This window comes from Mixophyes fleayi, chromosome 2 (assembly GCF_038048845.1).
Source record: "Mixophyes fleayi isolate aMixFle1 chromosome 2, aMixFle1.hap1, whole genome shotgun sequence".
Taxonomy (NCBI): Eukaryota; Metazoa; Chordata; class Amphibia; order Anura; family Limnodynastidae; genus Mixophyes; species Mixophyes fleayi.
Genome location: NC_134403.1, coordinates 44,296,624 through 44,440,802, shown reverse-complemented (window position 1 = coordinate 44,440,802; position 144,179 = coordinate 44,296,624). Strand labels below are relative to the sequence as shown.

General features: G+C 40.8%; 1 protein-coding gene across 1 annotated transcript; it reads right to left on the bottom strand.

Moving 5' to 3' along the window:
* Positions 1-23,028: 23,028 nt before the first annotated feature.
* Positions 23,029-121,141, bottom strand: ARHGAP20 (Rho GTPase activating protein 20). The gene is made up of 15 exons (XM_075198888.1): positions 120,881-121,141; positions 99,056-99,141; positions 83,375-83,545; positions 76,490-76,639; positions 70,028-70,069; positions 65,848-65,932; positions 46,778-46,855; positions 45,060-45,126; positions 42,172-42,354; positions 33,237-33,415; positions 28,548-28,709; positions 27,517-27,626; positions 27,055-27,244; positions 26,808-26,922; positions 23,029-25,584 (listed from the first exon to the last, which is right to left on the bottom strand). Exons 1-15 carry the CDS (start codon positions 120,977-120,979, stop codon positions 23,732-23,734), a joined length of 3,570 nt encoding a protein of 1,189 aa, XP_075054989.1. The 5' UTR covers positions 120,980-121,141; the 3' UTR covers positions 23,029-23,731.
* Positions 121,142-144,179: the final 23,038 nt, after the last annotated feature.

Below are 144,179 nucleotides of genomic sequence, written 5' to 3'. Positions count from 1 at the left end.
AATCCATCCTAAATGCTGCTGCAAGACGGATCTTCCTCTCTCTCTGCTCCACATCAGCTGAACCACTTTGCAAATCCCTACACTGGCCAGTGTTCTCCAGAATCCAATTAAAATTGCTCACCCTTACCTACAAAGCCCTCAACACCACCCCTTCATACATCTCATCATCATCAGCAGCAGCTATTTATATAGCTCTATTATTCCGCAGCGCTGTACAGAGAACTCACTCGCATCAGTCCCTGCCCCATAGGAGCTTACAGTCTAAATTCCCTAACATACACCCAAAGACAGAGAGAGAGACTAGGGTCAATTTGATAACAGCTAATTAACCTACCAGTATGTTTTTGGAATGTGGGAGGAAACCGGAGCACCCAGAGGAAACCCACGCAAACACAGGCCCTCAAATCTCATATCAAAATACTCTCTCTCTCCCTCCCTCTTAGATCTACCTCTGACCTGCGCCTTGTCTCATCTCTGGTAACCACCTCTCACTCCCACCTACAAGACTTCTCCTGTGCTGCTCTCCACTTATGGAATTCACTATCATGTCTAATCAGATATTCCCACAGTCTTCAATTCTTTAGACGTTCTGTAAAAACCCATCTCTATTTTAAAGCTTCCCTTATACCTTATACCATTCACACTAATGCACCCACACAAGGGTCCCAATCTCCACTCTAAGCCACATTCACTCCTCATGTTTCAGCGCTGCCCTCTTCCACTTAGAATGTAAGCTCTCTAATAAGCAGGGTCCTCCATACCCTTTGTTTTCATGCCTGCATTTATTTAGCCTGCCTTGTATGTCACAGTTTTATGTATGTCCTGTTTTCCCTACTGTACAGCGCTGCGGAGCACTGTAGCACCTTACAAATCTATGATAATAATAATAATAATAATAATAATAAATTAACAATTCCAAGCAGTCCTCTGAAGTTTGCGCAAGTCAGTCAGGAACATCTTATTGCTATGTGAGCGTTCATTGTAATATAATTAGTGTTCTCATGTTAGATTATGTATGTATTTTGTTTTATTTTTAAATACCATTTTAGACAGATTCAATGCAGCTAAGTTGTACTTACATACTTACATAAATGATCAAAGGGAGGCCAGACTACAATTAGTTCAATTACTAGATCTAATCTATTGATACTAGTGACTTGTATACACCCGCTTTATAAGTGGTGGAACTAACACAGATTCACATGGTCCTAGTCACAAGGATGTCTTGACTGTTTGTGTCACACGGACAGACATTTTCTGCTAAATGTAGCAGGAAATAATACATGAAAAGCCGACCATCCTTGAAATGTCTTGTTATTTAGAGACGGCATCAAAGAGCCTTTGCGGTGTGGCTACAGGTCACACATTTTCCGCAGCTGAACAAAATATGCTACAATACAAGAAGGCTATTGTAACATTTACTTATATGTATTTTATTATTGTTATTAACGCTTATTTATAAGGCGCCACAAGGGTTCTGCAGCACCGTGCATAGGTTATGGAGGCGGGAGAGTGAGACGTATGATAATTGTCCAGTTCTGGTTATTTAAAATAACATTTCTTGGGAAGCAATATACCTACCTATGCAGAAAAACAATTGAAAGACAAAGCAGAGTTCATTGTTCAAATTTTAATATGATGTGGGTGTCAAACTTGCAATGTGCGCAAGAAAATCCAATATTCCTCCAATATTCATGAGTCGCAACACATCATCCCTAGAAAACGATGAAACCACAGAAGCACTTCATGACCAAATTGATGAGACACTGGCTGCTCACAAATTGATGGACTGTCTTTCTATGAACATTGATTAAGCCCAAATATCAACACCTTCGCCGTCTGTAGACAACAGATGCACTCAAGTAAAAGTTTATTGATTTTAGAAATCATAGATTCTGATAGAAGTGAAAATGGATCACAGTGGGCCTGATTCATTAAGGAAAATAAAGCCAAAAAAATTGTAACTTTAATCCTTGGTAAAACCATGTTGCAACGCAAGGGGTGCAAATGGGTTTATTATTTTGCACATAAGGAAAATACTGGCTGTCTTTTAATGTAGCACACACATACTTGATAGCTTTATTTTTACAGTGAAATTTAAAGTTGATCTAGGACATGCTCTACCCCAATTATAAATCTGTCCTCACATTTTAAATTTCCCTCTCCCTCCAATGCAACATAGTTTTGCCAAAGTTCAAAGTTACTAATTTTTTTGCTTTCCTTTATGAATCAGGCCCAGTATGTAGGACTAGATCAGCCAGGTGAATCTGGACATATATAAATTATTCAACACATTCTGTACGTCTGCTTTGCAGTTAGTTCATGTACATATTTCATACCTACACTTTCACTGTCTGTGCAGACATACAGCAAACATACCACCCAACAATCCAAAACATAAGGGCATTTTAGACTGTGTCCCCCATGACAAACAAATTGCACAAAGGTAAAAGCATGAAAAACACTGGATTGACGTGGCTGGTCTGGTAATTGTACCAATATGGCATCCTCTGTAAGACTCTTAAGTAATTTAGGTGACTCAGGTACTTATGGACGCAGCTTTCAGACAAAGGCGATTCACTGATGTGACAAACTTCAGAATAAAGGAGAGAGATTATTAAGTAAAAAGAAATCTGCTCGCGGAGTGTGACGTTATCCTCTGAAGGTTGAAATAATAATAACAAGGTGTTTATTCAGTTTAAGCATTTTTGGTAGACCTTACTGTGCTTTGATCTCTCACACACTGGTCATGGGACAGATTGAAGTAGATTGTTTTCACAATGACAGGAACCCCAGCTGCTCTGGAATTCCATGTGTTCTAGATTTACCAGCCAGGTGGTGAACACATGGAAGTTCAAGAACTAGATAAAGAGCTTACGAGACATATAAATGATAACCCTTCAGTGGGGAATGATGTGTCATACAAGACTGTAAGCAGAGGAGAATGAACAGGGAGGAGAAGCATATCAACAAAATAAATTTACTTTGGTTTTCCTACGTCTGGTAACACAGTTTAATGAGAGATTGTTGGTAAACAGAGCAGGAGATGAATCCCAGCATACTGGTTTCTTTGTAGACGACTGGATGGAACATTCACTGTCAGTCATAGCACAGCTGGTATCATGGTGAAAAGGGTTCACCCTGTAGCTCAATGCAATTTCGTGCTTCACTCATCAGAAAAACAATATTCTGTTTAACCCCTATCCAACATTACTGCCAAATGTTGGTTATACTGGGAATGTCTGCCATTAGCTTCTAAATAAACCTATAGAACTCGGTCCGGTCTTCACCTATTGCAGCTCCTATTTTCCATAGAGTGCTATTGAGCTCACCTGTACTCAAGTTGCCCCCTTGGTCTTCTTGTGGTAGTATAGGTTTATATGATAGCTGGTTCTGCCGAAGGAAATTGGAGATGTAACCCCTGAACAGTAATAGAGGTAACTGATAAGATATACCCTGAGTGAGACAAAAAAATCTTAACCAGGCAGGAGAAATAAAATACAATCCGCAATCACAGCAGGCGGATAAGCTGAATAGTGGAGGTACAAACCGAGGTCAGGGCAGGCAGCAGACAAGGATGACCAGTAATAAGCCATGTTTAATATGGGCAGCAGACAGGAGTGGTCAATAATGAGCCAGGTCAAACACGAGCAGACTTCAGATAATACATAGTACAAACAGCAGAGCAAGCTAAGGCTATCGCAGGAAACATGTGAATGGCTCTTCCTAATGAAGTTGCCGTCAATCTGAACAGTTGACCAATTCAGCCCTCACAGCTCTATTAAGCAATGTCTAACACGTGAGTCAGAGACTGTCCAAGACAACCAGTGCACAGTTTAAATGGGCCGAAAAGCAGTAGAACACCTGAGTGTGCCACCGTTTCTTTTCCAGCCCCTGTCCACAATCCTAACAATAGCATATTTGTTTGTTGGTTACACAGTACAAGTAGAAGACATTGCAGTAAAAATATATATATAGGGAGAGAGCAATGCTGAGACAATAGGAGCTAGAAGGGATGACGGCTGGTAGTGCTCAGAGGGAAAATTATTAGGTGGTATTGGGACAGGATATAGTGAAGTTATGGCTTTTGAAAGCATGGAGTAAAGAAATGATGAGCATGTTTGAAAGACTAAAGATTGGTGGAGAGTCTGCTCAGATGGAGTAGGGAGCTCCATTAGAGGGTAGCAGCACAGGAGAAGTCTAGGAGGAGGGAGTGAAAGGTAGTTATGAGAGAGGAAGTGATAAACATGCAGGTATAGGAGAGTGAAATAGTGAGTAATAGTGAGGGCGAATAAGAGTATTTTGAAACAAATTGTAGGTCATAAAATGGTCCTGTGCAGTGCACCTCTAAAGACAAGATTGCACATTAGTAATCTTATTGTGACTTCACGTATGTGTTTGGAATTGTTTATATGATCCAAGCGAGGCATTTCCAAGCATTAAGTGAACCTGTTTATACTTTGGAGAGAATGTGACTGTACAGTGGCCAAATGCATAACTAGAGGACCTACTGCAAGCATCAGGCAAAGTCAAGTACTCTACAAGCTAAGAAATAAGTTTATGCAGGCATAGTAATTAAATTATTTTAATATTTTATATATGATTATTGATAAATGATATTATAAATGGAGTTGTACAGAAAATATTACATAAATCGTTGTACAGAAAGGTTTTCTGTACATTCTGTGTTGGCTCTATAATCTTAAGGCCAAATTCTGCTAATGAAACAGGTGAAATTTTGCAGTTTTTGAAAGAGGCAAAATTTTGTGGAGAATTTAGAAAATGTTGCTCATCTCTCTTCCATGTGGGGCACAGGGAAGCCAGGGACAATGGTATCATCCTACACTCCAAGCTTGTGTTGGACAGTGAAATTTTGCATGTTTCACCGGCTTCATATGTGTTGCTAGTAGTACTTCAACCACACGACACAGCAGAATGAACTGAACGTGTGGAATGACATTCTGCAGCTTGGCACAGCAAGAGTGGAAGATTCTATAGTTGGAACTTTGCACCTTTGATGTAAGTAAGTAAATGACCTAATTATAGCATCAGTTCAGGAACCAATATGGAGTGTGTAACAGAACATTAAAGACACTTGCCAAAACATTGCTACATGTATTTTATCTAACGTGGAAATCAAGTCTTTACTTCTTCACCTATTATAAATAACATTTTTAAAAACAAACTATGAATTTGAATAAGCAGATGGCACCATGCAGAGTTCTCACATGTTTAATATTCCTTCCAAAAAAATCCAATTAGTTTTGCTCTGCTTATCACAGCGCCGCACTGAAAAAGCCACTGTTACTGGTCCCCAGAGGACTCATTATGAGAGAAATTGTCCAATAATAAAGATTTGTTTTCAAAACTCTGCCAAGAAGAAATGTACCAACAACAACAACAACCAGCAGAAAGGACAGTCTGGGCATAGTACTGGAGTTCTAATATATGGGATAATGCATGTAATGTAATTTATATGGGTATTGGAAGTCACAGAGGAGCAATGTGCAAGGCTGTAGCTGAGTGCTTTTTTTTAGAGGTCACGGAATTCCAGGTGACTTCTATTTATATTAGCGGCACATTACTCCCAGGTGAATTCTACTAATGATTCACAATAGAGAGTGTATTATTCACATTAATACACAAGTTATCCTTATAAACCCCGAAGTGATGACATCAAAACTCACCTATTATAAGAAGCAATGACATAATTAATTACGGTTTATAGAGATATTATTTATATGAATATATATACATATATATATATATAGAGAGAGAGAGAGAGAGAGAGAGAGAGAGACCCCCACTCCCTGTGCTATGGAAGGTATACATTATTCTGTGGGCTTGGAAGCTGTACTATAGGAGTGGGAGTAGATATTGTAAGCATGGATGCTGTACTTTATACCATGGGCATGGAAGCTGTATTATTATTATTCATCTTTATTTACAGAGCACCATATGACGTCTGCAGCACCATACAGAGGGCAAACAACAAGATAGCACATGGTTTAACAGTACAATACTGTACACAAATAACACTACAGCTCACAACGCAGTTACTGATAGCCTAGAAAAAAGTTATTGAAGGGAAGAGGGTCCTGCTCATTAGAGCTTACAATCTAAAAGGAAATGGGCAGACAAACAATTGACACATGGGTTGAGCCAATGTAAGAAGATCCAAGGACAAGAAGCAAGATTGGGAGAGATGGAGAATGAAAGAGGGTGAGATATACTACATGGTGAAATGGTTCAGATGAGGACTGGTAGGCCTTTGAGTTTTTAATGACCGTTTTAAGCTATACAGGCTAGGGGATAGTCAGATAGAAACAGAGAGATCGTTCCAGTAGTAGAGGTGCAGCATGGGAGATATCTTGGATAAGGGAGTGAGATGTGGTTACCAGAGGGGAGGAAAGACGACGTTCATTCGTTGACCGGAGAGGGAGTATCTATGGAGATGATGTTGGAGATGTAGGGAGCAGTTCTGTTGGAGAGGACCTTGTACTTGAGGGTGAGGAGTTTTAAGAAGATTCTAAAGGACTGGATTGATCTTGTAAATAATACTGTAGGACGGATTATGTATATTAGTCGTAACTTGACTAATAAATATGGAAAAATTTGTTATCGGTGGAGGATCCTTATATTGCGGAGGGACTGCCGGAGATGGATTACTATGCCCTGCACAGATGCCTAGCCACTACTATTATAATATTCGGACATTGTAGATATATTTGCTTATTTTGAAATGATAAAGACCACTTTTTGTGACTAAGGACACTTCACACAAAGAAAACGAAAAACATTTATTAAAATGTTTTCTTTATTCTCATATTGCATGTTTAACCCCCAATATTTTCTGATTTACACTATGCTTAAAGATTGGAAGTTTGATTTTATGACACTGTTACTAGCCCTGCGTGGTAGTAACTACGTGGTAGTAACTGCGTGATAATAAGTGCGTAGTAGTAACTGCGTGATAATAACTGCGTAGTAGTAACTGCGTGGTAGCAACTGCGTGGTAGTAACTGCGTGATAATAACTGCGTGGTAGTAACTGCTTCAGTTTAATGTTGTTAAGGGGTTTTTGTTTTTATAATGTAAAAAAAGTCAATAAAAAATTAGCTAAAAAAAATATGACAATAACTAAGATTTAGCAGATTTACATCAATATGATAAAATGTGAAGATGATGTGTGTAATTACATAGAATTAGTGACGCACCAGGTATATATGTCAATAGGTAAGTAGATGGGTTAATAGTGCTATATTTATATATATATATATATATATATATATATATATATATATATATATTTACATATATATATGCACATATATATATATATATATATATATATATATATATATATATATATATATATAAAGACACCACTTGCAAATTAATATTTGATACTGTAGCTACATATGTCACACATATGATATATATTAACATAGTGCAGGTGAAGTGCCTACAATTAGTACTTTAGTCAACATAGAGATAATGCATCATCTAAAATGTCCAGAATAAGATTTCAAAATCTGTTGTTTCACTGCATACATTTGCATTAAGGACACAGCTCACTGTGCACGGTAATGAGGGATTACATCATGGCAGAAATACTTGACCCACTTTTGCAGTTAGTATCTTAGCATCCTGTATTCATATTCATGTTTGAGGATTGTGCATTGCTGTGATACAGAGCTTAACAAAGGGAAATACATGTAACGTTTGGTATATAGGAAACGAGTTATAAACCTGTGTTTTAGGTCAACAACTTGACATTGGAAATGTAAGAAGCCAGCACTGTGCCACGTTCTGCTGGTTCTATACCGGAGATGGGAGTAATAAATGAGTGCAACTGTAAGGGGCCGCTACACCCCAACTTTACATTTCCATATATGAAAGATCTAAAATACATTTGTGTTAACCTGTCTTTCCACTGAAAGGTCAGATTTACACTAAACCAGTGGTTCCCAAACTTTCCCAGTTCGAGGCACCCTTAGGGTCACCATAATTTTTCCAAGGTACCCCTAAGCCAAAATAATTACCAGGTAGTCGCGTTTTTTAAGAAGTTGGGTCAAAATGACGTAAGATGTATTTAGACCCCTTCACCATCACATTGTGCCCCTTCATCATATTACTGCGCCCCTTCACCATATCACTCTGTATCAACTTCGCCATCTCACACTCTGTGTCCCCCTCTTTGCCATCTCAAACTGTGTCCCCCTCTTTGTCATCTCAAACTGTGTGCCCCTCTTTGCCATCTCACACGCCGTGTCCCCCTCTTTGCCAGCTCACTCTGTGCCCCCCTTCACTCTCCGTTCCTATACTTACCTTCTTCCTCATGTTCTGCTGTCTTCTTTCCTGATGTCCTCTCTGCTGCTGCTGCTCCTCACTGACTGTAACGCTTCGGTCCCGCAAGTAGTACCTGCCCTGTTACCCGCATTTCATTTATCTGTAAAAAACTGCCATGTTCCAGCATCAGACTAACTTCATTCATTCATTCAGCTATATTCAGATCTGTGCAGGTACAAGCCTATTGCACTTCAGGACATCCTCCCTCTTTTTCATTGGCTAAGCACTTCTGGAGTACTATTTAAACCTCCTGGATTCACCTGTCTGATGCCTGTTCTTCAAGCTCACTTCCTGTAGCCTGTGGTTCTGGTTCCTGTTCTCCTTGTGGATCTCTGCTACTCCAGTCTGCTCTCAGTTTGTGGCCTGTGCTGAACCATCGCTGCTCCAGTATTACTATTACCATCTCCAGTGTACTTCATCGTGACAGCTCCGGTTCTCTCATCGCTACCACTCGGAGCCGCTACTACACCTGTGACTCATCAGCTGTTACCACGAGTTTCCTCCGCTACTTCAGTCTGCTCTCAGTCTCTGACTGAGTTGAACTATCGCTGCTCCAGTACTATTATTACCATCTCCAGTGTACTTCATCGTGACAGCTCCGGTTCTCTCATCGCTACCACTCGGAGCCGCTACTACACCTGTGACTCATCAGCTGTTACCACGAGTTTCCTCCGCTACTTCAGTCTGCTCTCAGTCTCTGGCTGAGTTAAACTATCGCTGCTCCAGTATTACTATTAGCATCTCCAGTGTACTTCATCGTGACAGCTCCGGTTCTCTCATCGCTACCACTCAGAGCCGCTACTACACCTGTGGCTCATCAGCTGTTACCACGAGTAACCTCCGCTACTTCAGTCTGCTCTCAGTCTCTGACTGAGTTGAACTATCGCTGCTCCAGTACTATTATTACCATCTCCTGTGTACTTCATCGTGACAGCTCCGGTTCTCTCATCACTACCACTCGGAGCTGCTACTACATCTGTGACTCATCAGCTGTTACCACGAGTTTCCTCCGCTACTTCAGTCTGCTCTCAGTCTCTGGCTGAGTTGAACTATCGCTGCTCTAGTATTACTATTACCATCTCCAGTGTACTTCATCGTGACAGCTCCGGTTCTCTCATCGCTACCACTCGGAGCCGCTACTACACCTGTGACTCATCAGTTGTTACCACGAGTTACCTCCGTTACTTCAGTCTGCTCTCAGTCTCTGGCTGAGTCGAACCATCGCTGCTCCAGTACTACTATTACCATCTTCAGTGTACTTCATCGTAACAGCCCCAGTTCTCTCATCGCTACCGCTCAGAGCTGCTACTACTATTGTGACTCATCAGCTGTTACCACGAGTTACCTCAGCTACTTCAGTCTGCTCTCAGTCTCTGGCTGAGTCGAACCATCGCTGCTCCAGTACTACTATTACCATCTTCAGTGTACTTCATCATAACAGCCCCAGTTCTCTCATCGCTACCGCTCAGAGCTGCTACTACTATTGTGACTCATCAGCTGTTACCACGAGTTACCTCTGCTACTCCAGTCTGCTCTCAGTCTCCGGCTGTGTTGAACTTTTGCTGTTCCAGTACTGCTAATACCATCTCACCTGTACAACAACGTGACAGCTTCAGTTCCCTCACCGCTATCACTCAGAGCCGCTACTACTACTGTGTCTCATCAGTTGTTGCTACGAGTTACCTCTGCCACTTCAGTTTGCTCTCAGTCTCCTCCTGTATTGAACTATTGCTGCTCCAGTACCACTATACTATCTTTGATGTACTTTATCGTGACAGCTCCAGTTCTCTGACCGCTACCGCTGTGAACCGCAACTGCCTTGGTGACTCATTGCCTGTTCTCCCCAGTTACCTCTGCTTCCAGTGTGCTCAGCATAACTCTAGTGCTGTACTCCAGCTGTTCCAGTATCTCCACCTATCACCATTGGATACACCATTGTGACAGCCTCCGCTTTTCCTTGTTGTACCACAGCACATCTATTCTCCTTGTGCCTTATTAATCTCTACCTGTGTTACTTTGCTCCTCCACACCATTCTGCTGTTCACCCTCTCACAGGACGGCGACCTGCAGGTTTGGTGCCGCTAAGCCCATACCTCCTTGCGGGGGTTCCTGGTGAAAACCACCTGCCTGCTAGACTCCGCGCCTGTGGGTGGGCTAAGCCATGTCCAGCAGAGCCTAGGGATCAATTTCCTACAAGCCAACCGTGACACTGACACTGTCGGACGTGATGACGTCACGAGTGAGAACAGTGAGGAGGATCCAGCACTGGATTGGTAAGTTCTTCTTTTTTTTTTAGGAGGGCGATCGCGGCACCCAGTGACAGTGCCGCGGCACCTCAGGGAGCCGCGGCGCACACTTTGGGAACCGCTGCACTAAACCCTTCTTGGCTGATTGGAAATTCCTTCACACTGACAAGAGTCCCAATGCACCTGGAGAGGTCAGACTCATTCATTATTCCACAGCAACGTCCTTGGGTAGTGTAACAAAGTGAATACAAAGGCCGAGCCATGGACATAAGTTAGCGTCACGTGAAAATCTCAGTTTTATAACCACACGCGTCAATTTCTTCTGAGTTTAGTCTTCTAATAGTCAATGTGAGCTTTTGGACCTACTGGGTCACTCTTGCAAGTCAATAAAATCAAATAGTGTACAGAAATGGGGCATCAAACAATAGTGGTTATCATCATCATCTATTTATTTATATAACACCACTAATTCTGCAGCGCTGTACAGAGAACTCACATCAGTCCCTACCCCATTGGAGCTTGCAATCTAAATCACCTTACATACATATACACAGACTGAGAGAGACTAAGGGCAATTTAGTAGCAGCCAATTAACCTACCAGTATGTTTTTGGAGTGTGGGAGGAAACCGGACCACCCGGAGGAAACTCACGCATACACAGGGAGAACATACAAACTCCACACAGATAAGATCATGGTTGGGAATTAACTCATGACCCCAGTGCTGTGAGACAGAAGCGCTAACCACTAAGCCACCATGGTGAACAGTGCACAAGGGGGATAGATGGTGCTTAAATCAAAGCCTGAGGAAAACCTCTCAAAACTAAAGGCCTTCAATTGAATCACTTCCTTATATTTATTATGAAAAGATTGGCTTTGATTGGATATTTTACCTGATTTATTTGGATGGAATAAATGGAAATGTAAGATAGGACCTGATTCATTAAGGCACGCAATTTTTTTTAAAAAAAAATGCACATAAATAGGGCACATGTATGCCCGTCTCTTGCTGAATACAGGTCTAGGTACGCTCTGCATATATGACATTTATTGGCCATATTGAGACAGACACAACACATTGCAGGATATGTACAATACATATGTGGAATATAAATTCCCAGCATAACGCACATAAAAAAGAACATTTTCAATTATTGTCACCTGCTACTAATATAGTCATTAATGTAAAATCATAAAAAGGGGGGAGTTCGTTTTATTCCCATGTAATACATTTATCAGGATGTTACTCTTGATTGCAAACACATGTTCTAGCATTCACACGCTGTTATCACTATTAGTCGACACTTACACCAGATCTATCACCCTCACCTATCACTATCACCCTCACCTACAAGGCCCTCTCCCACTCCACTGCCCCTTACATCTCCAACCTCCTCTCCACTAACACCGCATGTTCCCTGCGTTCGGTCAATGATCGTCGCCTGTCCTCCACTTCTAACGAACGTACACTATACACAAAGATGTACAATAGAATGAATGGTGATGATGTATCGCCTTTATTTTCTTTTCCTGAATTTTTCTTGTCTATGTGGGGAACGCTGAGGTTCAGCCTTTTATTTAAATTTGTTTAGCATATTGCTGTTGGGAGGCCATATATCTGTACAGTGTATACGGAGTCACGATCTTTTGATCCGATGTTATGACGGACAAAAATCAGGGCCTGGACTCTAAATCGGGTAAAAATCATTTAAGATAGGTATAGTGTGTATGCATGAATCGGTATGCTGATCGGAACTTCAGTTGTTGGTAAAATTTTTATAGATAAGAAATCGGTCAAAATTTTTGTAGTGTATACCCAGTGTACTCTAATTACCTGCTAACCTGAGAAATATTGTACCACACCTTTTTATGATTCGTTTTGTATACACAGTGTGTATGTATATGTTGCCTGGGTTTAAATCAGGCCTGTCCAACCTGCCCTCCAGGTGTTCTGAAACTACAAGCCCCAGCATGCTTTGCCAGTAGACAACCTGTTGATAGCTGGAAGGGCATGCTGGGACTTGTAGTTTCACAACATCTGGAGGGCCGCAGGTTGGACAGGCCTGGTTTAAATCTTCAAGTTATTAAGTTATCAATGAGTTGGATGTAACTGTCAACATTTTAAACATAATTAGCAGCTTAGCAGCTCTTTCAACGCACCCATGAGGTGGCTGCCAAGTGTTGTTTTTGTTTTTATATTAAATGTCATCCAAATCCATCCAGTGGAAGGCCCAGAGCAGGCTCCCCGGGTCAAAATTCTGGCAAGCGTACACCAACAGGAGGTCCGACCGAGACCCTGACCCCCCTAAAATCTGGTCAGGATCCAACTAGACCAGCTCGTGTTGCTTTTATCCAAATTTGTGCACAAGTGTCTGAATACATAACCAGACAGACAAACAAACCAAATCCATCAGTGCAGGGGTGTCGAAGATATTAGCCAACAAACAAACAAACTTCTTTGTATATATACTAAATGGACAAAAGTATTCAGATGCTTGTCAATTACACTAACGGGGACTGTAATGACATTGTATTTAAATACATATATTTTAATATGGAGTTGGTCCCCCTTTTGCAGTGATAGCAGCTTCCACTCTTCTTGGAAGTCTTTCCACAAAATGTTGGAGTGTTTCTTTGGGAATTTGTGCCCATTCATTCTGTAGAGCAATTATGAAGTGAGGCACTGATGGTGGACGAGAAGGCCTGGCTCGCAATCTCCATCCCAGTTCATCCTAAAGGTGTTCGATGAGGTTTAGGTCAGAGCTCTGTGAGGGCCAGTCAAGCTCTTCCATACCTATCTTATCAAACCACATATATATATATATATATATATATATAAATATATATACAGCTAAAAAATATTTGCATGTGTTTCCAGTAGGGACATGTGCAATTTATTACTTCTTGGCTTGCTAGAAAAAGAGGCCCTTCTGCCCTCTATATGCACGATAAAAGCTATTTCATCCTAATTCCTGCATTATTTGAACAACAAGAAACACCAATTTGCTGCATGACCTTCTGCCAACAGATGCACCCCAGCCATAGGAGTTACTTTACTGCTCATGTGGGGGTTGGTTTATTAAAGGCAGGTTTTAGAGCTTCTGCCTGTTTATCAAGCCCCCCTCCTGGGTATGACTAACGCCGGCTACTGCTGTTGGTAACCTTTATCAGGAGACTCAAAGCATGGGGAAGACTATTTATCATGGATAGTGGCAGTACTAGTACCGTCCCTGTCCTCAGGATGGTGTTAGCAGCATTGGAAATACTTCTTTTTTAAAAAATATAGTTTACTTTAATTTTTATGTATTTTATATCAATTTTTTTTATCCAAATTTGATTTATTTTTTTAATGGGGTTTGGAACTGGAAACTCAAGTTCAGGCTTCCTTTTCCAGTTCTCCTGCATGCCAGCTTACACATGTGCAGAGGCTCCCTGCTCTGGCCTGGCAAGCAGTAAGAGTACTCTGCTCTGCGGTAAGAGGCTCAATGCTCTGGCCTGGCAAGCACTAAGAGTACTCTGCTCTGAGGTACGAGGCTCCCTGCTCTGGCCGGACAAGCAGTAAGAGTACTCTGCTCTGAGGTACGAGGCTCCCTGCTCTGGCCGGGCAAGCAGTAAGAGTACTCTGCTCTGAGGTAAGAGGCTTGCTGTTCTGGCCTGACAAGCAGTAAGAGTACTCTGCTCTGAGGTACGAGGCTCCCTGCTCTGGCCGGGCAAGCAGTAAGAGTACTCTTCACTGTGGTAAGAGGCTCAATGCTCTGGCCTGGCAAGCAGTAAGAGTACTCTGCTCTGAGGTACGAGGCTCCCTGCTCTGGCCGGGCAAGCAGTAAGAGTACTCTGCTCTGTGGTAAGAGGCTCAATGCTCTGGCCTGGCAAGCAGTAATAGTACTCTGCTCTGAGGTACGGGGCTCCCTGCTCTGGCCGGGCAAGCAGTAAGAGTACTCTGCTCTGAGGTACGAGGCTCCCTGCTCTGGCCGGGCAAGCAGTAAGAGTACTCTGCTCTGAGGTAAGAGGCTCGCTGTTCTGGCCTGGCAAGCAGTAATAGTACTCTGCTCTGTGGTAAGAGGCTCGCTGTTCTGGCCTGGCAAGCAGTAAGAGTGTAAATAGCCCAATAAAAGACTTTTTTTATTGTGTTATGCTGGGATAGCAAATCGTCTTATAGGAGGGGTTTTCATACATAGACGCCTAAGTGATTTCTCCCATTTGTCCGTCCTGCTGCTAAGAATACAACTTGCTTGTGGCTTCTTTGCAGGGTAGGCTTAAATGGCTCATTCAGTCCCTCTCCCTATCCTGCCACCTCCACCTTTGTAATATCTCCAGGATCAGGCCCTTTCTCACCCTGGATGCAACTAAACTCCACTCACTTGTTGCATTGATTACTGTAACCTGCTTTTATGGAATTTTGTTGTATGGTCTAACCCCTATGTATAGTGCTGCAGAACCATTGTGGTGCCTTATAAATAAAAGATAATATTATTAATAATAATAATAATAATAATAATAATAATAATAATAATAATGAGTGAAAAAATAAAAAAACACTTTAATTCTAGATTACTACCACTTCAGGAGCAACAACTTCACTGAATTAAGCGTTTAGATACTGTTCATTCCAGTCTTATTATTGTCTTAAATTAATCATGAAAATGTTTTGTATTACATGTAACACTTTATTGTTTTTTATTATTTTGATCACGTGGCTCTTTGTGCGCATATAATTGCACTTTCTTTCATCAAATGCACAAGGATGGTACAAAGGAGGTACCAGGATGACTACTGAGTGATTACTGGCATCTCTGGAGCACCTGTAAAGAAAACAGTCAGTTTGGGGGGTGAAAAAGGTGCTGCGGAAACCTACTAACCAGGGAACGCCCTTGCAAATAAACCTTCTCCACCTTTGAAAAGCACTTTACTTTGAACTAAGTAGCCACTAAGTAGCAAATGACCTCAGCTGATGAGCTGAAAGCAGTGCATAATGTATAATTGGCCCATCAGACAGTTGGAAAAAACATTATATATATATATATATATATATATATATATATATATATAGATAGATAGATAGATAGATATATAGATAGATAGATAGATAGATAGATAGATAGATAGATAGATAGATACACATATAAACACTATATGGACGAAAGTATTTGGCCACAAGTGTTAATTCTTGAATTGAGGTGTTTCAATCAGACCCGTTGCCAGATGTGTTTAAAATCAAGCACCTAGCCATGCAGTCTCCATTTGCAAACATTTTGGATACAAATTGGGTCGTTCTAAAGAGCTCAGTGATTTCAAGTGTAGCACTGTGATAGGATGCTATCTTTGCAATAAGATGGTTTGTGAAATTTCATCACTGCTGGATACTCCACAGTCAACTGTAAGTGATGTTATAAGAAAGTGGAAGCGTTTAGGAACAACAGCAACTCAGCCACAAAGCGGAAGACCGTGTAAGGTCACAGAACAGGGTCAATGACTGCTAAGGCGCATGGTGAGTAAAAGTCGCCAACGCTCTGCTGATTCCATAGCTGAAGATATCTGAACTTCCACTGCCATTAATTTAAGCACAAAAACTGTGCGGTGGGAGCTTAATGGAATGGGTTTTCATGGACGAGAAGCTGCATGCAAGTCTCACATCACCAAGACCAATGCCAAGCGTCAGATGGAGTGCTGTAAAGCCTACCGACACTGGACTGTGGAGCAGTGGAAACGTGTTCTGTGGAATGACGATTCACGCTTCTCTGTTTGGCAGTCAGATGGGTTTGGCAGATGCCAGGAGAACATTACCTGCCTGACTGCATTATGCCAACTGTGAAATTTGGTGGAGGAGGGATAATGGTATGGGGCTGTTTTTCAGGGTTTGGGCTAGCCCCCTTATCTCCAGTAAAGGGCAAACTTAATGCTTCAGCAAACCAAGTCATTTTGGATAATACCAATGCCATGCTTCCAACTTTGTAGCAACAGGTTGGGGAAGGCCATTTTCTATTCCAACATGACAGTGCCCCAATGCGCAAAGCAAGGACTACAAAGACATGGTTTGATGAGTTCGGTGTGGAAGAACTTGACTGGCCCGCACAGTGCCCTGACCTCAAACCCATTGAACACGTTTGGGATGAACTGGAACGGAGATTGCGAGCCAGACCTTCAAATCCAACACCAGTGCCTGACCTAATAAATGCTCTACAGAATGAATGGGCACAAATTCACATAGAAATATCTTGTGGAAAGCCTTCCAAGAAGAGTGGAAGCTGTTATCACTGCAAAAGGGGGACCAACTTCATTTTAAAGAATATGTATTTGAATATAATATCATTACAGTCCCTGTTGGTGTAATGGTCAAGCATTTGACTACTTTTGTTCATATAGTGTATATATATATATATATATATATATATATATATAGAGAGATAGCTTTCTTTTAACTTGTTTACCTTATAAACTATCTTTTAAATTCTGGGGGCAAATCACAATTTTGGTAATTGATTTTGCCACAGCTGACATTTACATAGAGCTGCAGATGAGAAAGTGATAATAATTCCATTTCTTCTTCGCTCCTTCCCCTAATCTCTGTAGGAAACATCTTGTCTTACACTGACTCCTAGTTATCTGAGTACATTTACATATCTCGTAATACTGAACACCTGAGACCCAACATTCCACCTGCCGCCATTTTGGTCCAGCTTTATTAAGCTTGGCTGAGGTTCTTAACATTAACATTGTTTACCTCTGCCCAGGCTACTTAAATTAGAAAATCAGGACAGTAAGTAGTCCTACAAAGCAGTAATCAGTAGGGTAGGGGTTTGAGTGGACCGTGAGGACCCTCCCAGAGCCCAAGTTAACCTAAATCTGTCACTGGTACACACACGTATTGATTATACTAGTATACCGTATGTGTAGCCTAGGGAAATATACTATACATGAAGACGATGGTAATAATAACATTTGTATAGTTAAAGTTACTAAGGAAAACACTTTGCTAAACGCTGTAAAAGCATTAATATAAGAAATGTTTAAAAAAATATTTAGGGGTGGTTTAGAATCTCACGTAGTTTTGCATTCTTGCACCCACAAATATGATGACCACATATAAGTATATCTGTCCATATTTAGGTTGCATTTCTACATACTGACTATGCTGCACACGTGCAATAACATGTGAGTATTTATGTCCATATTTACATCTGCTGTAAGGCTGTAGTATAGTCACACAGCACCAGTACAGGCACGCAGTAGAAGTAGCTTGGATAAATTATTTTGGCATGGACTGAATCAATGCATGACCAATTCCCCTTTTATTTAGCCTAACCTATCTACTGTACCTATAGATGAGTACACTGATGGAGATATACAAATACATATAAAAAAAATATATAGTCAACGCACAATAAGTTATATCCATATGTCTACCCTTTCATATGTTTGTATTCAATGAACACATGTCTTGTGCTGAAGAATTCCAAATATTTTTAAACAAAGCTCATTTTATGGAATACAAAGCAATCACACGATGTAGGTCGAAAATAGGACACCACTTTGGAGAAAGCATGTGCCTGTAAGTATCCGTGTGCCAATGTATCATGTGCCTGTAAGTATCCGTGTGCCAATGTATTATGTGCCTATAAGTATGCGTGTGTCAATATATCATGTGCCTATAAGTATCTGTGTGCCAATGTATCATGTGCCTATAAGTATATGTGTGCCAATGTATTATGTGCCTATAAGTATGCGTGTGTCAATATATCATGTGCCTATAAGTAACTGTGTGCCAATGTATCATGTGCCTGTAAGTATCCGTGTGCCAATGTATCATGTGCCTATAAGTATATGTGTGCCAATGTATTATGTGCCTATAAGTATGCGTGTGTCAATATATCATGTGCCTATAAGTAACTGTGTGCCAATGTATCATGTGCCTGTAAGTATCTGTGTGCCAATCTATTATGTGCCTGTAAGTATCTGTGTGCCAATGTATCATGTGCCTATAAGTATGCGTGTGTCAATATATCATGTGCCTATAAGTATATGAGTACCAATATATCATGAGCCCATAAGTATCTGTGTGCCAATATATCATGTGCCTATAAGTATCCGTGTGCCAATATATCATGTGCCTGTGTCTGTGTGCTAATCTATCATATTCCTTTAAGTGTCTGTGTGCCAATTTATTATGTTTCTTTAAGTGTTTGTGTGTCAATCTATCATGTCTGCCAATGTATCATGTGCCTGTGGGGTCTATTTAGAAGTATCATTATGTATCGCTGAAAATGTAAGTGATACATAAGTAATTACCTAAGGCATTTACTAGTACGTGTGGGGCAGCATCCTTTTTGGATGTCTTCTCTCATGTTATTGGCCACACGCCCATTTAATTTATTTTTTGTATGCGCACCTGTCTGACCTCTGGTTAATCCCAGAATTTGGATACCACTACATATTAGTTGTACCCATCACTAGTGATAGGGTGTGTTTAACACCCTCTATGGGGAGGGGATGTAAATTTTCCTGAACTGAAGTGTCTAAAAAGTGGAACGAGTGTGCTTGAAGGGGTGCGATCTTCATGGAGAGTGTGTTGATGGCTTGCAAGTTCTATGGTAGGGTGTGACTTGCTGTTAGTGGAGTTTGGATGCCAGTCTTGAGCTGTAAGCGTGAGTGCTCACTCTGAGAGGCACCTGTGATGCTAATTGCTTTTTAACTGAACCATAAGTGCATTGGATAATGAGTGAAGAAAGTCAGAATCGGAGAGTGTGTGAACACACTAAGAGGATGCTGCAATGTAAAGAAAGCCAGTAGAAATGAGAGTAACAGTCCCGTATTGTATGAGTGTCAGCTCTTCACACAAATGTTGGGTTCTACATCGTACTACTGATTTTAAACTGTAAAATAACTTGATGCAACCAAGTGATTTGTGATGTAAAAATGAAAGAGAAGAGACTGTATAATTAACATAGTAACATAGTTGATGAGGTTGAAAAAAGACACCAGTCCATCAAGTTCAACCTATTTTGGATCTCCTGCGATCCTGCACTTATAATTGAAATTAATCCAGAGTAAGCAACCGCCAATCTGTTTCAATTTTGAAAATCCCCCCAGACTCAATATTGCAATCCAATTTTTACCCTATATCCACTACTATCCTTTATTTTAAATTAACGGTCGTATCCCTGGATACACCTTTCCGCTAAAAATTTGTCTAACCCTTTCTTAAACATATCTATTGAATCTGCCACCACAACCTTCCCTGGCAATGAATTCCATATCTTGACTGCCCTTACTGTAAAGAACCCCTTCCTTTGCTGGTTTTGAAATTTCCTCTCCTCTAACATTAGGGGATGACCACGTGTCCTGTGTATGGTCCTTGGGGTAAAAAGTTCCCATGAAAGCTCTCCGTATTGACCCCTAATGTATTTGTACATAGTAATCATATCTCCCCTTAGACGTCTCTTTTCTAAAGTAAACATGCCTAAACTGGCTAACCTGTCCTCATAACTTAATGACTCCATACCCTTTATCAATTTTGTCGCCCTTCTCTGAACCCTTTCTAGTTCCAAATTATCTTTTTTATAGAGTGGTGCCCAGAACTGTACTGCATATTCAAGATGAGGTCTTACCAACGATTTATACAGTGGCAAAATTACACTGTCTTCCCTTGCATCTATGCCCCTTTTTATGCATACCAATACTTTGTTTGCCCTTTCAGCTGCTGCTTGACATTGGGCACTATTGCTAAGTCTACTGTCTACGAGCACTCCCAAATCCTTTTCCATTATAGATTCTCCTAAATTAATTCCATTTAATTCATAGATTGCGTTCTTGTTTTTGATCCCTGAATGCATAACCTTACATTTATCTGTGTTAAACCTCATATTCCATTTGGCCGCCCAATCCTCCAGTTTATTTAAGTCCCTCTGTAGAGAAGCTACATCTTGCTCTGATTTTATTACCTTACAGAGTTTAGTGTCATCTGCAAAAATAGAAACTTTACTCTCTAAACCATCACCAAGGTCATTAATAAATATATTAAAAAGGAGTGGTTCCAGCACGGAACCTTAAGGTACTCCACTTAAGACTTTTGACCAATTAGAAAATGTTCCATTTATCACAACTCTCTGTTCCCTATTCTCTAACCAGTTTTCGATCCAAGTAGAAATTTTGATTCCTAGACCCAGTTCCCTTATTTTGTAAACCAACCTCTTGTGTGGCACTGTATCAAAGGCCTTTGCAAAATCTAAGTAGACCACATCTACTGTCCTGACCTGGTCTAAGTTCCCACTAACTTCCTCGTAGAAACTAATTAGATTAGTTTGACATGACCTATCCCTCACAAATCCATGTTGATTCCCACTAATAATTTTATTGCGTACCAAGTAATCCTGAATACTGTCCCTTAAAATACCTTCCAGTAGTTTCCCCACTATTGATGTCAGGCTTACAGGTCTATAATTCTCTGGTTGTGATCTCGTCCCCTTTTTAAACAACGGCACCACATCTATTCGCCAATCCCTTGGTACTGAGCCTGATGAGATTAAATTTATGAAAATTAAGAATAGCGGTCTAGCTATTTCTGAGTTTAACTCCATAAGGACCCTTGGGTGTATGCCATCTGGACCTGGAGCTTTATTTATTTTAATATTCTTCAGTCGCCTTTGGACTTCTTCCTCTGACAACCAAGTATTAATTAATGGCATGGTTTCATTTCCATTTTTATGTATTACTCCTGCCTCTCTGGTAAATACTGAAGAAAAGAACGTGTTTAATACCTCTGCTTTTTCCTTAGTATCATTTATCAATTCACCCATCTCACTTCTTAGGGGTCCTATATTATCTTTTTTAATCCTTTTGCCATTTATATACTTAAAAAACTTTTTGGGGTTTGTCTTACTTTCTTTTGCAACGCGCCTTTCATTTTCTAATTTAGCCAATCTAATTTCCTTTTTGCATGTTTATTACATTCCTTGTACCTATGGAAGGACTCCTCTGACCCTTCAGACTTAAACAATTTAAATGCACGCTTCTTCCTTTGCATTTCTTCCCTTACCTTTTTATTTAGCCACATTAGTTTAGACTTAATTCTTTTACATTTATTTCCCATAGGAATGAACTTATACGTCTTTACCATTTATTGATCCTATAATAAGATGACCAGGTGCCCATTATTTCATCAGAGGTAACTAGTTGTCTCTTCCTGACACCTCTTCTGCTGTTATCACACCTACCTGTTTGCTGATGTTAATCCACAAGATCTGGAGGTGGGAGAGACAGTGTTATGGATGAGTGGTTGACCCGATGGAACTATAAGGTAGAAGTTAATCCTAACATGCCATCCACCACCTATTTGAGGAATCAGGGGTTTGATATATTCGCTTACCCTATAGATAAGTTCAAGATATTATGCTTCATTACTAGAAGTTTCAGGATTTGAATAGCAGTGTTCTTTATAGTCCTATCTCAATTATCTTTAGTCATTAGCCAAAAGTCTTCACATAGATATGTGAATATTACTGAAAACTGTTTAAAGCAACTTGGAGTTTTCGTTTTGGTATGCCTTAAAAACTGTTCACACATGCACTGGTGTCTGCAAATTGAACCAAATTCCCGAGGCCCAAAACTGGTTTAATCTTCAAGAATGATCATATTAAAATCAAATTGAATTTCAGACGACATGGCTGTAAATCAGACCAAGACATGACCACATATCCCCCCCCGCTAATCCTGAGCACCAAACACCTGGATTTTTTTTGTTCAAATTTGGTCACTGGCGTTTGTATCCTAATTGTGACTGGGCAGCATGGTGGCTTAGTGGTTAGCACTTCTGCCTCACAGCACTGGGGTTATGAGTTCAATTTTTGACCATGGCCTTATCTGTGTGGAGTTTGTATGTTCTCCCAGTGTTTGCGTGGGTTTCCTCCCCCACTCCAAAAACATACTAGTAGGTTATTTGGCTGCTATTAAATTGACCTTAGTCTCTCTCTGCCTGTGTTAGGGAATTTAGACTGTAAGCTCCAATGGGACAGGGACTGATGTGACTTCTCTGTACAGTGTTCCGGAATTAGTGGTGATATATAAATAAATGATGATGGATCCCAAAGCTTGGGACAAGCTTTAGAATTGGCTTGTGTGTCACCAGCTTCAGTAGAACTCATTATATAAACTGTATAACTCTCTCTTCCTCTTCTATATGTATTTATTGAGACTATCTTAGTAAAGGTCTGTCTGTGTGTCAATACATATTACGCAAGTAAATTGATATCAATTAATTATTAACAGTCCATGATATTATCTCAGCACAAATTGCAAACTGTCACAGGAATATTGTGGTACAACCAATCTTTTATCTGAGAACAAGAGAATTCACCCCTGGCCCTTCCATTTATGCCGACAAAGGATTATCATGTTCACCCAGAAACAAATACTTTTCAGACTTGTCACATCTATGTATGACATTATGTTACAATGGCTTTATTATTTAATATAATAGAATACACATATTTATATTATTATCAGTGCCATAACAAACCAATGAACAAAACCATAAAAAGTTAGCAGCATTTTCCGCAAGTACAAAAATACACATCTTTTAATAATAGTATAATAATGGAAATTACATCAGGACAATCTGTGCAAACTCATGAAGCAGATGAGATTTAATTACTTTAAATATGTAACATAACATACTCGACATGACTTCATAGAACACAATGCGTCGCGCACACAAACATTGCACAGCTGAAAATATAACGGTGTAACAAAATAGCAACAGCGGTTTAAATTCTATTTCAGGAATATATTACATTTTACTCAGTTTTACTGACACTAACTACATTTTACTTACAGACGTATCATCACAAAGCAGACTGGTCCCAATTATACACTGGAATGAGTATCAAAGTTTTCTCTTGCTTGAAATATAATGGTACACTTTTACCACTCAACCAATTTTGTAAAAGAAATTCATACACTGTTAATTACTCCTTTAAAAAAAAACTACACTCGTTCACATAAATTAGACATAGATGGTACTCTTCCATAATCAAAAACGATTAATAATCTCGGCTTTAAACCCCCCATAAAATTCTATGCAGAATGAACAGGGAATGTTAGGTCTACCTAAAACAAAGGATGGTGTTCTATCAACCCAACTTCACACATAGGATTCTTCTGCAAAAAATCTTTGGTCCAACTCTTCAAACTTAGGATCGCTACAGCGTTCAGTGTGCCAAGCTCTACCACCCTTAATGATGGCATTATCACACTCTTGTGTACAGTTAATATGCTTATGTATGTCAGGTTGAAGGAATAAGTCTCCCATACTGGTGCTTAGCTTTGGAGACACACAAAAGTTTTTCTCCAAATCACAATTTGCAATTTTGACTCCAGTGTCCACATTAGAAGGCAACACTTTATTCTTCTTGAAGCTGGCGACACGAATACTGATGTCCCTTCCAATTGATGTTTTGGTTGTGTCATCCCTCGTGCAAGGTGCCTGGTCCTCATTCCGGTGGACCGTATGTTCACTAGAAGACTTCAGGTTTGCACTGAGAGGCACAGGCTCCTCTAAATTGCAAGAATTTGTTGATTTTCTTCGATTTTTCTGACTAAATAATGCAATGTTGTGACCGAGAAAAAGTGTTGGTGGCATTTGTGTACTTTCTTGGCCATGTGAAGATACCTCAATGCTTATGGACACCGGAGATGGGAATAGGAATGAGCTGCACTCCATCCCATTTGTATCATTTCCATTTCTGTCAGGGACATCTTTTTCCTTTGTATGTGGTCTGGTTGAAACTTGCCTGCTACTGACTTCAACAAATCTAGTCTCGCAACTCACAGGACAATTCTCTTTGAGCTCTTTAGGTCTCAATACTGTAAAACTGTGCTTGATTTCACAGTCTGAATTTGGCAAAGTTATTTGTTCCATAAACAGGGAACATTGTGAAATTTCAGGCTTATTCAATGACAGTCCTTTAGTGGTATGATCTCCTACTGTTTTGCTTTTCTCATCGTGTGTTGTTTTGTCTGTTTTTTTGGAGGTCCAATTTTTCACAGTTGACCTTCTGTTTTTCAACCAGGCAATGGGTTGAGTACTAACAGAGCTCTTATGGCTTGGCCACTCAACTGCATCTTTTCCAGTAAAAAATACAGAGCCGTTATAAGGCTGCTTATTTTCTTCTACTGCAAACCCTGAAAATGAATGAACACCCAGGAAATCTGGACTGAGTTCTACTTGCTTTCTATGCCGTAAGGTGCAGTCCAGAGGTGAAGGCACATCATTTGGCGTTAACACTGAATAGTCAGAGAATTGAGAAAAAGCACTGTCCAAAGAACTCAGGGAAGATCCTGAGGGAGATGTCCCAGGAGAAGACAAACTAGAACAACTAGTGTGAGCACAAATGTTTAGCCTCAATGCATTAGGTGGCAAAAGTCTGTTAGGGGTGCTCTTTTTGTCACTTGTCTGCTTCGTATCATTGTTTTTAGTAACGTCAATTCCCAACGTCAAACTGCGATTAATAAGTTTTTGACCTTCAACTTGCAAATAGCGATGCTGTTTGAGATAATCATCAGCTGATTGGGAGAGAAGAGCATCACAGCTTGAGTTATTCTCGTGCGGAGACTCATTGAGTTGACTGAACCTGGATGCCAGGATTCCAATAGCCGGCTCAGAGCAGCGTCGGTGCCGCCTCACATCTGTTGTGGATGAGTATCCAGAAGTATTAGAACAGAGAGATTCGTTCTCGGACTGCTCGTGTAACGCTGATCGATGGTGAGAACCTGTTGACATCTTCACAGGTGGTGTCTTTGAAGAGCCAAAGGTCTCAGTTTCTTCAGTGTACACATGGTCCAGATCGCAATCACTTAAAGTCAAAACAGAATCTCTGCTTCTGTTGTCATGACTCATTTTTGTGGGCAGACCACTGTACGAGGAATCGACATCATCATTTAGTTCAGTCTCCAGGCTATCGTACGAAGAGTCAATATGTTTAAAAGAACAGATATCTGCGGGAAAAAAATAGTATTAGAACTTGTTATGCTTTATTAATACTTTAGTAAGCTCAGACTATTGCAATGTGATCTTTTCATTTAACATTCCCTGATTCCATAAAGACACATCAAGTTCACATATTTTGAGAAAGGTTATAGTATCTGATACAACAGTGGATTATAGCACAGAGGAAAGATCTTGGAAGCCTAAAGAAAATGTTTACGTGCCAAGACTGGTTGGAGAATTCCATCAATGTTACCCTAACAAACCTTTGAGAAGAACAGGAATAATAATAGAACATGAGCCAATCAGGGCTTCAAACCAGGATTTCTTCTCTGCTGGTCTGTTGCCCTTGACAGTTGTTCTTAGAACTGCAATTCTTGAGACTATTCCCAGAGGTTTCTAATTAATGATCGAGCTTCACATGCTCCTAATCAGTGGCCAATCAGAGGAAACATTTGGAAATTGAAACACAGCATCTTCCCGTTTCCCTTGTCTGACTCTGTGGTTTGTACCTGTGATCTTGTCTTTCGACTTCTATCATTACTCAAGTACTAAACCAGCTTGTCCTTGATAATGTCTCTGGTTGATTACCTGTGTACTGACTTTAGTTTGTTTAACTATGCACCACTTTGGCCTGCACTGATCACGTCTTGTTCCCAATTCTTGTTTTTCGTTCTGGCATCTGGACTCCTTCTCTGATATCAGATCTGTTACAGCAAATGATCAATTCTCTCGGTACAATCGACTTTGCTAGGACACAAATTACTGCAAAACTGAGGTAGAGATTTTGTGGACTGAACTAATATTCAAGTGAATGCTCCTATCAATGCACTAGAGACCAGCGACATCAGTGAGGCACCTTGTCAGAGGCTGCTGGTGATTTTATAGTTTGCAATCACAAAATAGCTGCTTGTGAGTACATGGCAGGTGCACATTGTCCCTGGGTCCTAGTGAATTGATGGGTTTTATAATTCTAAATGTTAGTTCACCTACTAAAAGGCTGACTACACTGTTTTTGAGCAACAATTTCCTTTTAAATGAGGCTCCTTGATCAAACTAAATTATTAAAAGTGTCTAGAAAGATAAAGTGAAAACAAGCCCGTTAAACTCTGCTACTACTTCAGATAACTGTTTTCAGGAGCATCTCCATTACAGTCATCAGCATGTGCTTGTCAGAGACCTAATAACATCCTGAGCATTACTATTTGTCATTATGTACATGAAAGTTTAGTACCTGAGCTGTCCTCTCTGTTATCATCCTTTGCGGACAAGTTGGCATACAATAATGAAATGTCATTCCCGAAAATCATGCAGTAGTTCTCTATCAGGAACTGTACAAGTACGGACACCTGGAAGAGAGGTGCGAAAAAAGCTGAGCTCTGTGCAAAAACAACTTGCCTTTCATATGGCGTCTGACTAACTTTGTTAACATTTAACAATTAAAGGAAAGGTCATTTGTTGCTAGATGCAGAAATTGTTACCTTCCGTGTGAATTCGCCCTCGGCCTCCGGGCCGGAAGGGTTGGGCAGCCACAGCAGACTGGGAGCAATGCACACTGCCAGATTGAACGCCGTCATTTGGTTGGTATCAGAACGTTGCTCGATGCAGTGTAAGACCCCAAACAAGTAGCGCAGTAGCGTGACATTAACTTGTGGAAGCTTCTCCACTAACCTGTAATACCAAAGTAAACTAGATACGTAAGTATAACTACAGTAAGAACTGGAAGTGGTATACACGTGCGATGACAGAGTGGTGCTTGGGAGGGACCCCCCTGAATTGCTATACAGGAGCCTCAAGTGAAGAAGGTGGGTGTCCTAAAATTGGACTACTTCTAAGGCTTATTCAGACTATTCCGGATTTTAACCCGTGACCTAACAGAGGTGGATCATTATGATATACTGTGCCCACAGAACCGAACCTGGAAATGGGGTTTGAATACTTACTTCTTAACAGATTTTATTTTCTCTGCTTGACAACCTTGATCCATAACAGAGACCCATTTGTCATAAAGGTTGGATGAAAAGACACTGCCAGGAATATTGCGAAGGAAATCCTGAATGGAGGAAATAATAGTACAATTTAAAATAATACACTGAATAATCAAGGCCAGATGTAGGCACATCAGTCTGACACCTACAAAGACCTTATCAGGACTCAGTTTTTGAGAATTAGCATGAGGAGAGAAAAATGTGAGCGTGGAACCCGGGGAAACCGGACTAAACAAGATGATCCTTCTACTTTAATGATAATCAAGAATTCCATGCCAAGATACTTTCAAAATGAGTCACATGACACAAGTGACCAGAGTGTATTTATAGAATACTTATGAAAGCCGATATAAGGTTCTAGTAAAAGTGTAAGGCTGAAAATGATATTTCAGTATTAATACTACTATGTTATTAATATTAGACTTACAAGAAATGGAAAAACACAATTACAGCATTTAGGATGGTTTCAGATGTTGTATGGTTATTACAATTATTTTGCAGATATTGGTATACAGTGTGCATAGGATGTACCAAACAGAATTGTGGCCAATCACAGGGTTCCTTTCTATAACATTAAATAGATATTTGTAAGTTTTATATGGTGCACCCTTCTAAAGGTGTACATGCCACAGCTAATCCCAACTCACCCAAGAGAATAAGTGAGATAATGATATAAAAATATCTGAATACATGTTACAACAAAGAAAGCTTCACATATAAAAGAGGAAATTATGGGCCTATAATATGATGCAGTAAAGACAGAAGTTTATGGTATCACAAAAGAGTCAAAAAACAAAGAAGGCAAAGCAATAAAGACTATATACGATTTCAATTTGTTAATTTCTAATAGATACGTTATGATTGTAAAAGCACCATGCCAATTGATTATCTGCCTGTCTCTATTAATTGCTTTGTCCATCCTACCATCCATATAAAAAAAACAGACTCTTTTTACAAGCAAGGTAATTTGTGGATATTGTGCGTACCTTAAGTACTGAAGCTGTGACGAAAATAGACTCACACGCAAAATCAACATCAAATCCGGCATTTAGTCTTTCTTTCATTTCCTTGCATGACCGCGCATTCGCGGAGCGCCTAAAGATCCCTCTTGTGAAGGGTCCGTCTTGACAAAGGACTGAGAGCATGTCCTATAAATAATGGGAAATAATTAATTACAAAACGAAAAAAATATTTTTTAAGTCTTTTTGAAAAAGTATTTTACCTAGTGTTAGAACCCAGAAAAAATAGATCTGTAATTTACATTAGCGGAATTAAGGAATGTTGAGGAGGCCGCTGTGAAGCATTCATTACTAGGTAACTGCATGCTCAAGACACTCTCTAAGATTGCAATGTTAAACATTGCAGTATTTCAGCTGCAGACTTGGTATTATAGTTTAGCCTATGCTTACATTGTCACGTACAAACCTTGCAGTAATACATCATCTGACAATAACTTTTAGAACATGCAGTATATAATTGACACAGTTGCTTTTTTAGAAACTCTGCCAGTTCCGTAAAGCCAAGCCAAGGTGTAACAGCTAAATTTTCCAGCCACAAGCAACATATCAGAAAATGACTTTAAATTAAGATTAATTTATTATTATAAAAGACAGCCCCATTAACTAGCATCTGTATCAACCAGATATGTTTTCAATAAGTTAATGTAGAAAGGTGAAGTCAGAGTTGTTCTATGTGTCTGTAGCTACAAATAAAATATTTTCATCTCAGTCCACTGCAGCATTGACCAACTCCGCTCACCACAGAATGCAGCCGCACCGCCAACTGTGGCCTGCAGGAAACTCAGACAGCAATAGAGGTTTCAGTGCTGAAACCACTATTGCTGTCTTATTGAGAAGCAGAGGAGTTGTTTTTTATTTTATTACAGCTGGTAGTGATTGTGGCGGCACTGTTTCAATGACACACTACATGGCTTCACTTTATAAAATCCCGGTGGTTTCATAAATCAGTGATGTAACTGAACGGAACCATCCATTATTTTTTGGGTGAAATTGCTTGGCCCCGATTCTACAGGCTCTCCCCACCTGTACTGGCCCTGCAGTCATAGGGCCTGAGTCATTAAGGAGAGCAAAGCATAAAAATGGAGTAACATTTGCACCTGGGCAGAACCATGTTGCATTGGAGGGGAGGTAAATTTAAAATGTTGGGACAGATTTATACTTGTAGTAGGACATGTCCTAGATCAACTTTAAATTTCAGTGTAATAATAAAGCTAGCAAGTATTTGTGTGCTAGATGAAAAAACAGCCAGCATTTAACTTGTGTACAAAATAATAAACTAATTTGCACCCCTTAAATTGTAACATGGTTTGTCCCAGAGAACGTTTACTCCTTATTTTGCCTTAATGACTCAGGCCCATAGAGAGCAGTTAGAAAGCATGGGTAAAGTGGAGTTCTACATCACAAGGAGTGTGGGGACACCACGGAATCACAGCGGAACCTACAGCGAGTGTTATTGAAAAAGGAAGACAGAGAAGAATGCAGACAAAATGCCATCTCAAATGATTATATTAACTTGTACACATTTCATTAATTTAAAGAAGCTGCAGGTACAGATTTTAAAGGGAGATAGAGAGGTTTAAAATAGTTCCGTTAGGGGGGTTAAGAAGCAGTTCAGTGTTTTTATTAGGACTGAACAGATTTAAAAAATATGGGCACAGTAAAACATCTGGTCGTAAAACAGAAAACAACTTAATATTTGTAGAGTATCTAAAAACCGATGGGATTGCCATACTTGCTTACTTTTCAGACCTACCCACTGAGAGATCCCAGAAGGGAGGTCAAAGGGACAAGTGCGGGGGACGTGGCAATGTGATTTGCTTGATCATGGCCCACTCCCTGTGCTCAATAGTGCAATTGTAGTCATCCTGCAGTGGGGATGGGGCATCATGAAGGCCAGACCTACTTCCAAAGAAAGAGGTGAGGGATGGTGAATATTCTCCCAGGTGTCCAAGAGAACTCGGAGAGACATCACAGGAGATTTGCAAGTATGGTGATTTTATGTGTTTGCCCATGAAGAATGTGATGTGCACAGGGTCACCGAGAGGGGGGGACGGGTACTCATTACCAGGGCCTGAATATGCCAGGGGGCCCGACCCCGCACTGCATACTAGCAAGATTCTTTTAATTTTTTTCTTTCACTAATATTTTTTTCTTTCCTGGGATGGGGGGGAGGGGGCAGTTGGGGTGCTGGGCAGAGAGGGACATGTGTAATTAAAGCTGCTGAGCAGAGAGGGACATGTGTGACTAAAGCTGCTGGGCAGAGGGGGACATGTGTGACTAAAACTGCTGGGCAGGGAGGGACATCTGTGACTGAAGCTACTGAGCAGAGAGGGACATGTGTGACTAAAGCTGCTGGGCAGAGAGGGACATGTGTGACTAAAGCTGCTGAGCAGAGGGGGACATGTGTGACTAAAGCTGCTGGGCAGAGAGGGAGATGTGTGACTAAAGCTGCTGGGCAGAGGGGGAGATGTGTGACTAAAGCTGCTGGGCAGAGAGGGAGATGTGTGACTAAAGCTGCTGGGCAGAGAGAGGACATGTGGGATTAAAGCTGCTGGGTATAGAGGGGCATGTGTGATTAAAGCTGCTGGGCAAATGGGGCATGTGTGATTAAAGCTGCTGGGCATAGATGGGCATGTGAGATTAAAGCTGCTGGGCAGATGGGGGGGGTATGTGTGTGTAAAGCTGCTGGGCAGAGGGAGGTATGTGTGTAAAGCTGCTAGGCATGTGTGTGTGTAAAGTATGTGGACAGAGTGGGTATGTGTGTGTAAAGCATGTGGGCAGAGGGGGTATGGGTGTGTAAAGCTGCTAGACAGAGGGGGGTATGTGTGTGTAAAGCATGTGGGCAGAGGGTACATGTGTGGGTAATGTTGCTGGGCACAGGTGGGGGCATGTGCAAGTAAAGTATGTGGGCAGAGGGTACATATGTGAGTAAAGCTGCTGGACACAGGGAGCATATGTGAGTAAAGCTGCTAGGAGCCCTGTAGCACCAAATGATTGTGTCCTCTAATGAGAATATATTAAATTATTCCTTGCCTTGCGCTTTTCACCTACTAGGCACACCTCCAATGACACATAACCACACCTCCAATGGTATGGCCACACCCCTTTGGCGGTGTGCCGCCGCATGAGTTTCCCTTCTAGTCAACTATAGGGGGGCCCCATGAAGTTGCTGTACCAGGGCCCAAAATTTCTCTTGGCGGCCCTGGTTGTGCATGTATTCTTATATATTTGTGGAATATTGAATGAAATACAGTTCTCAATATATTAAAAAACAAAGCATTTATTATATATTTTTCCTTCCAGCATACGAGTAAAACAATATGGCCCTCTATATTATTCTGCAAGTTAGACTAATGGAAAGAAAATATTTTTTGTTTGCTATAGGCTATCACAAGTTCTGTGCCAGTCGCACCACTGTTCATGTTATTACATTAACGTGCACCATTTGTCTCTATACAGCAGACATCTTATGGGCTGAGCCAATATTCACACAGCATATAAGCTCACTAGCACCCAGTGACATCACTGTGACATTTCATGTTCAATATTTATCAGTCATGACTGATATTCATGAGGCAATTCTTACTTGTGAATTGCTAGGTTACATGAAACCAGGAATAATGATGGTGTTTATTAATACAAACACAATTTAACCAACAGGTAGGTCCAATAGTTTCTGTCACATAGCTTATGGGGTTTACTATATGACACGTAATGGCAGTGATTATAATATAAAATGTATATAATGTCACAGTAGGGGTGTTGTAATAGTAATTGCAAATATGTTGAGGTAAGGTATTATCTTTAACTAAAAAAAAATGCCTGCGGGGAAACCACCCACTGCTTTGTAACCAATAGCAACCAAACGGGTTTTCATTTTCCTGTTAGATTAACACCAGGGCTGTGAAGCTCCTCACGCCTACTTATTTGCTTGCAAATGTAATGTTAGGACATCATTGGCAGAGTTTCCCCATAAAACTATTATTCTAAAGCACTAGGACCAGTATATACATTAGTTCAATAATTACTACAGGAAGGTAGGATGTAAGAAATGACTTAAAGTTCGTATAGGAAATAGTGACACCAACCAGCCATTTTGTGTACCTGTCTCCCACACACATAGGAGGCAGCCATTTTCTGAGCCCATGTAATGTAACTAGTTCCTTGTGACTGTAAAGGCTGCATTCTCATATTGGTTCAGCCAACAAAATGGCTGCATCCATAGTGCCCAGAAGCATTATTGCCAACTTTTGACGGGGAGTTTCAATGGACAAGTGCAAGAAATGGGGGGGAGGGACATGTGACAACGCAATTATGGCATCATGGCCCCACCCTGCGTGAAATTCCGTGATTCACAGCATCATGAGGCAGGGATGGCGATTTGTGACGAATCGTGTCATCTAGGTTCCCCTAATAAAGTGGGCGGATTCCGAGAGGGTGCACAGAAATTTGTGAGTCTCCCAGATATTCCGAGACAGTAGTCGAGTGTGCCCGAACGACAGATGCATTTTAATTTCTGTGACAGCTAGCAATGTATTGTGAAATTACATTTAAACTGTTCCAACATCTAAGATAACTTTATCGTTTGAATAATTTTTGGAAGCAACTTGCATATTTTGTGGATCCTTAGGAAATACTTTCAGAACGTGTGCTCACCATTATAGCTTTAGGCAGGTTGTCATTCTCACAGATGGCTGGTAAGGAAAGTCCAAAGAGCTTTCCAGGAGTTGAAGAGGTTGGAGAGAGCGGGATGTTATCCAGCTGAGTGTTAGAGCCACGCCAAAAGGTCCAGTTTATGATAGACCGTTTCCTTTTAAAGGGCTTCTGGCCCGGATCTGGGGGAAAAAGTGAAACCATTAAATTGGACAGTCATAACGTGGCCTTATTATTTGTTTTAGTTCCTGGGCTGTGACCACAACTGCATTTTAAAGAACAAAACAACTATTCTGCCTTCATTTGTTTTGTCCAAAAATGATTTGAACCAGTAACAATGACATGATTCCATCATTCCTGGGATTCTACACTGAGCTTTTATTGTCAGCTTTTGGTTCTTAAATTCTGCTATGGAGCAAAACTACATAAAATGTAATTTCACATGAGGGATTGTAACATCATAACAGAGCGGGCGTGATTCATCATGGAATGAAAAGTGAACGCAATTTGTATTTTTTAAGAGCGGACGGTAATTGCACGCATGTCCGCCCATATTCAAGTACAAGCGGATCTCAAGAAGCGCTTCCATGTGAATATATGGATATATGTACACTCTGGATCTACTTTATGTGCTGTTTGCAGACATATAGAACAGGCTGCAGGATACGCACAATGCACAAGTTTCATCAGAAAGCAAAGCATGGGAAAGAAATATTAAATAAATTAAGACCTCTTAATACTGCAATCATGAATAAAAAATACATTTAAAAAAATGATTTCTTTTTTTATACATAAAATACATATATCATGATTCCTAATGGTTTTTTAAATGCACAGAGGTGTAGTGGTTAGCACTTCTACCTTACAGCACTGGGGTCATGAGTTCAATTCCCGACCATGGGCTTATCTGTGAGGAGTTTGTATGTTCTCCCCGTGTTTGCGTGGGTTTCCTCCGGGTGCTCCGATTTCCTCCCACACTCCAAAAACATACTGGTAGGTTAATTGGCTGCTAACAAATTGACCCTAGTCTGTCTGTCTCTGTCTGTGTGTATGTGTGTGTGTGTGTGTGTGTGTTAGGGAATTTAGACTGTAAGCTCCAATGGGGCAGGGACTGATGTGATTGAGTTCTCTGTACAGCGCTGCGGAATTAGTGGCGCTATATAAATAAATTGTGATGTTGATGATACTGTACATGAAATGCATTTTTACAGTTTGTCTTAGTTGCAAACACATGTTCTGGCAGGCACACGTGTCCATCATGACTATCAATCGGCACTTACACCTACCCTGTAGCTGGAGAAAGTGATATGGCTAAAAACCACATACCTAAGATATGTCCAGAGTTTGAATTGATCGCATGTGCATTGCCCACATAGTCCTCCCATTCCCATCCCCGACCTGTCCTTCAAATTCTAAGCAGTCAGAAGTGTCATTTGCCTACGACCATGAATTTCATGCATTTGTGTTCACTTTGCGTAAGCTTCGTTCTGACTCAGATCGATTTTACGCAAGATGCGGCACGTAAATTGACTTACGTTCCTACATGAATCAGGTCCAGCATGTTCCAAAGGTGTGATAATTATAAATATATTCAAAAACAAGCTCCATTTTGGGACTCAATTACCTGAGAAGCAACAGATGTCATGTGATACATCACGTGACTAAACACACGCATTTTACCTCAGTAACATCTGATAAACAGCAATCGTAGTTCTAACTATCATGATGAGCACCTGATATATATTATTCCCTTTTCAAAGATTAATATGTAAAAAATGATATACTATGAAAAGACAAGTTGCTCTGAAAAAATATAATCTATGTAAACATTTATAGTGCTTCATAAATGGATGGAGCAAGCAAGCAGAGAAGACAATTTGCTATCTTGAGTTTCTGAATGATTGCTTTTGCCCCCATTGAATGGTTATTTGATACTCATTTTTTTTTAATCTTACGTTTATGTTTTTTTCATGTAATAAAAATGTAGGCAAAGTCTAAAGTACTGTAGGTTCCCATCTTAACGTCAGTAATATCAGTAGTTGTCTACAGTAAAAACACATAACGCTGACATCTAAATACTTTGCTTTTGTCCTGTGAGACTACTTTAGCCAGTCTATGAGTTAAACAATCAGAACACTTGAATCCAGCCCCACCAAAGTAATGCTGGCCCTAAATTTGAAGCGTATTGTTACAGCCAAGCGGTAATGTTGGGAGGAAAACACTACTGGATTTCTTTAACCCCTCTGGCGGCCAAGGATTTTAGAGGATCTTTATTTTGACATAACACAATTGTCTCAGGTTGCAGATGTCCAGTTAAAACGACAGCGCTCCAGCCATATGTAAGTGATAAAGAATTCAGGGTTTTTTTGGGTGTGGTATTTCTGGGACAACTGAGATATGAATTATAACGATTGCAGCCTGTTTCTTCTTACTTTTATTATTCTATATATTTCACTCTTGGATTTGCACTCTCCCCCCTGGGACTGGGTGGAAGGACTTTGCCGAAGACGTTAACTTATAAAAATATTTCTCTCCATAACCCTTCAGTAACCCTCTGACTTCTCAACAAGGGGAGAGCAAAGTAAAAACTGAACTTGCGACTCTGTATATCCCCTTTGTTTTCACAATACGCTTATTGCACTTGCCATTAGGTTTAATAGAAGCATGTTCATTTTGTGTGTTTATACTTTGTTTTGTTTTTTTGACATTTAGCATCAAATTTACAGAGAGATGGGCAAAACAGAATTACAGAAATAGGACATAGAAAATAATTTGGGGATAAGTATTTGGATTCACTTTATACTTCTGTAACATGTCCGCTAGTGACGCGATCCCCCCTCTGCAAATCAGTAAACAAACATTTTGTAAACATTTACTAAATGTTAACAAACATATTTTGAAAGTCTGATTTTTGTTATATTGTTTTAGCAAGCACCTCATAAAGAACTATTATTGAATCTATAATACATAATAAAAGTGTTTAGTTATTTAAATGCATACTTGCAAACTCTCGGCATGTCCGGGAGACTCCCGCTTTTTGCGAGAGTCTCACGGACTCCCCGGAGAGTGTGGCAATCTCCCGAATTCTGCCCACTTCCTAGTGAAGTGGGAAGAATTAGATCCAAAACACCGTGATTCACCAGGAATCGTGGCATTTGGCCCCGCCCCCCCCACTGTAAAATGACGCGTTTGTGTCATTATGTCACGGGGACGCGATTTTGGAGCCCCGCCCCCCATCACGCCAGGCTCCCGGAAAACAAATTTCAATAGTTGGTAAGTATGTTTAAATGTTTATCTGTCACCTCCTTCAACAGAAAAGTCATGGCCTCCCTAAAGCCAGTGGTTTCAGTTTGCTAATGAGGAGGAGGAGACAGATTCAGCATATATTACAGTGATTTAGTTCAAGAGGTCCCTGCTACATTAGTTTGTTCGTATAGCAATAAAGATATTTGTAAAAGTTTTCTTACATTGATAATACGCAGCCAACTCGACAAATTATTATTTTACAAGAAAGTTTTAACTGGAGGATGCAGGCACTGGCACACTGTATGATTATAATTAGTTTGTAAATGAGCGTTCATTATTCATTCATAGAGGATCTGTTTATGTTGGAAAGAATAGCGGATATTTCCACTACGGTGCAGTTAGTACGATCTATTTAACCCTTTAACTACAGATGCTTTCCAGTTTTAATTTTGCCCTCAAGATCCAGTTTCATGTAGCAAACTCTGAGTAGCCTGGATGACAATCTCTAAGAAATGTGCCCAGGTTATGTGTAGAAGGGGATGAACTGTGGATGACAATGGGCTTTACAGATCAACCTCATCAGGCTGGGCTATAATTAGCTTGCTAATGAAAGCTGCTTACCTCCTGCCATAGGCCATGGCAATAAAATGCTACTTTGTGGCCGTTTAACTTTTGCATTACATTGTGCTGGGGAAACGTAATGAACGCCAGCTGGTTTTACACTGGACTTGAAAATATTTTGTCTATGCAATGTGCAGGGTCGATTATTTTTTTCATTTTTGTATAGAATAGCAGGATTTCCAGATGTATAGCTAAAGTTACTGTTACAGCAATACTGATATGTTAACTTTTTGCTCCTCTGAAGTACATACGTCACAACTTTGGGATCAGGATCAGGGGGCGTGGTCACACCCGTTTGACATGCCTGGCCCTGCCCACTTCCCTACTAAGACTTATTGCTACCGGAGCCGGATTTAGACCTCATAGGGCCCTATGCAGGATACTGTTTTTGGGCCCCCTCCCTGAAACAATCCATAGCACTAAATTTTTGCAGCCTACCATATACCCCTATAGTTACGTAGAAGTGAAAGCATGTGCCGCCGCATGCCTACCATATACCCTTATAGTTAAGTAGATATGAAAGCATGTGCCACCAAAGGAGGTGAGGGCGTGGCTTGCATCTTTGGGGGCGTACCTAACATGTGAAAAGAGCAAGGCTACCCTGCTGCAGAAAAAGCTACCCCTAAATAATTACCAAGCAGTCCCGTTTTTTTAAGTAGTTGGGTCAAAACAACTTAATAAATATTGAAGTCAGGGCAGAAATACTTACTTAAGTTGTTTGCGAAAATAATACGCATAAATCCAAGTATGTGCTCTTGTCACTTTTGTCCCTCTATCATCACACTGTGCCCCTTCATTGTCCCTTTTGCCCCTTCACAATATCACATGTGCCCTTTCACCATCACCTCTGTGCCCATCACCATCACCACCTCTGTGCCAATCACCATCACCACCACTGTGCCAATCACCATCACCACCTCTGTGCCCATTACCACCTCTGTGCCCTTTACCATCACCACTTCTGTGCCAATCACCATCACCACCTCTGTGCCTCTTCACCATCACCATCTCTGTGCCCTTCACCATCACCACTTCTGTGCCAATCACCATCACCACCTCTGTGCCTCTTCACCATCACCACCTCTGTGCCCATCACCACCTCTGTGCCTCTTCACCATCACCATCTCTGTGCCCTTCACCATCACCACCTCTGTGCCCTTCACCATCACCACCTCTGTGCCAATCACCATCACCACCTCTGTGCCAATCACCATCACCAATTCTGTGCCCCTTCACCATCACCACCTCTGTGCCCTTCACCATCACCACCTCTGTGCCCATCACTACTTCTGTGCCAATCACCATCACCACTTCTGTGCCAATCACCATCACCACTTCTGTGCCAATCACCATCTCTGTGCCCTTCACCACCTCTGTGCCCATCACCATCACCACTTCTGTGCCAATCACCATCACCACTTCTGTGCCAATCACCATCTCTGTGCCCTTCACCACCTCTGTGCCCATCACCACCACCCCTTCTGTGCCCCTTCACCATCACCACTTCTGTGCCCCTTCACCATCACCACTTCTGTGCCCCTTCACCATCACCACTTCTGTCCCTTGTTTTACTTACCTTTCTATTGCGCGCTGCTCCTCCTCTGTCAGTCCAGATGTAAAAAAAAAAAAAAAAAAAGAGTCACGTGATCGCTCGTCGGATCCCGGCAGCCTCTCCTCCTCTCTCTATCACTGAGACACTGAGAGGAGAAGAGGCTGCCGGGACCCGATTTGCGGCACCCGACCCCCCCCTCCCCCGATTCGCGGGGGGGGGGGGCTGCGAGTCGGGGGAGGGGCCGATTTTTTTTTTTTTTTAAATTGCTCCTGTCCCCCCCAGCTGTGCCCCCCGAGAGCCGCTAGACCCTAGGCAGGTGCCTAGGTTGCCTAGCGGTAAATCCGGCCCTGATTGCTACCCATGCAGAGCGGCACACAATGGGATATACCTCCCAACCTTCACACCCGTGGGACAAAGATGGGACAGTGTGACTGAGCCCTCAAATCAGGACAGTCACACTCAGGCTATGGAGCTGTGATCTTACCCATGGTTTTATGCTTTTGTTAAGTTAAAGGGGAAGGAAACTATTTGACATTAATGTATACAAGAATCTTTCATATATACAAAGCTGTGACTGACAGTTTGATAGACTTGCTATGCAGAAATGCACTGTGTGGATTGGTTGATTCATGTACAGGGGCGGGGCCAGCAATGTCAGAGCAACTCAGTTTCAGCTTTTTGTATCAGATCCCATCAGAATCCTGTCCCACAACAGCAGTGGAATGTCAGGTTAACTCTGAACAGAGTGTTTTACCTCAACCGTTCATATCTGAAAATTTGGTGGTCATTTAAGACTTTAGCCTGTTACTCTGTCAGTAACAAAACAAAAGGGAACTTTTTGCCAAATAAACTGAAGAATAACTAAAAAGCAGAAGAGTAGAGAATTTGTAACATACAATTGTGCTTCATATTATTATTTGATAAAGGCAAGTCTGTATAGAGGACGTGCCACCAATGTGACAGGTCTTACTTTATTTATGGGGCTATATCATTAGAAAATGAAAATCACTATTGTAATGAATGGCTCAGATAATTGCATGTTAATGCACCTTTTGACTACTTTGAAATATTTTATGTATATAAGGTATACAATATACATTACTTACTGTGTTTCTTCCCTGTTTCAGGAATCCCTGCTCACTTGCTCTTTCAGACTCTTCCTGTCACCAAACTGCAGGGGCAGATCACAGAACTACCGAGCCTCATAGCAAAATATAGGGGAAGATCAAACCAACCCTCTCAAAGCATGCACACTAAAACTTAATTTAGGACTTCACTATGCTCTACTAGGCGCGCATGTTGGTTCGCTGCACATTCGCAGTGCAGCCCAATTGGCCCAGGCCCCACTCACCCTGCTCTGATTGAGCACTGACAGAGCAGGCAGCATGCAGTGATCACAGACAGGGCCATCTCTCCCATTGGGCACAATGGGCAGGTGCCAGGGTGCCCGTCAGAGGCAGCGCAAAAAAAAAAATCCTGAAAAAAAAAAGAAGAAAATACTTACCTTGCGGTCAGCTGGCGATCCGGCTCCCTCCCTGGTCTCCTCCTCCGTGCGGCGCTTGCAGTGCATGTCGGGCGTGATGTCATCACGCCCGCTCGTCACCCATTGCGGAGCGCAGCACGGAAGAGGAGACCAGGGAGGGAGCCGGAACGCCAGCTGACCGCAAGGTATTTTCTTCTTTTTTTTTTCAGGATTTTTTTTTTTGCGCTGCCTCTGACGGGCCCCCTGGGCTGCAGGGCCCATATATATAATCACTTTTTTTTTTTACGTTTGTATATATATATATCTATAATATAAATGTCTAGTGGCGTGTGTTAGTCTGTCTGTGTGGAAAAAATAAAACCAAGCTGCAGCGCCACCTGCTGGTCGGAGTTATACACTGACCTACAAAATTCTTAGTGTGTGTGGAAAAAAAAAATCAGAAAGGGCTGAAATTTGGTATACTAAGATGTTTTTAATTTGTTAATTTAATTTGTTAATTGTTAAAAGTGTTTATAAAGATTTAAAAAAAAAATATATATATTTCTTGAAGGAGAATTGACAGTTGGGAGTGGTTGGTGGTTGCCGGGGGTGACAGTGGGGAGTGGTTGGTGGTTGCCGGGGGTGACAGTGGGGTATGGTTGGTGGTTGAGGCCTGGGCTATGGCCCAAATGCATGACAAGAACCTTTTTAACACCTTAAGTAGCTTGATTTGACTAGAATGCATGAGTATCATGCACGGGTTAACTTGTGTATATATATATATATATATATATAGGGGCCCCAGTGCACTGCTTTGCCCGGGGGCCCATAATGTTGTTAAGAGGGCCGTGATCACAGAGTACCTTCCCCTTCTCTACATAAAAGAAATTTCCTCCACCAATTACAAGCAAGCTTTCTCCTTCCTGAGCTAACTCCACACCAGTATCAGGCTTAGGAAGAAGAGAGCATGCTTATAATTGGTGCAGGGGTTTCCTTTGATGTAAGGAGACTGTGTGACCAAAACATGAGTGACAGCTCTGACACGGACCCGCCAGGCGTTAATCAGTTTACTGACCACAAAAAAAGGAAGTGGGAACATATTAAAACATAGAAAGTAATATACACAATATACACAATACTTACCTACTTTTCCGAAGTTCTTTCTGGGAGATGGGCGTGACTGGAGGGCGGAAGGGGGCGGGGCCCGGCCAATCGCGTCATTTTGGCCCTGCGACGGAAATGCCGTTGTGTCACGGGGGGCGGGCCAAAATGACGCAATTCACTGCGAATCGCATCATTTTGGGAAGGCAGTAGCAGGATGCGGGAGATTTGCCAGCTCTCCTGGGAGTCCGACCCAAATTTCGGGAGTCTCCCGGACATTCCGGGAGAGTTGGCAAGTATGATATACGCACAAGATTCTATTGTGACACATAAAAGTGCAATTAAGAGGGAAAAATAGGAAGTGTACTCAATAGGTTAACTGTGTACTAAGTAGGGATCTGTCCCTCCCCTGACAGCTCAATGCTGAATGCCAGAGCTTCTCACTGGTCTATAGCACTGACTTAGGGGCAGTATTGTCAGGGGTTAGTATTCGAACCAGGATGTTTAGAGTGTTAGTCGGATTGATTAGTGGGCAAAATATTCTGCTTACCATTCTAATCATCTGAACCACGGGCTTTGAATAGCCTGTAATTAAGAGAACCTACCACGGAAGTGACAGGTAGCCTGAACACACTGCAAGACACGCACACACGCACTTAGAAATCTGAGTGCATCTGCTCTATACGGCCACGCCGTACCACGTATTTTGACATAAACATACATTGCGCTGAATTTTTAAAAATTTCCTGTTGTAATTGGAAACTGCCTCAGAGGACGGTTTCCTGAAAATGTTACTTTACTCAATATGTGTAAACATGCCGTAAATTCTAGGAAAATACCTCAGGCAGCTGGAATGTGCCTTTCTACCCTTTCATTATGTCAGCTCTCAGTAATAACAGACTTGTTAGGTGGAACACTGCAGGGTGAAAGAGCCCTCTGTAACATAGAGGACTCACCAGTTAGCTGTTGACATACGGCCAGGCGGCTGGGCTTCAGAATGAACTGACACTGCATCTCTCTGGGCAGCTGTTCCATGAGAAAGGGCCCCTCCAGGTTCAATGTGAAATCCTTAGTCCCCTGTAGCTGAGGCAACGCATCACGAATATGGCTCATCTTAATTCCAAATGGGTATTCATGTCCTGGAGAAGAGAAGATGAAAGTACTGTAACATATATATTTATACACACAAACACAACTATATATATATATATACACATACACAACAATATAGAGGTCAAATTTCAGAAACTCAAAAGATCTTCACCTGTCGCCTAACCACACTGATTTGAGTCCGATCTCCAAAATTAATGTAAACTTCAACCCTTTGTTGGAGTGGAAATGGTTTTTCATTCTTCCACAAAGCATGGACTGCCCCTAAAGATGCCCCTTCTCCACCCATCTACCACATTTCAATAATCTTCCTCTGCAGGATAAAATCTTGTGCTTGTAAAGCTCCACAAAACAAAGCGCACCGTGTGTTCCTCCTCCGTACTTTGATATCTACACCTTCATTCGCCCTCAACTTTTCCCATCATCCTGTGCCACTTTCAGCTCCTCCCCCAACGCTGGCATCCAATGTCCTTTGGTGGAGATAGCGCAAATCAAGGCATGAACTGTCACCAAACAGAAATTTGCAAGTAGCGGATGAGGACCGTTGGGAGCAGCGATCTTGTGGGTGACCCACTATATGCAACTGCAGCCTTTCAATTTACTATGAAGCGATGATATGACTTAGGGCTTCAATGATGTCATAGGTTCAGCCCACAAAACGGCAGCCCCCATTGTGTGCCTAGGTGACGGGTGCACTTTAAAAGCAATTTGTTTATAAATTCTATTTTCCACTAATGCAACCATAATTCATCAAATGTGTATTTTATTTTTTAAATAAGAACATCATTATTTCATTTATTGAAAGTTGAAGAGTTAGGGGGTATATTTTCTAAACTGCGGTTTTGCCTATAGCAACCAATCAGATTCTAGTTATCATTTATTTAGTACATTCTACAGAATGATAGCTGGAATCTGATTGGTTGCTGCAGGCAACATCTCCACTTTTTCAAACCCGCAGTTTAGTAAATATACCCCCTAGACTGTATTGTTTTATAAAAACCGTTTACTATAACATCTCTGGAATGAATATCATCCTACTCCTGTTTTACAAATACACGTAGTGTATAGTTTATATAAAATATCTGCCTCATCCTCTTGCTTTTCTTTTGTATAAAGTAGCTGAACTTTTTTCACAGATATACTAAAACTAATAATCCCCCCTTCCCCCAAAATATTATGTAATATAATTTGGGGAAAAAACACATTGAGCTATTGCATATACTGTACACATTTAGTCACAGATTATTTAACGATAACTATGTTTACACTTTACACATACAAACACAAACTTTCTTAGAGTCCCTGTATAAAAAAAAACAACCCAGTTTATAATATCATCAGCATGTGTCTGTTTTGCTTGACACATGCTTTTTTCAAAATGTGTCTGTTATATTTAGATTAGCGTAATCTGTTTTCTCTGCAGTGCCACAAATAGCTCACACATCTGTTTAGAATCTGTTCACAAGCCAAAAATATTTTCCTCTTCTAAGAGTTGGTGTTGCTATAATCAGGTGCAATGCTGTATGTTCACTTTGTGGGATTATTAAAAAAAATATATCTACAGAATCTAGATTATTTGCATTGAATAATTTAAATAGCTGCATGTATGTGCCCTAATTTATGAGACCAGCAAAGTGCAATATGTGTTTTTTATTTTGAATATCATGGGGTATATTCAGTAAACTGCGGGTTTGAAAAAGTGGAGATGTTGCCTATAGCAACCAATCACATTCTAGTTATCATTTATTTAGTAGATTCTACCAAATGACAGCTAGAATCTGATTGGTTGCTCTAGGCAACATCTTCACTTTTTCAAACCCGTAGTTTAGTAAATATACCTCCATGTATTTATTAATCTCTTTTCCAACAAATCTCTAAAGAGGACCTGTAGTGAGTTCACAGTTGTGGCAGCCATTTTGTTGCAGCCTATTAGGAACCGTGGACATCATGGACAACAATGTTGTGCTTCATGATCAATATTTAGAAGATATGACAAATACACTGAGGCTGCGTTCTTAGAAATATTGTTTCAGATCACAAAAATCAAATACAAAAAATAGGGCGCTGAGGTAAACCTTGGAAGTGTATACAGCTGCCCCAAAGATTAGGATACCAGCCTAAAGTAACATACAAAAGAAGATCAGGCGCTAGTATAAACACTTCAAAAATGTATTAAAATACAAATATAAAAACATGTAGTGCACTACATGTTTTTATATTTGTATTTTAATAAATTTTTGAAGTGTTTATACTAGCGCCTGATCTTCTTTTGTATGTCAGATCACAAAATGACTGCCTCCACCATGTGTCACCTTTTGCAGATTATATACATAGGAAATATCTAAAAATAGGATTCCCCCGTGACCTATTACTTCCTGAATGTTTTATATTGTTCATGGAACTAATTTATTGATAGCTCTCAATTCCTGTCCAATCCAGCACCACCGGTGTAGAAGGGAATGGGTAACTATCGATCTTTGTGACAGTTTGACACGGTCGGAATGTGCTGATCGATGGGATTGGCCGACCCTACACCATATGAAAGACTAAGAAGAAAACTCTAAGAATTTGGAACATTAAATCAATAGATGACAACAATAGGATATATGTCATGTAATCATTACTAAAGACCTGATATTTATACATTCTTATCATATCACTGCACTGTTGATGTTCTGATAGTCTCCATTTAAAAGCTTAAGCCGGTGCTGTAGTTGACATTCCTTGAACATACCAATAAGAGGATAAGGTGCATCATCTTTGCCTGAGGTGACCCACAACTGGTAATCTGCTTCTGAGCCCTGTAAAGAAGAACACGACACGAGATGAGCCGAGAAACGGTCATAGCTCCCAGCGTATAATGTAACGCGTGGATTATGTATCCGAATAGAGAATTATTTGCAGCAAACCCCTCATTATCTGACATCACAAACACAGTAATCCCCCCCAAGTTATGAAAACAAACCTCCAGTGATGAAATTTATATCTTAAGCACAATTCTTACAAGTAATCTGCTGCATATTACATCATGTTGGAAGGATAATATTATATTATGTAAAATGGCATTTTGATCTGAATCAGTACTGAATGGTAATTACGATATGTTTGACAGGCTGCTCAGAGTCGGGAATATGAGATGATTCTAATGTTAGTGAAAGCGACTGACAGGATAGGAAATATTTATCCTACGCTCTCATTGACACCATAGGAATCCCATAGAGAGGTTTAAATGCCAAACTAAGAAAAGCATTGCAGAGCTCATGTGATCTGGCTTAAATGAATACATGTAACTTTCTACTATGCTGTGTAAAACTTATCATTTCATTCTGCCATTGATTTGTAAAGAATAAATTGCTAACTTATGATCATATTTATGTTTTATTAAAAATGTCTTCTTTCATATATGTCATACTTGCCTACTCTCCCGGAATTTTCGGGATTCTCCCAAATTTTGGGGACTACCGTAAGAGTAGGCATCCTCCTGGATTGTTGAGGAGGCGGGGCTTAATGATGCAAACCTGCCATTAAGCCCCACCCCTGTTATGCAATGCTGTGGATTTCATAGCAGGGGGAGGGGCCACAACCCCATCCTGCAGTGGTCACATGATACCAGAGGAGAGAATTTGAAAGTAGGCAAGTATGATATATGTCACTATCTATCCCTGGCTTGCCTGTGGTAAGTATTACTGTCTCACAGTGCACCATCCTAACCAGGGCACTAACTGTGTGCAGTTTGTATGTTCTCTATGTGTTTGCTGTGGTTTGAACCGAATGCTCTGGTTTCCCCCAACAGTATAAGAACATACTGGTAGGTAAATTGGCTTCTGTTGGACTCCGTGTGTGGTAGGGCACAAAGCAATGAGCACTATGTTGACAGTATATATAATATTACTAGTATTATTATTAATAATAATAATGATAATAATAATAATAATAATAATAATAATAATAATAATAATAGTAATAATAAGTGCTGCATTTTTTCTCCACTACAAATAAAATGCAGCTTTTCTCTGAATGTGTGTGTGTGTATTCCAGATCTTGCATTGACTTTAACAATTACCCTTAATTCCATTTCCTAATGATTTTCCTGACAGTGAAAATTCCCCGGCGGACGTTTATATCCTTCCCCTGCTTTGTACCAGTCAGTAATCTGTATTTTTAAGTCCTCAGCCAGCTGGCTGGAGAAGCTCATGGTTGTTGAGAGTACATGTGACATCCTAAAGTTCTACAAGGTGCGCGGCTCCCAGAGGGCCCAGAGGTGAAGGGGGCCTGTCAATGCCAGCTAACAACTCCTCCACGTCTCCTCCCCTCCACTCCAAGTGACCCCTTTGAGGCCCCCAGCAGAGGCTTTCCTGCACATGCCCTCGCTTGGTCCTTATCCAAGTCACATGCACATGTAAATAACTCAGATATACAGTATCATATTGCAGGCACCAGGTAAGCACTTACTTCCACACCAAACTGCTGTAAGGCCATTTTTATAACATCGTTCACAGTTTCTTCATTGGTCACAGTCAGTGTTTTCGACTACAGAAGAGAATAACAAAAGTTGATATTTTCATTAAAGTTAATTCTAAACAATTATTAACTAATTGCTTGAAAAAAAATGAAATTAGTTTTAATCATTTGCAAACACATTTTTGTACGTCCACTCAATGTTACACGTATACTAGCTTCTTCAAAGTGTATCTACAATTAATGGAGGCAGTCATTGCCATAAACTGAAGAAGCTCATGATTAGGTCCATGTCTCCCAACTTTCTAACTCAGCAAATTGGGGCATTGCGCGTGCGCCACACAAAAAGGGGCATAATCATGTGACACTGAGGACGGGGCCAAGCAACGTTGGGGTGTACCACGTCCCCTGGGGGTGCTTCTGAAGTGCTAATCCATCCCTCAACCATCCTCCATCTCCTAGACCAGTGTTTCCCAAACACAGTCCTCAGGGCCCCCTAACAGTGCAGGTTTTCCAGGTGACAAGTGAAATAATTATATCACCTGTGGATCTGTTACAATGTGTCAGTCAGTAAGGAATACACCTGTGCTCCAGCAAGGCAATGTGGAAAACATGCACTGCTAGGGGACCATGAGGATTGTGTTTGGGAAACCCTGCCCTAGACAGACCCTTGCAATGCCATACGCACCAGTGGCAGGTACACAAGGCCTAAGGTTACCACCCAACAGTCCTCAGGACAAAAGTTCTGGCTACAAGGACGGAGGGACAGTCCCTCAACTTGAGAGGTATGATATATATTAATTCACTGGAAACTAGTGATATTACTGAGGCATGACAATGCCCCATGCCTCAGTGATGCTTCCATTTTGTACAATATAAGTACACAGAAATGAATCTCTGCAAACTAAAACTCCACAAGGTTTACTCCCAGCAGCAAATAACAAAAAACAGCAAAGCGTAAAACTTGCAGAACACAGCACAGAAAATAAATGGCAATTTCAGGATGAAACAAATTACGTGAGAAGATTACAGAAAGAAACCGCGCCACAAAACTGTATTCTTTCTCATGAAGGTCCAATACATGGATCAGTACTAATTCTACGGAAGGACAAGTTTAATTCCACATGGTCTAGAAAAAGACTGCAGTCACTTCAGTGGATTATGCAAGTCAAAAGATAAAGTCAGAAATGCCGCAGATTAGCCTGTGGTAATAGATAGCTGCCAACTCGCACTTACCACTTCACCTTTGGAATGGCAAAACAAATGCAGCTGTCACATTAACTGACCACTTCAAGATGAAGTCTAATTTTATGTGTATCCTTTAAAGGGGAAATCCTGGAAGAAAAGCAATGTTTTAAGCCTGAACTCATTGCCAAAATTGGGGTCTCGTGTCAAGGACTCCTGTGGTTTGGGAGACAATCAACCACATTGGTGCCTGGAACGGGTGATTCTCCAGGCATAAGAGCCTGGATAATTTATAATACAAACAGAACTGTGTGATGTTGTCAGATGGGAGATAATTGGGCAGATCTCCTCCCAGTCATGGGACCCCTTGTGGTATTAAAATTTGGGGGAGGTGGGGGTTCTTGATTCAAATGATATATTATTTTTTTAAGTTGTTAGCCAAAAGTTACTAATTTAATAAAAATAATATTTTTTTTTTAATACTTTTTGATAACAAGAAAGGTACTCCTCTGTCTGCATATTTTGTTCATAAGTCATTGCTTGTTAAAGACATTCAAGAATACTACCATTCACTATAATTCAGTACAAATGTTTTATTCCAAACATTTACAGATACATTAAGTAAAAATGACCTTTAGAACAAATAGAGTATATTTCCAATTTTAAGAGGCCCTAAATCTAGAACATAACTTGATTCAGTATGAAAATACATTCACAAATGTATATACTGCATACAAATTCTCATACCATATGCTGGAGTTATACAGCTTTTTGACAACATAGGTTTGATTCATTTTCTAACGCAATGTGAACGTAACTTGTATTTAAAAAAAACGCATGTAACATATACGCCTGTGCGCCCATATTCAATGCCAAGCAGATCCTAGCAGTGCCGTAACTAGCCATTTTAGTGCCCTGGGCGAGACAGGGAACCGGCGCCCCCCCATCTAAGTGGGAGTGTCAATTGTCAAGTGGGCGTGGTCACCCTACTGTGGGGGCGTGGCTAGCGCTTTACAAGTTCTAGACCGCACTGAAACCCCCTCCCTCCCCATTCTTCTCGATCTGGCTTTGTAAGGATCTTTATGTAATAAGCCTCCATAGAATCAAAGTACTTTAAATGCAGCTATCACATGCTAGCTGTATAAAAAAATGAATTGGTTATTGAAATAAAGCTCACTGAAACAAATTAAAACATAAATGTAATGGTACACTCTGTATCACACTGCCCCTTCATCCCACTGTGCCCTCCATCACAGTTTCCCCTTTATCACACCGTGCCATGGAGCCATCTTTATCACATTGTGCTCCCTTATCACCATCACACAAAATTAATATATATATATATATATATATATATACACACATACAATATAAAGAGCCTCCTAGTGTCCGCCATACAATACAGAGAGCATTCCTGTGACCTCCATACTATACAGAGAGCATTCCTGTGACCACCATACAATACAGAGAGCATTCCTGTGACCTCCATACTATAGAGAGAGCATTCCTATGACCGCCACACAATACAGAGAGCATTCCTATGATCATACAATACAGAGAGCATTCCTATGACCGCCATACTATAGAGAAAGCATTCCTATGACTGCCACACAATACAGAGAGCATTCTTGTGACTGCAATACAGATAAATACCTCACCTGAAATTAATAGATCCCACCATTAAATTAAAAAGCCCTATCAATACATTAAATTGACCCACCAGCACCCCACAAATAAAATAGTACCCATTAAATAATTAGCCCCCACCTAAACGTCACCATTAAATTAATAGCCTACCTCCCACCCATGTACTAAGACACCCAATCTCCCTACCCTCATATCACACATTATTATTAATACATCCCCCCTTCCCTCACACATTATGGCAGCATACCCCCCTTTCCTCATAAAGCATAGCAGCATCCCCCCCTCCATAATAGCAGCTTACATCCCCCCCTCCCTCCTTCCATAATTGCAGCTTACATCTCCCCCCCTCCATAATTGCAGCTTACATCCCCCCTCCCTCCTTCCATAATTGCAGCTTACATCCCCCCTTCCTCCTTCCATAATTGCAGCTTACATCCCCCCCTCCATAATTGCATCTTACATCTCCCCCCCCTCCATAATTGCAGCTTACATCCCCCCTCCATAATTGCAGCTTACATCCCCCCCTCCATAATTGCAGCTTACATCCCCCCCTCCCTCCTTCCATAATCGCAGATTACATCCCCCCTCCCTCCTTCCATAATTGCAGCTTACATCCCCCCCTCCATAATTGCAGCTTACATCTCCCCCCTCCATAATTGCAGCTTACATCCCCCCTCCCTCCTTCCATAATCGCAGATTACATCCCCCCTTCCTCCTTCCATAATTGCAGCTTACATCCCCCCCTCCATAATTGCAGCTTACATCTCCCCCCCCTCCATAATTGCAGCTTACATCCCCCCTCCATAATTGCAGCTTACATCCCCCCCTCCATAATTGCAGCTTACATCCCCCCCTCCCTCCTTCCATAATCGCAGATTACATCCCCCCTCCCTCCTTCCATAATTGCAGCTTACATCCCCCCCTCCATAATTGCAGCTTACATCTCCCCCCTCCATAATTGCAGCTTACATCCCCCCTCCTTCCATAATTGCAGCTTACACCCACCCTCCCTCCTTCCATAATTGCAGCTTACATCCCCCCCCTCCCTCCTTCCATAATTGCAGCTTACATCCCCTCCCTCCTTCCATAATAGCAACACACATCCCCCTTCCCCTGCTTTGAAGTAGGGATGTGCACCGGCGACTTTTGGTGTCTCGTGTTTTGTGTTTTGGATTCGGATTTTCTTGAGGTTTTGGGTTCGGATTTGTTTCGCAAAACACCTGCCGAAAGGTTTTGGTTCGGATTTAAGGTTTTGGATTCAGATTTTTTTTGAAAAAAGCATAAAAAGTTCAAAAATCAAGTTTTTGGGCTTATTTTCACTCCTACGCTATTATTAACCTCAATAACATTCAATAACAATCATTTCCACTAATTTACAGTGTATTCTGAACACCTCACAATATTGTTATTAGTCCAAAACGTTGCAACGAGGTATCTTTCTGGACTGCGTAGTGGAGTGGTCCCCACAATATAATAAGAAAACCATCAACTGGTCCTAATCGCACCAAAAAATGTACCTGGACTGCGTAGAGGAGTGAACACCACAATATAATTTAAAAACCCTGAACTTGTATGAATTGCAACAAAAAATGTACCTGGACTGCGTAGAGGAGTGGTCACCACAATATAATTTAAAAACCCTGAACTGGTATAAATCGCACCAAATAATGTACCTGGACTGTGTAGAGGAGTGGTCACCACAATATAATTTAAAAACCCTGAACTGGTATGAATCGCACCAAATAATGTACCTGGACTGCGTAGAGGAGTGGTCACCACAATATAATAAGAAAACCATCAACTGGTCTTAATCACACCAAAAAATGTACCTGAACTGCGTAGAGGAGTGGTCACCACAATATAATTTAAAAACCCTGAACTTGTATGATTCGCACCAAAAAATTTAGCTGGACTGCGTAGAGGAGTGGGTCACCACAATATAATTTAAAAACCCTGAACTTGTATGATTCGCACCAAAAAATGTACCTGGACTGCGTAGAGGAGTGGTCACCACAATAAAATTTAAAAACCCTGAACTTGTATGAATCGCACCAAATAATGTACCTGGACTGCGTAGAGGAGTGGTCACCACAATATAATAAGAAAACTATCAACTGGTCTGAATCGCACCAAAAAATGTACCTGGACTGCGTAGAGGAGTGGTTACCACAATATAATTTAAAAACCCTGAACTTGTATGAATCGCACCAAATAATGTACCTGGACTGCGTAGAGGAGTGGTCACCACAATATAATAAGAAAACCATCAACTGGTCTGAATCGCACCAAAAAATGTACCTGGACTGCGTAGAGGAGTGGTCACCACAATATAATTTAAAAACCCTGAACTTGTATGAATCGTACCAAATAATGTACCTGGACTGCATAAAGGAGTGGTCACCACAATATAATAAGAAAACCATCAACTGGTCTGAATCGCACCAAAAAATGTACCTGGACTGCGTAGAGGAGTGGTCACCACAATATAATTTAAAAACCCTGAACTTGTATGATTCGCACCAAAAAATGTACCTGGACTGCGTAGAGGAGTGGTCACCACAATATAATTTAAAAACCCTGAACTTGTATGATTCGCACCAAAAAATGTACCTGGACTGCGTAGAGGAGTGGTCACCACAATATAATTAATAAAAAACCCTCCACGGGTCTGAATTCCCAAAAACTTGAATTCCCACTGCGTAGTGGGGTGGCCCCGGTACCCAATTTGATACCGGGGCCACAATATAATAAATACACCCTCAACTGGACAGAATTCCACCAAACAAGTATCTGGACTGCGTAGTGGGGTGGCCCCGGTACCCAATTTGATATTGGGGCCACAATATAATAAATACATCCTCAACTGGTCAGAATTCCACCAAATAAGTATCTGGACTGCGTAGTAGGGTGGCCCCGGTACCCAATTTGATACCGGGGCCACAATATAATAAATACACCCTTAACTGGTCAGAATTCCACCAAACAAGTATCTGGACTGCGTAGTGGGGTGGCCCCGGTACCCAATTTGATACCGGGGCCACAATATAATAAATACACCCTCAACTGGTCAGAATTCCACCAAACAAGTATCTGGACTGCGTAGTGGGGTGGCCCCGGTACCCAATTTGATACCGGGGCCACCATATAATAAATACACCCTCAACTGGTCAGAATTCCACCAAACAAGTATCTGGACTGCGTAGTGGGGTGGCCCCGGTACCCAATTTGATACCGGGGCCACAATATAATAAATACACCCTCAACTGGTCAGAATTCCACCAAACTAGTATCTGGACTGCGTAGTGGGGTGGCCCCGGTACTAAATTTGGTACTGGGGCCACAATACCTCCTCCAAGTTCCAAGTGTAGTGTTTATAACATATTAACACTACACTAATTCTAGCACGTCAATACCTCTTGTTTTAAATAATGGCAGCGCATTTAACTTTTGATTTAATTTTTGAATTTGTTGACATTTTCTTTTACTTTTTGAACATGGCAAACGACTGTTGAATGGTCACATAATGCCAAAAAAAGAGTTGCAAGATGGAATTGTCCTTGGGTCCTCCCACCCACCCTTATGTTGTTGAAATAGGACATGCACACTTTAACAAACCAATCATTTCAGCGACAGGGCCTACCAAACAACTGTGGCTGAAATGATTGGTTTGTTTGGGCTCCCACACCAAAAAAACAATTCATCTCTCCCTGTACAAACTAAACAGGCTCTACTGAGGAAAGATGTCGTCCTCATCCTCAACCTCTGATTCCTCTCCCCCTACAGTGTGTACTTCCTCCTCCTCGCACATTATCAATTCGTCCCTGCTGGACTCCACAACCACAGGTCCCTCTGTAATATCTGGAGGGCAGTGCTGTACTTCATTAAGGAATTGATTATTCATTTTTATAAACATCATTTTTTCAACGTTGTGAGGAAGCAACCTCCTTCGCCGCTCACTGACCAGGTTCCCCGCTGCACTAAAAACTCTTTCCGAGTACACACTGGAGGGGGGACAACTCAGGTAAAATATAGCCAGTTTGTACAGGGGCTTCCAAACTGCCTTTTTTCCTGCCAGTAACAATATGGACTGTCTGACATGTCTATTTGGATGGTGTCAGCAAAATAATCCTCCACCATTTTTTCAATTGTGACAGTATCCAATGCAGCGACAGTAGACATGTCTGCAATGGTTGGCAGGTCCTTCAGTCCGGACCAGATGTTATCAGCATCCCCGCCAGCGGCTCTTTTAGGAAAACTGAGCTTTTTCCTCGCAGCCATAGATGTGGAAGAAAATGAGGGTGGAGCTGTTGGCATGTCACGGTCCTCTTCAGAGGACAATCTCCTGACCAGCAGGTCTTTGCACCGCTGTAGACTTGTGTCCACCGGAAACAGAGACACAACATACGCTTTACACCGAGGATCGAGCACGGTGGCCAGAATGTATTCCTCTGACTTTAAAAGAGTGACCACCCTCGGATCCTGGCAAAGCATACCGGGGGCTACATCCACAAGAGCTACATGCTTGGTGTAATCGCAATGGTTTACCAGCTCCTCCCTCACTTTCTCCAGCTGCTTCTGCAACAGCCTGATCAGGGGAATGACCTGACTCAAGCTGGCAGTGTCGGAACTGACTTCTCGTGTGGCAAGTTCAAATGGCTGCACAACCTTGCACAACACGGAAATCAGTCTCCACTGCGCTTGACTCAGGCACATCCCCACTCCTTTGCCTATGTCGTAGGTGGCTGTGTAGGCCTGAATGGCCTTTTGCTGCTCCTCCATCCTCTGCAGCATATAGAGGGTGGAGTTCCAGCGCGTCACAACCTCTTGTTTGAGGTGATGGCAGGGCAGGTTCATGCTTTTTTGATGTGCCTCTAGTCTGCGATAGGCACTGGCTGAATGCCGAAAGTGTCCAGAAATTTTGCGCGCCACCGCAAGCATCTCCTGCACACCCCTGTCACTCTTGAGGTAATGCTGCACCACCAAATTAATGGTGTGAGCAAAACATGGGACGTGCTGGAAATTGCCCATATTTAATGCCCGCACAATGTTACTGGCATTGTCTGACACCACAAATCCCCATGAGAGTCTAAGTGGGGTAAGCAACTGGGAGATAATTTCCCTCAGTTTCTCTAATATGTTGTCAGCGTTGTGCCTCTTATTAAAGCCTGTAATACACAATGTTTCCTGCCTTTGCACGAGCAGCCATTTTGTAGATGCTGCTACTGATGCAGCTGTTGCTTTTGCTGCGGAAGGGGGTGCATCTACCCAGTGGGCTGTCACAGTCATATAGTCCTTTGTTTGCCCAGAACCACTTGTCCACATGTCCGTGGTTAAGTGGACAGTGGGTACAACCGCATTTTATAGAGCACTGAGGACACTTGATCGTACTTCTCTGTACATTTTTGGTATCGCCTGCCTAGTGAAGTGGAATCTCGACGGGATTTGGTACCGGGGACACAATACCTCCATCAACCCTCTAAATCCCACTCCACTGATGGCGGACACCAGGCGCACGTCTAACACCAACATTGCAGTTACAGCCGCAGTTATACGCTTTGCAATAGGGTGACTGCTATCGTATTTTGTGGTCATGGCAAACGACTGTTGGACGGTCAATTGTTTTGTGAAAGACTTAGCGGTCTTACGACTTCCCCTCTGGGAAGATGACCGCCTAACAGCAGCAACAGCAGCAGTGGCAGTAGTAGGCGTACCGCTGCAGGATTCCTCGGATGAATCCCGTATTGAAGAGGACTCAGTCTAGCTGCTGACTTGGGCTGCAGGACTGAATCTGATGGAGATCGTGGAGGAAGTTGACGAGGAGGGTGTTGCTGGTGTGTATCCAACTGGACCACGGGATTTAGGTGTCCCTGTACCGATGACGGTCCTAGCCCCAGTTCCTGAACTAACCACTGAACTATGAAGGTTATTCAGGTGACGTATAAGGGAGGATGTCCCTAGGTGGGCAAGATCCTTATCCCTGCTTATTTGAGCTTTACTTAAGCTACATATGGCCATACATTGGTTGTTCGGATTTGGATAAAAATAACTCCAGACCGAAGAGGTGGATTTTTTGGTCTTCTGACCAGGCATGACGATGGGCTTTTTCATCCCATGGACATCAGCTGTTTCCCCCCCTGGTGCCTCATTTTCAATAACCACATCACCATCCTCATCATCAAGTTCCTCCACAGCGCCAGCTACATCATCAATAGCCTCCTCCTGAGCCACCTCTTCCCGTACAGTGATGGGAAGGTCAGGCTTGACAACCACCAACACCCTTGGACTCGCCTTGGGGATTTGTGATAATTTCTCTTTAGAAGGCAGAGTTGTTTGCTGTTTTGTTGCTGACAGCATAACTCTCTTCAATTTTTTGTAGGGGGGGGGAGGAGGAGGAGGGCTAAGATCCTTGGGTGAAGCTGAACCACTAGTCATGAACACGGGCCAGGGCCTAAGCCGTTCCTTGCCACTCCGTGTCGTAAATGGCATATTGGCAAGTTTACGTTTCTCCGCAGATGATTTTAAGTTTCTCTTTTTGCTACTTTTTGAGAACTTGGGCTTTTTGGATTTTACATGCCCTGTACTAGGAGATTGGGCATCGGGCTTGCCAGACGACGTTGATGGCATTTCATCGTCTATGTCATGACTAGTGGCAGCAGCTTCAGCATTAGGAGGAAGTGGGTCTTGATCTTTCCCTACTTTATCCTCCAAATTTTTGGTCTCTATTATATGTAGCACAAGATACTGCAGAATGTGTGAACTTGGTAATATTGCAGTACCAATGGACTTATACTGCTGGATTGGTTTTGCAAATTTTGTTATAATTACTTTTTTTTAAAAAAAAAAATAAAATTTTTTAAACACTTGTTTATAATGGAGAAATAACTATGCCCTTAGAAGCACAGAGCACAGGACACAGCACCACTGGACTGAACAGGACATAGCACAGGACCCAACAGCACCACTGAACTCAAAATTGACAGAGCACAGCACACAGCACCACTGGACTGATACTGCAGAATGTGTGAACTTTGTAATATTGCAGTACCACTGGACTTTTACTGCTGAATGTGTGAACTTGGTAATATTGCAGTACCAATGGGCTTATACTGCAGGATTGGTTTTGCAAATTTGGTTGTAATTAAATTTTTTTCTTAATTATTTTTTTGTATTTCTTTTTATAACTTTTTTTTAATTTTTTAAACACTTGGGAATAATGGGGAAATAACTATGCCCTTAGAAGCACAGAGCACAGGACACAGCACCACTGGACTGAATAGGACACAGCACAGGACCCAGCAGCACCACTGAACTCAAAATTGACAGAGCACAGCACACAGCACCACTGGACTGATACTGCTGAATCTGTGAACTTTGTAATATTGCAGTACCACTGGACTTTTACTGCTGAATGTGTGAACTTGGTAATATTGCAGTACCAATGGGCTTATACTGAAGGATTGGTTTTGCAAATTTTGTTGTAATTAAAAAAAAATTTAATTTGTTTTTTGTATTTTTTTTTATAACTTTTTTTTAAATTTTTTAAACACTTGGGAATATTGGGGAAATAACTATGCCCTTAGAAGCACAGAGCACAGGACACAGGACCACTGGACTGAACAGGACACAGCACAGGACCCAGCAGCACCACTGAACTCAAAATTGACAGAGCACAGCACACAGCACCACTGGACTGATACTGCAGAACACAGCACAGCACAGCACAGCACAGCACAGAACTAAACAGCACAGCACAGAACTAAACAGCACAGCACGAGATCTACCAGGACAGAGGACCACCTAACACACCCTCCCTCTACCCTGATCAATGCCCGAGTGAAGATGGCGGCGAGTAACGGGGAATTTATAGGATCCGAGTACCGCGAGATCCGACAGCGGGATTATGACTCCGAGCCTCGGTTTCAAGTTTTCATTTGGCGCCGGCAGTCTGAATTTGAGATCCGTTTAATTTTTTTTTTTTTTCCACTCCTCACTCAGAGGCCGGTGCGTACGGCCACTGCGTTCCCTTGGGACTGCGCCCTGGGCGATGGCACCGCCCGCACCGGCCTCGTTACGGCTCTGGATCCCAGTATACGTCTCTATTTGAATCTGGGTATAAGGACTCTGTGACTATACGTTACTTGCCGTATGTAGACATGTAGACAGAACACAGTACAGGATACACACATGCATATGTGCAATATAAAGTCCCATCTGAACACAGGCAAAAAAATAAATTCAGTAAATTAAATGAACAACTGTTAATAATATAATCATTAATAAAAATATATGTTTTTTTAAAAAAAAAATTGGGGGGAATTTTACATTAAATACATAAATTAGGATGTTCTTAATGCCTACTGTACCTAAAATGTATTTTTATAGTTTATTTTACATGCAAACACATGTTCTGGCATGCGTACATGTAGTCATCACTATCAGTCGGCACTTACACCTGCCCTGGAGCTTGTGCAAATGATACAGCTAAAAAACACGTACTAATTTTATATACCCTGAACTTTAATCAGCCGCATCTGCATTATCATGTCCTCAGCACACCCTTACTCTATATTACCTATGTCCGTTCTTCCCTTCCCACCCTCGTTCAGCCCTTCAAGTCGTAGGCAGTCATAAGTATCAGCTGCACTCAGACATTTGCGTTCACTGGCACAAATCCTGTTCGCGCATGTGCAGAGCTTTGTCACACAAGATACCTCACGTAAAAGGGACATACATCCAAAGATGAATCAGGCACTGGATGTATTTCTGATACCTAACTCTGTAAACTAAAGATGTAGAAATGTCCCAGCTACTGGCGGGCATTGATAGGCATTGATATTTATAATATACATTTTCCATGGTCAAAGTGTTATCTCAAAGTTCTTGTACAGGTACACACTATAGAATTTTTTTTCCAATATGATATCTAACAATTGAAAGTCCCGATTCGCATGCCAATTCATGCATACACACCTACACGATTTACCTTCAAATCTGTCCTTATCATAACCATCTGCTGAATAGATCGTGACTCTGTAAACTCCATGGAGATCTGCCTACAATTCTGGTCATCAGTGCGTACACACTGCAGGATTTGCCCGACATCGTTCCATCGTTTATAGAGATTTTTAGTCCGGTTATAAAATCAATTCAAATAATACAATGTGCTTTGGTACGAAAAAAACATGATCGTGGGAGCTTACACACTAATGTGATAATGTGATTGGCCCGATAATCGTGTGAAAAAACCTGTAGTGTGTACCCAGCATAAAAGTTTTGCAGAATGTTTTGTTTTAGGGGTGAAAGTAGAACATATATCCTATTTATTATTATTATATCTTCCAAATACGGCCCCTATTCTATCAGTAAGCGTTTGGTATATATGTTCTCTAATAGAGTGTCCATATTTGGTGAGCTGGCCGTACAGAGTGCTCTGTCTATAGGGAGTGCCCTGCCAATGACATCATCCTGCCAATGTCATCATCCTGCAATGTCATCATAAGCAGCACAAGTAGACTTTCATGTTATTCAGTGCAACTGTGACGGCAAGTTTACTGATATGATAGGGTCTATTTTGCATATTTAACCAATAAAAGAAATTATATACACAAAGCCAAGAAAAGAGCCAAGAACAGGACGATAAAACAGACCACTAGTGATGGATAACAAGTGGCCTTGAGAGCCTTCACCTGCAGCCCCCAGCTCCTTCCTGCTTTATTGTCAGATTTGTTTGTTTTAGCCTGTAACACTTGTTTAAAGTGACTCTTGATATGTTATTACAGATAGGTGTCTCTTTCTTTAATTTAATGTATTTTTTTTTAATATATTACAATGGGTAATGTGCAACCCTTCTTAAGCATACATGCCAACTCTCCCAGAATATCCAGGAGACTCCCGATATTCGGGTAGGTCTCCCGGAATCCTGGGAGAGCTGGTGATTCTCCCGCATCTACCCATTTCACTAAATTAGAGCCGGCATGTACGGGCGGAGGGGGCGGGGCTTTGCGATTTGTGTAATTTTGGCCCCGCCCCCAGTGATGTGATGCTTGTTTGGGGTCTTTTTATGCAAATTGCAAAGCCCCGCCCCCTCCACCCATACACCCCTCGTGCCTTCCAGGATCTCCCGGACCCGGCCAACATAAGGTTGGCAAGTATGTTCTTAAGATTAAAGGGTCGCACCAAAGTGTTTCAGGTTACCCATCACTGCACTAGATGCACCCCACCCTCATTTTGTAGACCACCATGATTTGTAGGCTTATTCAGATCAGGACATACTGTATATACAATGTTTGCTATGTATATTATTTATAGAATTTGTATGGAATATGCTTCTGATGAAACGGCTCTACTTGGCCGAGAAACGCGTCAGCGTACAGCTGCGCTGATTATTGGTGTCCTACAACCTCGGAGTTTATCCTTACACAGTGCTGAATCTTACTCTAAGGAACTACTGACAGGCTGGATCTTAAGACGGACACTTGCTCTCCTTCTCCACAGGCTGGGGTAAGTATATTACACGATTTGGACCTTTTATTCCTGCAGTCTTTCTACCATACTGCTTCATGTGACTATCGCTCCCACACGCAATTGTGTCAAGTTTCAACGCTGACTTTGGTCCCGTTACTTGCCCATGGGCTGGATCTCAGGATGGCTTTCTGTCTCTTCTCTCCACAGGCTGGAGTATGCGATAAGTACACTGCACAATCCAGATTATTCATTCCTGTAATTTATTGCCTTAAAGCACAAACGCTTTCCCATTCAAGCTGAGTCTATTTGTTTTACGAGCTCAGGATCTCTTTAGGATCCGTTACTACGTGTATTCAGCACTTACTGGAATTGTGTTTCAACCACTATCATCCCTTTCACTAGGGAGTTGTGAGTGTACAAGAACTCCACTCCACTGTTTATGTGTTTTGAATATGTCCTGAGGGGTCAGACACCATTTTCTTAGACGCATAGTATCTTTTATGCATATATTTTTATTGCAATTTGTTTCAATAAATTTTAGTATACATATTTATCCCAGCGCTCATTTTTTCTTTTTTATTTATTGTATGAAATATGTGTGTCTTGGTAAAAGGTCAACGTGGAATCATGTGGAATCATGTTGGGGACAGTCCAGTCTTGGGTAAGCCAACTTCTACTGTACTACATGTCCCAGCATCAACAATCGTTTTATGTAACATCAGATAAGGAAACCTATAATAGACTATTTATAACTGACTTTTAAATAACGAGGCTGTGGCTTAAGTAAGTAAGATTAGCTGAAAAATAAACTGTCCGTGAACTGTCATGTAATGTGGGATAATTATCAAACAAGAGCTAAATATAGGTAAGAATCTGTGAAGTAGACAGAAACTTTAATGTTGATTCAGTATCAGGATTCCTGCACACAGGCACCAACAAGGCAACAACAAGTGGGTGATAAGGTGCCCGTGATGTGTGGTACTGAGGGCGCAGATGGTGTAGTGCGTTGAAAGGAAGCCCCTGGCAACATGCACCGTGGATGTGGCCTAAGTCTCACTTTGAACACTTAATAATAGCCGTTCCACACGTATTTCCATCTCCTGGACTAGTGTAGGGATGTGAGTAATAATACTGACCCCACGTATAAATCTGGTTGTTTAAAGATCCAATTTGGCCACCTATGCGAGGACCAAACTGCAGAGTTCTTAACATTTAGTGACAACCAGATTAGGTGGGCAGTGACCTCACATTTGCAGACAATAGTCATCAAACAACCAGACTTAATCAAAAGTGTCTGAACATCAAACAGAATATCGGAGCGCAGAGAGAAGGTGTAACTACAGATGGAGCAGACTGTAGTTCACATCCTGCTCTGCACCGTGATGCAGATGGCTCAGAGTATCACAGCTGCACACAATTCATATTCATAGAATATATGTTAGAACAATCTCTCTAAGCGGTGAGCCATGTCATTTCAATTTAAATACTTCAATAAACAGTGCTCCATCTATTTATATTGATCCCGGTTGGAATTTGATAACGTTGGTTGGTCTTTGGTGTCTGAGCAATTTGGTCATAAACAACCAAATTGCGCATTTTGATTGGTCGTTATCTGTGGCTAGCTTTAGGCATACAGATGAAGCATGTCAATAGTAGACCAGCCATACTTGCTGCACGGCACATCAATCAATCCACTCTCGTCTAACTGCCTCCCACTACCATTGAAGTAGAAGATAGTGGGTGGAGATATTGTGCCGCAATGTTGTGCAACTCCCCACTCCACGTGTGGTTGGATGGCACTGAATACAGCCATGTAGTGGAAAGGGTAAAATATTTCATCCATTGAACGCAATGCCAAATGTAGAGCATGCAAATAGCGCCAATAAGTAAAACAAAAGGGGGCGTGTCTAGCGTTTCTGAAGTGCTAAACTGACCCTAACTAACTAACTTAATTTAGGCCATGCTGACCAGCTGTATTCCTATGCACTGTGTATGTGTATAAAACGTTACTTCATAATCCATGTGCAATGTGTACATTATGGGCCTGAATCAAATAGGAAAGTAACTTGTAGTTTAAAAAAGTGCACGGAACTTGGGTATAGCTCCAACCGTATACAAATCCAAGTCGATCTCAAGATGCACTTCGATTTGAATTTGGGTGTAATTACGCTCTACCTAAACAGTATAATCATTAATTAAAATATGGTTGATTTTTAAAAAAAAAAAAAAAAAATTTTATAATTTTTTTTTACATTAAATAAATAAATCAAGATGTTCTGAAGCGTTCTGTACATACAATGTGTTTTTCCGGTCTATCATAGTTGCATACACATGTTCTGTGCTGGCTATTAGCATGCATACGCGTACTCTTTCAAACAAAGACTATCATCTTCATCAGCAACATTTATTTAGATAGCGCTAGCATATTCCGTAGCGCTGTACAATTGGACTATGCCGTGCGAGTCATCACTATCAGTCAGCACTCACACCTGCACTGTAGCTGGTGCAAATGATACGGCGGAAAGAAGTGTATTAAAGGGAAATCAGGACTTGAATCGTCCACATCTACGTCAGCACGCCCTTACTGTACATTGCCTACGTTCATCCGCCCCTTTCCGCTCTTCAAGTTGAAGGAAGTTGTAAGTGTAGCTATTTCACTCGAGGTACGGCAAGAACACAGTCTTACGACCGAACATGACTCAGGTCCTATGTGGGACCATTGAAATTCCACAGACCGCTGAAATTAGGTTGCCGTTGTATAATTAACCTGAGCAACAAACCCACTATTAATAGCAGAGCCCAGCCAAACGGTCTTGAATTGTATTAGAAGTTGTAATTATAAATAAATTACATGATTCAGACAAACATAATGTACTGTGTAATGTACCATAATGTACTATGCGCAATACAAACATCATTCTAACCTTTGGCTTTATTAGAAGAAATTGTCACATTATTACAAGTTATGCTTACTGAACAAGGAATGCAAAACATGCTGGTGGACATGACCTCTGTTTGATTCTATAGATTGATTGTTACTTCAAATGCAGGTACTATTTATTGCATTACCAAAGCAATTCCAGTCAACTTGACAACCAAAATAGCAATGTCGTCCTCTGCACTCCAGTGGCAGCAGCGCTGTATATTCATCTACAATTTATTGCTTGGTATCAAACATAAACATTGAAATGTCACATCATAATGCTGAGTACTACCACCTTTGTACCTCATTATGAAAACTCAGTTTAAAGAAAATTCAGTTTGGGCCGCAGCTCATTAAGTAAAGCTATAATACTGAATGTTGCTTGCCTGGGGTTCAGCGTACCTTCTGATTCGAAAGGGCCCCAGAGGTCAAACCCAGTGACGCTCTCATTGCTCCTGCCCATGCAGGCTTTTCTTTGAACAGAAATTGTGTTACCAATGCCCTTCCTGCAGAAATGTCCCATTCACGTGAATGGGAAGTGACCGGAGGAGAGGTGTGAGCGAGACCAGCAGCATAAGAAGTGCGGAGATTGTCGCTGGGCTGTTACAGAAAATGAGGATCCCGATAGATTGAGAGCAACAACAAGCAGCAGGTATTTAATATTCAATACTATTGATGAACTTACTAAACTCCACCCAAAACTGAAGTGTGTCACGCACTTTAAACACAACAATAAATATTGACTTAGAAAGTCATACAAACAAGAAATAGAAAAATAATTGCATTTAACATGCAACAAAGAGGGGTTTTATTGTGCAGTTGGTCAATATTGTACAGGGACGTTTACAGGGACACAAATTCCCAGGGACAAATATTTAGATTCAGTCTCTGTGCACTAAGGGGGGGAGAAACACTGTGCAATAATGGGGGATGTCAATGCAATAGTGGGGTTATCCCAGTGTGAGAATGATGTATCCCTGTACAACAGTGGGGTCAGTAACGGTGTAACTCTTGATGATATTTATTAAGTTAGATTGTTACCATGGATCATGAAGCAGAGTGAGTGTGCTCCTTCTTATACATAGAACACATGGAGGGCGAAACATATTGCCTTTGTGGTTCTGTGCAGTAATGGGGGATATCTGTGCAGTAATGGGGGGTCTCTGAGTAATAATGGGGGTCTCTGTGCAGTAATGGGGAGATCTCTGTGCAGTAATGGGGGGTCTCTGAGTAATAATGGGGGTCTCTGAGTAATAATGGGGGTCTCTGTGCAGTAATGGGGAGATCTCTGTGCAGTAATGGGGGGTCTCTGAGTAATAATGGGGGTCTCTGTGCAGTAATAGGGAGATCTCTGTGCAGTAATGGGAGGTCTCTGTGCAGTAATGGGAATCTCTGTGCAGTAATGGGGGATCTCTGTGCAGTAATAGGGGGTCTCTGTGCAGTAATGGGGGATCTCTGTGCAGTAATGGGAGGTCTCTGTGCAGTAATGGGGGGGTCTCTGTGCAGTAATGGGGATCACTGTGCAGTAATGGGGGTCTCTGTGCAGTAATGGGGATCACTGTGCAGTAATGGGGGTCTCTGTGCAGTAATGGGGGGTCTCTGTGCAGTAATGGGGATCTCTGTGCAGTAATGGGGATCACTGTGCAGTAATGGGGGTCTCTGTGCAGTAATGGGGATCACTGTGCAGTAATGGGGATCTCTGTGCAGTAATGGGAATCTCTGTGCAGTAATGGGGGATCTCTGTGCAGTAATAGGGGGTCTTTGTGCAGTAATGGGGATCTCTGTGCAGTAATGGGGGGTCTCTGTGCAGTAATGGGGGTCTCTGCGCAGTAATGGGGGTTCTCTGTGCAGTAATGGGGGGTCTCTGTGCAGTAATGGGGATCACTGTGCAGTAATGGGGGTCTCTGTGCAGTAATGGGGTCTCTATGCAGTAATGGGGGTTTCTGTGCAATAATGGGGGGGTCTCTGTGCAGTTATGGGGATCTCTGTGCAGTAATGGGGATCACTGTGCAGTAATGGGGGTTCTCTGTGCAGTAATGGGGGTTTCCGTGCAGTAATGGGAATCTCTGTGCAGTAATGAGGGATCTCTGCTCAGTAATGATGGGTCTCTGTGTAGTAATGGGGGTCTCTGTGCAGTAATAGGGGGTCTCTGTGCAGTAATGGGGGTCTCTGTGCAGTAATGGGGTCTCTATGCAGTAATGGGGGTTTCTGTGCAGTAATGGGGATCTCTGTGCAGTAATGGGGATCACTGTGCAGTAATGGGGTCTCTGTGCAGTAATGGGGGTTTCTGTGCAGTAATGGGAATCTCTGTGCAGTAATGAGGGATCTCTGCTCAGTAATGATGGGTCTCTGTGTAGTAATGGGGGTCTCTGTGCAGTAATAGGGGGTCTCTGAGCAATACAGCTTCCATTTTCCATGATATATTACATTCTGAGTTTGAATTATATACTGACCAATGTAGGGGTACAGAAAAGGTTAGTGGGTCACTGGCTAACACTTTGCATCGGGTGCCAGGGACCTCTAGCTATACCACGAGGACAACATATGTTTATCCCTTTACATGAAAAACATTTTTGGCACTAATAGTTTATATTGAAGTTTCCCTATGTTTCACCAGGGGCACATGGTAATTAAATTGTGCATGTATAAATATAAGTGTTTCACACCAATCCTGAGTGACCTCTGTAGATTAGGAACTAGCCGTCACTGTGCTTTAGAGAAACACTGTAACACATGGAGGCCTGAGAGAGTGCCTGCAGCGTGATTAGGAGCAATATTATCCTAACCAGGGCTAGGGGTGTCAAAATCACTAAGCGAAATATAAAATGTTCACCAAAACACTTACATAGGCACAGTTCCCAATATCCTTGGTAATAATCTTCAGAGGAATTATTTTTGGGTGGTCACTTTCCTTCTCTTCTTTGATGTATCTAATAGCAAAAGAAAAGAAAAAAAATGTTAGGGTAAAATAAAAAATGTTCAAAGATGTTCTCAGGCAATTTAAGTTATAAGTACGATGACCTCTTAACCTCCCTAGATTATCCTATTGCCACCCTTTACACAGTTCACACAAGACAGCAACTATCTAATCCCCTGACCCCTGTGTGACTGTATCATAACCCACTAAGCACTTTTTACCTTTGCAATCTGGCTGGAACAATACGCATTATGCAGCACTTAATCTCATGTATCTAACTCCCATTGTTCCACAGATTATGTGAGCAGGGCCCTCTTACCACTCTGTCTGTCTGTATTAACCTGCGCTGTTTAATTATTGTGTTTCTTCCCAATTAAAGGTGCTACTAAATTTGCTGACGCTATTGATATAAAAATTGAAGATGCTGATGATGAAGTACTATTACGTCACATATTTCCTCCAAGTCAAAGCTCTCCTATCAACTCAAATTATCCAACATAACATTAAAGAAGAAAGTCTCCTCTATACACTTATTATTTTTATATAACACTTATAACCACCTGCTAGATCCTTTATACTAATAGTGACCGATTTGCAAATCAGCTCACATCCTCGGTTATTGAAGAGCACACTTCGCTAACATCATGTATTTCAATGGGTGTGGGTGATTTCATGTGATCACCCAGGACCAATAGCCTGCATTGTCAAAATACAGGTCTTAACCTTAATGCCAGTTTGATGATTTTTCCAAAAGGTTCACAGGAACCCAATGGACATGCCTACCAGCACATGGGAGGAGCACACTCCTGAATTATCACTGATCTTTGCTACTTCCACAGAAGATGACGCCTTTCACTGAGCCATGCATCCGAACATTAATCCAGCCACATCCCAAGGTACGAAGACCCCAAATGGGTAAGTACTACCTCTTTAGGCCAACAAAATTCAGGTCTGTTGTGGGACTTCATGGATACATATAATAAAGGTAAAATGATCCAGCTTTGTCACCAACAGGAAACATAAAACATACTTATACATATGCTGACTTTTCAGATATAATGTGTCCACCTCTACGCACCACATTTCATACTTTTGTGCTTTTCTTTAGGAATAACAGCGTGGCATTGTTTTACCTGCCTTCAAAAAGTAAACAAAACTGACCTAAAATTACTGAATATATTCACCAAAATGACCATTATACCTGATCAATCAAATGTCAACTGAGACTGGAGTAAAATCCAACTGCTTGATGACCATAATCTCCTAGTGTGCATGGTCAATGGTAGACTGCACTAACTGGGGCTCATAGGATTGGCCTGAGTACCGGATGACTGGATCTGTCCAATCTGGTCACACACTTGTCTGGGAGCTTAAGGCTTTATGATCCTCTAAGCAAATACAGCCACAATATAATCCCAATTATAATTTATGGCCATCTGCAATTCTGAGAAGTATTTTTCTTAATAAAAAGAGGATTATTTGACACCATGAAATTCACAATATTTGTTTGATATTTGTCCTTTCAAGAATATAAGACAGATGGGTCTATTAACTAACAGTACATGTAGGTACAACATTTGCAATAAACCACAGCCTCCAATTAAATGACACTTCAATGTCAAACTTGCACTAAACAGGACCAATCAGCTAGCTTGTATATGTTTAGTGCAAGTTTCACAATGAAAGCAAGTGTCTGATTGGTTGTTATGGTTTAATCCACTGGTTGTATGTTGGTGCATGTACCCAGTCATTGTGAATATATTCATATAAAAAGATAAAATATACATTGTCTCTACACATTTTAAAAATAGATCAGATTACATAAAAACAACCTTTCAATTTTGATTTGTGAGGAGTTGGTAAAATTGATACTTTTCATATTGACACAACAATAAAAATGTGGACTTCAGCTTTTCCATCCAAGGGCTACAAATTCCCCAGACTTAAAATGTATCCAAAAAGACCACAGGAATCTGACACCAGCTGACTGTCCAACATGAATATCCTCATACAACCATTCATCATCTGTCTGACACAAAGCATTTGTTGCAAGAATTGATTTATCCAGGGTATAGAGGAATTGAACAATGATTATTATAAACTAAAAAGTAAAAATAGGACTACGGAATTTGTTTAATTAAATGCATAGTTGGCAACAGTCCCTAATTTCCAGGGACAGTCCCACATTTTAAAGTGTTATCCCTGAAACTGTCCATGTTTTTCAGAATTGAAGTATTACAAGTCTTCTTTTTCTATGTATGGAATACATTTCTCTCTATTCCTACTGTCAACACTTTATAAGTTAATATTTGTTGCATATGATTATTTGATGTGTCGACAAATTGTAACCAGGGGCCCATACTAATATGTAAGGGGGGCTCGGGGTTCAGCTGGTAGTTCTGGCTTAGTTATGTATATACCTTTGCTGCAATATATGTTTCAGGTGTGTGTTTCTGTACTATAATCCCCATCAGAATATTATTGCTTTCCTTGGTTATACTCAGTGGTGCCCATGCGGTGAAATGGGCCCGGTGAAGCTGAATCATCAGCTGCAGAGGCTCCGGCACAGCTCTTCTGAGCATGCATAGGAACTGGCACCTGCACCACTTGTCTCCGATATAGTCTACAGTATTCTACTGCAGACAGTAATTAATAATACATAATAAAAAAAACAGGCATCTTGTTGCTTCCTAAATGCACAAACAGTCTGAGGGATATACGGCTGGATTGGTTTCCACCATACCAGGGAGATCACATGTGTGGGATCACCCTGATAGAGGATAAGCAGACCCAGACTGGTCAGTGCAGGACTGGTGCTTCTTTGGGTGCGAGGGAGATTTAAAATCTGTGTCCCGCATCCTAGAGTCTACTAGTCCCATGTCGAAAAGCATGGAGTTGGTATCCTTTGTCCACCCTGGGCTGCTGGGGACAATAGGTGAACATAGGATGTTGCCCAGCATGCCAGTGTTTAGGGACTACCTAAAACACTCAATGAGTGACACATAATGTCACTCATCTTGTCATTTTACCACACTACCAGTCTGAGGAGCAGAGGATGCGCCCCATCCTCCCGCCTGTCAAAGTAAGAAACAGTGGGGGTGGGTAACGTTTCCAATTGGGGGGGGGTAACTTTGCCACTCCAGCCACCTCAGTATTAAGGATCCCTTTACAACCACTGCCCATTATACCAGAGGCGGAACTAGAGTGCTGTGGGCCCAGGTGCAGGGAAGCAGGGAGGAGGGAACTGGGGCCCACAGCTCACTACTTCCCCATGCAGTGGGCCCCATTATCTTCATGGGCCCCGGTGCACCGCACCTGCTGTAACAATAGTAGTTCCGCCACTGAATTATATTAAAAGATTAAAAATAATGACACATCACACATGACTTTAAATTAAACTTTAATTGAATAAATGACTCTCCAAACTCTTGTTCACAAATTTATTAAATGTAAAATATATATTTTTTCTATCTTGGTTTATCAAAGTCCAAATGGGAAATAAACTCATCTTAATTCGTGTAGTACAGATAATGAAAAATATACCGGAACAATTTCCATAAGAATTAACCATCCACCTATTATAAAGAACACTGCAAAACAATCAAAGATTGGTCATCCCAGAATCCCCCTTAATGGTCAGCAAATCACAAGCAGCCAGTGTGAGAAACCACTTTTGATTGGCGGAGGATGAAGTGGAGTCTTGGTTACTATCCATCACAATCATCTCACAGCTGTCATTCATCACCTTTATTTTCAATTTAGACTACATAAGATGGATTCTATCTTGTAAATTCAGATACAGGCATATCGTATCCCTTATGTAGAGCTATAATCTAAGCCACTAAAAGGCAATAAAAGGAAATTCATCTAACCTTGCAATGTTCATAAAGTTCTAAATGTGGTTAAGACAGAGAAGCCCAAACCAGTTATTTTTTCTGTAACCTCGGATTTCAATTATATTGCAAAATAAAATTCATGTCTGTTTTTTAAAAGTCCCAATGTATTCCTACCGCAATGTTTCCTTTAAGATCAGGAATGCAACTATTTTTCCTTAAATAAAATAAAATAAAATAAACACAAAATATTACAAGAAAAAGAAGCCACCTACCTTTCGAAAAGTATAAGCCATTTTTCCTTCTCCTCTGGAGTACTTCAAGAGAAACATAAAAAGCAAAGTATTAGTGAAGGATCATATACTACAACATACATTACTGAATACACTACAATAAAACTAACAACGTGACAAGAAGCAGTTTAGCTGCACAATTCAACTGTCTCAATAATCTCCTCTCAGCCTCATACCTAAGGAACTTTAAATCACATTTACGGTAGTAAAGTCAGTTAACCATCGCGTTGGCTCCAAACTCTAAGCAGAATTCTAAACTTTAAAAAAGAACTTTCAAAATATGTTTTTCATGCATTTTGTAAATATAACAGAACCGAACTTCGCAAGTTATTAACTAAAAAAAACAATATTTTGAGTATATGTTTTATTTCATTATGGTGTGTTTTCTCTTTTGGTATGTTGGATAGCATGCACAAACATATTATCTATTCGTGTGTCCTCATCCAAAGGATTTAGCAGCACAACTCAGCAGGAACAGCAGGCTACACACTTTAAAAACCGCAGTACAACTGGAAGGAGATCAGTGTTCTTTTGGTGTGTTATTTAAGGAAACAATGTTCTTCTGCCAGTTTTCCAGCTATAAGAATGGACTATTGATAAACATTTGGATTTTGTCACATATGTTCCTTAGCAGGTGTTCTTGGCAATAAATCTTTTCCTAATATTGCTCTTTGGGTATTTTAACATAATTGTACTGTAGTGTAATTTTAATTTCATTATTAAAAAAAAAAAAAGTGATCGATGACCTACTTACTGCAAAGACTAAGGGGCAAATTATGAAGCTGTGATTTTCCAGCGGGTTTGAAAAGTGGAGATGTTGCCTATAGCAACCAATCAGATTATAGCTATCATTTTGTAGAATGTACTAAATAAATGATAGCTAGAATCTGATTGGTTGCTATGAGCATCTCCACTTTCAAACCCACTGGAAAATCGCAGCTTGATAAATGCACCCCTAAGGGTCATTTCTCCATACTCATTCTCCTGGACCTCTCTGCTGCTTTTTACACTGTTTATAACTCTCTTCTCCTACACAGCCTTCACTCCATTGACCTTTGTGACACAGTTCTTTCCTGGTTCACAACCTACCTATAAAATTGCTCCTTTGAAGTTTCTACATCTGGCACGTCCTCCCCTCCACTGCCCCTATCTTGGGGTCCCCAAGGCACTGTCCTTGGTGCTGTAGTTTTTTCATTGTACACCTCTTTTTTTCTCATTCAGCCTCCAGTGCCACCTCTATGCTGATGAAACTCAAATCTATGTCTCTTCCCTTGACCTCTCTCCTTCTGTAATATTTAGTGTAACCAACTATCTTTCAGCTATCTCCACATGGATGTCCCAACGCTACCTAAAGCGCAACATATCCAAAAGTGAGCTTATTATCTTCCCTCCTGCCAGAATCACCACCTCCCCTCAAATCTCCCTCACTGTTAATAACACCACAATTTCCTCAGTCTCCCAAGCCCGCTGCCTTGGTGTCACACTTGATTCCACCATCTGCTTTGTTCCTCACATCCAGACTCTTTCCCAGTCTTGTCGATTCCACCTTAATAACATTGCCAGAAAATGCCCTTTTCTTACTCAACATGCTACCAAATCTCTTATTCATTCTGTTATCATCTGCTGCCTTGACTACTGCAACCTCCTGTCATCCGACATTCCTGACACCCATATATCCACACTTCAATCCATCCCAAATGCTGCTGCAAGACTGAACCTCCTCTCTCACTGCTCCACATCTGCTGCACCAATTTGCAAATTCCTTCACTGGTTCCGTGTCCTCCCTAATCCAATTCAAATTACTCACCCTTACCTACAAAGCCCTTAACAATACTACCCCTGCATACATCTCAAGTCTCATATGAAAATACTCTCCCTCCCGCCCACTTAGATCTACCCCTGACCTGTGCTTTGTCTTGTCTCTTGTAACCAACTCTCACTCGTGCCTACAAGACTTCTCCTGTGCTGCTCCCCACTTATAGTATTCCCTACAAAGATGAATCAGACTTTCCTACAGCCTTTAAATCTTTAGATGTTCTCTAAGAACCCATCTTTTTTTAAAGCATACCCTGATAATACTTTTCACACTAATATACCCTCACAGCTGTCCCAATCTGCACTATAAGCCACATTTGCTCCTCTTGTTTCACCTGTGCCCTCTTCCACTTAGAATGTAAGCTCTCTAATGAGCAGGGTCTCCATACCATTTGTTTTCATGTCTGCATTTATTTTGTCTGCCTTGTAAGTCCTTGTTTTATGTATGTACTGTTCCCCACTGTACAGCGCTGTGGAGCACTTTGGCACCTGACAAATCTACGATAACAATAATAATACATTATTTGCATTGTATATGTGTGTATTTTTACATCATTTTAATGTTTGAATTTTAAATTGTACTTAAAGTGAAACCACCATTCCAAAAAGTTTTATTTTGTTTAACTTTTAAATATATTGAAACATCCTAGAATCAATATTAAAAAGTGTCAAGTTTATAGATTTTCTCTGTCTTATTGGTTAGGAATTATCGTGTGTCAATCAGGTTTCTGTGTGGTCATTACTTGGCAACAGTATAGAATCGTAGACTACACGGAAAATCAATCACTTGTTGTCTCAGAGCAATTATCCAATTGTGTATCTATTGTATAGTGAGGCATTACATCAGGGTTTACTGGTGGGTCATGCAAATCTCAGTGTGACACTTATGTCAAATGACATGAACTTGTTGTGTCTTTTAAAAGAGAGGCCGTACTTGTCCTATGACTTGTGCCTATGTGGATGTGGGTTTACAGCTAAAGAGGTGCCCTGGAAGGTCTCATTTGGAGAACTAATTGGATTTATTGCTGTCTGGGATAGAGGTTTTGGTTAAAATTCTGCAAACTCTGCCATTGGTTTGGCTCCTAGGAAGATGGTTCAGTGTCCCGGTAGACACATTTCTAGGGAATGAGTACTGTAAGGTTCTAGGAATTGATTACTGATGAACCTATCTCTGACCAGGTACAGCAGAATGGCCCTGAAACAACAACCATCCATATCTAGACTGGGACAACCTGATAACCAGGCCTGTGTGCAATTTCTATCAGCATGTCTGACAACCTTGATAGAGTCTATATTCTTGCAAAAATAAGCAGCCATTTCTATAGCTCTTCCTAATTACACTGACCTGTCATATGGTATCCTATGACACTGGTGCTCAACCTTTTTGTTTAGTTTGGACCTAAAGTGTCAACCTGCCATTATTTTGGGATTCCATAGGGTAAATGTATCAAGCTGACAGTTTTCCGGCATGTTTGAAAAGTGGAGATGTTGCCTATAGCAACCAATCAGATTCTAGAAATCCTTTTGTAGAATGTACAAAATAAATCATAGATAGAATCAAACCCGCCGGAAAACTCTCAGCTTGATATATTTACCCGCATGAGTCAACGTGAAAACAAGCAGTTCCCTATAGAATGTATTGCTTATCTGATACTCAGGGGACCCCAAAAACAGTTTCTGGGACCCCAGTTGTTGTACTGACAATCAGGTTGTACACCTCTGTCCTATGACAGAGAATCTATTTTCACATCAGTATTAGTTTACTGTGATCACATTTTTCTGTATCTAATATGATTGAAAATAATATGCTTCATTACTAAGTAATTAGAATTGGTGAAGTAAGATCTCCCCACAAATTGCTAACGCAATTCAAATGCTATTCAAATCCAATGTTTACTAAGATACCCGGATAACAGTTTCCCATCATCGATGTCTTGGACTTTAACCACATACAGCACTTTGGATGAACTCTCACCCACTCATAAAGCCTTGATCTACATACCATATGTGTCCTATTATACTAGATGGAGTGTTTAGATCTACCAATGCAAACAGCTTTAACTACTATGAATACATTAGCACGTCTGCATTTCATTTGCTATAGACATTTAAAACTTTTCACTTTTTTTTTAAAATGTTGGGAGCTACTTACAAACGAATGTACAAACCTACAGTAACACATAACAAGCAATGAGCGCTTTATTTAATATTAATTAAAACAAATACTGGATTAATCATGAAAATTATTTAAACTCAGTTCTATTTTAGCTTTACTTTCCACTTGATTAAATAACAAAGTGTAATGGAGTATTCTCACTTCCATTCATAGCAAACACCAATACCACACTTCGCAGTTTTGCATTAAATATTTCTAACATGGGTCAAAAAGCTCAAATGGCAAAGCGGAAAATGGGTCATGAAACTTATAGTGACATAACTAGACCCTGTATTTGAATCCACCAATATGCACAGAACATCTCTTTACTTGCAGACTCCAAGCAAAACACTCAGTTATAAAGCGTATAGTTTACATTATATTCATTACCAGCAAGGATCATTAAATGACCAGCAAAACACTAATTCGTCCACCATCGTAATAGCATAGCAATGGGAATAACATGTTTGCAGCAAAGTTGTCCTATGGCATCATAATCGTGCTCACCACTGCCACCCCCCACCCACGACTGTCCAAAAATCTGGTGTATGCCCTTTCACTTTATTAAATTGGTGTTTATTGGTCTATTAAACAAGCAATTTACAAGCTTTGAGAACGGGATAGATAGAAGACTGGGCAGATTTTGTTAAGTATAAACACTTTAATTACTTCAGAAACAATATTTAGCTTAGTAATACACATATTTAGAGATATGTATATTAAGGTTCTATACTGGGTTTACTTGCTCTTAAATTACAATAATAAACTCGCAATTCCATTGCTGGTTTACTAATAAATAAAATGAATGTTTAGAATAATAATAATATTAATAACGCTGCAAACGAGGAACATTGGCTGGCAGCCTGTGACTCATTTAGCAAGTACTCATTACTGCTCGTACAGTTCCAAAATGTAGCTGCAGCCAAAATATTGTTTGTCAGGAGAATATTAACATATGAATGTCTGCAAAACTTACACGAATGAATTCCTTAAATACCAAATTGTTAACATTTAATTAAACAGCCATATATTTTTGTTTCTGTACAGAGAAGCTAATCCAGTATTTTATCCCTTGCAGTTGTTATTGAATATCACATTCCTCTGTAACTTAACTATATTCTTGCGATTTATTTAAAGGGTAAATATATATATATATATATATATATATATATATATATATATATATATTCTAATGCATAGTTGGGAACCTATAATGCTGGACAGTTGGGCTGTAGCACCAGACCAGGAACTCGGAGTCTCGAGCATGTCTACGTCATTTTTAAACTAATTGAAAAACTGATTCATGACAACTATTTGATAGACTTAAATTGTTGTGTGACATCAATAAAAATAAAGCTTTAATAACTATAAACGCCCTATTTTATAATGATCACTTGTAACGTTATACTATGTGCATGGTAGCAGTAACTAAGAATATGTTGATCTTAAGCACAGGGCCGGGTCCCAGGTCTTTTGAGAACCCAGAAAGGCCTCTGTTTCTGTACTTGCTGAGAGGCTACATATTGGTTTACTATGGTAAAACCATACTTGCCTACTCTCAGGACCAACCCTCCGGGAGGGCAAGTGCGAATGGTGTGATGCCACTAATTGTGTCATCACACCCCCACTCCCCACTGCACAGTGGTGATTGTATCATTGCACAGCTGGAAGAGGTGCCATGACGACACGGATGGCATGATCGTGACCCGTCCGGCAAGCCTTGATGAGACGAATTGCGTCATGCGGGAGGGTGGTCTACTCTCCTGGGATTCCAGGAGAACGACCTGAAATTTGTGAGTCTCCCAGATGATCTAGGACAGGCTTGGCTAACCTGTGGCACTCCAGATGTTTGTGAAACTACAAGTCCCAGCATACCCTTCAAGCAATAAGCTGCTATATATTGGCAAAGCATGCTGGGGCTTGTAGTTTCAAAACACCTGGAGTGCCACAGGTTAGCCAAGCCTGATCTAGGAGCATAGACAAGTATGGATGAAATAGGAGGGAAGCACATGTGCATATGATTATATGCATGAACAGAGGACTGAAGTGGAATCTTTAGAGTAAAAATCAGTTAATGCAGGTTGCAGCAGGCACTGCTATGGTCACCGATGAATTATTTTTCAAAAGTGACATCTGTTGGCTATAACAAGATAATGCACAACAATAAACAAAACCTGATGTATTATTTTTCTATAATGCTCCTCCTGTGTGGTTGATTTTCAGTAAATACACAGATATATGATTCTTAAAAAGTAATAGTTTCACATAAGCTAATGGTCTGTTTTTCCTTAAATGTTCTTTCAAGTGTGATACACAAATACAGAATAATAATTTTAAGTCCAGTTTGGAAGCAACAGCAATAATATAAAAATGTGGAAGTTTACAGAAAACAGTGGCAACAACTAAGTATATATATTTACAAACATAATAAAATGTTCCTCCACCCAAAGAAATCACACTAAATATAAACATACCTGAATGTTGCAACACAGTTGGTGATTGGCCAGCCTATGACAAATGACCTCTCTGGGTAAGTGCTGCCCTCGCAGACCTCCTCCATGCAGGACGCTATCCACATCTCACCCACCCGCACATGGTGTTTCAGTTTATAGTGGGATGGGGACCTGGAGAAAAATAAATAAACGTGTTAACAGAATAGAAGGGTAAAACATCACTCCAAGCATTTATATATTGTATTATTTACAATAGTATATTTATGGCACTCCAAATCTACTAGAAGTCAGGTGAATGCCTGATCTAAGGGGCCAAGTTATCAAAGACCTTAAGCCCTTATTATATCCTGCAACGGACATTATTTGCAGGATTATAGTAAAATACAATATCAGGGGGTAAATGTATCAAGCTGAGAGTTTTCCGGCGGGTTTGAAAAGTGGAGATGTTGCCTATAGCAACCATTCAGATTGTAGCTATCATTTCGTAGACTGTACTAAATAAATGATAGCTAGAATCTGATTGGTTTTTCAAACCCGCTGGAAAACTCTCGGCTTGATACATTTACCCCCAGGTCTATTTATTAATCCTGTAAGCAGTGTTTGACGTGTGAATTTAGCGGCGGTATGGAAAATGTGAGTGAATGAACTATGACGGTGAAGGCAATGAAGGCAGTAGTAGCAGTCGTGGTATGGTATACCCTATATACACCCTCACTTCCACCACTGCCTGTAACCATATATATGGCGCTCAGTATACTTTTGTTCATAACAGCCGTCCTCACGATCTCTATGGGGACGGTGAAATGGGGCAATTTAACAGGCTTTGAAAATGTTAGCCTTTTGCAGCTTGTCTCCGATTGCTAATGTCATCTGAGGATGGCGTTAGCAGCTTTTGCCTATAGTTAAAGCCCTGGCAGAGACCCTTATACTTCATAAACAGGTGTGTTTCCCACATTCATATCTTGTTGTTGTTTTCTGTTGGTTTTGTTAACTTTTATGCTGTAAATGTTACAGTTTGGTTTAGTTCAGTGAAAGATCTAATGCTTTTATTGGTTAAAGGTTGGTCTAGTCCTGTGGATGTTTAAAGGCTCTGATTGGCTACAGGTTGCATATTCTAAACCACCGATAGACTACACATTTTCCTAGAACTGTGAATGTTATAGTACTCTGATTGGATACAGGTTGGTCCAGCCTTGTGATCCTTCTAATGCTCTGATTGGTTATAGGATATTTAGTCTTTTGAACATTCTAAAGCTGTAACTGGTGAGCTTTACAATCTCTGAACCATACTTGGCAACCTTAGAATATGAGATTCCTGGAGGGGAGGTCAATTATCAAGTAAGGGTATGATGTTGGCACTCGCGCCATTTTGGACCAACAGTGCGATGCAGCAATTGTGTCATGGGCCAAATGACGTGATTCACGGTAAATCACGTCATCGAGGCCCTCGTTAGACCGGGAGAGATAGTCCGAGATATTCCAGGAGAGTAAGCAAGTATACTCTGAACATTGTGCAGGCTTTAAAACCTTTCCATACACAGTGACTGCATTTACCTGGCCCACAGGGGCAAGAGCAGGAATTTGATGGGGGCATTCCAACTTTGCAATTCACCATTCTGAAAAAGTTCTTCCCTAATGCAGTGCAAAATCCTACCACTGTTATGCAGTTGTCATACAGCAGATTTTATTAGTTATTTATATTTGAAGTTTTCTGGTTGTGGCTGGGGGCATTGGCTGCATTTTTGGGTACCTGCACTCCCTCCTAGAAGTTGACTAGACTATGCCCACCTCCAGGGCTGTCTCTTCCATAGGGCACGATGGGCAGGTGCCTGGGGGCCCTGCAGCCCAGGGGGCCCGTCAGAGGCAGCTAAAAAAAAAAGTTCCTGAAAAAAAGAAGAAGAAAATACTTACCTTGCTCTCAGCTGGCGATCCGGTTCCCTCCCTGGTCTCCTCTGTGCTGCGCTCGCAGTGCATGTTGGGCGTGACGTCATCACGCCCGCCCGACATCCATTGCGGAGCGCAGCACGGAGGAGGAGACCAGGGGGGGAGCCGGATCGCCAGCTGAGAGCAAGGTAAGTATTTTCTTCTTCTTTTTTTCAGGAACTTTTTTCTCTCGCTGCCTCTGACGGGACCCCCTGGGCTGCAGGGCCCATATTTATAATCATTTTTTTTTTTTTTATATATATATATAGGGGCCCCGGTGCACTGCTTTGCCCGGGGGCCCCAAATGTTGTTAAGAGGGCCCTGCCCACCTCTAGATTCAATCTAGCAGACTAATGGAAGTGGCCAAAAGAAATCACAAGACAGAAGATATCATCAAGACGATGGAATTTTTGTAATGAACTTAATGTAAATGTCTAGCTATGTGCTGGGTCTTTCCATTACAGAAACCGGCCAAACCAGGCTGAACAAGAAACACGTGCAGGTATTCAGTCCAATTCTCCTAATTATCTAACAGTACAGCCGCTCCTCTGCTAGGGAAGGGAGTATTATGTTCACTGCGAGAACAGGCAGTGACTTCCTTTAATTACCAAGGTCGTGTTTATTATATGAGGTTTATAAATAGTGACCAAGACAAACAGCAACATCATATTCTTTACCCATAAAAATTCAGCGCTCTTCAATAATAATCATTGGTGTAACACTCATTTTGATGTGATAGACTCATCTGCGTGTGATGATCTCTTATTGAACTTATCATGTGTCAATCACGTTTTACTGTTTATTTAAGGTCTATTATTTAAAATACCGGGGCTGGAAAGATTTTGCCCAGGTTCCATTGTTCATTTTCCTGATGGTTCCCATTAGAAAAGAATCTAATACAGAAAACAACATATCTACTTCCTGAAAAACAAATGGTCCTGCCACGATTTACTTACATAATAAGGAAAAGTTTGCCTGGCAGTGTTGTAGGACAACCACCCAATTCCCACATTGCAATCACGGTGACAACCAACAGAGGACAACAAAGATATTTTTTTTAAGGTCGTATTTTATTACATATTGTATGCAGAAATCTAGGTTTCATTTGGAATGCCAACTGCAAATAATTATAGGACAATATTCACACAATTCTAGGAACCTATTCACAGTAATAGGATGATTTACTAAAGGTAACGGATTTACTGCTGCTGAGCGGATATGTACTCACTTCTAACTCCAAATTAAAAAAAAACTGTCTGGGGGTAAAAGTTACACTTTTATTATTAGTATTATTAGTACAATACTTTATTTATAAAGTGTTAACAGATTATGCAGCAATGTAAAATGAGTAATCTTTAGTATCCCTCATTCTTTGGTGATCCAGCAATCAAAACAGGATCTCAAGTTTGTCTTCAATCAAGATATTGGTAATTAGATTAACATGCAAACCAAATTCTATATTGTGATAGTCATAATATATATATATATATATATATATATATATATATATATATATATATATATATATATATTTCCATACTCTCTGCAATCTCTTTAGTGCTTACCTATGTACCAATAAAGTTTTTGTGACTCTACGTGAATATTGATGGTTCTTAGAAGTCTGACCAATAACTCAAAGTGTAACATAGTTGTAAACAAGAAGTAGAATGCTGTTTAAACACATGATCCGTTTATATAAATCAAATATAAATAGGAGATTAGAAAGTTACATCAGCAAATGTGAACATTCAGCATTAAACCGAGCTGTGTACTTTGTTGGTTTGTGAAAAATTTGAACAATGGAGGTAAAGTAACAAATTGGGAATTGACTTGCTTGCTTATCTCTTTATGTCACGGGAAATCCAATGCGTAATTACAATATGAGGACATTGAATTACAATACTGACCGGTGATGTTGCATAGTGTAATGTTTCAAGTCCACATGGGGTGTCCATATTTGCATCTATCCAGCAGTAACCTTCATGGACCTATATTGAAGATTTACCTGGAAAAGCTAGATGAAGGTGCCCTTTACCCATCTGCTCACTTGCAGCAGAGTTAGAGAACATGTGATTTGACAGTGGGACTGCAAATCCCAGCATGCTATGCCAACCACATGCTGAGTATCCACTAAATCGCAAACTAGTCACTGATTTTACAAAGGTATTTCCAGAAACTGGGAAGTGGGCGTACACCACGCTTACCTACTCTACAGAATGCCCGGGAGATGCACCAATTTTGTAGAGTCCTCCCTGCAGGCCACCGTCCCGGGCAGGGGATTGGTAGTGCAATCTCTGTAATTATTTCTTCATTGCCTCACCCCTTTGCCAAATAATGATGCAAATTGTGGCATTCCGCGGAGGAGATGGGACTGTGATAATGAAAACCACATTGTCATGTCTCCCTCTTTTGCCCCTTAGTCCCCAGAGGGAAGGTGCCAAAAGTAGGCAACTATGGCGTAAAACCTGGAAATATACTAGGCAACCAAGTAGGCAAATAAAGAAGCATTTAGCATTCACACTTTCACAGTTAAATGACTACTAATGAGCTTGGTGCTCTCTTGTTTCTACAAAATGGCTGCCTTCACTGTGTGTAGGCAGGGCCGGAATAAGAGAATGGAGGCCCCCTGTCTAACGGTACTGTGAGGCCCCCCCATGAGACACCCCCCCCCTCCCCGTGTGAGGCCCCCCCGGGCGCTTACCTCCTTCTGTCACTGTAGTCTTTCCGCGGCGCACAGTAATCTCTTTACTGAGGAGATCTCGTGAGAGTGATAGTCTCACTCTCACAAGATCTTCTCAGTAAGGAGACTACTGCGCGCCGCGGAAAGACTACAGTGACAGCAGCCAGCTAACAGCATAGCATTTGCTGTTAGTTGCCCTTCTCCAGCTGACAGTTGGAGCCGGGGGCAGGGACGCCCCCAACCCGATGAATGCCAGCGGGCCCCCCAGATGCCCGAGGCCCCTGGGCTGTAGCCGAGTTACACCTGTGTGTAGGTAACAGGTACGCTTTAAGATAAACCAAATATCCCCACCACTGTAAAACATCATTGATGTTTTTATTTCAAGTACGGATATTGCTAGCTGACTGTGAGATAAAAAAAACCCCTAAAGTAACTGTATATATCTCTTCTGTCCTCTCCCCAGAACACACTGACTGGAACTCTCTACTAGAATGCTGCTGAACGTGATAAAGCAGTCTCATTTGCATACTTCAGCCTTAGGCATTAGGCAGGAAATACCAACAGGAAAGAGAGGGAGTAAAGCCTGGAACTGTCCCTGAAAATGAGGGACAGTTGGCAACCATGAGGATAAACGATTTAAAAGTAGATCTTTCTGGAAAAATACTGTAGACATAAATATGTTTAGGTTTTTAAATAAACCGATGAATAATAAATTACTATGATAGTAATTCATAATCTTAGGGGATAATTAATTTTCACACTTTCCTCCATATTTGTCTCCTCTCAGTCGCATTACGCTAAATTCCACCAGGTGGAGGGAAGCCAAGAGGAGGAGTCGGACACACACGCATTGTAATGGAGAGCTGAACTCAACTCCCCAAAGTTCTCCACAGAGGCATGGGACTGAGGCCAAAAGCAGTGTACAAGACGAACCGTGCACATCAGCACACTGTAATTACAGACATCTGACTGTCTGTGTGAGGACCAGCAGTCTGATAGCCTAACATTACTAAACTAATTACTCCTGCTCTATGGCTGGAGCCTGGGTTCTGTGCAATGAAGCTACATGTCCTGTAATCTGTATACCCCGACCATACCAGCTACAAGGGTTCTGCTATGGGCCAAATTGTGGGCATGCCCTGGTGGGAACAAGCTCAGAAATCTAACTAACTACAGCTCAAAGGCCCGATACACAACTTTCACTTGCTGGCAGACCTACTGATTGAAGTGGACTGTGAGCCTGCTGGTAAGGAAGGACCTCGGTGTGCAGGATTTCCAATAGGCATAGTACACAACCATCATGAACAGAATGCCACAGACTGACAACAGCAGAGGCTCATGTTTGGTATAACAAGGGCATGCTAAAGGAAATCACAGAGGAAAGAGGACAGATAGGGATGCTCGAAATTATTTTAAAGTGGTCCTTAAGTTCCAAAATTTGCAATGAAGTCTCAAACTTTAGATGGTGTCACCACTACATTTTACTACTACACACAACATTTTATAGTATATATCTATATCTATATATATATATATATATATATATATATATATACACTGTATGTAGTTTGAGCATCTCTACTCACAGCAGGGCATGTAGAAGGGCTTACAGTTCACTCTTTATCCCACTGTAATACATCCAAGAGCCGTATGTCAACACCCCCACACTCCACATTTCTGCCATTATCCCATCATTACCTCATATCCTACCTCCTATCTCGCTACCACAAATTATACTGCTAATGCTAAAACATCTTCTGAGTGCTGCCTAATACATTTAGCAATCTGTCAGCACATTGGGTTATGGGGCGTTCTTATGGTGTAAATGGTCTCAGTGTAACCGTGTGTATATGTATAACACAAAATGTACCCCAATAAAACCCATGAGGCCCCTGCAATACACTGTCAAATAACACCTTCAACATCAATTATTCAACTCAGTCGTGGATCATTCTGGAAATTAGTGTGAAAAAAGTGGCAGAGTACTATGTCCTGGGTAAAATGTATCATGTTAGGGGGGGGGGGGGGGGTGGCGGGTGAAATGGAATTTTCGCCGTGTGATCTGATAGTAAATTGTGCACAGCTGGATGTAATAATTGTTAATGCTGCTTGAAACAGTGGAAGATCAATGCTATTATGTTATTACTGCTGTCAGTTTTATTATACTGCTATGCAATCATGCCTAGTTATCTCCTAATAATGTTTTGATAGGCACCATTAACGTTACAGTAACACAGTGAATCAGCAGCACACTTGAGTCATACTCCACATCTACTAAACCACCACGAATAAGTTGTACTTACTTTGACTTTGCAATGATAAGGATATCGGTAAAGAGAAAGAGATGGCGGTCCTGAGTCTGCAGACCGGTCTTCAGCTGAACATGGCTGTGTGTTATGAATGATCGGCTGGGGCAGATGAATGTCTGGACAAGAGGACACGATTCGGGACTTACAGGCGAAAAACAACCATCCCTGTAACAATAAGATAAAGCATATTTCAATTAAGCTCGCAAGCAATAACACATACTGGAATATAAACGGCAATTAGCTTTATTACAGGGGTAAAAGGAGCAGCAGTACGAAGTTAAAAGATTTGTGACTTGCTATATAAGCAGCACTGGCATCCTGGGGGTATATTTACTAAGCTGCGGGCTTGAAAAAGTGGAGCTGTTGCCTATAGCAACCAATCAGATTCTAGTTATCATTTATGTAATACATTCTACAAAATGACAGCTAGAATCTGATTGGTTGCTATAGGCAACAGCTCCACTTTTTCAAGCCCGCAGCTTAGTAAATATACCCCCTGGAATTAGTCTAAGATGATCTAAACTAAAATTATATATATGTACAGCGGTGGCAGTGGGCTGGTATAGGGTGGTATGTCATACCGCCTCTTCTCCTAATGCCTTCATTGGAACACTATAAAATTCCATTCACTTAGCACCACTTCTAGATTTCCAATTTGCCCACTATATACACACGACGCACGCGCGCGCGCGCACACACACACACACACAGGCTTGCGAAAGTATTCAACACCCTAAAAAAAGGCAACATATTTGTCTATATGACAAATTACACACAGATTGTTCCAGATAGTATTTTTATTGCAGACTGATACTTGGTAGCACTAATACTGCAGACTAAAGACTAATACTTGGTAGACCCACAATGTGCTGCAATAGCAGTCTGTTGGGGTAAATTTGTATCATATTTTGCACACTGTTTTGGAGTTATTTTTGCCATAACGACTCTTTTGTGAACCGACTTCAACCAATCCCAAAGAAGGAAGACACCGACGCGACTTTATGACGTCACTGACATAGGTGACGCTGTTAAAGCCTCTCTTAAAGGGGTAATGTAAATATGCAGCCATGTACAATGTAGAACCCATTGTAAACTACATTGTACATGGCCGCATACTTACATTACCCCCTTAAGAGTGGCGTTATCAGCTTCGCCTATGTCAGTGACTTCATGAAGTCGTGCCAGCATCTTTCTTCTTCGTGATTGGTTGAAGTCAGATCACGTCATGGATCCTCGCCGGGAAGCAGCCGTTCGGACTGAAGATGTTGGGGTAAGTCTTGTCTGTGTAGTCAGCAACGTTATGCCGTACCCCACCATATATAGTAATGTATTACCTTCTCACTCCATTACAGGCAGCTGAAGCCCCTTCCATATCTTGAAAACAGTGTCTTAGAGGAATTTTATACAGATCAGGAAGCTAAGACTACAGACATTAGAGTTGCTGTGACTTCACTGGCCCCACCTCTGCATATGAATCCACCAATACACACAGTGCATTTCCCCAGAGCAAGTATACAAAGCTATCAATCACACTCTGCCTGCTGAGCTAGAGAAACAACTCTCTCCTGCAGCCAAGGAGTGAAAGAGAGTATGGTGGACATGATTATTTAATTATAAACCCTTCTGTTATTCTAAGTATATTATTTATCGCAATAATACACAACATTTGATATATATTAGTATCAAATAGTGCCTTTAAGCGCACGTTAAACAATACTGTATTGAAACAAAAGTTCCAAAAATCCAGCAATTTAGTACTCAGTGAAAGGACAAACACTTCCCCTACAAGGAACCACATCCAAATCCTATTTTGTAACTTTCTTCTATAAACAAAAGCCCTATCAGTCACTGTCTAAATATTCAGAGTAAATTTACCCCAAGGTGTAATCTAACACACACTGAACGCTGAGTTACAGCCTGACATTGTCAGAGACACCACCAGCTCCAAGAAGAGACTATTTTTCTATTCCTGACTGGCTTAAAGATCATTTCTAAAAGCATACTGGAATAAAAGCCAATACCTAGTAGTCAAATTAAATGAAGTCATGTTATCACCCTCACTGACTGTCTAACTATCCATATAAACATTCACGTAGATGCCAAACCCACAGAGACCATAAAAATCGAAAGTGAGATGACACATACCTTTATTATCAAAAAAATCCATTGTATGCGTATTCCAATTACAAAATAAGCAACTCTGCTGCTGGTGGTAAACACTATATCTGCCAAAATGATCCACATGTTCAAAAGTGTTAGTGCACAATATATTCCACACTTTGACCTCTATGTACTAGCATACATAGAGCAGCAGTGATTTGTTTTTGGAGCAGAGCTGCGACATAAGTATTATTTACTTATTGCATACAAAGTAGTTCTGCTTAAAAAACTGAGCAGAGCTGCCCTCCAAGTGAGAAAGGAATTTGCTGCACATAGGAGGAGAGAGAGTGAAGCACACCTGTGTTGGTGCCCTAGTTCTGCCCTGACTCCCCTCCGTCCCTGACCCACAGCAGATGGCTGTACAAAGTGGTGGAAAGGAGGAAAATGTAGAGGAAAGAGTGGAAATTCTCATCTCTTTCCTCCATATTTACCTCCATATATAGACTCCTTAGAAACATCAGAAGTCAATACTGGCCTCTAAAATATACCAAAGCCTATGCATTAGCAAGCTACATTAATATATTATAAATCAACTCTGGCGAGCATGAGGGGAGGGCGGGTAAATTTTATCCCGGGGGAGCAAGACTTGACTCAGCTGCCTATTAGGGTTATTTTAAAGGAAAAAAATGCAGTTGGCCCAGTGACCCAGCCCAAGGTAGCCCACTATGGTGCCAGTCTGGAGGGCAGATGCCCCCTGCTCCCCAGCCCTGCCTGCCCCTGGCGAACATGCTGCCACATCTACTTGGTGTAAATAGATATCTTTAATACTGTACAGGGATGGACCATCTTTATACTGTATCACTTTGGCAGTGGGAAGAGAAGTAGAGTACAGAAGCTTAACAGTGCATGGTTTACAGTCTCCTAGGTAACAGAGAAGAGTATAAAAATGTGTTTACTCTTTAATACGTTGATGCTCCTCTTCGAGGGTTTTGAATGACCTTGCATTCAAGAGAAATACATTTGCTCATAGGTTATTATTCAGGAAGAGTAGTTGCTAAAAATTACCGTTTAAGATGTTGTTATAGAACAACAAATTCTATTAAAAACTAACAACTTTCACAAACGTATACATCTTTCTTTTAACCTACGCTTTTCTACTCAATACACAGATAAAACATTTAAGAAAGAATTACACGAAAGTAGAACAAATAGTTATGTGATATACAAACATAATTGATTTAATAACCAGCCACCATCTCCATACCTAGTTACCTAGACTTTCCCCACAAGCTCCCAGTATAGTATATTTAAAATATCTATAGCCATCAGCCATCCTCCACCAGCATGCTCCCCATACACTGCTGTAACAAGCTCATACACTGACCAATCGCCATGTACCTCCTCCTGGATCAGTTGTATGAGGAACCAGTTACTGGCTGCGGGGAAAAGGTATAGGTGAGGAAAAATGCTCAGATTGCTGATTAGTGTTTTGGCTGCATAAATGCAACCTGGCTAATAAAAAAAAATATATTTTAGTTTCCTACATAGAAACAATTTATTTATGTCCCTCTGCATACTGCTGCCTGTGGTGCTCCCCTCCCCTAATAGCAGAAACACCTCTGTATATCGGAGATCTAAGTGGGGGCTGGCAACTGAATGATCTCATGCTCTGAGGATATAATACACTTTTCTATGCCATAATGCTACTGAAGAAAAAAGAGCAGAGTAAAATAAGAAATAATAATAATTCTATATTTATATAGCACTTCTTGGGCATGCTCAGCTGCTATTCTATAGAACTATTCACATCTGTCCCTGTCACATTGTACCTTACAGTCTAAATTCCCTACCCTACACACTAGGGTTCATTTTCGTTGGAAGCCAGTTAACTTACCATTATGTTTTTGGACTGTGTGGGAAGAAACCCACGCAAACACGGGGTGGACATACAAAACTGCACAAGATAAGGCCGCGGCGGGAATCGACCCCATGACCCCAGCAGTGTGCCAACATGCTGCAAAGCAATTTGCAAATATGTTTAACGCATAGCTGGTGTCTACTATTTAAAAACTTATTAAAGGTTAAGAACAAAGAATTTCCCAGTCATAAAAAATGGCTTAGGTGACGTCCGTTAAATATGTGGTGACTAAGTTTAGCTAGTTCACTCTGCTTCCTTCTAGCAAATCCAAACTTCCATCTAAAACGTATTGTTTTCATACAGTATAGCATACCTGCATGTCCAGTTCAGTATACACTTATAGATATACTTAAGGTACTTAAAGATTTTAGATAAAGAACAAATACTCTTCAGTGGTACTTATGAGCTATATTGTACATTGTGAGCCTCATTTTAAAGTCAAATGCTAATGTTCTTTCCTGCAGCCGTCTCAAACGCGTTTGAGATATACCTACACTACAAGAACAGTCTGTTATTTCATTTTATCCTTTATTTGTTTGATTTCTTTTATTTGGCTTGATTTGTGTTCATTCCATCCATCTTCATTTTTTTCATGCACTTCATCTATTGTCCACCATCTGATCCTACCTATACACCCTCAATTTTCACCTACTCTCACAGACCACTGCACCCCCCACTTTATATCCCCTCTCCCGTCTTCTCCCACCTGACACTGATGCTCAATTAGACTGGAACACTTAGCTCCCATCCTTACCTTCTCAATAGTGTCCCAACCTTTGTCACTTCATTGTTGTTTTTAGAATTCTAAATCTACACCATAACGTAATTTTCCTCATTTTCCCTTTCCGCAATCATCCTCCATAACTAAACTTTAACACTCACTCTTCTCTAATATCCTATACATGGCTTTATACCACTTCCAGAACTTAAAACTCCCTTATCTGCACTTTCATCCATCCGTCTACCTTCTATATACACGCATACCACTATTCCTAGTTTTATTGGTATATTCACACTCGTATCACTTTCCATCTATCTCTTACACTGCAATCTACCTCTATTTTTACATTTAGCCCTCTTCATACTGTCTATCCTTACACCCCCATACCTCTCTGCCTCCACCTTACAATTCTCACCATTGTATTCCTTTTTCCATACCCCTCCTATATGCACCTACAGGTCCTCTCTACTCCATACACCACTAACTGTTCAAACTACTTCCCTCTCCCACCTACACCCACTCTCCTACCTCCACTATCCCTCACCCTATCCCATACACACCCAACCTACATCCTCTTCCTTGTTGTAAACAAAAACTAACTGTACTATTTTTACCCAAGCTCAACACATTGGGAACCACAGACCACAATCAAACTACCACAACTAGATTCCTCGGACAACAGTCAAGGAACCGTATACTGTCAGCCTAAGCATGATTAGGTTCAGAAGGGACCAAAAATATCACATAGATCAGGCAAAGAGGTCACAAACACAACCCCTGGGTTTGCTCCACAAAATTATAGAAAACTGTCCACCATATACATTCTTCTTTGCTAAGCAAAATTAAAGGACAAGTCCACATTGTGACTTTTTTAGATGTTGGGGGGATGGGGTAAATGTGGAAAATACCAAAATGTTCTACTTTACAAATATATCTTCCATCCTATCCCTAGTCATTGGTTAAATGCGCTCTCGAACAGATAATATCTGTTTTGGTGAATAGTCTTGGGGGTAAATGTATTAATGTCCGGATTCTTCAACTCCGGCGTGTTCAGCGTCTTTGGCGATTACATTTAAAGCGGCGCTGCATTGCAAAGGGAAGTTTCCCGAATCCGGACATTAATACATTTACCCCTTGGTAGTAGATTTATCAAACCTTCTAAAACGATTCCAGCTAGGCCCAGCATTTATCTAGTACATTCTAGAGAATGATACCTAGAATCTGATTGGTTACTATGGGTTACACCCCCACTTTTCCTTTATAGAAGGTTTGATAAATCCATCAATTGATCTTCATTAGGCCAGGCATATGTCATGTGTCAACAGGTGTAAAGGAAAAAGCTGATGTTGCCTACAGCAACCAATCAGAAGTTTGCTTTCACTTTCCAAACCTGACTAGAGCAAAAATGACAGAATCAGATTGGTTGCTTTGGGCAACGTCAACGTTTTTCCTTTGCACCAACTTTTATAAATGATCCCCATTGTTATTATTGTATACCATATAAGAAACTAGATAAATAGCTCACTGTAGAAGCCGCTGATGTGTTACTTTTGGTTATCAGCTGCTATGAATAGATTTATCAGTTATTATTGATGGTAATCTCCTGATTTCCTTATACTGATGGACAAACATGTTAGCAAATCATGTTTGTTTACCAGTATAAGCTAGGGAAGAAAATGGTTTGCGTGGAATGTATCCACCCTGTGCCCACACTATAACTGTGCTGAAGCATTTATGGAAAAACAGAGGAACAGATGGCATCTACGAATTATTTGGCCCATGTAATTTTATCAGAACTTGTATACTGACTGCAGATTTGTGACTCATACTGTACTTCTAAAACCATTTACTACTTACTAATTTCTACATCCCCATCCCCCACCCACTCACACCCATGCTTCACATACCAATTCCAGACCTCAATTGAGGTCTAGATGTAAAAATAAAACTGCAAAAATATGCCAAACACTTAAAATCTTAAAGCCTTTAGTCCAGGAGGAAACCGGCTCAGTATGTTGATTGCTTACTGAGCAGTCCTCTCTCCCACCCCCAACAGCTCTTTCTTCTCCAATTGCACTTCCCAATGATCTAGAGTGCTGAGGCAAAGGAGGAGGCATCAGTGTCAGTGATTAGCATGTTAGCTCAACTGATTAGCATATTAAACAGCCTAATTAGCATGCTGATTGACTGGCAGCTGTTTTTTTCCCTATTGGCTTTGTATACACAGCAATGAACAATAAAGACAGAACCTGTGAAAGAGGTTAGAGAGTAAAGCCAAGGTAAACCCTTTTCATGCTGTACTGTGTAAGTTCTATATATGTGGGAGGTGGGGGGTGTTGTTAAATGTGAATATTCTTATTGAGGAAAAAACTTAAGAGGAGATGGACTAAGTATAATGGTTACAGAAACCTTATTAGAATGCAAGTAATGGAAAAGAATAGAGCATATGACATAAAGCGACTAAAATAGTATTTGGAGAAATTGGCTGCAGGGTTTGGTTTAGTTTCACAGAAAACATTTCCTCAGCCATTGACTTTGGAGTTTATCTCTCAAACAGACTGTGGCTGGATCACTTAAAAATAACTTATTGTATAAATTTAATTCAATTAATGGTATAGTGCCCCGTTTGTATATCATTGAAACTGTACTGATTTTTGTATTGGAAATGTATTGATTTCTGAGGTAGAATGCCATGTTGGAGGCAGCTTGTTTTTGTAACATTTTTGAAGAAAGGAAATCCCATGATAAGTAAGTCTATGATCTTAAAGTGACCAACACATCTGTTTAACCTGAATGCACAACAGGCGGCCATTGTCCTTTGTCGCCTGTGTGTCCTCTATGAGAGAGAGATAGGGGAAATATCGGAATAATGAAACAGCAAGTAATTTGGGAAATCACAGATTGATGTAAATTTTGTTAAGTTTAAATTGCATTAAAAATCCAAGTTTAGAGAATATATTTAATCCTGATACTAAACATTGAATGTGATATTGTAGATATTGTCGTGCCAGGTATGGGCAGGAGATTGGTTCCCCCCTGCCAACATGTGTATCAGAGACTGTACAAAAAGTGCTGTACTTTGCAATTCAACTAGTATATGCTATCTATACTTCTGGATGATCATTAGTACCTCTAACTGGTGTGTAAGGACCCTTTCTAAACATTACTGCTTCAAGATCCGGCTTTGGCGCCCATTCATCTGTTGTAATTCATGTGACCTACAAATTAGACCACTATAATCTGTTATCCAGCCGTTCTGAGGTTTGGGATCCAGGATCTAGAAACAACACTCTGCTCAATACCCTGCAGCTCTGGCCAATGTGATAGGCAAGGATAACCATCATCATCAATTTATATAGCGCCACTAATTCCGCAGAGCTGTACAGAGAACTCGCTCACATCAGTCCCTGCCCCATTGGAGCTTACAATCTAAATTCCCTAATATAGACACACACACACAGACAGAATGACTATTTAATAGCAGCCAATTAACCTACCAGTATGTTTTTGGAGTTGGGAGGAAACCGGAGCACCTGGAGGAAACCCACACAAACACGGGGAGAACATACAAACTCCACACAGATAAGGCCATAGACCATCCACAGGAACCCTGATCAGAAGTAAGGGGTTCCAGTCCAGATGCCCAGAAAGGGGGTGCACTAGCAGCAAGAGTTTACCTAGAAGGAAGCCGTTCCAGGTGCCGGTGGCTGAAGGAGCTTGGTGGCTGCAGCACAGTGCCCCTTATAGCGTTTATAAGGGGCACATTTTTGATAAAGAAAGTTTGGCAAGGCAAGGCAAGCCGGACCCCAGCAACACGACAGGGTGGCATAAGAGGTCCACCCAGGGACGGATTAAGGGAATGGAGGCCCCTGGGCTAAGGGGGCCTCCATTCCCCCGTGAGGGCCCCCCCCCCCGTTATCCGAGCTGCCCGCGCCTCTTCCCCGCACTTACCTCCTTCCCTGGCACGCTGTAAGGAGTAAGGAGACTACAGCACGCCGGGGAAGGACCGCAGTGAAAGTGCTTAGCAGCACTGATCGCGCCGGGGGCGCCCCCGCCCCCGACTGATCAATACTGCTGCTAAGCACTTTCAAGGATAGCCCAGTTAGCCCTATGGTTAATCCGGCCCTGGGTCCACCCTATCATATAAATCAAAAAAGAATGTCTGTATTAGACAATGCAGGGCTATATAGCATGCTGCATAGGATAATTCTATTAAGCAACTATATTTGGCTCTAATAAACATTCTATGGATAAATTGGTAAATTGGTAACATTGGTTCACAATGCTGCTCCACAAACTAGTAACCCCAAATACAGAAAAGTCTGAAAGTGATGCAAAAAGAATATTAAACAAATTAATTTTTTTTCATCCAGGTTTATAATACCAACAACACATGTCTATGTATGTAATCTCTGTGAAACGAGACCATGTGATTTCTTATAGGTACTGTATACATGCTGCTATGTTACAGCCCTCAGTATTGAGCTTGGTGGATCATTATTCATGCATTCACCTTCTGCAACGTACAATCGGTAGTTGTTGAAAGGATAGAGTATTTGGTCACTGGCAGTTATAGAGTTGCACACAGTAGATTACTTTGAATTGCATTCACTAGAGGGTGGACAGAGCATGGACAAATCTCAAAATAGCGATAAACACTAGGAGGACTGCACTTTCAATATTTATAGCACTGCCTTCAAACTTCAAAGTTGACTCTGGGCACTACATTATGTCCAGTGTTTGACGTCTGTGACAATGATCTCTTAATCACTAGTTTGAGGACCTTCCACGCTGCATTCACAAATTGGTGAAAGTGGTGCAGGGTGATGTATCATGGCCAACTCTACAGCCCTCAGTTAATACATACCCTGGTGCAGCACAGTGGCCTATTGGTTAGCACTTCTGCCTCACAGCACTGGGGTCATGAGTTAAATTCCCGACCATGGCCTTATCTGTGTGGAGTTTGTATGTTCTCCCTGTGTTTGCGTGGGTTTCCTCCAAGTCCTCTGGTTTCCTCCCACGTTCCAAAAAGTTAATTGGCTGCTATCTAAATTGACCCTAGTCTGTTTGTGTGTGTGTATGTCAGGGAATCTAGACTGTAAGCTCCAATGGGGCAGGGACTGAACTGAATGAGTTCTCTGCACAGCGCTGCGGAATTAGTGGCGCTATATAAATAACTGATGATGAAGATGATACCCTATCCTTTAAATATCTGCTCCTTGTGCATTCCCACACAGAGAAAGGCAAAAGCAACTTCAACGTTTTTTCCCACAATAGTGTAAATGAAAGCCCAAATCTTGGCTTCCACAGCACCTTCACGAGGGGGCTCATGCATGCGTACAACTAAAGAAACTAGTTTGGCAAAGTTAACTCTTAGCGCTCCGTGCCAGTATTGCAGGGGCAGCTGGTTATTGCCCATCAGTCATGGTGATATTTATTTGGTATATGCCGGTCCTACTTAAATCCTACTTATCACCACAATCAGTGGTGATAAGTACAATGATAAATAATATTCCATTGTAGATAAGGGATAAGTTCTCACACTCTAAACTCAAGGCTTCTTTCCATTTCTAAGAAATATTACCACCATTCTCATATAGCCGTGTTCTACGAGCAAACTATTTTGAAATTAATTGTTCTTTACTGCAAAATGCATGGAAATGAAATGTGTCTGTGGATTAAAACCAGACCACAGATGTGGACAGGCCCAAATTTAACTTTGTTGCCCCCCCTCCCCTCCATTCTCGTGAAACAATTTAGGTCCCCGGACTATTACTCATATAGCTCAACCTCCCGCATGTATCATCTGTATAAAACAATTACGATATATGTATATTCTAGCAGCAATTTCAAATGATCATTGACATCTTATAATGGAAGGCATAAAAGAGAAGAACTGTGAGGAGATAATGAAAGAAGTGGCAGCCTGCCACCCCAATGCTTCGGCCTCCTTAGGTCCAGGCCTATCTGATCCGTTTAAAACACTGGACCTAACATCAGGGAACTGAAATGAACTGAAAAATGCTGTAGTACTAATATTAAATATAACATTAGATTTTGCGTATAACAGGGTTTAGTATATTTGCCAACGTAGCATAAGTACAATGCATTCAGCAGTGATGTGAATAATTGAAATTGTTTCGTTGTTTGACTTGACCACACACAGTGAACCTCGGTTATTTGGCAGTCGTAATCTGATTTCAATCATTGCAGGCTGTCAGATAATAAACACATACTGAGACAAAGAGAAAGCTGAGAAATTCATTACGTAATGGCCATTCTGTTAAAAAATAAGTATCGCCAATTATTATCATCATCAGCAACCAGTCTCTAAAATGCCTTAGACATTATTTAAATTGTTGTAAGTGTAGGCTGTTCTAGTGTCTGGAAATGTCATGTCACCAACCTTCGATGAAAGACGATAAATTCCTAGTGTGATGAGGAATTTCTCAGGAATATTTTGAACGAGTTACTACCAGTACATTGGATGTTCACACTCATCATTAATCACAATTGTTTATACCTGCCCAGAAGATAATGTTAGGCCACTTTCATGCAGGCATATAAAAACATAACACAGTGGTCAGTAATGCTGCCTCACAGTGCTGGGGTCATGAGTTTGATTCCCAACCATCGCCCTATCTGTGTGGAGTTTGTATGACCGCTTGTGTTTGTGTTGGTTTCCTCCCACACAGTGCAAAAACATGGTAAGTTCATTGGCTTCTAAGGAAAAATGGACCTGTGCGTGATCACATGCACCCCAGTTTCCTCAAAAAATACATAAACCAGCGGTTCCCAAAGTGTGCGCCGCAGATCCCTGGGGTGCCGTGGCGCTGTCACATGCGTGCCGCGATCGCCCTCAGAAGAAAAAAACAGAACTTACCAATCCAGCGCCGGATCCTCCTCACTGTTCTCACTGACTGCCGGGCGTGACGTTGAAGGAGGGGAGAGGGACACAGAGTGAGCTGGCAAAGAGGGGGGGACACAGAGTGATCTGATAAAGAGGGGGGGACACAGAGTGAGCTGGCAAAGAGGGGGGGACTCAGAGTGGTCTGGCAAAGAGGGGGGACACAGAGTGGGCTGGCAAAGAGGGGGGGACACAGAGTGAGCTGGCAAAGAGGGGGGACACAGAGTGAGCTGGCAAAGAGGGGGGGACACAGAGTGGGCTGGCAAAGAGGGGGACACAGAGTGAGCTGGCAAAGAGGGGGACACAGTGTGAGATGGCAAAGAGGGGGACACAGTGTGTGAGATGGCAAAGAAGGGGATACAGAGTGATATGGTGAAGGGGTGCAGTAATATGATGAAGGGGCACAATGTGATGGTGAAGGGGTCTAAGTACATCTTACGTCATTTTGACCCAACTACTTAAAAAACGAGACTGCCCAGTAATTATTTTGGCTTAATGGTGCCTTGGAAAAATTATGGTGACCCTAAGGGTGCTTCGAACTGAGAAAGTTTGGGTGCCACTGACATAGACATTAAGGAAGGTAGAATGTAACCGACAATGGTTCAGGGACCAATGACCAATATTTTCTGTACAGCGCTGTAATAACATTTTGCATGTAGCTTTAATATACAATTTAATTCACGTACAAGTATTATCAGCAGAATAAAGGATGTCCTCATATCTCAGTACACGCACTTAAAATAGTTAGCCGGACTGTCAAAACAATTAGGCAAAAGGCTTTAAGTGGTTCAGAATCACCAGGTAGAAAAATAATTTAAAGAACTTGCATGCTTGTAGAAGTAGATTTAAGAGGTACTACAATCATTTTTGGATACTATCTGTTTATATTTCCACTAAACTTAACGTTAACTTTACATTGTTTGATTTGGGCCTCTGCCAGTGTTTAATTCCTCTTTAATTTAGTCACGAATGTTACACATGTATGCATTGTAAGGAACAGCTAACTAGCTGCTGACACAATACAAGGTCTATTCGGTCAGTTACAATGTTAGTTTTGATACATTTTCATATTTCCATTTGTCCTTGATTTAAACTATCAAAGACAGATACATGAAGAAGATTCAGCAGAAATTCACAGATAGAATTCCCCTCTCAGCCTGTCTTTTAAAAGCAACATTTGCAATGCTTCTCTTGGGCCATATCTCATACACAGGGTGAAGTTCCCTTTTATTTAGTCATTACAGATGGACAAATAAAGTTATGTATCATATCGAAAACATGTTTTAACCTCTTCAGTGCTTTGAGTTTCGCTTCTGATTAAAATAATTTGATTCTAGGTAATTTGAATCTTTAATTGATGGTCTAAACAAAAAATAATGGTTTAAATAAAAAAAAGATGTTTAAAAAGAATATGTAAAGGTATGACAAGTCATTGCTAATGTATCTGTTTAAGGTTTTGGTTTCTTTGACATTTATTTCTAGAATTTGTTGTTCCAGAAATACAATTCTCAATTCTGAGTCTATTTTTTCAGCTTAACCTTTGTGAACTAATTCACAGACACTGGACACAAATACTTGATAGCTTATTTGTACACTGAAATATAAAGTTGATATTTGTGTGCTACATGAAAAACCAGACAGTATTTAACTTATGTGCAAAATAGAAAACTAATTTGCACCCCTTGCATTGTAACATGGTTTTGTCCAGGAGACTACTTGCTCAATTTTTTTTACTTAACTTTCCTTAATAAATCAGGCCCCATGTTTGGAGTATTACACAGGTAGGGGGTTTAATACTTGTGCAGGATTGATGTCTCTTTTTATGCAATTATAAACAGAATTTTTTACATAAATTACAATATTTTGTCCAACTGAGAAGGAGCTGAGACTGTGATTCTAATTATCACAATGGCTTAGACTGGTTACACACTACAGATTTTTCAGCCGACTATTGGGTCAATCACACGATAAACGACCGTTCGGACCAATAACGCATTAGTGTGTATACTTAAACAATGAACGATAGTCGTTCCAAAGTACCGATCGCCGCTTCATTGGATTGTTCAGCAGAACTATAAATCTCGTTCCAATCCTGCAGGGTGTATGCACTCACGATCAGGATCTACATAATGTTTACAGTGTCGTGATCATTTCAGACAATGATTATGACAGATGAAGAGCACAGATCTGAGGGTAAATCTTTTACAACATATATAGTGTGTACACATGAATCGGCATGCTGATTGTGACGTTTATTTTTTTACAGTAGTAGGTATAATTGTTGTAGATAACACATTGGTCGGAAAATTCTGTATTGTATTCTCAGCCTTATACCGTGTGTGTGGTAGAAACAACTACGAACGTGACAAACTTGGCCTTGGGTCTATTTGGAGAAGTCTAGCAATGCTTCTGAATCGACATCTAGTCAATGTTCTCATCTCTGCTTAAAAACAGCTCAATAATTAATAATTAATTATTCATATTTCTGTGATATCAGTGTTAAGCTAGGTACACACTACACGGTTTTCATCCAATAATCGGCTCAATCAGCCGACATACGACCGCTCGTTCAAAAGTCGGGTCAGTGTGTGCTGTGACACAATGGTCGAAAGTCTGCCCAAATGGACGATTGTCGCCTCATTTGGTTGGTCCTACCATTTAATATTTTCGTTCCAATCTCGTTTCCGTTGTGTAATGTGTATAAACTTTCGACCGATGTGTACGAAATTGCAATCATTGCTCACGACAACATGGCTGTAAAAAGTCGCTAAAGGGAAGTCCGCTCTTCCTTTTATCTTCTAAAACAAGGCTAGTGTGTATGCAGTCCATGGACCGACCGATCGGACCATCGATCGCATTTAAAATCGATCGGCATAAAAGGTTAGTGGAAAATTCTGTAGTGTGTACCCAGCATTACTCAAACTCTATCTGCTATAGCCATGTGCCCTAGGTGTGGACCTGGAAAGTGAATCAAAACAATTCATTAGTGAGACAAAGTAATTGAAGACTACCTAGATTGACAATCATGGGTCACAACATTAAGAGAAATAGCTAGACTACCAAAATAAACATGATTGTACTTTTATTCATTCTTTAATAATAAGACAAATGTTACATAAAAAAAACTGTTCAGTACTGCCCACTGAGGAAGGAGTTAAATAAATATTTTAAACAAGTTAACCCGTGCATGATACTCATGCATTCTAGTCAAATCAAGATACTTAAGGTCTTAAAAAGGTTCTTGTCATGCATTTGGGCCTAGCCCAGGCCTCCTCAGGGGAAGATCGTTACTTCCCGACGCAAGCGCCCTTTTTAATGTGTGTTCATGAGGTAAAATTACCTCACGAAAATGAGTTTGACCCCTCAACTCGTAAATTTAGCCTTTACTACCCCTCCCACGGGGGGAAGGGGGGATGATGGAAGTTAACTGACTTGACTATTCTAATTTTTTTGTCAAATAATGTCAGTATACCAAATTTCAGGTCAATTGGATGAGCCCTTTCTGAGAAAATATTTTTTTCCACACACACACACACTAACGCACGCCTCTACACATGTGTGTTCATGAGGTAAAATTACCTCACGAAAATGAGTTTGAGCCCTACCAAATTTCAGCCCTTTTTGATTTTTTTTCCCCACACACACTAAGAATTTAGTAGGTCAGTGTATAACTCTGCCCAGCAGGTGGCGCTGCAACTTGTTTTTTTTTCCACACACATACAGACGCCACTAAGCATTTATATATTAGATAATTCTTTTGTTTAGCGGTATAGTGACAACATTGCCCTTCTATTATCTGTTTTTCCAAAACAATGCACCACAAGTGCTTCAAGACATATCCTTACATAGAGACTGACTTATCTGCTTCTGTGCTGAGAACATTGTGGAGACAATAGTTTGACCAACAAGAAACTTACCATATGTGACACAAGATTCTGCATAAATATATCAGTGTACACTACACTACATATTCATAATCTGTTCAGCAGCAATTTAGCTCTTGTATGCTGGATACAATGTATCACTTACTTGGTTATGGTTCTTGACTTATTAAGCGCTTTGCTTAATACGAGAGACGGTGCTGATTGACGTCTTTGTGCCAAGCTCTTCATTTTCTGTAAAAGAGAAATTGATATTTTTTTCTTGAACCATAATTTTTTCTCCCAACGCAAACATGAAGAAGACACCCACAAATAACTATATGGGTTATTCATTACACCGATGGGCTGATTGATTCAGAGAATTAACCTAAGGTGTCGGGAAGGATTTTTTTTTTCACCTGTGAGGTTAGATTGACAGCTGCCTCGCTTGGGGGTTCTGTTTTGCTTTTCTCTAGATCAACACAGCTACAATTTAGAAAATGTTGAACTTAATGGTCTTCTTATAACCCCACTATGTAAATAACATTGTGAATTAGTCACCACAATATTTGGTTAGAATTGTGCAATGAACACATTCCCATGTTAGAGACAAACAGCGTTACATTGATTGCACATTACAAAATTAAATATACTTGTCTCCTGGAACACTGTGTATGTATCTCAGAGATAGGCAACCTGCTACACTTCATCGCTGCATGTGGGGCCCATTAACCTTCGAAAGGGCCACACAATGCGCTTAATCTAAATAATATGTTAAAACAATACATTTAATAACAGAAAGAGACACCTATGTGTAATAACATATTAGCAGGCATTTTAAAGAAGTGTTACAAGCTATAACAAATCTGACTATAAAGCAGAAAGGAGTTGTGGGCCGCAGGTGAAGGCATGCAGGGGCAAACGCAGGATTTTTAAGGGGGGGTTCCCCCACACCCAAAAAAAATTATATATATATAGAGCTGCTGCGTATGCGGCCGCTCATGCGCAGCAGCTCCATTTCGGCGATGCTGAATTGTACAGCAGCTGCGGCGCTGTCAAAGAAGCGCGCGCTGCAGTACTGTATTGTAGTACAATACAGCACCGCCACGGACGCTTCTTTGACAGCGCCGCGGCTGCTGTACAGTACAGTGCAGCTGTGTAGAGGCAATGTTTAGCGCCCGCCCGTTTGTTCGCGGAGGGGTTTCTGGAGAACCAGGAAACCCCCCCTGTGTGCGCCCCTGGCTTGGAGGGCCACTTTCTTGGTTACGTTTTTTAGGGGGATGGCAAGCTTCACTCTTGTATACAGCGGACTGCATTCATAAAACACCCATCCTGCACCCATCTTTGGCTATAACCTTCCCTGCTTACTCAGTTAAATGCTCAGTCCAACACAAGCCAAGAATGCAAACAGAAACCAATGTGCATGTAAAAGCCAAAGGGGCTTGTTTTACTGATCAACGGGAGAACATGCAGACAGGGTCTCTGAGTGATTTTTATCACATAAAATGATCATTCTCTAAACACGATACAAGTTTGCACTTGTATTTGTAGTTTCTATTTAGCTATGGAAAATGCAAGTTACATTTTGGGTCATTACTCCCATGAAGCGAGGCAGAAATCTTGTCTCAGGTCTCAGGTGACGCCGTACTACAGACAATAGAGATTAGGTTCTCACCTACCCAACATGTCTCTCCAGACTTCCCCCAGCGCGCAGGACACCGGCTGCTTTGCAGTAGCTCAATGCAGAAGGATTGTAGGGTCCCATTGATCTCCTGTGCTCCTCCTTGTAGCATGGTGACTGACAGCGTGAGAGAGGTATGGGCAGGAAAGTGACAGCAGCATTCTCCCCCCTCCTGCCCCTACTTCACTCACTGCGTCACAATGGTGAGCAATCGGGGACCAGCAATGGTATGTCCCATACATGCAAATGATAATTAAACAGAGATTGCCTGTTTTACACCATTATCAGAGGTTGAAGTGGAAATTTAAATTGGTAGTATGGAAAATGTAATGGGTATGTAAGTGAATGAAATTTGATTGGTTTACAATGAAGGCAGCAAAGGGGCAGTAAGGCATAACCACCGTATACACCCTCACTTCCACCACTGCCATTAATAAAATAATGTATTTTAGTAACACTTATATTGTAATAGACTAAAGTAACTACAAGGAAAAGAAGACTAGTCGTGAAATTAGAGTGTGGATCAATGCGGAGATACAGTAAATGAGCTTTATGATAGAATGTAAATGGTCAAATAGCAAGTAAATATTCATTTTGTGGTCTACAGGGGAAAGTACATATTTATAAGGTAAACTATCTATAAAGGTAGGACACTTTTATTGGAGATAAATTCACATTAACACTATACAGAATGCTAATGCACTGTGGTGTAAACAATTTCTCCCCTCTAAGATTTTAGACAAGCAGCTGAATACAGCACATAACTCATACTTCCTCTATGCTTCAGGAGTTGCGGTGGATGGGTATGAAAAGAAGAGGTGGGTGGGTTTTGATGACACAATTCAGGTCAATAAGTGGGAGGTACAACTCACCCATCAGGCCACACCCACCCCAGTAAATACTGAGGGGTAAATTTATCATTCCTTCTAAAAAGGAAAATTGGAGGTGTTACCATATCAATCAATCAGGTTCTAGCTAGGATTTTTCTAGCAATTTCTAGAAAATGATAGCTAGAATCTGATTGGTTGCTTTGGGCAACACCTCACTTTTCTTTTTTAGAGAGTTTGATAAACCTAATCATTAGCGACAGGGACGTGGTTTCACAATTTGCTCAGTGTTTCCTGAGGTGGACGGGGCGTTGATAACACAATTTGCATTATCTCCCGCCCACCTTGTTGCAGGGAAGTGCTCTCCTGGAAAACTGCCAAAGTCTCCCCCTAATTTGGGAGTCTCCCGACATTCCGGCAGAGTAGGCAACTGTGTTAACTATTTACTTTCAATATTTACATTTGCTATGGTGTGTACACTTTTCAAAGCTACATTACTGCAGCACACCCAAGCAGTTTATGGCTGCCAGGGCTTGCTGGGACATGTAGTGCCACATATAAAAATGCTATCAGCATGCGGCTGAAATTTTCTGCTGAGGGGGCCAGATTCCCATAGAGAATTCAGCTCCATCCTGAACAGACTATGGCAGGGGCCACCACTCTGTTACAGTGTGAAAAACCCAGCCTGTCAAAGCCTGGTGCTGGTTGCGGCTTTTGCGGGGAGACCCCATGCTATTCGTCCCGCAACATTTGTCCCCCCAACCTGCCCAGGCTGTGAACGCTGGTGCTTAGATCCCTTTGGGGGTGGAGGTGGAACGTTCTTTTATTTATTTATTTAAATCTTTTAACATTGCATAGGTCCATACTAATGATAACTATCTGTGCACCAAGAGTGGAGCATCGGCAAACATAGATCCTTCACAGATGTATCTGCGTCCGCTTCCACCAATAATTGTCTTGCAATTACGTGCACACACCTGTGTTGTACTCTGTTGACCTGCTCTTGTCTCACAGAGAGATGCAAAAAACTTAATATGGACGTACACATATGCAGACTTTATGCACATGTGCAGTATGAAAATCTCTTTATTAATACCCTCCCCCCCCCCAACACACACACACACACACTTTTCAATTAATAGCCTAGCTAGCATTAGTTCTATTCCTAAGAACAGTGCTCCCCAGAGATCGGTCCTGCAGTGCTTCCAGTCACTTCATCTTCTTATCTTCCTTAACATTCCCCTCTTATCTCTCCCTGCTGGCCAAACCTCAGATCGTACCATCCAGTAATAATCCCACTGGCGCCCCCTTCCTGCCACTGTGGAAATATACATTTTAAACGTTCCAATCAGCAATACACATTTTCTGGTGAAGCTCGCCCACTTCTCCACAAACCCCGCCTCTCTCAAAGGCCACGAATCGTGAATATCTAACTGAAATCAGGACAGTTGATTACACCGATCTATTGCAGAAGTGCATCTGGAAACTGCAAAATGGGTCCCATTAAAAATATAGAACTATTCACTATCTCTGGCACCTCAGAGGTCGCATCTGGTCAACTGTACTGCACAAATCATGGCCTAACTACAAAGCACAACCTGCAACAACATTTTAACAATAACTTAGAATGTAATTAGTTTCAATCTTGGACTAGTTTCCTGTTAGTTCAAAGAGTCTTATCATAATCATTATTATTGCAGGTTGTATTTTATAGTTAGGCCGTGTTTTATGAAGTTTCTACTTTATTAATGTTATGTGAGTAATGAAGCTTATTATGTTAATTGATTTATGATTGTTTGGTTTATAAATGTGCATTGTTTGCAAGCACTTGTACCAGAAGAAGAATCATTGTGGGTCCACAACATGCTGTAACATGTGCTTAATACGGTTTACAATGTATAACTTTATTATTATATTATTATTATTATAATTATTACATGCATTATGTGTTATACTGACTAGTATCATTTATTGTTTATTAGTTATCAACTCTAGAAGTGTAGCCTAGGGAAGCTCAACACTCGAACAAATACTGTTTTTATAGTTACTTTACAGAATTAATTTTGCCGTGTGCAATGCTCTCTATATCTAATTTTTGCCATATTGCAGTTTATTTAACCGTTTCACTCTAATTTGATACATTCACTTCAAGGCATCTAGTGTCAAAGTAAATGCTTTACAGCACAATTGTCTGGTGTCACATTAGCTTATTCCCTAACATTTCAAAAAATATTCACCGACAGCTCTGTTACCTAGGAGACAGCAAGCCAATCAGATCTACTGTCTTTGCACTGCTCACCCCTGTCCTCTTCAGAGTATTTTTTTTTTTAAATGATGTCATGACAGATGGATTGTTTGTGATGCATTTGGATGTTTTTTTTTAATTATGCTTATTTCGAAGAATCACGTTTCAATAATCAGTGAAGCTGCAAAAGCACAATGTCTCAGGGGAGTTGAATTAATTCTTGACTTTAATTAAATTGTGATACAATCTGTGCAATAATATTAAATCAATTATGCAATTAAGTTTTGAGACAATAAAGACTATGCAAAGTGGCTCTCTGAAGCTAATTCTGTCGCAAAAATTTGTTTAAATGTTTGAATAATAAAGAACCAATTTTTATCATACTTGCTCATTCTCGCGGAATTTCTGGGTGGGTCTCCCGGACTCCCAGGAGAGCAGGCCAGCGAAGTGGGCAAAATGGGAGCCTCTCTCTCTCTCTCTTTATATATATATATATATATATATATATATATATATATATATATATATATATACATATATATATTTATTGCGAATGACACACTGCGTTGTGGGGCAAAAATGTACTTGTACTTCGCATTCCCTCCGGAATCTCCCGGAATGGACAATTAAAAAGGTGGCAAGTATGATTTCGTATTAATGTGTCTTTTGACTTGGTCTAGTCTCACATTTCAATAAAGCCTCTTGTTTATGGTTCCCATAGCATTCCAATGGCTCTTCTTGGTGATGGAACAAATTTACTTTAGTGAATTTCTATATACAATTTAACATGTGGCAATATCTTTTCTAGTCACCTACAAAGGCAGCTATGTTATGGACTAAACCAGTGGTTCCCAAACTGCATGCCTAGACTCCCTGGGGTGCCTCGGCGATATCACAGGGGTGCCTTGGCCAGAGCCAGTGGTAAGCAAGGCGGGGGACTACTTGGTAATTATTTTGACTTAGGGGTGCCTTGAAAAAATTATGGAGACCCTAAGGGTGCCTTGAACTGAAAAAGTTTGGGATCCACTGGACTAAACCAATATTGATTCTCATGAATATAATTTCAGCCCAAAAAATATATCTGCCTCTGCTGGAGGTAATTGATGCTGAGAAAAACTGTCTAAGCACAGCGCAAAATACCCTTTGGTGACGTTGTATGCCTATATTTGGGTTCATGATTAATTTAAGATATAAATGGGATATTTGAAAAGTTTTATTTAATGAATGACGTAGTGCTACAGTAGTAGGAGGCTGTACTTTGATGTGACATGTCTGCACTGTGCATCACTGTAAAACTAGGCTCACATTCAGTTTGTTGAGGGGTCTCCAAAGACCAGAAATTTGAGAGTAGATTTACTCAAACTTCTAAAACGGTAAACTGGAGGTGTTGCCCATAGCAACACCTCCATATTCCAGCTATCATTTAGAATACAGAATGTACTAGATAAATGATAGCTGGAATTTGATTGGTTAGTATGGGCAACGCCTTCATCTTTTTAGAAACTTTAGTAAACCTACCACATGGTGTCTTTGGATGGACGTGAACTATCTAGCTGCACCTATGCGGAGTGTATCCAATGCACTTTACAAATGAGATCCACTGTGAGCTGGGGAGGGCTGCAGGTTACATATTTTATCTATATTTTATATTATAAGTACATATTTCCCTTTAAAAAGTCTGATAGGTTGTTTTCGCATAACAGTCATAAAACTATTGAAATAAAATTGTTGGCTCAATCTCCGGCCATTCACTTTTCCATGCATCAGTCACAGAGGACAGAGCACCTGAGGTTGGGAAACGTTTAATGCATACCATAATAAAATACATTTTTCTTTAGTATAGCTGACTTGGACGAAATCACAGACGTATTTTATTTCCCCAGACGACCACTTGGCAGTATACTGGAATCAGCACAACGAGCATCCAAGGCATTCATAGAACAGACATCTGTGCAGACCAATCTTCAACTTGCTTTACATTGTGGTTATATCTATACTGCTATTATTTTCACTGCAATCCAGTGCTGGTAAAATGGTGCAAAAATTGTTGCATGCAATGTGTGATAGATTTATAAAAAAAAAAAGACCAGTTATTTATTTTACTGGTGTAGATTTGTTCCCTGTCACTTAATGACAGCAGACATACCTCCAAACAGCGAGCCCTCCAACAATTCATTGATGTGAAGTTTAGTTTTGTAAACACCATTCAGATAATTTAGCAAAAGTAAACGTAATAGCAAATTAAGCGGTAGTTTGGGACCTGTCTGATGGGGTCATGTCATACTTGCCAACTTTTTGTATTTGGCGTCTGGGATCCGCCCCTGTGACGTAATGATGCAAACATTTTACAGCGGGGGGGGGGGCAAATGCAGGCGATAAACTCCCGGGATTCCGTGAGACCCACCCGAAATAAGGGAGTCTCCCGGACATTCCAGGAGAGTTGGCAAGTATGGGTCATGTTGGACAGTTTGCAAAAATCCCGATTTCTGCAAGATAGTCCTGCAATAAAAAGGTGTGTAGCTGCCCTGGAAAGGAGCAATGCCTTATGGGAATTAGTATGATAATGCTGGATGCGGGGACACATTTAGAGTTGGGGAAGTGCATGTCCTAGATCAACTTTAAATTTCAGTGTAAAAATAAAGCTATCAAGTATGTGTATGCTACATGAAAAAACAGCCAGTATTTAACTTGTCTGCAAAATAATAAATTAATATGCACCCCTTGAATTGCAACATGGTTTTGTCCAGGAGAAAGCTTACTCATATTTTAGCCTTACTTCCCTTAATAAATCAGGCCCAATCTGTGCAACCATTCAATAAATATGGCGAAGCAGAGGACAACTTTTCAGGAAAAAATGTGACATCTGTTGTGGTCCAGTTTTCAGAAATGTCCCCTAATCTGTTTAACGTCATACAGAGAAAATATAGAAAGGGGATGGAAATCCTCGGTCACTACACAATATCTATCCCTACTGACTTAGGGGTTCAGCAGTAGTAGGGTGTACGTGGCTGAAGAAGACATCTCAGGACTGGAAGTAAGCATCAAGTGATATATCAGACCCTGGGATGCCATCTAGGCCAGGTATGCCACTCTGATGCTAAGTAGTCCTGGCACTTGTACACAGTGGGGGCATTCATTCTGTAGTACTTCCCGACTATTCCAGGTCTGACTTACTTACTGGTAAAACATAAAACCACAAAATGCCTGCGTACACATTTATGTAGCACACTGTGAGGCTGATGTAGAGTTGTCCGCAAAATGGGCATAAATTACGCTAAAAAGAACACAAAAAAATAAACGATAAACATTTCACACATTTGCAGAACCGCAAACATCTCAATATGAGTCCACCTCGCATCAGCAGCAAACTTACTTACCATAAGTCATCATCGGCAGCATGTATTTGTACCTGCCCTATAGCAAGCACCAAAGATACAGCTCCTGACAGGTGTAAGTCATCATCATAAGCTGGTGTTTGCAACTGCCTTATAGCAAGCACCAAAGATACGGATCTGCCCAGAGCACATTAAGTACAAAAACATACTGATAGGTTAATTGACCTAGTATGTGTGCGTGTGGTAAGAAATTAGACTGTAAGCTCCACTAGTGCAGGGATTGATGTGAATGATTAAATAGTCTCTGTAAAGTGCTACATAATATGTAGGCGCTATGTAAAGAACTGTTAATAAACAATAATTAAATAGGTACACGCCCACTCTCCGCTCCTGGGATGATGATCCACATTAGGTTGCTCGGAGTTCTATAAACTCGTCTCTTTGCCTGAGAACAACATGAAGGTGAAAAATATGTCCCTATAATAGTATAGGGTAAGACCTGAAGTTCTCCACCTCTTATCTGGTGCAATAATCAACTACTTTTGGGAGTGAAAATAGCCATGTGGCCATTTCACAAAGGAAAATGTGGCCTCTACGCCCCTCTATCTCATTTCAACAATCATTTAGTTTTTGTACTTCGCAAAGCAAGCAGCACCAGTGGACATATATCGAACTTAACAAGGAACACCACTACTCCACCCCACTTCTCTTCCTACGTAAAAACTTCAGGTCGTTCGGACCCAGAGGCAGGCTGGGAGCGGGGGGGGGATCTGCCCCCCCCAGGCTGGTCCCATAGTGGGCTATCTTGGGCTGGGTCACGGGGCCACCTGCATTTTTTTTCCTTTAAATTGTTCTTAATAGGCTGCTGAGTCGAGTCTTACCTCCGGGCTAAAATTTGCCAGCCAGCCCCTGTCCGAACCCTTGCTCTTTGGTGAAAAACTGGGCTCACATGTATCAATTGACGTGCATGACTGGAACAAATCATCATCACCATTTATTTATATAGCGCCACTGATTCCACAGCAGTGTACAGAGAACTCACTCACATCAGTCCTTGCCCTATTGGGGCTTACAGTCTAAATTCTCTAACACACACACACAGACTAGAGTCAGTTTGTTAGCAGCAATTAACCTACCAGTTTGTTTTTGAGGTGTGGGAGGAAACCGGAGCACCTGGATGAAACCTACGCAAACACGGGGAGAACATACAAACTCCTCACAGATAAGGCCATAGTCGGGAATTGAACTCATGACCCCAGTGCTGTAAGGCAGAAGTGCTAACCACTTAGCAACCTTGCTGCCCCAATGCAGTGTCTCAGTTATTTTGCACTTGGTCAAAACCTGCGCTGTGAGTAGGTGACAGGTACATTTTAATAAAACAAACACCAGCAGGTAAATAAATGCTTGCACATTTTAGAAAGTGTCTATCATTTGCAAAAGTGGCGTTCTCAGTAAGTTCACAGGGATGCCAGGAGTTTAGAGAGGATTTTGAGAACAAATCCAAGTTTTAAGAACTCAAATCCTCTCCTTCCAGTAAGGATCTGGCTGAATGCTAACACTTCAAAGTACTCAAATAACTGAGATCTCTGGATATGTTATTATATTTTATGGTACCTGCCTTTTAAAAGCCAGAATCTGAGCACAACCTGCGTCTGACAAACTTCTCTAAGTTCAGTAATCATTAGACAAAGGATTTCAAACCGCATAAGGCTTTGTCCAAGACTTACACTGTTGCTTGAAGATTAATGCTGATGTTACTAAAATGTTGACATAAGTTGGAAACAGAGTAAATCAAGGGCCCTATGTACTGTGCCACAAAACAGACCTGCAAATATCCAGGGAGGGTGGAATTTTCCTTACAAATAAAATTTCTGACTAGAAATAAATATGGAATTGGCAGGAGAATTGTATGCTTTTGATTCTCCTGGAAAATATCAATGTACTTGTCTATTGGAAAACGACCTCTAAATATAAAAAGTAACTAAGGCCACACTGAACTATTTCACAGGCAAAAGTAATGTAACAAAAAAGGAGGAACTGATGCAAAGTACTTAAAAATACAGTACAAAGGTGGCATGTGTTCCGGAGAGATAAGCGGCAGAATTTATGGCGCTCAAATCGCTCCATGCTGACACACTGAAGTGAATGGAAATCACTCATCCTCTGTCACTTGAGAGAGATTAAGCTTTGAAGAACTTTCTCAGCTGTATGAAATATGTTCTGACACATTGGGGCAGATTCAGTTAAGAGTGCAGTCCGGTAGGAGGCTCGCATGAGACTCCTGGTTAAAATCTTCGCTCATAGTGATGAACACAGAAATAAGCGAAGATTTATGTAGCGCAACTGCAGGTACGGTGCACTCACTATTACCTTGGGTGAGGTTCCTATGGGACTTCTCTCTTAATTGAATATGCCCCCCTGAATGAAACAAGAGGACAAATAGTGTTGTGACATAGAGGTTATGTCTGGTACTATGACTTTCGTAGTCCATTTCTATAGGTGGGCACGTGAGGGATTGCAGACTAACTGTCACACTATATAAGTCATACAGGTATTATGCCCTTTTTACATTTCCTACGAGTGTACCTGTCGTTAGTGGAAACAAACATTTTGTGGGTTGGATCAATATTGATGACATATAGCCCCATTCTTCACAATTGTCACTAGTAAAGATCCGCAAATAATTCAAACCGGCTCCAGATTTTTCAAGTTCAAGGATGTTGAACCATTAAAATTAAAAAATGAACCCATTAAAATTGTCATTTTTGGGCCTGTTCAATTTGAGTTTAATTGCTGTAGTTCAAAGTTTGTTAAAATAAATGATAAAATGATGAATGTTCAAGGTTAAATGGCTACACTTTATAGTTTCTGAAACCTTTACTTTTATTTGAACGGCGAACATTGCTATGTCTAACCTTTCTAAAATTTTGCTAAATTTTTTAGTCTAAAGTTCAATCATTTATCACATATTTTAGAACTTCAGAGCCCATTCGAACATCTCTAGTCACTAGCTCCTGGAAGCAGTTTTTATGAATGTTGGGTTTGACCTCAATAATGACCTTCACGAGAGATGATGTCATTGTGCACAGAGCGTTCCTATTCACTTATTATACTATAGGTATAGTTAAAGGAGATGGCCTCCTTTAGATTACTTTAAGTTATTGGCTAGTGCATGTCCTCCTGCAACATTTACTAAATGCATTTTGCTTTAAGTTTCTGACTTCCTTCTGTGCTTTTCAGCCACATGTTTATATCACTAAGCTTGGCTTTTCAGTTTACCTCTGGCCAGGTATTCCCTGCTGCTGCCAATCCCCTCAACCAATCACAATAAATGTTGCAATGCAGGCTTTCCGTCCCTTTAAACTTGATTTTACATTCTGTCTGTTCCAAATAGATCACATTTAAATAATTTAGAACAGTCATTTGGAGGTTGTATAATGCGTGATGTTTGGCTGATTCCGTTGAACACACCCAAGCTGGACAACTAGATCTCCATGTGTGTGGCCAGCTTTCCAACCTGTTGTTAAGTCTCTGGTTACTGTATACAAACATTACTGAAAATGTTTATCTATAAACCATGCTAAGCTTATAAAATAATCAAGGCTTTGTGATAAGACAACTTCCTAAATACATTAAGAAGTAGAAGTAAACAGACTTATCTAGTCTTCTAAGCTAGTCATGCAGAACTCATTTACCATAGATCTCAAATAAGGAGACTTTAGAAATGTGTTTTGCATTAGTATATATTCCTGGTCTGACTGTTTGCTCTCCTTCTGCTAGTAAGCTTTAAGTGTGTATACAAACGTTCATGTATTTCTTTTTTATTTAGTGGCTTCAAACTCAAAACATATTCCTTGAACATGTCAATTGGTGTCAACCTATGTCTGTCATGCGGTTTCTGTTTTGCAAGACATTAAATCAGATGCTCAGAATTGTTGACTCAGTTAGAAAACTAAATAACTCATTCTATTTTGGCTTTGTAATATTTTATATTTAATAGCACAAAGATCTGGCTACAAAAACAAAGGGATTCATAATATGGACCAGGGATTTAGCCCACAGGAACATGATATTAAAAAGTATGATAGTAAAAAGTGAATGAAAAGGCCAAGATAAGGGAAAATTGGTAACCTGAAGGGTGGGAATTGGAAATCACAAGAGCACATTTATAAATTTGTACTCAGTTTAGGTGCCTTTTTCCTCAAAATATTTGCGCTGCAATGTAAATATTCTGGAGATCAGTCAGTTTTATAATTCAACAAATAAATAAGCTGTTTGTAGTACAGCAATGCCCAAAAGTTTTGAGAATGAGACAATTATTGGTTTTCACAAAGTTTGATGCTTCTGTGTTTTTGGACCTTTTTGTCAAATGTTGCTATGGTATACTAAAGTAAAATTACAAGCATTTCATAAGTGTCAAAGGCTTTTATTGACAATTACATTAAGTTTATGCAAAGAATCAATATTTGCAGTATTGACCCTTCTTTTTGAAGACCTCTGTAAATCGTCCTGGCATGCTGTCAATCAACTTCTGGGCCACATACTGACTGATGGCTGCCCATTCTTGCCTAATCAATACTTGGAGTTTGTCAGAGTTTGTGGGTTTTTGTTTGTCCACCCGCCTCTTGAGGATTGACCACAAGTTCTCAATGAGGTTAAAAACTGGGAAGTTTTCTGGCCATGGACCCAAAATTTCGATGTTTTGATCCCAGAGCCACTTAGTTATCACTTTTGCCTTATGGCAAGGTGCTCCATCATGCTGGAAAAGCCATTGTTCATCACCAAACTGTTCTTGGATGGTTGGGAGAAGTTGCTCTTGAAGGATGTTTTGGTACCATCATCATCACCATTTATTTATATAGCGCCACTAATTCCGCAGCGCTGTACAGAGAACTCACGCACATTAGTCCCTGCCCAATTGGGGCTTACAGTCTAAATTCCCAAATACACACACAGACTAGGGTTAATTTGTTAGCAGCCAATTAACCTACCAGTATGTTTTTGAAGTGTGGGAGGAAACCGGAGTACCCGAAAGGGAAACCCACGTAAACTCAGGGAGAACATACAAACTCCTCACAGATAAGGGCATGATCGGGAATTGAACTCATGACCCCAGTGCTGTAAGGCAAAAGTTCTAACCACTTAGCCACCGTGCTGCCGATTCTTTTTTTCATGGCTGTGTTCTTAGGCAAAATTGTGAGTTAACACTGCAAATATTGACTATTTGCATAAACTTAATTTAATTGTCAATAAAAGCCTTTGACACTTATGAAATGCTTGTAATTTTACTTCAGTATACCATAGCAACATCTGACAAAAAGGTCTAAAAACACTGATGCAGCAAACTTTGTGAAAAACAATATTTGTGTCATTCTCAAAACTTTTGGCCATGACTGTACAGACCAGTTTTATTCAGTAGATAAGAAGGTGGAAATGATCCATTCAATAAATAGCTCCCCAAATCTATATGTACCTACAACACTACCAACCATATTTGATTTTATACTACAAAGGATTTCAATTATTCCCATCTTTTCCTATTACCACAGATGTATTAAATTATTAATAATGTATGTTCTGCTCAGGTGAGTTCCTCACGGAATTTACAAGGGGGATTTCACTAACTGTGTAGACGTCAAGAATCTCAGGAAGACACCAGAATAGACACTGGTGATATTGATCCATGTGAACCGGCCATTTGACTTACAATGTCAGTAGATAAAACTACTATTGGCCATGGGTCCTGTTTAAACCCTTCACGACAATCGCATTTATCGCTTGTCATGGTCATAATTCCACCACTGAAATTAAATGGAGAAGGTCTGCCATCTATCTCTTCCAGCCATGAAACCCATGCTATCGCTCTAAACACACTCGATATGGTCCTCCACTGAACTATAAAGCTGTCATCCCACATGAAACCTCCAAAACTGATCTCTAAAAAATCACAACATAACAAAAATTGTACGATAATCAACAGGTTTATCTAATTTTAACAAAGTCGTTTTCTCTGAACATATCCTAGGGATATCGGTGCTACAACTGCCTTCTGGAATAGTTTACAGAGAGCAAGTGAAAGTACTTCTGTTACTTACACTCAGGGAAGGCAAATATTTCAGCCTGTAACATGCAAGTCTCCATTGTGTCTATGTAACCGGTGTGCTCAAAATTTAAAGTAGGAGTTCAAAATAATTATTAATTAGAGTAATTAAAGGGTCACACAACTTAAATGCAAATACATATATACTTGCATTGAAGTTTAGTGGCCCTTTAATTATTCTATCGATATGATCTTGCGACAATATATATACATATATTGCCACAAGATCAGGCCAGGGGTGCCGTCTCCTAGGGTAAACAGTTGCACTTCAGGTGCATCAGCTGAGTTAAAAAACACCAGTCCAGCAGTGCCTAGGTGTAAGTAGCCGCAGCTAGTTTTAATTAGCAACATAAAAATAAACAAAACATAAACATAAATTCTAGCCTGTCCGGTTCTAAATAATACAATAAAGAGAATTTCTTCTCTAAGGTGGAGGGACCTAGTGTGCTACAAACACAAAATAACAGAACTAAGAAGTATTAATTTCAGTGTCTCTCAGCAGGCCTCTGACCTGTTCCCCATGTAGTGAGACACTGAGGAAACAGCCTCACAGCTTTTTAACTACTCCTCACAGGTGGAACTCCTGATTAGCCAGCAACTAGCTAGCAGGCTGGAAGACCCCAATTAGATAGAATGGAGCCGGCCCTTCTCTCTCCATTTGTAACCCCAGGGACGCTTACACTGACTTTTCCTAGAGCTGAAAACAATTTTTGGAAAGCTCATTCCCAAACACAAGCAATTCGCCAGAGGTTTTAAAACACATAAGACACAATCCTGGGACATACATATCTGCCCTCAACAATATATCAATATATGTATTTATATATATATATATATATATATATATATATATATATATATATGTATACATATATATATATATATATATATATATATATTCTTTGATTTGTAAGTCAACACAGTTGGAGATTTTGTCGACTGTGAAGGTGTACCAGTATAAGTAGCTCAAGTGGGAGTAGGATAGGCTCCAATAAATAGGTGGGTTTTCAGAGAGCATTTAAATATTTGAAGACTGGGGAAGCATGATTGGTTGTCGTAAGGAATTCCACAAGTGTATAGTACATGGCAGAAGCCTTGTAGGCAGAAGTGAGAAGTGGCAATCAGGGAGGAGGTGAGGTGTAGGTCAGGAAAGGATCTGAGAGGATGTGAGGGAGAGTATTTTGAGATGAGGTTTGAGATGTGATGATAAGGGTTTTGTTGATGAGGATGAGTAATAGGATTCTGGGGGATATGTGGAGCCAATTTTAAATTTGCAGCTCTGATCTGGAGCAACAATTGAGAAAGATCCGTCTTACTGTGGTATTTAGGACTGATTGAAGTGGAGACATTTGGGTGAAGGGATAGGAAGCCTGAGAGATTGAAAAAATGGTGGTGTTGCTATAGGTAACTGGTGACTGTGGGAGCAGGGGAAGATAATAAGCTATATTTTGGACTTATTGAGCTTTAAGTAGCTTTGTGACATCCATGTGGAGACAGAAGAGTGACAGTTGGCCACAAGAGATAGCAGAGAGGGAACAAGTCAGAAAAACAGAGGTAGATTTGGGCATTACCAATGTAGAGGTAGAATTGGAGGATCAATTAGTGAATTAGTTTACCAAGAGATGAGGTGCACACTGCACAACAAGAGCCTTGTGGGACACCAACAGGTGTGTGAGTGGAGAGCAGATGTGCCAGAGGTAGAGACAATAAAGAAGTAGTTCGAAATGTAAAATGTGAACTAGGAAACTATCACAAACGCCAATGGAAAAAAGAGCATTCAGGAGAAGAAGGTGATCAACAGTGTCAAAAGCAGCCAAGAGGTTCTGAAAGATGAGTATGAAGAAGTGACCCTCAGACTTTGCTGTTAGTACATTGTTGATACCTTTTGTGAGGGCAGAATGTTGGGGATGGAAGCCTTTTCCAGAGAGTCAAGAAGGGAGTGAGAGGAGAGATAGCAAGATAGATGGTTGTACATCGGTCACTCAAGTAGTTTGGAGGCAAAGGAGAGGAGAGTAATACAGCGGTACTTGGAGAAAAGATGGTATTTTTAGGATTTGTGAGATGCATGTTAAAGGGGGGATGGGATTGTGCCAATGGAGACAGGTTGAAGAGGTGGGCTAGATGTGGGCATGCAGATGCGGAGAGGGAGCATATTTGTGTTAGCCGAGACACTGAGGTTGTCAATGGGAATGTTAAAATTGCCTAGTATAAGGGTAGGTTCTAGCGGATTCAGTGGATTTTTTTTTTGCCAACCTGAATTAGTAACAGAGGCAGGGAGTCTAACAAACTCCGGGTTTTCACCAGGGAACCACGCAAGGTGGTTTAGGCTTCTCTGCTGATGGGTTTGAAGGTTGTGGTTCCCTGCTCTACCTTCAGGCATGACAAGCTGGCATCAAACAGCAAGAAGAGACTGGTCAACGCAGTCAAGACTGGCACACAAATAAACTCCAGAGTGCCAAATCAGAAAATGGAAGGAGTATCAGAACAAGCTGGGTGGGCAATAATCAGGAGCATAAACAGTATCAAATGACAGGCAGAAGAGAGGTCAGGAGTGGTCCGGGTCAGAATTCACAGAAATCAGTCACAAGATGTACAAGAATGCTGGAATAAAGGTCTGAAGCCTAATACTCTGGCACAAGCCTGTGTGTACAGAGTTGGTTTAAATAGCTGAGCTGATGAATAGGGTGGGCCTCAGATCAGCAGTCACATGACAACAGGTTCAGAACTCTTAAAGGGCCATGCGCCTCCTGTTGTTCAGAGTAGGATTGTGGCACAGGGTTCAGTACCTGGAACAGAGGTGAGAGCAGAGGGAGCACACCAGACAGCAGGTTTGAAAAGTAACAGTCGGACTCCGATGTTTGACAGTCGGTGGCTCAAAAGATACTAAATAAGTGAGCCAGGCACATATATGTCAAGGGATTGGGAAACAAGACCTGGGAGGGCAATAAATGACAGTAAACATAGGCAGATGGTGTGGACTTCAAAGGAAGAAGAGAGGGAGTGTTTTGGGGGTATGGCTCAGAAGTTAAAATATATAAAATGTAGGAGGACTACCCCCCTGCCTTGTCTGCCTCCAGGTCTGGGAGTGTGGCTGAGTCAAATATAGGATAGAACTATAAGAGCCATAGTATCAGAAGAGGTAAGCCAGGTGTCTGCAATGGCAAGGAAGTAGTGGTATTTAGAAATGCACACATTATGGACAGATACAAGTTTGTTACAAATAGGTCTCACGTTCCAGAGTGCACAGGAAAAGCAGAGGTAGGGTCGTGGAGAGATGTGAAGGTTAGGGTTGAAGGGATTGGAAGTTCAAAGTGGGAAGTTGTGGGGTGGAGAGATGAACAAGAGCAAATAGAGGGGATTGCAAAAGGCACAAGGTTAGGTGAGATGTCGGTAGCAGCTATGAGACAACATAGGATGGTTTGTGGTTGTGGTTGTGAGGTTTGTGGATGTTTGTGTAGGTCGGTGAGTGGGTGGGTGGAAACAAAACTCTAAAGGTGCACACTAGTGAGGAGGGATGCAGAAATAAGGAGAGGGGAAGTAGAAATAGGAAGCTGGAAGGAGAAGAAGCGTTTGGAAAGAAGTGTGGTGAAATTAGTAGTAAAGTAGGTAAGTAGGAGAAAACAGAGAAAGTAAATTGAGTAGGTGTATGGTGGAGTGATGTGACAGATGTGGATGAATGTGGATTAGTTGGAGAAGTTATGGAAAAAGAGTGGGAAGGAACTATTAACCCAGGTAGTGTAGGGCAGTGGAGGACGTGGAGTCTTCTTTGCCGCCCGTTTGGCTGGGGTAATGAAATAGACAGCTCTGTTGTTTGGACACGTGATCCCGGACAATAAGAGTTGTGCTGAGTGTGTCTAGTAGCTGAATAGAGATGGTATGGCAGAAGATCCTTGAAACAATCTTCTTTTTGGTGATGATGATCCTCAGTACTACCAGTACTACTAGATCCTTTGTACTTCTGTGATACATATTTTTATCTAGATATATAAAAGCTAGTAATGACAATCACAAATATAAATTCTACAGAAATGTTTGAAGAGCTCATGAAATGTAAATATATGATACAAGACTGTTCCTTTTTTTTTCCTACGCACAACAGACTTCCTCTCAGTAAGAGATAGGGACCGCAGGGAAGCTTTCAGACCTGATAACAGGGAACAATGTCTCCCATTAAGGCAGTAAACGTGTTCCATGGGCACTTTCACACACATGCACTGGGAAAGTATTAAAGCATGATTTCCAATCACTTTACATGTATTGTGATTTTACCAAAATAAACTATTGTACTGGGGGCATCCATTAATGCACGAGATATAGGTCATGATGCGCTCTAGAATTTTAGAAAGCAATTGTGGAAACAAGCTCACAACAAACCACTGATCTTTTTCTTAATGCAATTAAGGTGAGAGTGAGCTTAGAAAAGTCAAATGTTGCATCTCCTGTCAAGTATGAAAGTATATCAATACATTTGTGGGCTATTCATATTGTATCAACTGGAGCTGGTGCCAAAATACTGATAAAGATTTTACTTTAGTAGAAGTTTTTCTGTGAAGTACAAGATCATTTGCACCATTTCAACAGCTTTTTGTAAACAATGAATCCAAATGCAAAACTATAAACACTGTGGAATTCTCTTAATACTACAATGTTGTGAGATTACACATTATTATTATTATTATTATATTTTATTTAAAAAGCACTAGCATACAATGAGGGAACATGACACAAACAAATTAAATACAATTACATGCAACAGAAGGTAAAGATCGCCCTCCCCAAAGGAGCTTACAACCTAAGAGGTTTGGAGAACACGTGATACATAAGGATGCGTAACAGGGGCGCACGCAGGGGGGATTTCTGGTTCTCCAGAAATCCCTCCCCTCCGCAAACGAACGGGCACTAAACATTGCCCCTACACAGCAGCACTGTACTGTACAGCATCGCCAAAATGGTGCTGCTGTGTACGCGTGGCCGCATGCGCAGCAGTTCTCTCTCTGTCTATATTTTTTTTTGTGGGGGGGGAAACCCCCGCTTAAAAATCATGCGTTTTCCCCTGCGTAATAACAACTGTAGCTGGTGGTGCAGAAGGTGCTTGTGCTTACTACAAGGTACAAACATTATCACTTTGCAAGTAATTAAAAAGTCCAAACACAAGTAATTTTTTTTTTTTTATATCAATCAAATATGTCTTTTGTGCTGCTACCACAGACTTATTGGCACTAAATCAATTTTTAAGTCGGTAAATATAACAAAGCTGCTGTAACTGCAATGCTAATAGCAACACAACATAAAACTTTTGGCAAGTGGCAGGTTGAGTTGCTGATCCGTAAAACGTCTGGAAAATTATCAGTGTGTGTACTGGAACCACTGCTATCATAGGATTCTACGAACCTTAATTATATATTTAAGATGCGGTGAACACAGCACCAGCAAATCATATAGCATAGCAATCATGTATGTTTATATATCTACTGGCATTAACTCTTCCACCCTCCAAGTGCAAAATGCTCTCACATCACATGTCACATCCTCCTTCCTATCTTTTAAATAACAGTTGAACTTAGCAGGGAGCCAGGACTGCTGTGAGCTTTTAACTTTGTTGCAACAATGTTGACGCATACGGAGGGACACATAACCCTTTGAGCTGCTGAGAAGCCGATAGATTTAAAAGTTGGTACCAAATTGGCGGATTGCTGGATAATTTAGTATTCACTGCCCTGGGATCTCTTTAAAACAATCTGCCAAGAGAAATAGTTCAATTGAATTGTTTTTCTACTTAAAATAGCGCCACATATATCATTAGTAGCACTGAGAGGTAATAGCAGGACTTTGTTCTGCGAATAACTATGTAGTAAAGGAGGTACAATTTCCTAAACTGGAAATGGTAAAGAGGGAACTTGACATTGTGACACTACCCTCTAGATAAACAGAGATTTCCTTATACTGGGTGTTTTAATTAAGTTACACTGGAGAGCATAGCAGACAATGAGATGATGGACCAGATATATTGTAAATAGGTGTCTAAACATAGCTGGTATAACCAGTTCCCTACAGACAGGTCTTCATTGGACTAATGCAGTAACTGTGAGCTCTGAGATGAACAAAGCAGCTTGACAGGGATCTCACCTTTATCATACCCAGAACAAACAATATGACAGGTGTTATGGAAGCCTGGTCTGTGATCTTCACCTTCTGAAGTGTCTGTTACCTGCTGATTGGCTATAACAGTGTTAGAACTGAACAATCAGCCACAAATCTGGAGTTCGCTCTCTTCCATTCTCTTATATTGGGATACAGGTGCACAGTATACAATATGGAACACTTACAGCTTACCCTTGTAATATAACAGAGGGACTGCCTACATCCGTTACCTGCCATGATAAACCTCATTTTAGCTTATAACACTAACCAACTTTTCTTCTCTTCAGCGTAAACAGTTAGGTAGAGCTTTAATTTGTAACAAGGTAAAACGTATCAATTCAGAGGTACATATTGTTTGTTTTAGATGCAAATAAGTAAACTATAGATTTTTAGAGGCTTATTAACGTCCTTCTTTGACTCCCCTTCCATCACCATATTTTTTTCTAATAAATTATTATAGAAACATTTTGCTATGGCTTCAGTAATGTATAAGGATAAATAAATGCATAAATATGGTTGTTAATTAAAAAAACATTAAATATATTTACGTTAGGTCCTGTTTAATGTGCTCTGTAACTCCCACTGTCTGGCGCTGCGAATACACAGCAATGACAATAATATTATTAATAATAATAATAATAATAATAATAATAATAATAATAATAATAATTAGAGTAATAATATATTGCAATCCTTGACATGAGCTAAGATTATAGAAAGAGGACACCTATACAGGCAAAGTGCTCCCTTTCTGCAATTATCTACTAGTCATCCTTAATCATAATAAAAATACCTAACATATGTCTATAAATATTAATATTCAGAGACAAATATGGGTTAATTTCTAGGAGGTATTTACAAATTACAAACAACATTGAATCCACTGTATTATTAATGTAAGTGTGAATATTACAGCTCATATTATCATGAAGTTGCTGCTATAATGAAGCCATATGTCAGCCTCCTGTAGTAACCTCTGTGCACAGAGACTGTGTGTAATAGCAATTTCCCTTTTTTCTTATTTGGACTGAAAGAAAATTAATTTGCTAAATAAGCAAATATAAGATAAACTGCTTACAGTAACATTATGAATATTAAGTATTTGTGTGTGTTTTGTATGTGTGTATAGAGACAGAAAAATAGATAGATAGATAGATAGATAGATAGATAGATAGATTACAGTAAATAAATACATATGGAAACACACATGTACAAATTCCCTAGATGCCCTTTATGCTTAGCATGGAGTGCACACTTGTCAATAAATAGACTGGCACCAGGCACCAACACGTCTCAGTTACTGAGTATCTGACATGTAACATCAAGAGCGCAGGCAATGCTTATGCGAAATGACTCTCAAATGGTCCCCAAGGAGTCAACACCGAGTCTAAACACCCTAATACAGCAACCTGTTAAATAAATATTTCACTCTGCCATCCAAAGGATTAACACAACCACAGCTGCTACAATGACCATAGCAAGCTCAGGCAACCTGTGGCGATCTAGCTGATGTGGAACTATAGGTCTCAGCATGTCCTTGCAGCCAGAGGCTAGCAGGGCATGCTGGGACTCTTAGTTCCCCAACAGCTGGATGGCAACGGATGAGGCAAAGCATCCCGACCTCTGGTATAATACATTTACCAGTGCCATCATTGGAATAATTACCTTTCTGTTTTCTGTGTCCCCGGATATTTTCAGCTCTCCAGACAAGGATGAAGATCGAGGTTGTCCTACATTGTCCTGTTGAGGTGACATAGCTTCCATTAAGATATTTCCAAATAATCCCACAATGTGTCACTCATAGTCGGGAGACTGACAGTGGAGCAGAGATAGGGAGAGTGCTGGGAGCACACAGGCATTGCTGGCTCTACTGAGCTCCGGCTATAGTGAGATCACATTCTAGTACTGCATGAGCCGCCCCTCTCCTCCCCTCTGTCCCTGCTACCTCCTGACGCAGAGACATAACACTACCGCACAGAGCTGGTACTGAGAGGAGACAGGAGCAGGTCGTTACATCATCACATCCAGCGCTGCTGGTTTCATTGCAAAGGCATTTACGTGCTATTTTATAGTGCAGTTAAGTATACCTTCATAGGCAGTTAAACACATGATTTGTAGGTATTGTTTTAAATGCATACTGTTCATCATTTGGATCTAAACCTGCCACTTGCCCCCCTTATATCCCCAATTGTTCCTGTGTTGATGTCATTTATAAAGTTGTGTCGATAGACAAATAGATACCTTTCCATCAAATATAAAATATATCGCAGCACTCACCTGTATTTTGTTATGTGTTTCACTGCTTAGTGGTGTTTGTATCATAGGGGTATATTCAATTGTTGGCGTTACACGTAAAAGTAACGCGGCGTGCGCACTATTACCGTTATTACGGAAATAGTGCGCTCAATTACCATTATTACGGTACCTTTAACGCTGGATTTCAGCTCGCTGCTCAGGGAGCTGCGAGCTGAAATCCGGCTTAGTATTAACGTAATAACGGTAATACTTTTAACGCTGCGGGAAAATCAAACAATTGAATATGCCCCTTTGTATAGTAAGCTGTGGTTTAGTATAATTTGTATCCATAAGTTAGTAGTATATGGGGTTTATCATTGGTGGCTAATGGCCAGCAGTAATTATCATTTTGTACCGCTGTGATACAAAATGTACAGCCGTTTGTATATACCATGCCGGGGCTCATTGGCGAGCCCCAGCAAAACACCCCTCCTTAACAGACTAAAAACTCCTTCACTTGCAGCCTAACACTACGGCGAATGAAGGAGCTGACCCCTGTGCGGTTACTGTCCATGCACGACTAATGTAACGATGGGATCCGGCGATGGATCCTTGGCGTCTTTTGCCTATGGACTCCATTGGAAAGGTAAGATTATGTCATCTTGAGATGATGTTAGTTTTTTAAGGCTTTTCACAGCTTGTTAAATTGGGTCACATCGCAGTCCCCATAAAAGTCTATGTCGACTATAGTGACCAGGGTTATAGAGGTTAAGGCAGTTTGAAAGAAGAGCTGTGATGGCCATTCTCGGGTGAAAACAGCTGTTTTCTCCAGATTTTTGGCTCATCACAGCTTAATAAATAGACATGTCTGTAATAACAAGAACACGTCTGTATTTATTTGCTTAGAATATTTCTTAAATTGTGTGTGTTTTTCCATTTACAATTTTGAAGTATGAAGTATGCATATGGTACATTGAAATATGAACACCCCTAAAAGCATACTTGAGATCCCGGAGGGGAGAAGTGCAGGAGACTTTGGCAAACTCAGGATTCTCCTGGACATTCTGGGAGAGGAGGCGAGTATGCCTAATAGACAGTTTATGGGGGCCAAACTGAACCCCTCCAGGACAGATGCCCACCATGAGGTTTCCTAGTAAGCCATACAAAAGCTTCCATGTCATGCTCTGGATGTCCCAGGAAGGCAACAGACCCCTCATTTCAGAGGGAACTCTCCTCTTTCAAATGCTTTGTTTAATGTAGATAATCTTAAAATACAACAAAACCTGGGCTAAGTATAAAAAAGTAAAAAATAAATAAAAGAATGCTAACAATAATCTAAAAGTTTAAATCAGTGGCGAGCAACCTTATGGGACTCATTTAGAGTTGGAGTTATTTGCGCACCGAAAGCTCATAGAAAAAGATGCACAAGAATAAGCGCACTTAAGTGTATATCTTGAGTCAGTTGCAAGATGCGCCCTAATCAAAAACTGTAACATTTGCTCTGGGTGTGCATCAGGTGTACGTGTATCTATACTACGCCCAGCTATAGTGTAGACATTTGGCCTGACAATGTTATTAATGAATGCTTAAGTCGCATTATCCTACTTGTACACAATATAATAATGTACGGAAGTGTCATATACATGGGAGAGAATATTGCGTTGACAGTAATTAATAAATGAGAAAGTGTCATTTTCCATATAAAATGTTGTTTAATACAAACACCTCCACATCTGCTGTTTACCCCTTAAATGTCTAATTTTCTTTCCTGCAATATTCTAAATGTAAATATCAGATAAGTATTGTGCATAGTTGGTTGCGACTACATATAAGATAGCGGCCACGCTAATGAATTAAGTGCAGCTGGAGGGGTCAATACACAATCAGTCAATCAGAAGAAAGTAGATAGATCTCTGCAACAGCCCTCCAGTACCCACAAAAATTAGGAGCATCTGCGATCATGTCCACGTCTGATTGTGTCACAATTACGTGAACACCCCCTTACTGTTCTCAGCCTATGTTTATCCACTCCTGTCCTCCCCCCCGTTGCGCCTCTCCAAACCTAGAGGGATGCAAGTCAACGATACTAGAAGTCTACATATGCATTTTTGTTGTGCAACCACAGTATGGAAATGCATATTGTAAGCAATTTTTTTTTATATATATGTATATGTATGTCCAACTCTAAATTACAGATAAAAAAAGTTCCTACAGCGCTCCACTATCAACTATAGCCCAAAAGTATCCTAAATAAACCATACCCTAATTTAACATATATAAATGAAATAAAGAAAATTTCAAATGCTGTGTATATCTCTTATCAAATCTGTAATAAACAAAATTTTATACTTAAATTCAATCAGTGTTGTTTGTAGATCTTCTGTTTCTCCACCAAAGTTTTCAAACATGATGTATGGGATCAAGAAAAAAACCAGAAAAGAAAACCGTAATAGTGGAAGACTTTCCATACAATCAGTGTACAAAGTCTTTAACAGTGTGACTTTCATTACTGACAAGTGCTCAAACAGATGAGAGCTTCCCATACATGATGTTCTCTTAGTGTGAAAAAATAGGATTTTTCTTTTATCTTTGAAGTGGTGATTGTTATGCACAGTGTGGAAAGCGGCTCTGTAGCCAGAGTGAGAGATACGGCAATAAAACAAGTAACTATGGACATTGACTATGGCTAATCGTAGGCTGTAGTAAGTGTCCTTTACGTTCGAAGATGGAGCGGACATGACTGCATTCAGTGGCGTACGGCCCGGTTCTGGGCATCCGCAGGGTGATTTTGCGTACGATACTCTCAAAATCGACAGATACTTGCCTTGATGAATCAGGCCCTATATGTTTGAGGGGCCTAAAAAAAATGTCCCTCGGTCTCACATGGGGGCTGCACATCACCTGTGCAGAGAAACGGAAGATCACATTTTAACATTGGAGCAGGAGGTGTTCTAACCATTCATACCGCAGGTTAAGATATTGATGGTCGTGTTAGATTGGTGAGAAGCCACCACCATTCAGTCACAGACTAACCTGCTACATAGACTGTATGACTGTGGTCTTTGTGACATAGGAATCATTAGGTAAAGGAGAGAAGATGGAAAATGACTCTTGTTGAGAGGGCTGCATATGGCCGGGTGTAGCCCTGTAGGACGCCATTTACACTAGGGATGTGCACCGGCCACTTTTGGTGTCTCGTGTTTTGTGTTTTGGGTTCGGATTTGTTTCACAAAACACCTGACGAAAGGTTTTGGTTCGGATTTAAGGTTTTGGATTCGGATTTATTTTGAAAAAAACATAAAAAGTGTTAAAATCAAGTTTTTTGGGTTTATTTTCACTCCTACGCTATTATTAACCTCAATAACATTCAATAACAATCATTTCCACTAATTTCCAGTCTATTCTGAACACCTCACAATATTGTTTTTAGTCCAAAACGTTTCACCGAGGTAGCTTTCTGGACTACATAGTGGAGTGGACCCGGTACCCAATTTGGTACCGGGGCCACAATACCTCCTCCGACTTTCAAGTGTAGTGTTTCTAAGTTATAAACCCTACAGTAGTTTGAGCACGTCAATACCTCTTGTTTTAGACGACCATGGTACTGAGCATTCATCATTGAGATCCCATCAAGTATGTGAAAGAGGGACAGGGTCGAAGTGTTATTTGTTGACTTTGTTAACCAAAAAACTGTCCCTGTTGCAAATATTCGTGCAATGAAGAGTGACTTTTTCATTTAAAGGCTCAAGCTTTCCAGTGTAGTGTTTCTAAGTTATAAACAGTACAGTAGTTCGAGGACGTCAATACCTCTTGTTTTAGACGACCATGGTACTGAGCATTCATCATTGAGATCCCATCAAGTATGTGAAAGAGGGACAGGGTCGAAGTGTTATTTGTTGACTTTGTTAACCAAAAAACTGTCCCTGTTGCAAATATTCGTGCAATGAAGAGTGACTTTTTCATTTAAAGGCTCAAGCTTTCCAGTGTAGTGTTTCTAAGTTATAAACAGTACAGTAGTTCGAGGACGTCAATACCTCTTTTTTTTTATTATGACAGGGCATTTAACTTTTGGTTTAATTTGTTTAATTAGTTTTAATTTTGTTTTACTTTGTGCTCATGGCAAACGACTGTTGGACGGTCAATTGTTTTGTGAAAGACGTAGCGGTCTTACGACTTCCCCTCTTGGAAGATGACCGACTAACAGCAGCAACAGCAGCAGTGGCAGTAGTAGGCGTACCGCTGCAGGATTCCTCGGATGAATCCCGTATTGAAGAGGACTCAGTCTGGCTGGTGACTTGGGCTGCAGGACTGAATCTGATGGAGATCGTGGAGGAAGTTGACAAGGAGGGTGTTGCTGGTGTGTATCCAACAGGACCAAGGGATTTAGGTGTCCCTGTACTGATGACGGTCCTAGCCCCAGTTCCTGAACTAACCACTGAACTATGAAGGTTATTCAGGTGACGTATAAGGGAGGATGTCCCTAGGTGGGCAAGATCCTTACCCCTGCTTATTTGAGCTTTACATAAGCTACATATGGCCATACATTGGTTGGCCTGATTTGGATAAAAATAACTCCAGACCGAAGAGGTGCATTTTTTGGTCTTCTGACCAGGCATGACAATGGGCTTTTTAATCCCATGGACATCAGCTGATTCCCCCCCTGGTGCCTCATTTACAATAACCACATCAGCATCCTCATCATCAAGTTCCTCCACATCGCCAGCTACATCAATAGCCTCCTCCCGAGCCACCTCTTCCCATACAGTGATGGGAAGGTCAGGCTTGACAACCACCAACACCCTTGGACTCGCCTTGGGGATTTGTGATAATTTCTCTTTAGAAGGCAGAGTTGTTTGCTGTTTTGTTGCTGACTGCATAACTCTCTTCAATTTTTTGAGGGGGGGGAGGAGGAGGAGGGCTAAGATCCTTGGGTGAAGCTGAACCACTAGTCATGAACACGGGCCAGGGCCTAAGCCGTTCCTTGCCACTCCGTGTCGTAAATGGCATATTGGCAACTTTACGTTTCTCCTCAGATGATTTTAAGTTTCTCTTTTTGCTACTTTTACTGAATTTGGGCTTTTTGGAGTTTACATGCCCTGTACTAGGAGATTGGGCATCGGATTTGCCAGACGACGTTGATGGCATTTCATCGTCTATGTCATGACTAGTGACAGCAGCTTCAGCATTAAGAGGAAGTGGGTCTTGATCTTTCCCTACTTTATCCTCCAAATTTTTGTTCTGCATTATATGTAGCACAAGAGAGTGTACCCCTAAGCCACACACACTCGGCAAAGCCTTTAAAAATTATATGCGGCACAGGAGAGTACCATTGGACTGGAGTTATACAGCAGTACAACTGGACTTATACTGCAGAATCAGTGAAATTTGTAATATGGCAGTAACAACAATGGACTTATACTGCTGAATCAGTGAACATTGTAATATTGCAGTACCACTGGACTTATACTGCAGAATCAGTGAAATTTGTAATATGGCAGTAACAATGGACTTATACTGCAAAATCAGTGAACTTTGTAATATTGCAGTACCACTGGACTTATACTGCAGAATGAGTGAACTTTGTAATATTGCAGTATCAATGGACTTATACTGCAGAATGAGTGAACTTTGTAATATAGCAGTACCAATGGACTTATACTGCAAAATCAGTGAACTTTGTAATATAGCAGTACCACTAGACTTATACTGCTGAATCAGTGAACTTTGTAATATAGCAGTACCAATGGACTTATACTGCAGGATTGTTTTGGGATATTTTTTTTTATTTTTTATAATTACTTTTTTTGTAATTTTTTTTATAACTATTTTTGAAATTTTTTATAATTTGGGAATAATGGGGAAATAACAATGCCCTTAGAAGGCCAGAGCACAGGACACAGCACCACTGGACTGAACAGGACACAGCACAGGACCCAGCAGCACCACTGAACTCAGAAGGACAGAGCACAGGACACAGCACCACTGGACTGAACAGGACACAGCACAGGACCCAGCAGCACCACTGAACTCAGAAGGACAGAGCACAGGACACAGCACCACTGGACTGAACAGGACACAGCACAGGACCCAGCAGCACCACTGAACTCAGAAGGACAGAGCACAGGACACAGCACCACTGGACTGAACAGGACACAGAGCACAGCACAGCACAGAACAGAACAGAACTGAACAGCACGAGATATAGCAGGACAGAGGACCACCTAACACACCCTCCCTCTACCCTGATCAATGCCCGAGTGAAGAGGGCAGCGACTAGCGGGGAATTTATAGGATTCGAGTATCGCGAGATCAGACAGCGGGATTATGACTCAGAGCCTCGCTTTTAGTTTTGCAATTGGCGGGAATACCCGGATCTGTCTCGGATCCGGCTCGGATCCGCAACGTTCGGGTGGGCTCGGATTTCAGAAATCCGAGTGCGCTCATCTCTTACTTACACACCACTGGCCTGAATACTAACCCGTTTACAGCATTAACATTAGCCCAAGTCATACATCAGAACTAAATTTGAACAGAACGTTTTTTGCTACATTTTGAGTCTACAATTATGTTCGTGAAATAATGCTGGAATCAGGTTTAGAAACTCGGAGCAAATCGTCCTTTAAAAAAGTTGGTTTTGACCACATTTTTCTTTTAAAGTGTCATTTTTTTCAACTGCTTTTAGAAAAGAAATTGTAAAAATAACAAAAAAACAAATACATGTATTTAATGGTCTTAAAACCTACATTAAGTGTATATATGTTTTGGGGCGTTAATGAAAGATTTGTAAAATTGATTCTAATCATCTCCTCCCATGTTTAAATATACATGACAGCCTCACACAATATGGTTTGTACAATGGAAACATGAAGGAATATTTTTGTTTCTACTTCTGGGATACAGCTGCATGTTAACCTTAAACAATGGGGAAATGGGGACCCACTTAAGTGTTTTGACCCTGGGACCACTATTACCGTAAAAAGGCCATGACCATGCTTGTCTCATACTGACCAAAATAAAAATTAATATGGACTTAATCTGCGGCAAAATACACTTCATTTGAAATGAATATATCAGTCTTTGTAAAGGTACATTTATCTGTATGGAGATTGGATTTGCAGGATTAATGTTTGTTTGCCAACAGAATGGGAGTGTTCTATCCAAAATACAGCATCTGCCCCCTTATTCTGCATAAATGCAAATGCTGAATCTGAGTATTTGTGGTTGTATGACTTATGTCAATCACATGGAATTTCTGTGCAACCACAGTTACCAGTGATCCTATATTACAGACATATTTTCAGACCTGACAGTTATTTATGTTTAGATCACTTTCAGGAGAGTTGTGGAATTGTGAATGTTTTTGCAATATATCCACAAACTGCCTCTCAACATATTATTTTTCTGTTGCGAATAGCAAAATGTTACATGACAATGTCTGAAGCTCTCTGCCAATGTCACAAAATTGTCTTATGGAGCTTGTTTGACTCAAAAACCTCTTGAATCTAAGCTATGACACTAAGTAATGCTGCAAAGATAGGAACACTTTACAAATTATAAATCAATGACGGTTATGTGTAAATACATTGCAAAGTGTCAGGGTTTTTTTTATGATATCTTAAGTACCAAGCTGATGGGAGATGACAGTAGACAGCCAGTTATAGTGTAAGGACAGGATGTAAGTGATACGCATATCTCCAATAAGAGTAAAGTCAATTCAAGATCAATTTCACTGACAAAAAATGACAGGTCTGTGAATGTCTCTTTCTGTGTTCCAGTCTCTCCACACAACACTATAGAGATTCCCAGTATTGCCCAAAGTGAGCACCACCTAGTGGCTGAATTTGGTAGCTTCTAAAGTCCCTCTGCAGATCCACAACATATATAAAAACAGCCAAATATTAATTCCATGATATGTGACCCTGTTTATAATACTATCCTTGTTAAACCCATGTTCTTGGCTTTGTTTTAAGCTGGTGTTATGCAGAGGGAGAACTGTAATTTGTCTCAGTCTACTTGTATGACCTCACAGAGAGAGCATGAGTTCTCTGTACAGCGCTGCGGAATCAGTGGCGCTATATAAATAAATGATGATGATGATGATGATGAGAGCAAGACACAAACACATTTCATACCTCAGTTGATGTTGTTCAATAAATACAATCATGGAAAGTGAAGGTAACATGACAGATTTTTATAAGCACAGACATTTTTATAATAATAAATAAAAACTCCAGTTGTTCTTTTTAAATAATGCTGAATCACAAGTCAACATATCGATATGGACAGGGAGAGGGATAAAACTAATGTACAAAGTAAAGCTATAAAGTCACTTCTCAATGTCTGTGCTAGTTCTCTTCTGTCAAATGACTCATTATGGCTGAGATATTGGTCTGTAGCTCAGTAGGATATTGAAAGCGAACGCTAGGAACTTCACTGTGGTCCTTTGTAAATTAGTGGGTGTTAGAGTTAAAGAACATTTCTTACAATTAACTGAATATATTGTAACATAATATATATATATACAGTTAGCATATTTTCCTTGTGTTGGTTTCTGGGTTCACTCAAGGCTGGACTAATAATCACAGTGCTGGTTTGCACAGTGCTCTTTTCTGTGGTAGTTCACAGGAATTATCTTTGACTTACACTTCTGCTTTTCCTGCTAAGTGCAGTCAAACAGAACTATGCAGGACTATATGGTCTGCAAACTTAATTTGTTTTAGGAAATTAGGATTGCCACATAGTAGCAGATAGGGGATAGGTGGTAAGACTCCCAAATCAGCACTGTTTCTGAAGCTCAGCGCATGGGCAAACCCGCACACAAACAGCTGATGCTGGTTTTGGCATACTGGCGCGCATGTATGATAATTCAGATTTTCTTGGAAAGTTTGCAGATATCAATTCTGCACAAGAATTGGAGAAATGAGTGTGCAACAAAAAGAACAGTAAACAAGTGTGACGGGACCGGGCCACACTGCCAAGATGACATCGCCCACCAGGCCATCAATCCATAGGGATTACATGAACTGTCACCCCAGGACCAGGTGTTAAATTGCGCACAAAGGATAGAGGGAGAACTCATTGCGGACAAATGGGAGAGTAAGAAGGAAGGGACAGGAAGTGAGGGACAGCTGGAAGCCCTGACCCGTCACAAAAGTGTGGAAGAGGTTAATTTCAGGAGGGACTGTGTGTTAATCTATCTGGAGGTGGGGAAAGATAAGTATTACCCATTGTTTTCAACACGACTAGTCCAGACATTGTGGCAGAGACACAGCAGGGGAACCACAGTCAAAGGCCAGCTCATCTCCATTCCCACTCCAACCCTATGGTCCAGCACTCACCAATATTTAAGAAGAAGACATCCGGTGGAGAGGAAACACTGTGGGAATTTGACCATGGATATAAGGAGCCACTCCATGGGCAGAGCTGTCTTATCGAATGGGCATGCTGGGCATTTGCCCGGGGCCACATGAGCATAGGGGCCCCATAGGCTTGAAAACTTTTCAGTATATTATTCTGAGAGATTTATTCAGAACCTTCAAATCATCTTTATTAACATGCGATCTTGCTTTTGCAAATACATATGTTGACCTTGACGAAAACAACGTACACGTACTAATTGTATGTACTGAACACTGATTTGGTTGGAGGTACCAATAAATAGAAGCTTCATTTTATCAATAATTTACATTTTTAATCCTGTGAGTGGTTGTGTAGGTAGTGCCCCAGTGCACTGCTTTGCCTGGGGCCTATAATGATGATAAGATGGCCCTGCCCATGGGGGATGGGGTATTCATTCTGAGGATTAATTCCTGGAAGGTGTTGGGCTTCTGTTCTGTACCAGCAGACCCAGTGATCATCGCTGTCCTCTACCCGGGGAAGCAGGCTGTTGCTCCATCATATGACGTATCATCACCCCTCTCCATCCGGAGATACTCGCCAGGTTCTGGGTAAATTGGTGCACCCACAGGAGTGGGATGACTGATACCCAGAGCACTACCACAAAGGTGGAGAGTTGGCCAAGGGTCCGGGCTACAGCAAGATACCAGGACTCCCTGGACCTTCTGTTGACAGAACCCTTTTACCCGTGGAACTTTTGTGTGGCTAAGGTGGGTGGGTAACCTTGCTGGGACTCCTATTGACGCTAGTGATCCAATACGTATTGTTTTAAGTGTGCAGTTTTATACTCTGTTGTTTTAGTATAACAAAAGCAGAGATAACGTTGTATCTTTCATTCTCCCCCATGCCTGTTTGATTTGTGAACCTAATGGGGTCTGGGTAACCTAGTGAACTTCGGTTCTAGAAACCTGGCATCCTCACAACAAGGCTAGATCCAACCGTTTTAATTTTGGCTGGTGTAAACTGTAACATAACTAGTCATGGAACTGTACAGAATAGTTGTGAACAAGGGTTTAACTATTCTAAGCTCACAGTATATGTCCTTCCTGTGTTTGTCCCTCTTCTCTCTTCTTGTTTCCAGACCATAGACTATTAACTCCACTCCACCAAGGAAGGAAAGCGCTTTGCTTTGGAAACATGTTGGGTTACTATTTTTAAGCCTTGTGCCTACATCCTGCTAAAAGAAATCATACACTCACCTGACTTGAATGGAACTAGTAGCAGGTAATAGGACCTTAATATACATCTGTGAGGTAACAAGGATGCCCACAGATTTATGCTCAGACTGTGTTACACATTGACTGTGTATTATGGACAAAGAGATGGTTTTAATATTTTGAGTAGTTTCCAATACCTCTGTGAAAGGCACTCTAAATATTGTAGATGCAGCTCTATTATAAATTACATATATTTTAGTGAGTTCAGAGCATAGCGATTTTATGCTTGTTTAGGGTACTTTATTTGTTTGATCTCTATAATAATAGTAATATTTAATCCAAACTAAAATGCATTGACTCAAAATGTAAGGTGTAAACCCATTCTGAGTCAATGCATTTTAGTTAAATGTACTATTATTATGAGAATGTATTTATCTAGCACCAGTATAATCCAGCAGGCTTTATAATTATGTGTAATAGACGATAATTATTAAGTATATAGTGGTTTTCAAGAATTTCATTACATAACTGAATGTTCAAATATTGACTACTGCACCTTTTTGGAAAGGAGAACTAATCAATTTTCCTCTTCCCTTAAATTGTGTATTGGAGTTGGCGTGAGAAATTAGCCCTTGCTGTATTCTGTTTTGCACATAAGTTAAATACTGACTGTTTTTTCATGTAGCACACATATATCTACTTTAAATTTCAGTGTACAAATAAGCTATCAAGTATTTGTGTGCTACATGAAAAAACAGTCAGTATTTAACTTATGTGCAAAACAGAATACTAATTTGCACCCCTTGCATTGTCACATGGTTTTGTCCAGGAGACTGAAATAAGAAGTTTCTTAAGTTAAGATCCTCAATGAATCAGGTCCATAGTTATTAATAACAAAACATTAAAAAAAAAAAAAAAAGTATTTTTTGCAATCCCCTCCCCCTCCCCATAAAATATATGTATTAGTATGTTATTAATGTCTACTGTACATAAAATGCATATGCATCATCACTAGTAATCAGCACTTAAACCAGACCTGTAGTCGATGCAAGTGATACAACAGAAAAACACATATGTGATGCCCAAAGCTTGAATCAGATGCTGATGCGTGGGCTCGAGCTTGGCAAGCCCTTACTGTACATTGACTACGTACATATGCCAATTCCCTTCCCGCCCCTGAATCGTAGGCTGTAGTTAGAGGCCCTTGTGCTCGAAAATGAATTTAACGTTGCTGCGTCCTCTAGTGTATGTTTTATTTCTGGGCATGTGCAGAGCAATTTTGCACAAAAAACGGCACTTATTGGCATTTACGTTCCTTAATGAATCATCACAATAACATTTATTTACAGTTACTATAATGATTTCAGAATGTTTCCTACTTTAAAGTCTGTCATTCAGGATAGCTGCTTGCAAGAGAGAGAACCCAAACGACAAAAATCTAGTAGAGTTTTTTTAAACCCTCCCATCAAATACCTCCAAATCCAAATCTTAGGGGTGATGGATGGGTGGATAAAAAATGTAAGTGAGTTTAGTTATTTTTTGTAGACTATAGAACTAAGAATCCTGTAAATCCTAATTGCAATCTTTGTTCCAGTAAGCAATATAGTCTGAAGTGTAGTGGACACATTCAGAAAAATTCCACTGCCATGACTGATATCTTAAAGCTGCACTGTCACCTACATAAAAAATTGTACAAACGTGCCCTCCCCATAGGTGGAGCCCCAGGCCTGTCACATGCAGCTGTTGTTCCCAGGGCTCCTTTGTTTATTTTACAGTCCTGACCAAAAGCAAGGGAGACTGAGCGGGATGACCAATCACAAGTTGCATTCAAGAGATTGAGGCTTATGATTGGTGTTCCCGCTCTCACCCACCCTTCTGCCACCATTTAAAGGTGATGAATTAAAGTGATTTGCGGATTGCTACCCCTAGTTCTCCAGGTAAGGGGGAATGCCACCTTAGTAAAATCGCTTATGTAGGTGGTAGTGCACAAAATGCATGTTGCTCAATCACTTTAACAGATGATCGAAAGAGATGGGTTATCTAAAAATATGCTGTCGCTATTGTATATTGTTTATTAAGGTGCTCCCTTTATTGTATAGGACTCTGTAGAATGAGCTATGTATTGAATATAAAAACCCAGAGAGCTCTCTGTATTGTATAGAGCCTCCTAGAGTGCTTTCTGTATTGTAATGAAGTTATTAGAGTGCTCTCTGTATTGTGTAGAGGTTCCTAAAACGTTGTCTATATTGTATAGATTTCCTTAGAATGTTTCATGTATTGCATAGAGGTCTCTACAATGCTCTATTTATTATATAGAAATACCTAAAATGCTCTTTGCATTATATAAAGGTCCTTAGAGTGCTCTCTGCACAGCAGTGGGGAACAGGAGGCCTGCTGAGCTTTCACCTGTCACCCCCAGCCAGCCCCAAAATGCAGACAGCCGACTTCCGCGCCACGTGAGCTCCTCTGCATATAGCATTGAGGTCAGGCGGCATTGCTTTAGGAGGAGGGAGTGCTCTGCGTTCTCCCTCCTTCCTATTCGGCCCTCCAACTCTTTCATTTCGCTGATCACTGGTATAGAGGTAATTTTTATTGAGTGTAAAATTCACTGATTAAATGCATTAAGTGCAAAAGGAGTCATCAAAACGGTCTATGTATTTAAAAACTAATAGCTGCAAAAGAAGATGTCTGTTAAAGGATTGGGAAGTGAGGAAAATTGTTCAAGCGGTATAGTTCCCCTTTAATGGCTTACGGTATTGTCTAGGATTTGACTTGAAATGCTCTCGATCTTTAGGTTTCACACCAGCCAGAGGAATGTAGTTATACATACATCACATTCCAGAATTTGGCCGCACACTAAACAAATGCTTTATGCAGCAATGGGAACATTGACAAATTTTCCGACATTGTTCATTTACAGTATAAAAGAAGCTTATACGTTAAAGGGAAATATTTGGCCAGACACCTATTGAACTTAACACATTTTTTGAGCTTCTCATGAGAGGTTGAAACCGTGACATATAACATTCCAAAAAGACATCAGTCATTAACTGTTAAGTATATTTACAATTTGTGTGTTAGTCTATGTTTTTTCTTTTTTATTCTCAAAATGATATATGTTCTTATTGTCTAAATCAAATTTATGTATTTATTGCTGGATGTTAGCCTTAAAACCATCTTTCTGTCTTCTGAATCTTTTTAATGTAACAGTGTTATAAATGATGGTGTGTGAACCTGTCCTGTGTACAACTGTGGGAGACTGCACATTCAACCATCCTCCTCTACATGGAGCATTCAATGACAGTGGTTTCACCTATATCTAGTGTGCGGACACTGCCACAAGACCGTGAACTTGCAGCTTGGAACTGTACAAGTGAATGGATGCATGCTGACCAGTATCATAGTCCACAAGGCACAGGTTGTCAAGCAACTCACCTAATAGCCACTGAGCAGGACAATGCAGTACCTCTGTAAACCATTTTTTGGCTAATTAAAATACAACAAAGCAAAGATTCCCCCCCAATATTCCCACATCTCTTTGCAACCTCCTTGTCAAATGCCAACAACATGATATATTCAATGTACTTGCAGAAGCACAAACAGTTCTACTAATCTAATTATGATTCCTGGATTCATGTCATCCTTCAGTGATGGCCCATTTTGGACGTTATTATAGTGGACTATGCATATATAAAGCCCATGTGCTGTATAATGCATATATCACCAAGTATGAAAGTAGCGATCCACTCTTCATTTAGAAGCGGTGGGGCTCTGGCTTCCACTACAGGATTCCTCCAGCTCCCGAACAAACAGCAAATTCTTAAACAAGGTAACCCTCTAGGTAACACACCTTCACAAGCATTATTTAACAAGTTCATCAGAGATTATTAATTGAGAGGTGAAAATTGTGACACCTAGGGCATGATTCATTAAGGAAAGGAAAGCAAAAAAATGAATAACTTTGCACCTTGGCATGTTGCTTTGGAGGGAGAGGTAATTTTAAAATGTGAGGACAGATTTATAGCCTGTCCAATAGTGGGCTACCTTGAGCTGGGTCACAGAGCTTGCTGCATTTTTTTCCCCTTTAAAATGTTCCTAATAGGCTGTTGAGTCGAGTCTTGCCCCCTGGGCTACCAAGTGCCAGCCAGCCCCCAGCTCCCAGATTTCTCTATTAATGTTTTTAAAGCTCCAGGACATATGATTTGTGGAGGATCTTTTCCCCTGGTGTCGGATTTACCCAAGCTATCCTCCCAATCCAATTTGGAATCAGATCATAATATCTCTCTGACCCCGGCCCAACAGGGAATTATTTATACTAATCTACACAAAGGGCCTGATTCATTAAGGAAAGTAAAGGCAAAAAAATTAGTAACTTTGCACCTTGGCAAAACCATGTTGCATTGGAGGGGGAGATAAATTTAAAATATGGGGACAGATTTATAGTTGGGGTAGGGCATGTCCTAGATCAACTTTAAATTACAGTATAAAATAAAGCTATCAAGTATTTGTGTGCTACATAAAAAAACAGCCAGTATTTCCCTTATGTGCAAAATAATAAACTAATTTGCACCCCTTGCATGGTTTTGTCCAGGAGAAAACTTACTCTTTTTTTGCCTTACTTAATGAATCAGGCCCAAAATGTCCAAATGTGCTAATCATCTGTAAATGTTCCTAAAACTATTGTGTAGACTTTATCTTACGCCAACTAGATTTCCTAATATCTGGCCTGCACACAGTTTTATTGGGGTAACTGTGGTGAAATAGGAGACTTTTTCCATGTATTTTGGTCCTGTCCTATTATTCAGCCATTTTGTTCAAAGGTTTTTGCCCTGGTGCATAAGGTTACTAGGGTCTTGTTAACCTCCTCCCTGATCGTGGCCCTTCTTCATTTATACCCGGACTAGATCCCGAGACATTATGGGTACATATGAGATCATGTCCTCTTAGCAACCAGTGCGGCGGTTGCCTCTACTCCTACTATACAAAAATTGTTGCTAGTATCCAATTCAATTTTGAAATGGAGACATTGGGTGTCCCCTACTCCATGGTGGCCTCCTCCCCCCTGGTTATATTGTTTCCTTGGCAGGAGTTTGCTCTGGGTGGTGCAGGCTCCCTGCTTGTCCAGTCCCTGTGGAATCTTCTCTCCCTAGCTTATACAAACCACCTCAATCATTTTAAATATGTCCCTTGCAATGATATTGGTTTTATCTGTGGGCATTATTATTATTATTACCATTTATTTATATAGCGCCACTAATTCCGCAGCGCTGTAGAGAGAAACTCACACACATCAGTCCCTGCCCCATTGGAGCTTACAGTCTAAATTCCCTAACATACACACACAGACTAGGGTCAATTTGTTAGCAGCCAATTATCCTACCAGTATGTTTTTGAAGTGTGGGAGGAAACCAGAGCACCCAGAGAAAACCCACACAAACACGGGGAGAACATACAAACTCCTCACAGATAGGGCCATGGTCGGGAAATGAACTCATGACCCCAGTGCTGTAAGGCAGAAATGCTAACCACTTAGCCACCGTGCTGCCCATGTGACATTCTCTGTGATGTACAGCTATGGTCTTAAGTATTCTCTGTCTGATCTGTACTATGTGCCCTCCCTTTTTTTTTACTGTGAAGAATTTCAATAAAAACTATTGATGTTTAAAAAAAAAAAAGTTGAGACTGTCAGCAAACACTTTACTTTTTGCCTGTGAAAAAAGGTTATGCTGACCTAAAACAGCAATGCTGGCTGTAATGTAAGTGGGCATTCATTTTGAAAGGATGTCTGGTTTTGTCAGCTGGGCAGAAGGCCTAGGCCTGCTATCTGTTACTTGGAGAGCTGTTGGATTAGTATAAGCTGAGCAGGAAAGGATTTTGCTTTTATTTTTGCCTTTCAGGTTAAGGACACACTTTGAAATTGGACGGAGGAGGACTGAAAGGTAATAAGGAATAATAAGGAATATTTGTGTTTTTGCAGAGAAGTTGATAGATCTGCTGTCAAATTCTGCATGTTTCCAGAGCATGTCCCAAATCACATGCATTTCAAGCAGTCTGTTTGTGACGTCAGCAGAGGCTCTCAAGGCATGCTGGGTATGCTCTACTTTAATGTGATCAAATAATGTTCCAGATTTAGACTCACAAGAAGATGCACATCACATGCTGCCAGAGGAAGCTATTTTGTAGTATGTACCAATATTCACTATATTTAGGATTTAGTATTGTAGAGGCAGTCACTTTGTGGGCTGAATGAAGGATCTCCATTCTGTAATTTAATCACTGAAGCATAAAACGTAATTGATAGTTTGCATTGTCGGAATTGCTGCCTATGCCGTGTGTAGTAACAGGTACAGTATTATGGCTGCATTACTTGCATACTTGTCTCAGAGATTACTGAATTTCAGGGAGTTCCCCTTCATGCCGTGATTCGTTTCATCATGGCCCTGCATGATTCTCTGCATCCTGGAAGGTGGGCCATGATGAAAAAAGTGCATGGGGGCCTGCAAGAATGGTGTGCTGGGCACAGAAAGGGGGCATGTGTGAAAGTGCTGGGCACAGAAAGGGGTCATCTGTGAAAGTGCTGGGCACAGAGAGGGGGCATGTGTGAAAGTGCTGGGCACAGAGAGGGGACATGTGTGAAGGTGCTGGGCACAGAGAGGGGGCATGTGTGAAAGTGCTGGGCACAGAGAGGGGGCATGTGTGAAAGTGCTGGGCACAGAAAGGGGGCATGTGTGAAAGTGCTGGGCACAGAAAGGGGGCATGTGTGAAAGTGCTGGGCACAGAGAGGGGCACGTGTGAAAGTGCTGGCCACAGAGAGGGGGCATGTGTGAAAGTGCTGGGCACAGAGAGGGGGCATGTGTAAAGGCACTGGGCACAGAGAGGAGGCATGTGTGAAGGTGCTGGTCAGAGAGGGGGCATGTGTGAAGGTGCTGAGCAGAGAGGGTGCGAAGGTGCTGGGCAGAGAGGGGGCATGTGTGAAGGTGCTGGGCAGAAAGGGGGCATGTGTGAAGGTGCTGAGCAGAGAGGGTGCGAAGGTGCTGGGCAGAGAGGGGGCATGTGTGAAGGTGCTGGGCAGAAAGGGGGCATGTGTGAAAGTGCTGGGCACAGAGAGGGGGCATGTGTGAAAGTGCTGGGCACAGAGAGGGGGCATGTGTGAAGGCACTGGGCACAGAGAGGAGGCATGTGTGAAGGTGCTGGTCAGAGAGGGGGCATGTGTGAAGGTGCTGAGCAGAGAGGGTGCGAAGGTGCTGGGCAGAGAGGGGGCATGTGTGAAGGTGCTGAGCAGAGAGGGTGCGAAGGTGCTGGGCAGAGAGGGGGCATGTGTGAAGGTGCTGGACAGAAAGGGGGCATGTGTGAAGGTGCTGAGCAGAGAGGGTGCGAAGGTGCTGGGCAGAGAGGGGGCATGTATGAAGGTGCTGGGCAGAGAGGGGGCATGTGTGAAGGTGCTGGGCACAGAAAGGGCATGGTGTGAAGGTGCTGGACAGAGTAGGGGCATGTGTGAAGGTGCTGGGCACAGAAGGGGCATTTGTGAAGATGCTGGGCAGAGAGGGCACAGTGTGATGAGAGGGACAGTAATGAGGGGCCGCATGGTAATGCATGAGGAGCAGTGTGATGTGCGGCGGCACATAGCTTACCCTTCTACTTAACTATAGGAGTATATTCCACGCTAAAATATAGTGCTATGGATTGTTTCAGGGGGGCCTCCAAACCAATATCTTGCCTAGGGCCCCATGAGGTCTAAATCCGGCTCTGCTCCACTGCCATGTTAAAATGGGCAATCTAATTGTTCTGTCACTTAGATGGTAGTTCAAGTGTAGCGCAAGTGAATTCTATTTACATTTCATTTCAGTTTGTTACCTGAGTGTCCAATGAAACTGTATTAGAGGTGTTACAGAGTTAGTCGTAAATGTCTGTGTGTGTGTCTGTGTGTTAGGGAATTTAGACTGTAAGCTCCAATGAAGCAGGGACTGATGTGAGTGAGTTCTCTGTACAGCGCTGCGGAATTAGTGGCGTTATATAAGTAGATGATGATGATGATGAATATTACAGTGCAGTCTTACATATATTTTATGGTATAATCATTCACGGTGGCATAGGGTAGCATACACTTTATATATAACAATTTATAGTATTATAGGACATGTCTAAAGCTTATTGCTAAAATCTATTCCTCTGTGCTCACATCAGCAATAACGCTTTCTCCCCTGTGTAATTTAACTTCATTAGTGTAAAGATTTAGGCCAGTCTATGCTGTACAAATGAAGCTGTAATCATGTACAGAGCTTAACAACTTAAGCTGAAGAAAATCAATCCAGTGAATGATTGAAGTCTTTATGCATTGCCATAGACAGACAGAAGAGGTTGGTGACATGAAACCTTCCAACTGAGCAGTTCACTCTTTCCAATGTCCTCTTTGCTCCTAGATTGTTACTCTGATTTACAGATCTGTGCCGATAAACTTCTAACTGTACAATAGCATCAAGCCATAGTTATTTTATAGCTGTGTCCAATGTTCATTGTTAGCCCAACAAAATGTGCACCAAATTTCTAAGAAAAAATATTTTTTGTGATAAACTTTTATTGACTTTAAAAAGCAGATAAAATTGAAATGAGAAATGGAAATTAGTTGGAGCTATAAGGTTCATGGATGCAGAGGATGGGAAAATCATGGATCCCAAATTTAGTACTCGATCACCAAAATTTGCATAGTTTGTTTATCCACTGAACAATCAGTGGCAAAATCTCCATTTGCATAGTCTGACAGCTGTGTAACACACCTTGAAGAAAAACCATTACCTTGGAAGACTTTTCGAATTGACTTATATTCATATAGAACCAGAAGACCCATTTGGAAGTCCTAGTCCCTGACTATCGGTTGTTGTTGGTTGGCTACACTTTTCAACAGGGTGTATCTAATGATACTAGTCTATGCATACCCTGCTCTGCACTCTTGCAAACATCAGGATGTATTTGGGATAATGGGAGTCGAGGGAGGAGCAAAAGAAGGAATTGGACTTATTTGAGTCAAATACACAGAAAGAGAATTTTGCTATCAGTGACAGATTTTAAAGAGTTGTCCCTATTTTTTTAATATTGGCTAATTGCACAATAAAATTATTTTTTTGTATGTTAAATACAAATATTGGCATGTATGTCTTATTCTGTGGGCTTTGTAAGTCAATATTTATTGAGTAAGATGGTTTCAAATGCAGAAGAGTATTATAATTACATTCGGTTAACATGACGTAATAGGGATCTTATTGCTCCAAAGTTGTCTGAGACCACATAGAGCAAAAATGCTTCAATGCACCAATTTAGCAGATGGGAACTCTTTTATAATGTTGGCAACTAAGGAAGGGATATATAAAACGCCTTGCAAACCACAGAGGCATTAAATAAAAGTAAACTAGTTATACCTGAGCAAACAAAGTTTTGAGCCAACACCGGAGCATTCCTTAATTAAGATGACGCAGATAAAATCGCTGTCATATTCATAAATCCAATGGCAAATATGAGTCAATTTAAACTAGAATGTTAATCTCATTCCAGGCTTGGTATTCACATGGCAACATTACGTGTATTGCTTCCGTAGTCAAAGGATTTCACTGGAGTGATCAAGTATAAAGCAAACTATTAGTACAGTATGTATTATTAAATAGATCATTAGTGTTGTTCTATATTAATAAAATTGCATATAAAATTAGATATTGGGTTGTTCCAGGAGTAAAACCAATTTGGAGTTTGGCGATACTTATACCGTCCACCCCTATTCATAAATCTCTAGTGCAGGCATGTAAAACTGAAATCCCCAATTGGGTCAAATAATCAAAGTCTAAGATTGAGTGGGCTGCAAGAAAAAGAATATGTCTCATTTGCAATTTTGCAAGGTTTATTAATAAGAAAAAACAAAAAAAAGTTGAATGTTTTCTTCCCGATGCTTCACACTGTGCCCTACATGCTGCTTTTGGTCCCCTTCATCTGTCTCCCCTGTATCACACTGTGCCCTACATGCTGCTTTTGGTCCCCTTCATCTGTCTCCCCTGTATCACACTGTGCCCTACATGCTGCTTTTGGTCCCCTTCATCTGTCTCCCATGTATCACACTGTGCCCTACATGCTGCTTTTGGTCCCCTTTATCTGTCTCCCCTGTATCACACTGCGCCCTACATGTTGCTTTTGGTCCCCTTCACCTGTCTCCCCTGTATCACACTGCGCCCTACATGCTGCTTTTGGTCCCCTTCATCTGTCTGCCCTGTATCACACTGTACCCTCCATGCTGCTTTTGGTCCCCTTCATCTGTCTGCCCTGTATCACACTGTACCCTACATGCTGCTTTTGGTCCCCTTTATCTGTCTGCCCTGTATCACACTGTACCCTCTATGTTGCTTTTGCTTCCCTTCATCTGTCTCCCCTGTATCACACTGTGCCCTACATGCTGCTTTTGGTCCCCTTTATCTGTCTGCCCTGTATCACACTGTACCCTCTATGTTGCTTTTGCTTCCCTTCATCTGTCTCCCCTGTATCACACTGGGCCCTCCATGCTGCTTTTGCTCCCCATCACCTGTCTCCTATGTTTCACATTGGCAGCTAATACAGTACAGAATGTCGACTCTTTCTCTTGTTGCATCTCTATGGGATGCGAGGGAAAATGAGCAGAGATTTGAGACACTTCACCCCAAATTAAAACCCCCACCCCACCCACAGAGATGAGGAAAACTACCAGGTTCAACCCGTGGATCATTCCTAAAATCTCAGAGGTTCTTTTTTTTTTTTTAACAGACATTAAAGTTAATGTGCAACCTTAACTAAATACATTGGGTTATTTGCAAAGCAGCAAAAAGGGGGTTTGTGACATCACTCCCCTTTTTTGTGCAAATGTACCTGTATATATTGGAAGCAAATAGATTACATTTTGAAGAAGGTGGAGTGTGAAAAACACTGTAGCTTATACGAGAAGGAGCTGGTTAGCTTGAGCAATTCTGAACTTATGCCCCTTACTCTCGATTTACTTAGAACATGAATTATGTGCAAACGAGCAGTAATTTAGGAGAGGCATGGAAACACTAATGAATGTGGCAGGGACTGATGTGAGTGAGTTCTCTGTACAGCACTGCGGAATTAAATAGATGATGATGATGGTAATAATGAAGGGCTTGGTGCTACAGTGATAGTGGGAAAGGCTTTAAAGTAATCTTTTTATTTATTCCATCATGCATGTCTCCATGGCAGCCCCACAAACGGGCTAATCCTTAACTAGCCGAGAAGAGACATGTAAAGAGTTGGCACCACCAAAAGGTATATAATGTTGCTCATTCCCTTGTCTTTTTTCCCGTCTCTTCAAAAGGCAATGTCAAAGTAGCTATTTGTATTAGTTTATTTTTAATTTTAATTTTACAGGTTTGGGGTACCTGTTTCCAGAAAAGATCCAGAAAGTTCTGGTGTAAGATCTGGTGGACCTTGCTTGACTTGTTAGTTTAGATCATTATTCTATCGTCTCTTACAAAGTCTGTAGAAGAAAAGAAGACTGGCAAATGATATAATCGTGTGAGTAGAGCTTGTGATAAAGAATTAAACATGGAGTCCCACAAGTGGTCGCACAGAAACTTTGCACAGGTGTATGTATGTGCAGACAAATACGTATAGTTGCCCAATATGAAATGCACAGCAGAATATTCTTCAGTAAGTAAATCAGCCGTTTCATCCCAAGCTGCTCACGCCATTTCCTCTGCAGCCAATATTCAAACTATGTAAACAATATATATCTATATATATATATATATATATATATATATATGTATATATATATATATATATATATATATCTATATATATCTATATCTATACATACATACATATATATATATATATATCTATCTATATCTATACATACATACATATATATATATATATATATATATACATATATCTACATATATCTATATCTATCTATATCTATAGCTATATTTATATATATATATTTTTATATATATATATATATATATATATATATATACACATTTTATATATAAATATATATATATATATATATATATATATATATATATATATATATATATGTACATTATGCTTCGTTACAAATGTGGTTGATCAATAAAATATAGAAGTTCTGTGTGTTCTAGCCCCCTGTGTTTCAACAAGAACATCAGGAAATCTCTAGC

Excerpts from the sequence above, each read along its gene's own strand:
- ARHGAP20 (XM_075198888.1), bottom strand. The coding sequence starts at position 120,979 with ATGGAAGCTATGTCACCTCAACAGGACAATGTAGGACAACCTCGATCT. Across the intron at positions 42,355-45,059 it reads TGCACCTTATCCTCTTATTG|GACATGAATACCCATTTGGA; the intron begins GTATGTTCAAGG and ends TCTCTTCTCCAG. Across the intron at positions 26,923-27,054 it reads AGGGCGAATTCACACGGAAG|GTGTCCGTACTTGTACAGTT; the intron begins GTAACAATTTCT and ends CCTCTCTTCCAG.